Here is a 134390-nt window from a genome sequence, read left to right as displayed (position 1 = left end):
GCAGGGACTCCCAGTCTCGGCGAAGAGCTTCACAGTGGACATGAATAAATCACTTTACTGCTCACAAACTGGAATCACTTGACATCAATACTCTGAAGTTAACTCGGCCTGCTGCAGCACGAAATGTCCCATCATGTTTGCACACAATTTTATACATTTTAGTATTATTATTATTATTTAATTTGTGCAGATAGCAAACAGGATAAATGCACAATAATAAAATCAATATCCTGATCTCATTCAGTAAATGCACTTTTTAAGCCAAACTCTGCTGATGCTAATTTTATATAACCAAGCTCAGCAACTTTTTAAAACACATAATTAAGACGTTATTCGACTTTTTATGAATCAACAACAGTTACACTCCAATACTCCAATGATTTGTATTAAACTAGCTATATTTTTTTTAAAGTTATCCACGTTAAATTTACAACTTGTACCTAATTAAAGCGCTCCTTGACGGTTTCAAAACACGCCGAATTAAAGATTTGCTTTTAAAGATTCATAAAAAATACAACTTGTTATGTTTTTAACCCAATTTACACACTAGCTACTATAAATTAATCAAATGTGAAAGGAGTTCGGCGCGAAGCGGAGAAACGGGCATGTAAACACACCGCCGTCACCTCCACCACCGCCGACCTTTGTACCCAAGTTACTTCTTGTGCTGGTAAGGTTCCTGAATCTACACCTGTTAATGAAAAAAAAAAAAGAAGATACTCATTTCACACGCTACTCACCTTTATTTTTAAAGTATGTCAGGAACTTTTCAACCACTGATTTTTAACGGAGCGGGGCGTCAGTTTGAAGGAAGACAACCTGGTAAAGTAACGTTATTCCTTGTGAGGATATTCCAGAAAAGTCCCGTTTCCGTTCGTTTTGCTGAACTTCCAAAAGTGGCAAATCACAGTATCATCACCCACGGAGACTAAACGCGAGTATTTTATATACATTTAGGACTTTGTTACTTTATACGACTCTTCGTTTGCTGACGTTCCTCCAGCTTTTCCTTCCTCTCCCTGAATGCCACATTCTCTCCGCTGGATTCTCCTAAATTTCCGCACGGTGTCAAGTTACAGTGAACGCAACACAGAACTTCCGAAAGAGAGTTTCAAAATAAAGCGGAAAAGGGGAAACTAGATAACGACATAAATAAAACAGAAATGTCAGCCTCTTGTTAACTCGTGATATGTTCACTTTATGTCAGATTAGTTAATAATGTATTCCTGTATACTGTGCTTGTTTGAACTCACCTTGAATACCAAATAGTATATTTTAATTTTGCAATATAATGTTGAAAATACTTAACTCCATAACTGAATTAATTACCTTGATTTATTTGCCCATAAATATAATATATGAATATAAATGATATAAAAATAGTTTACGCTTTAAAAAAAAAGAGAGATTTGCAACAGTGTCAGTAATGCTTTTATTTTTACACACATTTCCTGTTGTGTTCAGGCCCTGCTCTGTAACTTTGGAAAGGTTTCTGGAGACCCTCCCACTGTATTTAAGCCTTCATTTGAATCACTAAAACCATAAAATAAAATACAAAATAAAATCATCTGTGTAAAAATACAACAAATAATTCACATTTTTCAATTCAGTAACAAAACATTTCCAGTGCAAAATGTGGATCAGCACTGAAAAACAAATCTTTAAGTGTAAACATGTGTGCGTATGTGAAGATAGAAAGGATTTTGTCGGTTTTTTTGAGTGGATTTCAAGCAAAAAAGAAGAAACTTTTAGGTTAACTTCAGGCCTCGATTTTTCTGCCTGAGCTCGTAGTAAAAGGATCACAGACAGGTGAACTGAACGTTTCCTCCGTCAGCTTCTTCCCCTCCTCTGATACAGCTTGACGATCCTCTGGCGGTGTAGCTTCTCCCACAGCCGGGCCTCCAGTAGTAGGTCGTGGTTGGCGTAGAACATCAGAGGCCTCCTCACAGAGTCGTAGTAATGGTCGGAGAACGCGGCGTAGTTCCTGGTGATGAAGCCGTAAGCAGAAACCTGCAGGAACGGCACATCCCTTCGTGATCAGCAGTAGTTTAGGTTGAAACCAAAGCATAAACCAGTCGATATTTGGGTACATTCATCAAAGGGTCACCCTTAAAAGCAACCGAATAAGCGCTTACAATCTCCCGTTTGCTGTGTTTCCATAAACTTTCACGGAACTATCCGTGAAATACTGTGAAACTGAAGAAAACCCCAAAACATCAAGATTCTTAAGCTAGTTCTGCAGTGAGAAGAATTGTCTTTTCAGTCATGATTTCAAGTTATAGGTTAGATTTAATGATAAATTCAGACAGTTTAAGTCACATTGAATCTAAAAAAAAAAGTGCATTTCAGGTCGGTGTTTACAGATTTGAGTCATTACTCTGAGAACGACAGTGGTTTTTAAAAAGACAACCTGACCCCCAGGAGCCCCCAGAAGCCCCCAGTGTGTGTGTGTGTGTGTGTGTGTGTAGGAGAGACCTGGTCGCAGGTGTGTATGGCGGTGAGCAGCATCAGAGCTCCGGTACTTGGCATATACAGGTGACGACTCCTGATGTCGGTCAGCCGAGAAGAAAACAGGAAACTGAAAAACAAGCATGGAAAATGATTTTAATCTGAGCGGTCATCAGTCAGTCCATCCGTCCGTAGCCTCGTGTGCTTCTCACCTGCGTGTCAGGTAGGAGATAAAGGCTGGGTGGAGCATCTTGAAGTTTTCAGCTGGTTTGTGGCCAAAATACCTCCAGGGTCTGTGGGACGACATGCAACGTCCAAATAAACAACAACAACAACGACCATCACTCAGAATGTAATTGATGATACGGAGAAATCAAAGTCGCTTGTGTGCCTTTGTGTTTTTTTGGCATATATTTGTGCTTGTGCATGTGTTAATACTGTGTCTTTGTGCTCGTTTGGTATGTTGTTGTGTTGTTTTGTGTGTTTCTGTATTGTGTCTTTGTGTATTTTGCATTTCATTGGTTATCCATGTGTATTACTTTGTTTCGTGTGTATTTGTGTTTATTTGTCATTTTTTTATTTGTGTATTCCTGTGTCTTTGCAGTTGTTGTTTGTGTATTTGTGTTTGTATTGTGCGTTTCATTGGTTATATGTGTGTATTTGTGTTTTTCTGATAGTTGCTGAGCTTGTGCGTTTATGTTTCCTTGTTCTACATGTTTTATGTTGCATAAAACATGTAAAAACATATAAAAAAAAATTAACTGTGGACTCAGGTGCAGTCTTGTGTATTTGGTTGTCGTTTTCTTGTGGTTTCGGTGTCGAACCGTCTTTTAAACAGTTTAGTCAGAATTTCAGATCAGACCTTCTGTGTCTGGAAATTTCACCAAAACCGTGGAGGTGAAGGGATTTTTAGTTTCCCTTAAAAAGAATTACATTTAAGGACATAAAAGGGCAGAGAAAGTACACAGCAACCAGCAGAAAATGTATTTTTTGTGTCAAGCGATGAAGCTGAACGTTTGAGGAAACGCTGCCACCTTCAGGCCAAGCAGGGAAACACAGGCAGCACTGCTACCTAAATTAAATACAAGCACCGTTTACAAGGCTCTCTACTAAGCTGACTAACAGATCACATTGTGATCGATTATGATAGTAATGAAGAAACACCACAGTGTAATAAATAGTGGAAAAACAGTATCTTAGAAAATGTAATCATCGGGCAAGTTTTGTCATTTTTTAGATATTCTGTAAAAGGCTGCAGCGGACTTGACGATGGATTAATCTGATCAGTTAACTGATTGATTCGTCTGAGAAGTGGGCTTTTCTGCTACTTTAGAGACTAATACTAAAATTTAAATTGCAATTTAAAGTGTAAAGGATTTCTCAACATTTTTAGAATTTGTACTAAATCAATCAGTTATTGACAACAAATCATCAGATTAATCCAGGGTAAAAAAATAACCTGCTGTTTTTAGGACAGTTATTTTTTAAAAAGGTATCAGCAGTTCAGAGAAACTCAACAGCTGTCTGTTGAGCACCATCATGAGCACCATCTTCACAACGAAACCAGCTCTTTGGTTCTGACCCGACGTCTCAGATGAACTCACTCGTCTCCTATGTCTTTTCCTGAGCGAACAGTCTGACCCCGAACAGCGGCGGCAAGCATCACATAATCTCTGATGTCTGTGGGGATGAAGATGTATTTGATGTCCTGCACACACACACACACACACACACACATGCACACAGATCAGCTGTGATACAATAACAATTAACCTCTGTTTGTATCTAAGCATCTCTCACTGGACTCTGAGGGATCCTGGTGAAGCCGTCTCTGCGGTACCAGATGAGCGCGTGCTTCATTGTGTTGGTGGAGAAACCGTAGAAGGAAATCTTCTTCCCCACATCTTCCTCAAAGCCATTGATCATAGCCCCGTTCATCCTGATCACGCAGGGAACACGTTACGTTAGAATATCATTCTCAAAGTTCAAGGTGAATCAGCTGCAATACAACTGGCAGCATGAAGCAGTAAAGTCTGATCTTACCTGAACACAAAGTCATGGCTGTCGATGTTCTTCCCCTGCCGGGACCCTCTGAGGATTCCTCCATTTCCCACCACAGCACAGCGAACACACCTGCCAGGCGAGCCACGCTCAAACAGACGAGAGCTGTTGAGCAGAGAGACGGCCGATTCGACAACTGCAGACGGAGATGTGCAGAGAATCAGTCCCGTTTTTGTCAGCGGCGTTCTTTACAGAAAAGACAGATAAGCTCTGTACCGTCAGCAGGAAGCCCCTTCCAGCCGTACGGTGGCCACTGATTCTTTTGCTGCTCCCAGGCCGGTTTGGAGAAGCTTCTGGCCGACAGAAGGACTGACACAGAGAAGCTGAAGATTTTGTTGATCAGAGGATTGCTCCTCACAGCCTTCCTCAGAGAGCACGGTGCGTCCACCTGTAGACACACAATGAACTCTGAATAGATATGACAGACAGTGTAGGATTTCATCCCGAAACTTGGATTAATAAAACCAGACCTATCTGAACTGAGTCTAAGCACATACACACTGCAAACACTACAGAAAAAATCAGGTTCAGGTTCATGGAAGAATTATTGAACACATGTAACAGAGAAAAGGATTCATCTGAGAAGACACAAAAGAACCACAAAGAGCCAGTACAAAGAGACAATATACAAACACAAAGAGATGAACTACAACTACAAAGAGATAACAACCACAGAGACACAAAAATCAACCGCAAAGAGACAAAACAACCACAGAGACACAAAAGTACCACAAACAACCACAGAGACACAAAGCAACCAACCACGAAGAGAAAACAAAACCAACCACAGAGACGTAAAACCACCACAAAGAGATAACAACCACTAAGATACAAAACAAATACAGAGACACAAAAAAGCCACAAAGAGAAGACAAAACAAGAAAAAAAAAAGGAGAATAAAAATGACCCCAAAGAGACACTTCAGATGCAGCTACACTCTGGCTGTCATACTGCACTACTGGACTGATTAACTGAACTCATTATTATTCATGCAACCACACTGACACGTCCATGTCTTTAACTGTCGTTAAAGTTCATCTGATCTCAACACAACTGCAGGGACAAAAGAGACCATGGAGAGATAGAGAGATTAGAAACAACATGTGACATCAGTTTCGTTGGACTCTTGTGTCAGTGCACAATCAGACACACAAAGTTAGACTGAGTGATGGGGAAAGAGCTGGCAGCTCGGTTTTTAAACTGAGGCTCTACAGCAACTTTATTTAAAAGTATTTATTTTCATGTACTATTTACTGTTTTCACTGTTTTCTCTGTGTGTGTGTGTGTCCTTGTCCAGGTGAATAAAACATTGCTCTGTGTGGCAGCTGTTAAAACTCACCAACTCTTCTTGCTCGGTAGCAAAGCGGTTGTTCCAGTTCAGCAGAGAGTCTGCCTCAGTGCTGCCCTCTACTGGCTGCAGACTGACCCCACAAAACAAAACAACAGGTGGGTTAAAACACCTCACACTTTTAAAGAAGTAAATAAAGATGTAAATAAGAATACAGTACTATATATGTATGTATGGGCTCCTGTAATATGATGTACAGAGTAATATTAGATAGACAATAGACAATGGACATACCTTTTTGCACCTACTTACTGGACACTCTGTCATTACCATGTCTGTCTACCTCTGCTACATCTGGTGACTGTGATTTTCATTCATTTTTTCCCATTTGTAGCTCTCATATTTATAAAACAAACAAACAAACAAACAAAAACACTTCTACTTCTACTGGTCACTTTATATTTCTAACAGGTCACTTTATATGTATATTTCTAACAGGTCACTTTATATTTTTAACATAGTTTATAGTTGTATAAACATTTTATTTCTAGTCACTTTCTATTTTTATTATAGCTTTTGTATTTTATGTTCAATGTATGTTACTGCTACTGGATGCTCCAATTTCCCTCGGGATTAATAAAGTATCTATCTATCTATCTATCTATCTATTATATGGAAATGTTGCTGCATGCTGAAGTAGAAGCAGCTCAATCTGTTAAGTGCTGACTGTTGTGGACTTCCACCCACAGTCAGCTGACCTCAACCCCACGGGGCATTTATGAGGAAGAGAAACTTTCCTGGAGCATTGTCATGTAATGCTGGGGCAACATGACTGAAACAAACGGCTCCTACCTGCGTCTCCAGTCGCTGAATGCCCCGTATAAGACGGTGGAGACGATGAAAGTCCCCAGCAGCAGGAGGAAAGTCCACTTCATGGAGGGCGCTCGCATGGTTGTGTGAGCAGCTCTCTTCCTGTCAGGTGCGTTCAGGTGCGGCTCAAGTCCCCGACACGCGAGGGGGGGGGAAGCTGCACCTGCCTCACCTGTCTCTCCTGTTCACGAGTAAGAGGAAACACACGACGCCGGGGGAGGGAGAACTGTGCGAACCAGGCGCTGTGGTGATGGAGGAAACGGCGGCAGGTTCTTCTGTTCCGAGGACCAAAACACCTGAACCGGTGACACCTGCGAGGGTGGGGCTACGGCCAAAATTACGAATAAAGTAATAAACCCTTCAAACAAAAAGTCACGCAATTTTAGTATTGTGTCTTCCCTGAACAGACTTACCAGACCAGAGCATCCGGTTTCAGACAAAAACTGCGAGTATTATTTCAGTATGCATAATACTCAAATGAATTAAATCTTTTCACTGAGCTGCTGTGCAAAGAGTCTTTCTGGCCAGCAGGTGGCGCCACAGGTCCGTCTGTTCGTTACAAGCAGAGGCTGTTCACCGAGAATTCAGCTGCTTTTTACGGTGGCCCTGAAGGTCAAAACACAACATTTCAGAATGGACAGAACCCTGCTAAAATATAAGCTGATGTGATAGGTTGAGTCAAGAAACGACTCTTTGTGAGTGGTCAGCTACGTGGAAGTGTAGACATTGTGATTTTTTTTTTCTACAAAGGCAGTTATTATTAATGTACATACAAACAAACAATTGAACAATAGCCAGGAGGTGGGCTATTAAATAAATACAGAGAATAAAGAGCACAAATGATATGTTTTCGTAGCTTTCTTATTATTTGAGTCACAGATACTTTGGATGTACTGTTTAGTTTCCCTTTGGAATGAGACAAAACAGGGGTTTGAGTGACTAAATTTAGCTTTGTGTATGTGATATTTCCCTAATATTTTTATTTTTTTTTTAACATTCTTTATTTGAGATTATGCATATAAAAAAACAACACAAAACAATACACTAAAGACAAAACACAACAACCAAAGAACAAATAATGTCTCAGCAAACATATAAACCCAAATCAGCATCACAAATGGACATCCCACCAGCCCCACATAGGGGGGAAAACCTGACAGGAGACCTCAACAAACAAAAAAAAAAAAAAAAAATTAATCAACAACAAAATAGATGCAACTTCTTGCAACCAGCTGTGACTAATTTGTCTGTCTGTCCATCCAAAGTGGGAAATGACGGGGGCCCACAAAACCAAAAACAAATCCATTTTTACATGAAGTTTTGCATTTATCTTTTCCATTAAATAAACATTCTTTAGTCTCTCTCGCCATTGTTGAAGTGTGGGAGATAGAGGCTTGAGCCAGGACAGGGTTATCATTTTCCTTGCGACAAGTTGGAGAATCTGTAATAGTTGGACTTTTCTTCTCCCTGTATTTTCCCCTGGAGTCAAACCCAGTATATAATGTAATGGGTTCAGTGGTAATTTAATTTTCAGAATGTTTTGAATTTCTGCTTGGATCCCTTGCCAAAATGGAATCACTGTCGGGCAATCCCAAAAGATACGAGTGTGGTCCCCGATCTGTTTACATTTCCTCCAGCATAATTTTGTACTATTTTTGTACTAATTTTGATGTGCTGGAGGGTATTATTATTAAATTTATGACGCACAGTTCTTTCTGTTTTTTACTTTTGACATCATGGACAGCAAAAAGTACATCCAAGCTAAAGAAAAATCTGAGTCAATCTTCAAAGTGATGTAACGCATTATTTCTTGCCAGAAGGTGGCAGTGGAATGACAGTGACAGAACAGGTGCGTCGCAGTTTCGGGCTCAGACTCAAACAGAGAACAGTTCACACATAAATATTGTTAATGGGTTGAAATGGATCCATTTCAACCCATTAACAATATTAGACCAGTGCTGAACAACAAATGGGGTAGTGATGTTCTGTTATCTGTTTGAAACAATGATCTGATGAGATTTTTTTTTTTTGTTTTTTTTGTTTTTTTTTTGACAGAGAAATGCATATACCCATTGGTTTTAATGTGGGGTCTAGAGGAGGACAAAGAATATAGAATTATATATAGAATTATAGGAAGTTTTTCTATTTCATAATCACATAATAGTACATAGTAGATGTAGGATCATGTAAGAACTGCTTTATCCAGTTAATTTTAAAGGTATTGTTGAGGGTAGGGAAGTCAAGAAAGTTTAGACCATCAGAATCATAGGTGTTCATAATGACAGATTTTTTTCCACATAATGTGTGTTGTTTTTCCATATAAAATTAAATAATAACTTATCAGTGGCACTACAGATCTGTTTTTCAACAGACAGGGGCATAGCTGCATAAGTAAGACGAGACAACCCTTCTACCTTAGTTAGTAGAATTTGTCATTTTAGAGATAAATCTCTTTGAAGCCATTGGTTCAGTTTTTTTCCTTGTCTTGTCAATAATCATATTCAGAGCATCTATCTGTCTTATTTTTTACAATGGCAGGTGAGCTTGTTTTTAATAGGTATATTGTAAATTGTGGAATCGTTGCAGTCTTTAAGAGGAAATAGCTCACATTTCTTCAGATTTAAGCAAAGTCCAGAAGCTGCAGAGAATAAATCTATTGTATGGATAGCAATGGGAAAAATTTTTAAGAACAGTGTGGTATCGTCAGCCAGCTGACTATACCTATAATTTCTCTATCTGCAATAAAGACGCCTTTTAATTAACTATTTTTTATTTGAGTGGAAAGTAGCTGAGTGCATAGACACTGTGATGCGCTTTGAAAGCAGACAAAAACTCGTGCACGGACATAGCAGAGTAGAAACAGGAAATGACGTTACACTGTCGGGTTCTGTGCTATCAGAAACAAGAAGTGTTGTCCCTACCCTTTCCGTGATTTGAAATGTCTTTGTGTTTTCTGTAATGTTGAGTTTTGACCTTTTAATGGCGGAAATTTGACAAACTATGAACACCTGTGTTGTCTCCTGCTGCCACCAGAGGGCGACAAGTGATAACAAGTTCTAATCGCGCTAAAAAGCCCTAAATGAAATGTCCTGCGCATTGTTCTGCAGTGTGAATTTGTCATTCATGTTCTCAGGTCCATCTTTGTATAGGAACAACAGGTTGTCAAGAAAGAAACAGTGTACAGCAGGTTTACACTGTATACTGACAGAGGTCAAAGCTGAAACAGCTCATAACGTCTGCCGTTGGTGATCTTGGTGACAAATAGCACAGTGTTGGCCATTCTGTGTCTCTTGTGGCAATTTTGCACATGTTCGTGATCAATTAAATTTGGTCATTTTGTATTCATTTGTGGTGGTAATTTTGTGTCAGCTGGGATAGGCTCCAGCAGACCCCCGTGACCCTTAACAGGAATAAGCGGGTACAGAAGCTGAATTAATAAATGAATGAATTTTGTGTCTTTCATGAATGTTCTGCTGGTAAAGAGCAGGGCCCTCCTTGTCTGTACATACAGTCTGCTTTAGTAATCAATACATCATCCGAATAGTGAGAATAAATATTGATAGACTGAGGCTTCAGAATAACTTCAGACTGCACAAAATAGTTTTGTTGTACTACTTGTATACTTTGACAGGGATTATAATTGTGAGGACTCAGTAGTAAGACAAGAGGAGGGCTCTGAAATTTCTTACAGCAACATTTAGAAGAAAGGCACAGCACACCAACTGTATTTTCTGAAGTTCTCTGCTAATCAATGAATTCACTCATGAGGTGAAGTTCAGTATTTTTACATCGATGTTTGTAGCTTCAGACAATGACCTTTGCTCTAATGCAGAGGTCTTCAACAGGGGGTCCGCAGGAGGGTCGCAATTTATTTTTACACATATACATAAGTAGGGGTCCCCACGCCATTTCTCTATCAGTTTGGGGGTCCTTGGCCTGGAAAACGTTGAAGACACTTGCTCTAATGTACTTCTACACTTTATGGTAGCACTCTGGTTATATAAGCAATCATAAAAAGTTTATGAATACCTTATTAACCTGGAGCTGTGAATACATATCACAAAAGTCTTATCAGTACTAGTTGGCTACAAGAAAAACAAAACAAAAAAAAACAATGAGTCATAAAAATATAAATGAGTGGAACCTCTCTCCTCTGTTGCCTTCACCTTCCATATTTTTTCTAGTTCCTCTTTCAGTCCTTGGTATTTCTCAAACTTCTCATGTTCCATCTTTCTGATATTGCTATCACTCTGGTTTCTGCTGAATGAGATTTTTGCTAAGCATTTCATTAGAGGGGGCCATCTTCCTGTTATACTCCTGGATCTTTGTTGTTTCTGGACAGGGGCTCTGATGCCAGGTCAATATCTTCTGCTGTTTTTCATGTTTTTTTTAGTTGATCCCAAACCGTTTTTGTGTGTGTGCCTGTGACAGGCCACATCCTACTGCGGATGGCTGCTGCCATCAAGGAGTGTCACTGCTATGGGGTGGGGGTGTCTGGTCTGGTCTAGGTGGGTGATACGTGTCTAAGTAACATCCACACGAATGCCAGGTCCGAAAGTTTCCCAGCAGAACATTGAATTGTCACGAGATGGTCAATGTTATTTACTTCTCCTGTCAGTGGTTTTAATGTTGTGGCTGATCGGTGTATTATGCCAGTAGAGTATCCGATGGCAGCAAGGCATATGTGTTGATAGCCTGGATCTTGTTTTACATTAATAACAAGAACAAACAAGAACATTTAAGCCAAGGAGAAAAAGCTATTCAAAGGGACCAGAGGCCTCTGTATGAATATAAAGGTACAAGATTGAATATCATCTTGTAAGTGAAGTGGCAGAGGGGAGTGTTCTTCTGACAGATAGGATAGCATATCGTCAGCACAATGGTGAAAAGAAATATTAATATTTAATATTCTGTCAGTAAGGGGAACTGAAAACAGTGAGGTGCCAATGACAGACCCCGGGGAGACATAACATTAAAGTAAAGTAACATGAAAACACGTCCCAATTTAGTTTTTGGTAGTGCCTGAAGTGGTCTGGTAATATAATAATACACACAGAGAGTTTATCACCGTGTTTATCACGCAGTTCTGATGAACTCCTTAAAAGTCTTATCAATATTGCCAGTGCTCAAATATGACCTAGACAGAAAGACAAATACTGTCCGTTAAGCATAATTTTTTATCCCCACTGAAGGTCAAAGCAATTCATCACACCCTCTTTTATTTCTGTAGTAAAACTTGTGTGGAGCCAAAATATTGGCGAGGTGGTTAGCACTGATGTCTCACAACGAGAAGGTCCCGGGTTTGAATCCATGGGCCGACTGGGCCCTTCTGGGTGGAGTTTGCATGTTCTCCCTGTGTCTGTGTGGGTTCTCTCCAGGTACTCCAGCTTCCTCCCACCGTCGAAAGACATGCTCATTAGGTTAATTGTTGATTCTAAATTGGCCATAGGTGTGAGTGTGAGTGTGAATGGTTGTCTGTCTCTCTGTGTTAGCCCTGTGATAGACTGGAGACCTGTCCAGGGTGTACCCCGCCTCTCGCCCGATGACAGCTGGGATAGGCTCCAGCAGACCGTACAACCCTTCACAGGAATAAGCGATTACAGAAGATGAATGAATGGATTACCAACTCTTCTTGCTCTGCCTCTCACATAAATGTGTATTTGAACACACAAATGCGGCCTAAAAGTTACAAAGCTATAATTTGCCATCATCCTTCTTGAGGGCATTATGGGTTGTTGCCTTTGTGAAAAAACAAAACAAACAAAAAAAAACAAAAAACAGATGAACCCACAGAATGATTAACCCTCTTTAAGTGCTCTTGATGGATTTCCAGTGGTGGACAACTTGAAATGCTGACAAGAAGCTACATATTTTATGCCAGAATATCCCAGGCAGACGTTGACATCAAGTTCAGCTCTGTAGTTTTGGATCATCAGGACCATTCGGACCTGCTGAAATGGAATGTATCTAACATAGAAACTGAGAACAATAAGGGGCCCAGGGCAGAACCCTGAGGAACACTGCAGGTTATTGATGAATTTGCAGATGAGGTATTCTTATGGAGAGAAGATTTGAAATTTAAAGCTCAAATTTTGATCTTGAACTTTGAAAAATACAACATTGTACTCAAACTAATTGTAAGTCTTGGGAAGGTCATTTCAGTTTAAACATAATTTTGATTCAGTTCAGGAATTACAGGAATACATTTTTTTATTTGAAACAGAAAAAAAGATGAAAGAACTACAGACTATGAAATAAGTAACCTTCTTATTACACTTTCTGAAAACAACAGATTGTAACAAAATATATGAATGGATTATTTTTCTGCTGAAGGTCGCTCAGAGTGTGAAACTGATCGAAATCTGCACGGTTTAGTTTTATAGGTCTATGTCATAGACTGTAGAAAAGTGGATGCCATGACAGCTCCTTAAAAGTGAAACTAAAGCATGTGGAGTTCTCCCTGGTGGCTGGTTGCAGTATTGGTCATAAGTCACACCCCCTCCATGTAAAGTACACCTCAGATAATTGTTAGGTAGTTAATACAATGCTGGTCTATGTTCAAGTGATTGACAACCACTCCATGAAGCTGGGCCGAAAGCACATGCACACTCCATTTTGGGATTGACAGTAGGAATGTCAAAACAGCCGTTAGTCTGTTTGAAACCTACAAAATGAGTTTCCATTTTTTTGCTAAGATAAATTGTTGTTTTGTGAGATTAAACGTGAATAAATTAAATAACTAGTTAAACTAAAACAACACTCCAACATTAACTCCATGGGGAAACAAAGACTGCAATCAATAGTTAGCATTTACAAAGTCTGAATCCATAATGGTTAACACAACAAAACGCAAATGCGAGTGGGTCTAGCAAAAGTATTTTGTGCTGCTTAAAAGAAAGAAGAACAATTTTTTCAATTTTCACATTTAACCTAAAATTATACATATCACTGACTGTTTAGTCACCTGACTCAACTACTTGTGTTCATTCTTTCTAATTTTACAGTTTGCATACTACTTATTTGTTATATCACACTTCATTTGTCTGTTTTTAATAGGTATATTGTAAATTGTGGAATCGTTGCAGTCTTTAAGAGGAAATAGCTCACATTTCTTCAGATTTAAGCAAAGTTCAGAAGCTGCAGAGAATAAATCTATTGTATGGATAGCAATGGGAACATTTTTTAAGAACAGTGTGGTATCGTCAGCCAGCTGACTATACCTATAATTTCTCTATCTGCAATAAAGACGCCTTTTAATTAACAATTTTTTATTTGAGTGGAAAGTAGCTGAGTGCACAGAGTGTAGACACTGTGATGCGCTTTGAAAGCAGACAAAAACTCGTGCACGGACATAGCAGAGTAGAAACAGGAAATGACGTTACACTGTCGGGTTCTGTGCAATCAGAAACAAGAAGTGTTGTCCCTACCCTTTCCGTGATTTGAAATGTCTTTGTGTTTTCTGTAATGTTGAGTTTTGACCTTTTAATGGCGGAAATGTGACAAACTATGAACACCTGTGTTGTCTCCTGCTGCCACCAGAGGGCGACAAGTGATAACAAGTTCTAATCGCGCTAAAAAGCCCTAAATGAAATGTCCTGCGCATTGTTCTGCAGTGTGAATTTGTCATTCATGTTCTCAGGTCCATCTTTGTATAGGAACAACAGGTTGTCAAGAAAGAAACAGTGTACAGCAGGTTTACACTGTATACTGACAGAGGTCAAAGCTGAAACAGCTCATAACGTCTGCCGTTGGTGATCTTGGTGACAAATAGCACAGTGTTGGCCATTCTGTGTCTCTTGTGGCAATTTTGCACATGTTCGTGATCAATTAAATTTGGTCATTTTGTATTCATTTGTGGTGGTAATTTTGTGTCAGCTGGGATAGGCTCCAGCAGACCCCCGTGACCCTTAACAGGAATAAGCGGGTACAGAAGCTGAATTAATAAATGAATGAATTTTGTATCTTTCATGAATGTTCTGCTGGTAAAGAGCAGGGCTCTCCTTGTCTGTACATACAGTCTGCTTTAGTAATCAATACATCATCCGAATAGTGAGAATAAATATTGATAGACTGAGGCTTCAGAATAACTTCAGACTGCACAAAATAGTTTTGTTGTACTACTTGTATACTTTGACAGGGATTATAATTGTGAGGACTCAGTAGTAAGACAAGAGGAGGGCTCTGAAATTTCTTACAGCAACATTTAAAAGAAAGGCACAGCACACCAACTGTATTTTCTGAAGTTCTCTGCTAATCAATGAATTCACTCATGAGGTGAAGTTCAGTATTTTTACATCGATGTTTGTAGCTTCAGACAATGACCTTTGCTCTAATGCAGAGGTCTTCAACAGGGGGTCCGCAGGAGGGTCGCAATTTATTTTTACACATATACATAAGTAGGGGTCCCCACGCCATTTCTCTATCAGTTTGGGGGTCCTTGGCCTGGAAAACGTTGAAGACACTTGCTCTAATGTACTTCTACACTTTATGGTAGCACTCTGGTTATATAAGCAATCATAAAAAGTTTATGAATACCTTATTAACCTGGAGCTGTGAATACATATCACAAAAGTCTTATCAGTACTAGTTGGCTACAAGAAAAAAAACAAAAAAAACAATGAGTCATAAAAATATAAATGAGTGGAACCTCTCACCTCTGTTGCCTTCACCTTCCATATTTTTTCTAGTTCCTCTTTCAGCCCTTGGTATTTCTCAAACTTCTCATGTTCCATCTTTCTGATGTTGCTATCATTCTGGTTTCTGCTGAATGAGATTTTTGTTAAGCATTTCATTAGAGGGGGCCATCTTCCTGTTATACTCCTGGATCTTTGTTGTTTCTGGACAGGGGCTCTGATGCCAGGTCAATATCTTCTGCTGTTTTTCATGTTTTTTTTAGTTGATCCCAAACCGTTTTTGTGTGTGTGCCTGTGACAGGCCACATCCTACTGCGGTTGGCTGCTGCCATCAAGGAGTGTCACTGCTATGGGGTGGGGGTGTCTGGTCTGGTCTAGGTGGGTGATATGTGTCTAAGTAACATCCACATGAATGCCAGGTCCGAAAGTTTCCCAGCAGAACACTGAATTGTCACGAGATGGTCAATGCTATTTGCTTCTCCTGTCAGTGGTTTTAATGTTGTGGCTGATCGGTGTATTATGCCAGTAGAGTATCCAATGGCAGCAAGGCATATGTGTTGATAGCCTGGATCTTGTTTTACATTAATAACAAGAAAAAACAAGAACATTTAAGCCAAGGAGAAAAAGCTATTTAAAGGGACCAGAGGCCTCTGTTTGAATATAAAGATACAAGTCATCCAAGATTGAATATCATCTTGTAAGTGAAGTGGCAGAGGGGAGTGTTCTTCTGACAGATAGGATAGCATATCGTCAGCACAATGGTGAAAAGAAATATTAATATTTAAAATTCTGTCAGTAAGGGAAACATATAAACTGAAAACAGTAAGGTGCAAATGACAGACCCCGGGGAGACATAACATTAAAGTAAAGTAACATGAAAACACGTCCCAATTTAGTTTTTGGCAGTGCCTGAAGTGGTCTGGTAATGTAATAATACACACAGAGAGTTTATCGCCATGTTTATCACGCAGTTCTGATGAACTCCTTAAAAGTCTTATCAATATTGCCAGTGCTCAAATATGACCTAGACAGAAAGACAAATACTGCGTCACCGTTAAGCATAATTTTTTATCCCCACTGAAGATCAAAGCAATTCATCACACCCTCTGAATCAACTGTGGAAGTAGTAAAATTTTTATTTCAGTAGTAAAACTTGTGTGGAGCCAAAATATTGGCGAGGTGGTTAGCACTGATGTCTCACAACGAGAAGGTCCCAGGGTTCTCTCCGGGTACTCCAGCTTCCTCCCACCATCCAAAGACATGCTCATTACGTAAATCCTTGATTCTAAATTGGCCATAGGTGTGAGTGAGAGTGTGAATGGTTATCTGTCTCTCTGTGTTAGCCCTGTGACAGACTGGAGACCTGTCCAGGGTGTACCCCGCCTCTCGCTTGATGACAGCTGGGATAGACTCCATCAGACCGTACGACCCTTCACAGGAATAAGCGGTTACAGAAGATGAATGAATGGATTACCAACTCTTCTTGCTCTGCCTCTCACATAAATGTGGATTTGAACACACAAATGCGGCCTAAAAGTTACAAAGCTATAATTTGCCATCATCCTTCTTGAGGGCATTATGGGTTGTTGCTTTTGTGAAAAAAACACAAAACAGATGAAACTATAGAATGATTAACCCTCTTTAAGTGCTCTTGATGGATTTCCAGTGGTGGACAACTTGAAATGCTGACAAGAAGCTACATATTTTATGCCAGAATATCTCAGGCAGACGTTGACATCAAGTTCAGCTCTGTAGTTTTGGATCATCAGGACCATTCGGACCTGCTGAAATGGAATGTATCTGACATAGAAACTGAAAACAATAAGGGGCCCAGAGCAGAACCCTGAGGAACACTGCAGGTTATTGATGAATTTGCAGATGAGGTATTCTTATGGAGAGAATATTTGAAATTTAAAGCTCAAAGTTTGATCTTGAACTTTGAAAAATACAACATTGTACTCAAACAAATAGTAAGTCTTGGGAAGGTCATTTCAGTTTAAACATAATTTTGATTCAGTTCAGGAATTACAGGAATACATTTTTTTATTTGAAACAGAAAAAAAGATGAAAGAACTACAGACTATGAAATAAATAACCTTCTTATTACACTTTCTGAAAACAACAGATTGTAACAAAATATATGAATGGATTATTTTTCTGCTGAAGGTTGCTCAGAGTGTGAAACTGATTGAAATCTGCACGGTTTAGTTTTATAGGTCTATGTCATAGACTGTAGAAAAGTGGATGCCATGACAGCTCCTTAAAAGTGAAACTAAAGCATGTGGAGTTCTCCCTGGTGGCTGGTTGCAGTATTGGTCATAAGTCACACCCCCTCCATGTAAAGTACACCTCAGATAATTGTTAGGTAGTTAATACAATGCTGGTCTATGTTCAAGTGATTGACAACCACTCCATGAAGCTGGGCCGAAAGCACATGCACACTCCATTTTGGGATTGACAGTAGGAATGTCAAAACAGCCGTTAGTCTGTTTGAAACCTACAAAATGAGTTTCCATTTTTTTGCTAAGATAAATTGTTGTTTTGTGAGATTAAACGTGAATAAATTAAATAACTAGTTAAACTAAAACAACACTCCAACATTAACTCCATGGGGAAACAAAGACTGCAATCAATAGTTAGCATTTACAAAGTCTGAATCCATAATGGTTAACACAACAAAACGCAAATGCGAGTGGGTCTAGCAAAAGTAGGGTAATGCGACTCCACTCTCAGACAGAACTACATGGACTCTGGTTTCAAATTTGAAACATGGCACCGCCTGTATACCTGTAATTCTAGCCTCATTTTTCACAATAGGAGGATGTGGAGACGTCTCATCCGTTGTTTCAACAGTCTCTGGTCTATAGGTGCAGAAACACACTTGTAAATGCACTGGAAATCAGTTCTGCCATAGCATCTGCTCTAGAGAGTCATTATTGAGTTCCTGTCTGAAACACAACAGATGAGGACTCAACAATGACTCCCAGACACTGACTGCTGTCCAAGAAACAGACAAAACTTACAGTCCAAGTACTCACAGTTGAAAGCCAACAGATCTTTCCTGTGGATGTGATCTAGTGCATAGTGGTCGTGCTGCAGCTTACTCAATTTTTACAAGGTGTTGATTTCATTAGATCTCTGTTTATAGATTTCAAATGCTCCTGACTGAAATGTAATTTCCAAAAGGCCCAGTGACAGGAAACGGGCATGGATAAAGCATTTTGACATCATGACATGTTTCACTCAAACAGACATTTTAACATCCAGTAATGTTACAAGTGTCATTCAGAATTCCTACTCTCTGGACTTTAAAGGCATCAAGATGCTTGCTCATCTGGTAGACTCCCCCCATAGATTGAGAGACCAACTCCAGATGAAGCTCCTACACTGACTGACATTTTGGCAAGTGAAACTTTGTTGATGCTGAATGCCCACAACCTTTAGAGATCTGGTTCAGTACAGACCCAAAGAAGTCAGAGATGTTTTAGGACTACATTCTTTACCTTTTAAATTTGTTTGGGCCCCTGATTGTCTGCTTACTGCAGCACTTTGTTTTCTGATTTGTGAGAAGCTGGCTCTTTCTCAAATTGGTTATGTGACATGTTTAAGGGGAGGGACCTACAGACACTTTATAATATAAAGATGAATGAAAAACCCTTCCACCACAAGACATCAACACTGTCAAGACCTCAAAGACCAACTGCTTTTACAAGACATAACAATGGAAAGCAAACCTGCAAATACTGGTAAGTATAATTCATATTCAGTAATCTCAGTCAGGCTGCAAATGAACCAGCAGAGAAACAACTTGTGACTACCACTGTTTAATGTCTCATTAACATTTGTGCTGCTTAAAAGAAAGAAGAATATTTTTTCAATTTTCACATTTAACCGAAAATTATACATATCACTGACTGTTTAGTCACCTGACTCAACTACTTGTGTTTATTCTTTCTAATTTTACAGTTTGCATACTACTTATTTGTTATATCACACTTCATTTGTCTTGCAGAATCTTTCCATTTATCTCATTTTGCTGATTTAGTTAAATTTGATTACTTATTACAGAATTAATCATATTTAAATCTCAATATTATATGTGCAATCAGTATTCAGTGCAGGTCATTCCAAACTCTAATACAGACCAGTGCAAGTTTCTACCATGTAACTGCTGCACTGTATTGATGGCTGAATGATTATTTTGATGAATGTCATTTATTTAATCAACTGCTGTTCATTACTGTAGAGTAGAAGATAATAAAGATGTGACAGGACTAGACTGATTCCACTGAACTCCTGATGTTTATATGAATTATTTTTGCCCATTTTACTCAGAAAATCTAAATGGTTTCAAATGTGTGGATCTACTGTTTGATTAAATAATTTGTGGTTGACTCGGGACACATGCATGCTGCAGCGTAATCAGAGTGTTTTTTAAGTCAGTGCTCTTAATATGACCTTCCAATGCCATTATACATCCATCTACATCTACATATCTGAAATAATTCTTTAAAACACAAAGACAGCAGCATCATCAGCGTAAAGAAAGATTTGCATGAATAAGTGTGTTTAGATCAGTGAAGTACGACAAAAACTAGAATTTAAATCTGCAGCCAATTCTACGATCACAAATGTAGGAATGTTTAGTACACATCAAATGACAATGCTGTTGATCAACTGTTCCTCCAAATTAAATTGTAGTTTGTAGGAGACAACACACAGAGTCAGTACACGAGAGTTCTTAGTCTTCACATCATATTAATAGAGCATCAGTTTCCAGAAAAAAACAAACAAACAAAAAAAAAATATTTCAATGATTCATTAAAAAGATTAAGGACTCAGTATATCTAGAGAGAATTGGAGGATTTATCAGGACAAGCAGGAGTCAGTGGGTTTTAGACAATAACCACAGTCAGTGGTGGTCGAATGTTTTCCGTTGACCAGTATTTACATACAGCAACTATGCAGCAAAATCTCTGCTCACATCTGTTGAGAGATTAAAACAGAACTTTGGTTTGAAATGATCAAGAGACAGTGCTGAGACACTTAATATTAACCATGTCTGTGTGAACTGCAGATGGGCTGAGGATTGTGGTCCTGGGAAAGGCCGGAGATGTGACGACTGCACTCATCAACATCATCCTGGTGAAGGAGAGTACAGAAGAGAACGGTGGTTCAGAGTGCAAAGTGATCGAGGGAGTATTTGAGAAGAAGCCAGTGGCTTTTATCGATACTCCTGGTCTGCTCCGTACCGACCTAACTGATAAAAAGTTAAGAGAGGAGCTCATGAAATGCATCCTACATGCTACTCCTGGTCCTCATGTGTTCCTGTATGTGAGGGAGCTAGAGGCTATTACAGACGTGGAAATGACAGCTGTGAAAAAGCTTGAGAAGATTTTTGAAAATTCAAAGGCGTTCTTCTTGGGCGTTGTCATGAGTGATGAAGTCATATCTGATAGGGATCATGATCACATACAGGAGGGCTTCAAGGAATATTTCAGTGGATGCGTTACTGTCAACACAGAGGAGCCCAACGTGTCTGAGCTAATGAAGAAGATCAAGGAGATGGCTGAGAAACAGGTACATTACACCAATGAACTGTGTGAAAAGGCTGAGAAACTGAGGAATTCAGGAGAAACTGTCGAAGCCATCGCTAACAACATTATTTCTAGTTTCACAGACGAGGCCTTTTCTGGTTGGTTAAAGAAAGGTATTGAAGAGTTTGCAGTATTGTTGGACAAGACGATTCAACGTTTGTCCTAGCTGAGTAAGGTTTGATACAACTTGGACGTAATTATACTAATTGCATTACATTTACCCAAGTACTACAGTATACTTCTATACAGGTTTCTATTTGTGCTTTTCACTGCACTACTACTCAGTTTTTAATCTACAACTGCTGCAGTTTGGGGAAAATACAACAGTTTATGGTACTAATGTTCAACCGTGTCTTTAGTTTGCTTCATTACTTTGGTAACAGCACAATAGTCGTGCTCAACTTAAAGGAAAAACTTGTGCAACAAAATTACATCATCAAATAAAAGATGTTTCAAACCAAACAGTGTTTGGTCTTTGTTTTCCTGCTGTTGTGTCATCACTTGGTTGTGTTACCTGTCATCCTCAAATGGTGGATATATCGACAACTTCCAAACTTTCTTATCCTACTGTCACAGTTAAGTACAGGTCAACCCAAGTGAAGTCTCGCAATTAAAGATAAGAAAAGATAAGATAAACCTTTATTCCACAGTGGGGAAGTTTCCAGTATTGCAGCAGCATACACTTTAAAGGACATACAAAAGATAGAAAAGTGAACATTGAATAAACACAAAAAAAGCAAAATAAATACAACAGTAGTTACACGTATGCTGTCTATCAGGAGCAGGCTTGGTTGCAGCCTCACAGCAGCAGGAGGGAAGGACCTGCGGTAACGCTCCTTCACACAGCACGGGTGAAGTAGTCGGCTGCTGAAGGCACTGCCCAGTGTTCTTATAGGGCAGGGGTTCCCAAACTATTCAATAACTATTACATTTGTTTAGCGTAAGAATATTATTAACTAACATGTTTTCAACACTGTATTATATTCGAACTGAATAATAAACTTTTCAACAAACTGTTGACAGATAAGAACAGAACAAAAGAAACCTCTCTCAGTTGTGTGTGTGTGTATGTGTGTGTGTGTGTGTGTATGTGTGTGGGAGTGACAGACAGAGATTACACTAGTGGGAGGGATGGGCTAGGTGGCTCCAACACAGTTTGTTAACCCTGGGATTAATCTCTGTCAGTGCCATACGCATGCCATTGTCCACATGTAGACGTGCTCTATGTTTTGTTTTGAGTACCTTTAAAGTTGAAAAGCCAGACTAACACAAGTAGATTTTTGCAAAAGGGAGAAGGCATTTCAGTGCCCTGTCAGCCAAGGTGTAATAGTCCTTTCTTACATGTAGCCAGTGGTTAGACAGGGCAAGAGCCTCAAAGTTCAGTCATAAGTTCCCTGAGTTTGTCATCTCAATCAGCTCCTCCTGTGACTTTAAATCCAGATTAGAACCGACACTGGGGGCAAAGGGGTTCCTAACCCAGTTTAAATGTGTGTTTTCAAGGTCTTGGAAATAGTCTTTGAAATATCCTTGGAGGTGCTCCAGGTGGGACTAGATTAATGGAGAGATGGAGCCCAAATCATCACATGACAGCAGCTTCTGGTGAAGTAGTGGGAACATTGTAACTCCCTCCTGGAGCTTGTTTGACCACAGCATAATCTTTTTGGAAAAAATACGCACTTTGTCTTGCACCGGCAGTATGTACGTGTCACGTCCTTGCATGTTTTGTTTCAGTACATTTAGATGCTGGAAAATGTCTGACATGTATGCAAGTTTGCAGATCCAGGTTGCATCGGTGAACCGATCTGCCAGCTGATGCCTTTCAGATGAGAGGATCTCTGTAACCTCCCTCCACAGCTCATAGACACGTGACAGCCAGCGCACATTCGAGTGAAGCAGCCGCCCCTCAAAACGGGCGCCTGTCTCATCATAAAACAGGGTAAACAGTCTGTGTTTCATGGGATGGTCTTTAATAAAATTCACTACTTGTATAACCTCTTGTAGTACCTGATTCAACTCGTTATCCATCCTTTTTACAACAAGTGTCTTGTGGTGGAGCATGCAGTATATGGCCGCTACGTGCGGGGCTTTCTGCTTAATGAGAGTGGTCACTACACTGACCTTCCCGGTCATTGCTGTCCATCCAAACACACCCCGACACAACGGGTCCAGTCCAATCCATCCAATCGTCCAAAACTTGAAAAATGTCTTTCCCAGTGGTTCTTCTTTCAAGTGCTTTACAAAATAGTATTTCCTCCACAAATCTTTCCTGGGAAATAAATCTAATGTACACAAACAGTTAGACTCACAGAGACCGGGACAGCGTCGATATTTTTGCCAGCATCCTCACCAAGCAATTCTCGGACAATGTCTTTGATAGCTGGTAGAATCAAATCCTCTCCAATTGAGTGAGGTTTTTTAGCGTGAGCTATGTGGTACGAGGCTAATAATGACCATGTTTACATGGTCTTTAGTATCCCGGTTTTGATCAGGTTTTTGAAGTATCCCGTTTTTGTGTTTGTCCATGTAAACACCATATCCCGAATTCAGAAATCGGGATATGCCCATTTCCCGATTTCAAGAAACCCGGTTTTGCTACCTGGAGTACTCTGATAGAAGCCGGGATACTGGAGCATGTATACACCTTATCCCGATCTCTGACGGCTGCCCACTGTCTGCGCAGGCGCGAGTAACGCCAGGTGATGCACTAGATATACAATCAACATGGCGGCAACGAGAACTTCTCACTTTTGGAGCAACGAAGAGACTGAATTTTGCCTTAAAATAATGAAAGAACTCAACATAACTACGTATGGCAGAAAACACAGAAATGCCGACATATTCAGCTCTGTTGCGGAAAAGCTATGTGACGCTTGTTTTCCACCTCGCACTGTTGAACAAGTTAGGTCGCGTTGGAAAACATTGAAAAAGACGTAAAACACGCATGCGCAGATAGGATGCAGTGATCAGAAAACGGGTTTCTGGTATTTATCATGTATACAGGGATATGAATAACCGGGTTTCTCTGTGTTCCATGCAAACACCATATCCCGGATAAGCCTCAAAACCGGGATACTAAAGACCATGTAAACACAGTCACAGATGCCTTCAGGACCCACTCAGGGACGGTAGCTTGCTGTGTGAATTCATCAGATTGCCTGACTAAATGCTCTTCTTTACTTCTAAAGAAGTCTACTGTCTTTATGGCCTCTGCCGGATGTTTTTGTATCAAGTGACGCTGAAGTGTCGAAGGTTTTAAACATTCGTTTGAGACAGTCTCCAAACAGAGGACGCATTTTGGACAATCATGGCCATTTATCTGTATGGCTGTAATGCCATACTTAATGTACACTGCCTCATATTTTCTGATTTTAGTTGGCCAGGAGTTCTTAGGGTTTTTTTTTGCAGCAGTGTCCTCCACAGCAGGGCTGTTGTTCTGTTCCTTCGGTCTCTTTCTTGTCAAAAACCTGTCCATTTTGCGCTAGCTACACGCTAGCTTGAGAAGCAAAGCAGCTTGATAAATGCCAGTTCTATACAGTTTACGAGGTCATGAACGTTGCTTTGACTGGCAGGCAATCAGAAAGATGAGCATGGCAAATAACATTTTGATATGATATATAATTAATAATTATGTTTATAATAAAGATTTAAAAAATAGCTAGATTATATTTTATAATAATGATTAAAAAAATATATATTTTTTTATTTTTGCAATATATATTTTTTTTTAATCTTCCCTCCAATTTTCTAAGGCACCCCTCGCTCCCCCTGGCGGTCCCCCAGGGGGCAGCGGCCCCCGCTTTGAAAACCTCTTGATTTCTAATTAATTTGGTGTCTTTTGATTCTGGCTGGGGTCTTATTAATAGTCCAACTCGTTATTAATAACTCACTTTGTGATTCACTTTTATATCACTAAAATTGGTTACAGAAGTGACGAGCCAGCCAGCAGCCATTTGATTTGTGTACCTATATTGAAGTAATGACCAGTATGGATTTCATACAAAAGTCTTGTGTCAAAATTCCAAACACAGTCATTGTTAGTGGGATAACTCAGGTAGCTGAGCAAGATGAACAGGTGATTGACTTTCTAAAAGAGTATGGTAAAATGAAAGAATTCTTTTTGTCAACGATTCACTGTCCGGGTTCTACCGAAACCTGATCGTTGAATATTTCAGTGGTACAGCCTTAGAAGATTTAGAATCTCAGTTACTGTATATATGCACAGGATATGGTGACTCCGCCATTGTCTATGAAGTTAAGACACTCAGTAGCACATACACTAGCAAGGTTGGAATACTGTCACAAAGACCTACTTAGCTGAGCTCAAGGAACTAGCTAAGCTGAGTGGCAAAAACTATGCTGAGGTGTTGAAAGAGATGATGTCTCGGACTGGGGAAGATGTTGAAGCCATGTGACCCACAACTGAAGAATCCTCCCCCACACATGTTGAGACCACTGTCTTATCCCCACCCGCTCCTAAAAAGCAACAGCCTCACACCTCATCATCAGATGTCCCACCAAGCAACAATGGTGCCGCTGACCATGTTCTCCTCACTAATGGGGGGAGAGCACTGTCCCTTTCAGTAAGTGACATGAACCCACCCGACATCCAGAAGGTTGTGGTCGAACATAACGTACAGAAGAAGGACGTCATCCCACACATGCAATCCCAGAGGAGGCTCTGTTCCTTCTCCGGAAAGACTCACAGACCTAATAATGAAACCAATTATGACACATGGTGCATGCACATTGAACTGCTCCAAAATGATCCCAGCATGTACCCCCTGCAAATATCCAGAAAGATCTTTGAGATTTTGCTCCCACCGGCAGTTGATGTAGTTAAAGGCTTGCGGCCTGAAGCTTGATTTATGCTCGTGCGAAAAATCGTCTGCGTCGGTACGCAGAGAGTCTGCGTCGCCGCGAACCCCCTTCGCAGAGAGTCTGCGTCACTTGACGCGCACCTCCAAAAAATCCTGACTACGCGTCGAAACGACGCCGACAGCAGGGACATGCGACGCAGACCTCAAGGGCTGTGATTGGTCCGCTTTACGTCATTTCCGGTTCTCAGCTTTTCCGGTTCGTTCTGTATACAAGGGCGCCATTTTTAAAATTCTTCTCTTTCGTTTAGTTTTAAGCATTTCCACGAGAAGCATTTGTTCTTCAATATCGATCAGCTCCAGCTCCAAAAGTGTCCTCTCTCGCTCAGTCGCCATTGTTCACTGTGCTGTTCACTCTGCCGCAACCATAGAAAAAAGCCGGAACCGGAAATGAAACACTCCACGCACGAATTCAGGAGATTTCGCGACTCAGCGCCCCCTAGCGTTGTGGCTGTAAATTACCACGCACTGCAAAGAAACCGACGCACAAGCATAAATGCCAAGTGACGGCGATCATGTTCGCCGAAGCTTCGCAGACAAATCGGCGCAGAACCCTAAATCAAGCTTGAGTCACTGCCTGTAGCCTACTTGCAGCTCCTAGACTGCCTTTGGGACTGTGGAAGATGGGGAGGAGCTTTTCATTCAGTTCCTGAACACCCTTCAAGATCCAGGTGAGAAATCATCCACTTACCTTCATCACCTCCAGACAAACACCTCCTTAAGCACTTCTGCCTGGGGTGTTGGGATCACACTCTGCTCAGTGTCCTGCAACTTGAACAAAAGAAGAGCAGCCCACCCCAATTCTCAGACCTCTTGCTAATGATTCGTTCTGAAGAAGACTGACAGCAAGCAAAACAGTTCCTGTTGTGGGACAAACAGGGGCTGAAGAGAGTCAACAATGTCCCTCAGACGTAAAGAATGGCAACAACAACAACAGAGGCAAAACCCCCGCTGAGATCAACAAAGACAGAACCGCTGCAGAGAACATCACAGCTGATTGGCACCAGGAATACAGCTCAAGTGACTGTAAAAGGCGAAGAGGTTAACAGTCTCCTGGACTCAGGTCCACAAGTTACAACAGTGCCTGAGTCGTTCTACAAACAACACCTTTCGGAGCAGGAGATAAAGCCGCTGCATGATCTCTTGGAGGTGGAGAGGGCAAATTGGCAGTTAGTACCTTAGGCCACGTCCACATGTACGAAAACGATCTTTTCCCTCTCCGTTTTCGAGGGCATCGTTTCAAGAAATATCCGCGTCCACACAGATCCGTTTCAGCACGACCGAAAACGCTACTTCATATTCCAGGCCTATAGGTGGCGCTGTTTCAGTTTCAGAAATTCACCAAAAACAGAGAGGAAGAGACGGAGCATGCGCACAAATCTTGAGCGCTGTTTACAAATCGCCTTTTTTGCTCAGCGTGGTGGCACAGGAGCATGATATTTTGCCCTAGTAACCCTAATAGGCTCAATATCTTCTCCAGCAGGAAAACTAGCATGTAGTCCGCCATTGTTGTTGATGTTGTTATGAGACATCTTGCGGGAGGTGGAAGGCTGCTCGGGGGTGTGGCGATGACATCATCGTTTTCTCCGTTTGTGTCTGTCCACACAGAAACGCAAGAGTTGCGTTTACAGGATACGTGTGGACAATCGGCCAAAACGATGCAAAACTTCTGCGTTTCTGCGTTTTTGCATTTCCGTGTGGATGGCCCCTTATTTGGGCTGCATAGAAATTGCAATAACATTCCCAATGGACTTCACAGGGGTGCCAATAGATGTAAACACACTGGCCTTGGTTGTCCCTGACACCTCACAGTCACTCCTGCTAATAGGCACGAACACCCTAGATGTACTGTTCGACATCACATCAAACCCGCTACCATCCCACAGTAAATGTTCCGGTGGAATATATATATATATATATATATACTGTGTATATATTTTTGTATTTTTTTGTATTTTTGTATTTTATATCTGAGAGCAAGTTCTATAGTTTCTATATTTTATTTTATTTTATTTTATGCGTAACAACACCAAAGCAAATTCCTTGTATGTACAAACATGCTTGGCAATAAAGTCTTTTTTGATTCTGATTCTGATTCTGATCTACTCTGAAACTGCACATTGTCGGCCCCTTCCACATGGCTACCAAGTAGTCTTCAAAGGTATTGAGCTAAGATGGAAGTAGGCAAGCAACAACCACCAGGGGGTAGTGAAAATGCAAGGCAAGACCCCTAAAGTAATTCCAGCTGGTAAAACTGTAGTGGTGGAGGGAGTTGCCTTAGTCGGTGGTCTTCAAGAAGAGAAATCAGTCATCATGATCCCAACGAATATCCATCGTCATTCCCCTTGCCAGGTGGCCTGCTAGTTAAAGCTGGTCTAGTTGATTTTCCTCAACTACAGCCCCAGTAAGCTGCCATTCATCATAAGCAATGAGTCTGACCACGATGTTGTCAACCCTGCAAAGTGCACCATTGCAGAAGTTAGTGCTTATCAGACCATTCTATTAAAGGAACATAGCATAGCCAAGCAATCTGAAACCCTCCAAAATCCCCCAGAGACTCAGTCATCCCAGGAGCCCACCTTAATCTTAAATCTTGGTGACTCCCCAATTCCATCTGCAGGAAGCTCCTCGATGCAGGAGTTATCAGGGAGTCAGAGTCGCCACCCACAGTGGTAGTCCAGAAAAAGAACGGTCAAGTCAGGTTGTGCATCGATTACAGGTGTCTAAACCTCCAGACTACAAAAGATGCATACAACCTTCCAAAGCTGGAGGTCACATTCTCAGCACTAAATGGCTCACAGTGGTTCTCTGTCCTCGATTTAAAGTCTGGATACTATAAGATCGAAGTTGAAGAGGCAGACAAACCAAAAACAGCCTTCGTGTGTGCTCTTGTGTTCTGGGAATTCAACCGCATGCCTCAGGGAGTGACAAATGCACCTAGCACATTCCAAAGGCTAATGGAAAGATGCATGGGAGACATGCATTTAAAAGATGCGCTGGTCTTCCTTGATGACGTGATAGTGTTTGTTATCTGGGTCATGTAGTCTCCAGAAATGGCATTCAGAGAAGGTTTCTGCTCTTAAGACATGGCCCGTCTTGAGCTCCTTAACAACATCCTGTACAGGCAATGCCAAATCAAGTCCCGGACAACTTACCAGCTAGTACTCCCAGCTGAGCTTCGCAACACAGTCCGAACAGTCCTCTCTGTTGAACCTGATAAAAGTGGGACCAAGGATATATTTCTGATCACAGACCACTTCACTAAATCAATAAATTTCCATCCCAGCACCCAATCAAAAGGCCTGCACAGTAACAAAGTGTCTGTGGGAGAACTTTATGGTACACTATGGTATCCCAAAAAAGCTACGTAGGCTCCAGATTTCAACTCCCACACAATCAGGGAACTCTGACAAGTGGCCGGTATCCACATGTTTAGGAAAACCCCATTCCATCCCAGAAGCAACCCTGAGGAGCGATTTAATCGCACCCTGCTTGACATGTTGGGCACTCTCCAGGATCAAGATGAGGCTTGTTGACGTGACCATGTAAGACCCCTGGTGCACGCCTATAATTGCTCCAGGAATGAGGTGACAGGCTTTACCCCATACAAACTGATGTTCGGGTGCCAACCTCGCCTACCAGTTGATCTTGCATTCAAGTTGCCAGTACAAGAGGGTCAACATCCATCTCACTCTGAGTCCTGTAAATGTTCAGAATGTCGATAGTACTCTTGATACTGACAGTCGTGATCGTGACAACCAATCTGATTTTGACAACCTACCTGATATGTCCAATGATCCGTTGATGCAGCAGAAGCAAATGAAACAGCCTTGATTCAAAATTACTTACCCGAGGATGATCATGCAGACATCCAAGGAGAGCAACTTCCAGTTCCCTCAGATATGTGAGACAGTGATGAGGAGAAGGATGGCATTAGAGATGGAGAACCTGAGAGAAAGGAGGATACAGATACGATGGAAGGAAAGGATGGAACAGTCCTAGTGGATACATAGGAGACAGACGAAAAAAACAGACACAGATAATTCTGTCAGGAGACCTGAGAGAAATCGTCAGCCACCACAATGGCTTGATTATACTGAGTTGGGCAATCCCTTGACCACAGGAGTGAAATCGTTCTTTCAAGGACTGTCCACAGCTTGGGGTGGATGTCAGTGTTTTTGAACAATATTGTGTCTATTCTATGCTGATGTATATAGGAGGGAAGTTGTTTTATTTTGAAAGAAGTAATTTTTTATATCATATGATCAGAGTGAAATCACATTTTATTTTGTAAATGCAAGCCATCTCAATTGTGGGTTTAAAGTGACTAGGAGAGTAATTTTTGGTACGCACTAGTAGGCCTATAGTATACTTCTTTGATACTACTGAAAACAACTCAGTATGTGTATTTTAGACTTAGACTTAGATAAGCTTTATTCATCCACAAGGGAAATTGCTTGGTCACAGTAGCTTAGTTGCACATAAAAACACTCTTAACAACTACAGTTAAAAGAAAGGTTAAATAAAATAAAAATAAGTAAAATAAAATCTATAGTATAAGCACAACTTAGCATATGGACAAATGTGCAAAAAATACAGACGGAAGAATATATATCATATACACAGGGATGATAGTAAGGTGCAGTAGTGTCCATTAACATGAATAACATGGAGTTATTTGTTACAGAAAGGTGAGCTGTTGTACAGCTGGACTGAAAATGGTATGAATGACGTCCTGTAGCGTTCAGTGTGGGACCCTCTGTTGTCTGGTGTAGTGGATGTGATGGATTGTCCATGATGTCCTTTTTGCTGGTGCTGCTCTCCCAACAAACCACAGCAAAGTACAGGGCACTCGGTCAACAGTCTGGTAGAAAATCTCCAGCAACTTGCTGCATACTTTAAAAGACCTAAGCTTCCTCAGGAAGTAGAGCCTACTCAGTCCCTTCTTGTACACTGCTTCACTGTTGTCCCTCCAGTCCAGTCTGCTGTTCATGTGGACTCCCAGGTATTTATGGTGATGGGCTCTGCTGGTGTCCTCTTCCTCCTGAAGTCAATGACCAGCTCCTTGGTCTTGTCCACATTCAGGACTAGGTGGTTTGCCTGGGACCACTCCACAAAGTCTCCAATCAATGTGTCCTGTACTCCACCTCCTGTCCATCTCTAATACACCCAACCACTGCAGAGTCATCAGAGAACTTCTGCAGATGACAGGACCCAGAGCTCTACTGGAAATCAGAGGTGTGAAGAGTAAACAGAAATGGAGACAGGATAGTCACCTGTGGTGCTCCCACATTACTGACAACAGTATCAGACAGGGAGCCCCCCAGCCGCACAAACTGGGGCCTGTAATCAGTAATCCAGAAGACAGTGGAGAAGCTGACACCCATCCTGAGCAGTTTCTCACTCATCAGAAAGGGCTGAATGGTGTGAAAAGCACTGGAGAAATCAAAGAACATGATCCTCACAATTCTTTTTTTTATTAGTATTAGTATTTTAGTATTTAAGGTTATTTTGTTTGTATGATGTTATCATGTCCGTTATGCACACAGTCGAGTACTCATTCACATTTCGTCTATTTAGGTATTTTTTTATTCTTATGTGAGAGTGAGCGAGAGAGAGAGAGAGAGAGAGAGAGAGAGAGAGAGAGAGAGAGAGAGAGAGAGAGAGAGAGAAACGTTTTTTCGATTTTTCTGTATGTCATGAATGTATTGAGAAATTGACAATAAAGAAATCTTGAATCTTGGTTTTGATATGGATATGATATATTTTGAATGTTAATGGTTACTTACCATAGGTATAACTGAAACACTGTTCATATGAACAGTGACGCATGTGAGTTCTTGAATGTCCTCATATTTGAACTTTGATATCTTTGAATGTTTAATGTTGTACAACTGAAACTGAAGATTTGAGATTTGATAAGATTGAAGATATATTTATGAGGTTTGATGGAATATGTAGCAATTTTGACATTTGAACCTTTAATGATGCATCTGAAAATAGAGTTTAAACAGATATGATCTTGTTTATAGGTCAGGTTTTTTGAGAGGACAGGAAAATTCGAGGACCAGGAAGTGACTGTGTCAGATGGCGAGTGACCTATGAAGAAAAGACACTGACAAGGAGATACACTCATACACACACATATATTTGCATTACACTCCCATGAACGTTTAATATCAGGTGCACCTGTAACAATTTTCACTTTTAAAGTGCCCCAACAGACACTCTTATTTCATGTTTCCATGTGCACACTTTTTGTTTCTGGTCATTTGGGTCATTATTTTATATTTTTTGTATAAATTGAACATTTTTTTTCTCTATTGTAACTGTTGTAACTGTAAAAATACAAAGTGCTGCTACTCAACATTTATTCTTCTGCCTGATTCTTTATTGTTGCTCGACATATTGGCTTCTAACGACTTTGGTGTCTTCTGATTCTGGCTGGGGTCTTATTACTAGTCCAACTCGTTATTACACTGTAATTCAATTTTATAAGTTGAATTTAATTTTATATCACTAAAATTGGTCACATATGTCTCACTTTGTAGCTGTTGTGTGTCTTTGTAGTTGTTTTCTATATCATTGTAGTTATGATTTTGTGTTACTTTATAGCAGTTTCGTGCATCTTTGCAGTTGTTTTTGTCACTTTGTAGTTTATCGTAGTTGACTTACTGTAGATGTTTTGTGTTATTTTGTAGTTGGTTTGCCTGTAGGTGTCTCTTTGTAATTATTTTTGTCTATCTTTTTGTAGTTTTGCATATATGTGGTATATATTTTATAAGATGCATTTTATTGTGGTGATTTCTTCATGTATTCATTTTTATGAGGTAAATAAAAAAGTGACAAAATCTGATTAGTGACACCTGAGGAAATGTACTCTGTTGGATGCACTTCTGTTCAACCTCCTTATTTGTTGCTTTGAGCAAGACTTCTGACTGGTCAGGTGATGTGTTGTATGGGATGGACCTACTGGCAGGCTATAATGTAGTGATGAGATGGAAATAGTCAGAAGAACAGAAGGACAGTAGCAAGACCTCACGGAAGAGCTGCCTTTGACAAACAAAGATGTCAAGTGAAGAGCAAACAGAACTTTGTGAGTATATCTTTGTAGTACTACAGTGATAGTTGAGGTAGTGTTTGGGTTTGTTTTATGGGACAATAATTTTTTCTTGAGACATAAACCTGCACCAGTTTGGATTTAATTTGATTTGATATTGAAAGAAATCATGAGATCAAAATCAATGAGATCTGGTGATTTATATTGTTTTGAGTATATGCAGTGGACAGTCTCATTATCACCAAGTAGCATTTTAGAGAGCATTTCAATGGTGGTGATTGCACTGCAACTGGAAACTATTAAGTTCACATATAAATGTTTTTGTATGATTTTTCCCATTTGATTCATTATGACATCAAGTCATTTTAAACACCTAAAAAGAAGTTAATCAGGATTACAGATGAAGAGATGGAAGAGACAGAGGTGAAAGTCAATTGTAATGTTGATCATTTATGACTTATTGTAGTGGTCCCTGCTGCTGAAGACGTCATGCTGGGGTCTGAGCAGTGATGGGCATTTGTGCCATTAACTGACATTTTATCGACCAAATCAATTATCAAACATCAAACTGATTAGTAATTTCAGATCAGTGAATGCATGTTGGTCAGCAGTTTGAAACAGGCTCCACTGAGGCAGATTTGTGTGTTTAAAGTAATCTGTAGTCAGTGCTGAAGACTGGAGATGTACGTGAAGACATGGAGATCACAGGTGGGACATTTCTCATATTCTAAACCTTTCCAACAGATGAGTTGAATCCACCCCAGAAAGAGCTGAGGATCGTCCTGGTTGGGAAGGTGGGAACTGGGAAGACCTCTTCAGGAAACATCATCCTGAGTGAAACCTGTCCATTCCCAAAACCTACCTCCTCTTTTGTACTCAACACAAAGAAGTGTCAAATGGAATCAGAGACTATTGGTGATACAAAGGTGACTGTTGTTGATACTCCAGGTCTGTGCAGCACTTTAACGGGGTCTCTGTCTGAGGAAGAGACGGTGAATCAGCTCAAGGAGACCATCACACGGGCCAAACCTGGTCCTCATGTGTTCCTTCTTGTGATGAGATATGGGAAAGTCTTCACAAAAGAGGAAGAAAAAACACTGGAGATTCTTCAGCGCACTTTTGGCAAAAATGTGATGGCCTACACTCTGATTTTGTTCACCCATAAAAAGGATGTGGACAAAACATCCATAGATAAATTCATTAATTCAGATAAAAATACAGGCGTCCGAGACTTACTCATTCAGTGCCACTGGAAATACCACGTTTTCAACATTAAAGAAACGAATGACACTCAAGTCCCTGAGCTGCTGGACAAGATCAATGCCATGGTGACAAACTCAAAAGGAAGCTCTTACTCTGTTGAGATGCTCAAAGAGGCCGAAAATGCCGTGAAACAGCAACAAAAGAAAGAAATCAAAGAAACAGAGGAACCAAAAAGCTGGGTAGAGTCTCTGAAAATGAGTGGTTTAATTGGAGCAGCTGCTGGATGTGTGATGGGGTACTTTGTTTCTGGGGGTGAGCTGACAGCTAAGATGTCAGCTATGGTGGGAGCTGTCGTGGGTGCGATACTGGCAATGATACTAGTATGTTTAGCAATAATTGTCACAAACCGAATCAAGCGATGCTGCAAATAATAAATAAAACATTCATACAGTGGATGAGTGTTTAGTTCAGTACAGTGGAAGAAGATGGTGGTGGAGGAGAGGAACGAATTATAAATAAATGTTTCAAACCTTTTCTTATTGCGAGAAGTGACTTCTATTACATTACTGTCTGGTGTGTCTGGGTTCTGATATTTTTTAGACCAAATGATTAATCAGTTAAATAATAACATAAATAATTAAATTGTTAAAACTCATAGAGTTTACATTCTTTCACACTGCGTCCCTTGTAAACAGGAAACAGTGGTGTAAAGAGTCTGGCGAGATTACAGGAATCAGTCAGCTCTGATGTTCAGCCAGTGAGCCTGGCAATGAATGTGGTTTATCAGTTTGTTTTATTGTCTCTGTGATCTTGAGATCATAATACCATGTCCTTCCAAACAACCACCAAAACAGCCACACCTTTGAACCACCATGTCCTTGACAGAGTTCAATAATTAAGCAGGAAATTCAACAAAGAAAAAACGTTGTCCATCCTACCTTCCAATTCAGGTTTGCCTCAGATCCATGTAAACAGAATGTATATAGATAGATAGACAGACAGATAGATAGAGATGTAGATTACAGATCTGATTTATTATATTTGCTGCATCTGTCAGATCAAACGATCCGATGACAGCCTGTGTTGTACACTAATCTAGTTTTGACTGTGGTCATCCTGTCGGGGGATTTTATGGTTTTCAGGCTGTAACATGTATCTGTTTGTTTGAAATAATCCCTTCATTACCTGATTTGTATTTCTCCTGGATTATTCACATGAGATTATTTCTTTATAACCTTATTAACAACATTATTTACACTTATTATCACTATAAACTACTATTTTTTTTTGTTTATTTCTTAGTTACCTGATGTCAGATGTTTGAAAATGTGAGGACCTTCTGTTCTCATTTTCATTTACCTGTGAACTCATTAATTACATTATCATTGTTTGTAGGTGCTGGTTTGGGCTCTGGGACATTGTTATGGGTCATTCTTGTTTTGCACTGCAATATTATCAGTTTCTGAGATTCAAAGAGCAGAATTTAGCATTTTGCTCATTTAGTTTCAGCCATTTTCCTTCATTATTAATGTCACGTAATCACTTGTTGTTTCAGGACAATATTAAAGATTTGTCACCAATAAAATGAATAAATCTCATAATGTTTGTGGAGAATTACTGAGTCTTAACTTTAGTGCAGATTTTGCAAACCTGCATGTTTTTAATGTTATCCTTCTTGAACCCAAAAATCTGCACTCACCCTTTCACAGTGACACAAATATTCACTCATTCATTCAGCAGGAAATAGTCCCTCTGGTTGGTTGAAGGACTAAATTGTAAAAGTGAACCCAGTGGTTTCTTGTCGTCTTATGGGAGAGTTCAACATGTTTCTATTCACTGCAAAGTGCAGGATGAAGCTTGGCTGCCCTCTGCTGCTCACAAGATACTCACTTAATACTCACTTAATGAGGAGTCCAAATGTCTGCTGTAACCCTCCGTTGATCCTCCATTTTGTAATTGCTCATCAATATTGATCAGTTTTAGGACTTCCGGTGGCGCGCTACACGGTATGACAGCATAGTAACTGAGCTCCGGGCGTCAGCCTTAAATTCAACTATTTTTACTCATTAATACTACACACAAACAAACAAATTACATTTTACTTCGATGAGGCAAGAAAGGAAGATATGGACTATGTAGTAACTTTGAAAGGGAATCCAAGAGGGAGGCTGAAGCTAGTGAAACTCCAAAACAAGATGGAGGCTGCAGAGAGATCAAAACTTTTGTGAGTGAAGTTATGACTACAGGAATGGTAGCGCTCCAGGCTGAATTGAAAAAAGACCTCTCAGACTTCCACACGTGCTTCAGAGAAGATTAAAAAACAAATGGATGAATTTGTATCAGAAGTAAACCGGAAAATACAAGATGTAAGAGGTCACATTGAAGGGGCAGTGAAACGTGTAGGGCAGATGGAGGAAAACACGATCGACATGGAAAGATGGGACATCAGAGTCAAAGATACTCCCACCCAGCTGCTCACTAAACAGCGGGCGCTACAGGAAAAGGTGACCGATATGGAGGGCCGGTCTAGCGTAATAATATCAGGATTTGTGGCCTCCCTGAGGACGCAGAGGGCACGTCAGCAGTGACATTTAATGAAAACTTCATCAAGACACAGCTGGGGAATGACCTCGGCCGTGGCACCGAAACCACCTCAGAGTGCCCCACCGTTCTCTATGGTAGTTCAATTCCTCCAGTTCTGTGTGAAAGAAAAGATCCTTCATGCCTCCTGGAAAAAAGAGCTCCTTGCCCAAAACAAACGGTGGTATTTTGATCCTGATTATGCAATCGAGGTGCAGCACAAAAAGAAGGAATATAGACCCATTAAGAAAATACTACTGGATAATGGCATACGTTTCCAGACCCTACTAACAAGATTGCGTGCTTTTTTCGAAACGGGCCCTGTAACATAACAGTGCTGCACAAGCAGCAGAAGACCTGCAGAGGAGAGGATACACGATGGGCGAGATCCCTGGCAGGACCAAGAGCAAAGACATCTCGGAGGAGACGCTGGCTCGGCTTCTACCCTGGGAGACAACGGAGGCCCGACCCGGTGGAGAAAAGCACCGGTTCCAAGAGCAGATCCGGGAGAAGCTGAAGGAGTACCTCAAAATGGAACCAGGAGCCACAGCAAGGGACGAGTGAGACATTTAATCATAATTTCCCCATTAACTTATTATAATGATGTTTGGTTAAAATACAGGCTGACGCCCACGGGCAGAAGACAGAGCCACCAAACTCTTTTTTTTTTCCACTACCGAGGGCCGAGCCCCCTCACTGTCTAAAGCAATGCTTCTCAATTATTTTCTGTTACGTAAAATGTAAGACTGACGCATTACCAACACTACAATATACTGTCTCTGAATGTAAATAGGCTGAATAACCCGGTCAAAAGAAGCAAAATGATAGCTAGAATAAAAAGGGAGAAGATAAATGTGGCATTTTGGCAGGAGACACACCTTTCATGTGCTGAACATGAAAAACTTAAAAAGATGGGTTTTAGAAATACCTTTTTTTCATCATATAAGAAAGGGAAAAGAAGGGGAGTACCTATATTGATTTCAAATGCTGTCAAATTCGAATTAATTTCTCAAATTAATGATAGAGAAGGTAGATTTGTCTTGGTAAAAGGAAAAATAGACCAGAAAGAAGTAACGTTATCCCCCTGGGAGCAATATAACCTTTTACAGAAGGATGTTTGAACTAATCACAAACATATGGGACCCTTATTTGTGCAGGAGATTTTAATATACTTCTGAACCCTTCTTTAGATACAACCAATAGAATAAGAAGGAGGAATTTGATTGAAAAGCGCATAAACAAAGAACTTAAAGACTTGGGACTTATTGGTGCGTGGCGGGCTCTGAATGGATCAACTTCAGGATACGTCTTTTATTCTGCAAGACACACAGCCTATTCAAGGACTGACTATTTTGTTATGTGTAACAATGATCTACATAGGCTAAAATACTGCAGAATAGGTCAGAGGAATCTTTCAGACCACTACATTTAGATGGTAGACAGCGAAAAACTTTGTGGCGACTTAAAGTGGAACTACTGTTTTTTACAACCTGGTCCTTATTTCTGGCATAAAATACCATTGTTTACTCACCAATATCACTTTTGTTTCATTTCACTCGTTATAACTAATTAGATCAGTGCACCTCAACATAGTTTCTAAATAACGCATTATCTGCCGCAAAACTCGTTTTTTTCGTCAATATTTTGTTATGATACACTAGTGCTATTCCCCGTTGAGTCCGGAGTTACCTGTTATCATCATCCAGGGTCTTCTGACCTGGATGATGTCATCTTTGAGCGGCGCGCGCACCCGCGACGGTCGGCTTGTTTACCTGTAATTAGCTACTTTGTGTGAGACACTACAGTATTCAGGTCAAAAACATAGATTTCATTGTTGCAAAGCACTACTTTCTACCAGGGACAGACTGGGACAATAATTCAGGCCGGGAATTTGATACCATCCCAGGCCACTACAACCTGATTAACGCAAAACACCAAGATTGAGTTAGGTTGGGTGCCTACTGATGTGACAGTGTAAAATAATAAAACAAAGGCTCCACATGCTCCCCCGCACAGCTTTTTCTGTTTCTTTCTCCTGCAAAATAAATATTTCTGTTGTGCTGCAATAACCTATACTCAAATCACATAAACTGAAATTTAAAAAATAAATGAACATAATTTCTATGCTATTTCATCTATTGCTACACTGTTAAATGTGTAGTCTGCACATTTAACAGTGTAGTAGTCGATTAAATAAAATACATCTAAACTTGAGACCAATCCTATTTTTAATGTAACAGGTGCCAGACTAAATGTGACCACTGTGTCAACCATAGTATCATACCACAAGTGAGAGGTACACAGGTGGTGCACTGCAGAGTAGGTTTATTCTCTGTAACACTGAACAAGGAAATATCAAACACACACAGAAAGAAATTTAAAATATGATTAAACAGTCACAGTGAGTAAAAAAAAGAAAGAAAACGTTACAACGTTCACTCACTCATGTAAAAAAATAAAAATAAAATTCTAAGAACCAGTAATCGATTCTCACCACTAGTACACCACCAGGCGGCGCATTTGGTCACTGCTCTCTGCCATCATATCAATGATATCCTCTTTGTTCATTTCCATCAGAATCTCTTTATCTGTTGCCATCAAAATAAATGCTTCAAGGTTCTCTTGACTGAGGGAGGTTCTTAGGCGGTTCTTCACCAACTTCAGGGTGGAAAAGGTCCTCTCACAGGCAACCTGAGTGGTGTGAGGAGGAACTTGTAGCCCAAACCAATGATATGATATGCATTGGTGAGCAGATTGTATTGTGAAAGAAGTGTATAACAGCATATTGGGCAGTTTTTACAAGTGGAACAACTTATGCTCACCAACTCCACACTTTCATCAGTGTCCTCCAGGCCTTCGCCTGTTTCATAGCTGGAGGCAGCTATCCTGGTGTAACAGCTGCGGGTAGGAGGAGGGGGGCAGGGGCGCTACTTGGTGTGTTTATGTCTGCAGTGCTGTGACCTGATGGAGAACCTCACAAAAAGAGAGGAAGGGGTGTGTTTGTGCAGTTTGTGCCCAACGTAGCTGCTCAGTCTGTGTGAGCTTCAGCGGTACAGATGCCCTGATGAGCCGCACGACGGATTGTTTATCTAAAAATCAAACGCGACCCGACCTGACCGTCAGCAATCGCCGAGCGGGCCAGTTCGAGGCCAGGCCACCGGGAAATGTCCCGGTGCTCCCGATGGCCACTGCTTTCTACTGTGTGTTTATGTGCGACATCATCGACTAGTAGATGTCCCTGTGTGTATTATTATATCACCAGAGCACTTAAGTCACTGGCAAAAACTAAATCAGGAAGTGTTTTCATATTACTTTACTTTAATTCTATGTCTCCCGAGGGTCTATCATTGGCCCCTTACTGTTTTCAGTTTATATGTTCCCTTTATGTGACAGAATTCTAAATATAAAACATTTCTTTTCACCGGTGTGCTGATGATATGCTATTCTATCTGTCCATAAATTCAGACTAACACTCCCCTCTGTCACTACACTTACAAGCCAATATGCAATCTTTGATGACTTATTTGATGACCTTCATATTTATACAGAGGCCTCTGGTCCCTTTACGTAGCTTTTTTTTTTTCTCCTGGTTTAAATCCTGGGTGTCCAACTCATTTTAGTTCAGGGGCCACATACAGCTCAGTGTGATCTAAAGTGGTCCGGACCAGAAATATTATAGTACAATAACCTATAAATAACGACAACTCCAAATGTTTGCCTTTGTTTTAGTGCAAAGAAGTACATCATGAAAATGTATGCATTTACAAACTTTACTTTTACAAAACATTTATGAACAACCTGGAATTTCTATAAAAAAAAAAAAATGTACCATTTAGTTCTGGATGTTCTGTTCTGTCTGCTACTCTGACCAAAACAGCAGTTACTTCTGTAGTGCTCTGTTCTCTCATTTTACAGGAGAGTCAAAGCTATTCTGAGTAGTCTTTGCATGGGGTGAGTGGATGACAGGTCTACTAAAGTATTAAATTTGGGGATGCGTGCGTAGCAGCGGACAGAATGTATGACTCTTTGTATATGCTGCCCATAAGAGCTCAGCCTCCCACACTTTAACAAAACCACTGCAGCACCATAGTTCCCTACTCGTTAAAAGGAAATACATTATCACAAAGGTACTTCTAGAAGCACACAGAAAATTTATTTTTGACCAGGTGATCGCCGACTTTGAATTTAATATCAATTAAGTCCATCCATTAAGTAAATTAGTCTATGGTACCAAACCACTGGCACACATGTTGGAGCTAATTTGAATCCAGTTCACAGTGTCTTAACAGTACTCACAGTTCTTTTGATGCAGAGTGCTGTCAGATGTAATTTGGCAAAACCCTCCTTCAGCAGTGTCCCGTCACTTTGGTGTAGAAACACGTCCTCAGGCTCCGTATATGTTCATAAGAAACCGGTAGGTTCTCAGCAGCAGGGATGTACACAGACATTTGGAGGAGCTATTGCTCTAACCTGGAAAACAGGCACCACCACCACCCCCAAACAAAAATAAAAATTATATATATAAAGTATATGTTTAGTATGCCTACATTAACCAGTTCATGTAGCATATTGACTTTAAGCAATATGTAATGCATGATTAAAAAGATTTAAAAAACAGTGTTGGTGAATCTACTTTGAAAGTATAGCTTTCCAAACTACCATTACTTTACTACTGGAAGATGTTAAACTACAGCAAAGCTACTCTAGGGATAAATCTAGTTAGGTTAAGCCCCTTAGACAAAAATGTTCAAACTACTGACAAATTGACAATGAACTTATGATATAAAATTATAGCAGAAGAAATTGCCCGTTCATTGCAATTAAACTATAAGTGCAATTTCTTTCCTCACAGTTCATACATAAATAAAATAAAAAATATCTAAAAATTAAATAACATTTGTTAATAAATAAATTAAAACAATGAAGGTCTAAATAAGGAAATAAAAAAGGGGCCTGTTGTCTCATCAGTTTTGAAACATTTTTAAGCTAGTAGTTGAACTAGCCTACATATAGTCAGGGTTGGGTCAGATTACTTTGAAATGTAATCGATTACTGATTACAGATTACATGGCAAATTTTGTAATCAGTAACGTAATCTATTGGATTACCCAAAACATGTAACGTAATCTGATTACTTTAGGATTACTTTTTACACAACTTGTACAAGACATACACAATCTTATTTTCCTCTGTCTTTAATTCAAAGTTGTGGCGATGTTGCCAAGTACTGAACGTATTTTTGCCGACTGGAACAGGTCTATTCCCAGATAGCAAGAGGCCGGCGGACCACCGTCAGCCCACTGGGGATAGACCTGGCAGTCCGCTGGAGTTTTGCTCATCGGTTCACTGGAGGTCCGCGAGCGAGTTGTCGTCAAATGCCCCAATATTTTGTCACTATTGGTCTAAAACCTTTTTCATTTATTCAGTTATACTTCATCCATCACTTTAATAACATTTCATGTATTTTCTTAATATTTATGATAAGTTAAATTTCAAGAGATGGTGGACCACAAGTGGCATGCCACCAGCGGTCTGCTATCTGCCAATCTGTTTTTTTGCTATCTGGGTTGGTTGACGTTGACGGTTCCTCCATCTTGGGTTTTGATTTGAACCTTTTTCTTGTCAAGAAACTACACAGGCAAATGGATGATAATGACATCTAGTGAACAAACAAATGGGCTGCTTGTCAAATGAAAACACTGGCTAGGCTATCATAAAAAAGTTGCATTGTTTGCATGATAAAATGTAATCAGGTAATCCCCAACAATGTAACTGTAATCTAATTACGCATTTTTGTATTGTAGTCTGGGCTGATTACAGTTACTTGATTTTTGTAATCTGATTACGTAATCTAGATTACATGTAATCAGTTACTACCCAACCCTGCATATAGTTCACGACTCCCCAACACTGGACATACTATATCACATCACATCCAATGGAGGAGATTCTGAAAAACATGAATTGTCCCCCCAATAAAAATAACCTAAATTATTCGAAATTGAACAGATGTATTTTCAGACTTCACATTTTATACAGTTATACAGATATACAGATACAGGATATCTTCTTCCAGGGAGTCGTGGAAAATGACAGATGAAAACGAACAAGGAATGATTTTGTATAAATGTATGTAAATGAATCTGATTTTGTTGGGTCAACTTGTGTTGTGTTTATTGTGCTCTTAGAATTGTGTTTTTTTTAGAACTGTTTACCAGCATAACTGGCATTGTAAAAACATGATCACTTAGTTTACACAACTTGGTTGGGCTTCATATTTTGATATTCATCCATATCAATTAATCATGCATAAAGTAGTCCCATACACTGGGAGAAAAGGAAGATGGTGAGAAGAATTGGGGATGAGTAGACACTACATGCCTGAAACCCTTAAAATTATGATTTACTAATATAACAGTTAAGTAAGCACTCGCTTCAGTGCTGGTGATGTGGATCACAAGGTGTGGTGTTTCTGCTGATTCATGCACCTTTACTCAGCACACGGCAGAATTGCACGGTGGTGGCAAGAGATCCGGCTCGACATCCTTCATCCAGGGCCCATCATTCACCATGTCAATGCTGCATAACAAATTCCAACCTTCAGAGGAACTTGGTGTGTGGGTGCGTATGTGTGGGTGTGTATGTGTGTTCCAGTACACACTGATTAATTTCTGTTTATATTTGCACTGAGAGAGTGTATTTGAGCATGATTGTTCTTGTTTGTTCATGTGGGAGGATTCTGTTTCAGTACAACCAAGGACTAACAACATCCTTCTGATGTCTTTTCTTTGTTCACTTCTTCTGGCACAACTTGAAGCCAGATGATAAGTTTTTGTTTCTATGTCTATCAAGGCCAAAATGGCATTTAAAGGATCTATTTTTGCCACCTATCAGCCACTTTATTACAAATCAAATATGTGAGTTTTGCATGATTTTCGCTACACGTGAATGAAACGGGGGGTTCTGTATACTTGGGCCTAATACAACAATGACAAAACACGCCTTTTCCGAGTCCTAACCTTAAGCCAGCCTCTAAAGTGGGATTAGACGGGGTCTCATCATCACATGAAACACTTCTCAGTCACTGATGAACATCAGCACCAATCAGGATGAAGCAATGTTTGAATCAAAATCTTGGCTCAAGCCATTTCATTAGTCTCACTCAAATCCTGACGAAAATGAGTCTTGAAAAGATTACTAACTGTATAATCAATGAAAAAGTCTTTGTTAACTACTTTAATAAGCTGTGAATATTTTTGTCAAGCATAAATGTCGTGAATGCAGTTTTCAGCTTCTTCAGTGTGAGGCTCTGAACGGTTGGTCTGATAAAACAATAAAGACACAACTCCTACGCTGACAATCAGTTGGGATATTATACTAAAGCACTCAGTGCAAATGTAGATTGAAATTAACAGATAAATTGTGCTGTCATTCAAAGATCTGACACTGTGACAGGGTTAGGAGAAGTATTTTGCAATACTCCAATGTGAAGCATCTGTTATTGGCAGAAAACATGTCTCAAAATCTACAGTAGAGCCCCTTCGTACAAAATATGATATTTGAAATATGATGGAAGAAATAATGGAACCAGCCCATCAACCACCAGCCATTATCCACTCTTTAATCCACACATATCCGTTTTAAGTTCTGTTTCTGTGCGTATGTTTGTCCCTATACCTACGGCTGCTGAAATAGCTCACTGAGTGGATGTGTAATGGGAGGCTGGGGTTAAGAATGCGTGGCCTCCATTACCTCTGTTGCTTCTGCTCTCAAACTGTTTTGTTCAGATGTTCTCCACTCAGAGCCGTTTCTTGCTATAGGCTACTGTTTTATAATTTAAATCAATATTTTAAAGGTCTGTTTTTTAAGTGATTTTTAAGTGACAACTTTGTAATTAGGTACAAGCTTTAAAAGGGACACTGTACATCCCAATGTTTAATATAAAAACAGATTCATTTTAATTTTCTGTATTACTGCAACATCACTGCAGTTATAAAATAGGAATATGCGCTCATGATCTATTTTGCCTGATAAGGAACTTTGTCTTTGCAGGAGCAATTCTAAAATATTTTGGAGCTCCAGACGCTGAGCCAGATGGATCTTCTGAACTTCCTGACTAGGAAGCTCCAGGACCATCACATTCCTCATCCACCATGCATGAGATGGGAAAGTATCTGTCATATGAGGACATCATTGTTGTTTCATTTTCATTCTTGCGCTTAAAATAGATGTTGGTTTGTTGAATTTTTTTATTAAAAGTAAACACTCAAAATCTGTTTTTTTTTTTTGTTTTTTTTGTTTTTTTATTGACGTATAGAGGATTGTTGTTTTCCTTGTATTATAGTTTTTCATCAGTTTAACTTGCCTGAGCGGCTCAACTTAAGGTGTTTAATTTTAACTGTAGCCTGTTTTGCTCATGTAATAGATGGTGGCGTCTCAGTGGACCATCTAAGGGTTAGGAATCTCTTCGTCGAAGTTTGACAAACTAGGGGCCCCCAAACAGTATCTTGCTTAGGGCCCCCACAAAGCTAGAAACGGCCCTGTGTCCACTAATCTGATGGATTCATATCTTTATATATATATATATATATATATATATATATATATATATATATATATATATATGTATGTATGTATATGGCCATTATGTGCTGTGTGTGACAGAGGTGAGGATTGGATCTGAGTCTCGGTCCACTGGTTTCCACATGATCTGTGTTCCGCCTTGTGGCGTTAAGTCATAGTTCTTAGTCGGACCAGTTCGAACACAACGCGGAAATCATCTAGCGTGGTTAGATCTTTATCTGTAACTACAAGTCAATATTGTTCTTTAGTGCGTGATGTACATGTTTACTTTCAGTAATGTATTTTATTACGTTCGTGACTGTATCGGGTTTCTCGGGTTACACCATGCCTCAGGTTAATTAGTCGATTTGTTTACATTTATTGAGTCATATAGATAACGTGTGTAGCAGTGAGTTTGGTGATACTATGGATGTTTATTTCATTTCCATATATTAAGAGCATCTAGTTTTATTGTGTAAAAAACATGAGAGATGTTATACTTTTGTAATGTTTATTTTCTGTTTATTCTTTTAGTCTTACAGACTTGAATGGAGAAAACCTTAAGAAATAAAACTGAGGAAGAAAAGAGAACAGAAGATAAGACATCAATCCTCAACAAAGTTTCCCTTCTTCATGCTGTTATCTGTCTAGCCGTACAAAGCTGACGTCGTACTGCGAGGGCAGAATAATCTGACTTCACTGCCTTCCACCAACCTTCTTCTGATAATGATGCTAAGGTCATCTCACATCTTTTTTGACATCCACAATGAGCTTCTTCATTTCGTATGTGCATTAGTTTACACGATTCTCACATGATTCGTTGCTGTAATATCTATTGGGAACACTTGTTCCAACTCCTCCTGGAAGTCATTTGATGGAACATATCACAGTATGTGTATCCATTCATTCTAAACATCATTAAAACGCCATAAAATGCAGTAAATATAGGAACATACAATAGTAACACAGTTTAAACCAGGGATTAAAGATATAGATGAAGTATACTTCAGCCGTGATGAAATCAATCACTGACAAATTTCAGTCAGAGACTTGCCACACCATAAGAAATAACACCTGGGACTTGCTATATGCTAATGTTAAAGAGGCATACAGCTCCAACGCTGTTCCTCTCTGTCAGAGGTCACTACTATATACAGGACTGTTAAGTGAGCCTGATGGAGCGTGACAGGATTCCCCCCCCCCCCCCCCCCCCCCCCACACACACACACACCAAAAAATAAATAAATAAATAAAAGGGACATTTAGTCACAGGACTTAGACTAAATAGGTGCCAAAATTAACACTTCCCTCCATCCCCCTGCAGTTCAGGTACAGTTCCAAATAAGATAGGCCTACTTCACATTAAATACTTTCCAAACTTCCGTTATCGGCCACCAAAGAAGATTCAAGAATCTTGAATCTAGAGTCTATTGAACTGGCTCAGTTCAGTCCTACCAAATTTGATTGATATATAATCAATAAACGGCACCATTCAAACATCTTACATCTCAGTCGGCAGAGTGAGCACCACTGGTCAGAAATGTCTGCATCGGGGGCCATAATAAGATTTCAGATGGGAACCCACTGTCCATGTAGTGGTGAGAAGAGCAGGCACCCTCCCAGTTTACACAGTTAAACCTGAGAACAGGGATGGTCCCCTAAAGGTTGTTTTTCAACCACTGTGCCGCGGCACACTAGTGTGCCGTGAGAGATCGTCAGGTGTGCCGTGGGAAATTATCCAATTTCACCTAATGGTCTAAAAAACATTTTTTGAAAACGAATTAATTATTACCTGCAAATAATATGCCATTGTCAAGTTTCTGTGTATCTGTCTGTGTATCAGAGGTTGCGCTAGGCTTTTTCGTTGTCGGTCATTTTGACTGACAGGGTCATAAAAATCCCGTCATAATCTATTTTTACCCGTCACTTTAATTTTTTTAAAATGACAATAAAGACATATTCAATAGAATTTAATTTTCATCAAAGTTTAATTAACTTTAAGTACTTTTTCAGAAGAGTATTGACTTTAAATGGTAACAAAAACAACAACAACAACAACAAAAGTTTCGGCTGCTGATAGTCAATGCTGCCGACACGTCTTGTCCATACTCGGAACGGGACTGCTAGCTAAACAGCTCTTAGACGGTACCATAGGGTTGAAGTGCTTCGGTGGTATGCAAATTCCATTTTGGTAGCCGCATAGACCATTGATGTATATACTAGACGTATACATATGGTTAGCCGAGCTCTGACGTGTGCATCAGTGTAATCGGTGTACCAGGAAATCGTGCACCGACAAAAGTTCCGCGATGTTTGGAACGCAAACTGTGATGAGAGACAAGAGCCAATTAATAAGGTCACTCGCCACCAAGTGGCCAGGGATGACCTTCAGATTTTTCCATCACATTTAAAAAAATGACGGAAGATATTCGGTTAACCCGACCCCTGCTGAGTATATAAGACTTTTTTCTTTGTGTTTATTTGATTTCTTTTCAAGACAATTTGACAAGAATGACTTTAAATTGTTAATATAGGCTACAGAGTTTCATTTTTTTAACATTTTCGGTTGGTGGTGTGTCTTGTGATTTTTTCAATGAAAAAAATGTACCTTGGCTCAAGAAAGGTTGAAAAACACTGCCCTAAAGGCATTACATAGAGAGGAGGAAAGCAGTGCAAAAGCCAGTAACACGCCAGCCAAGAACCCATTCACATCCTGCTGTAGAGGACGAGAGTTCTTCAGACAAAGGAGATGACGTACTCATTCCAGTTTATTTGAGTTTCTCCTGTCCCCACAGTCTGTGAGAATCCTGTGCAGCTTGATCTACCTATGACCAATGTCCAAGATACTCAGCATACTGAACCTCCAGGCATTCGTCCTGTTAAGAGTCCTGTAAATGTTCAGAATGTAGTATGGCATTAGAGATTGAGAACCTGAGAGAAAGGAGGAAACAGATACGATGGAAGTAAAGGATGGAACAGTCCTAGTGGATACAGAGGAGACAGAGGAAAAAACAGACACAGATAATTCTGTCAGGAGACCTGAGAGAAACCGTCAGCCTCAACAACGGCTTGATAATACTGAGTTGGGCAATCCCTTGATCACAGCAGTGAAATCATTCTTTCAAGGACTGTCCAAGGACTATGCTGATGTATATAAGAGGGAAGTTGTTTTATTTTGCTATTGCCAATTTAAAAAAAGAAGTAATTTGTTAATTCATATGATCAGAGTAAAATTACATTTTATTTTGTAAATACAAGCCATTGAAGGAATTTCATTTCAATTGTGTAATTTTTGGCGCAGTTTTACTCGCACTAGTAGGCCTATAGTGCATGAGGAATAATTAGGTATACTTCTTTGATACTACTGAAAACAATGTATTTTGAATCTTAATGGTTACTTACCATAGGTATAACTGAAACACTGTTCATATGAACAGTGACGTGTAGGGTAGTCTACACCTTTAAATGTCTCGTTAGGGCACCACCTCCTGTTATCGTAGGAAGAACACGGTTTAAATCAGTTTATCAGTCTCAGTTAAATAATTTGCATATCTGAAGGAGTGAATCCTTTACTACAATTTGTACCAGTCATTCTCTGCCGTAAAACAACATCACAAACAACTTCTTAAGTGTGAATAAATATTTATTTAATAAAGTGACAACTATGAATAAATGAGGGACTAATAGAATATAGGAGTGTAATCAAATGAACGAATATAATAAGGTATGAAATAGTTAATTTCTGGAGCGATGGTAAGAGATGGAGGTGTTTAAGTCCTAAACTAAAGGGAATAGATTTGATACCTAATCTAATCAATCTTCTCTAAAAGATGTTAGTAGGGAGTTTCAAAGTAGTGACACCAACTCTTTGTCTTAAGCGGTAGGAACGATTCAAGCCTACTTTTGTAGAGTCTTCTCGGCGTCGGTGATGGCGGAGCGTCGGTGTGACGAGATGGTGACGAAGCGGCACAGCTGATGCAGGTCTCTCTGGGACCGGTAGACAGGACTTGTTGCTTGGTCTGCAACTCCAACACCCAGCTTTGCTTGAGAGCGCTGTAGGTGTTCAGTCAAAGGCAGATGACACTTGGCAATGTCTTTGTGTTTGAAGAAAGAAGTCGGATCGTCACGTCTTCTTGATGTCGTTGCTATGGCAACAGCTTCTTGATTTCTTGATCCGTCGAAGAGATTGGGTCTTTCTCTGATATCCCAGCTGACTACGCTGGCTAATTTATAAACGATGTTGGTTAGTACTTCGGTTCGTAGAGTATAAAAATGAATAAAGCTAGAAAAATATTTAAGTCACTATAAAAATCGTACGTCGGGAAAAACATCCGACGAGAAACAAACAGAGCTTGAAAAGGACCGTATTGTCAATATTCAAGTTGTTCTTAAAGTTACTAAGTATAAACGTGACTCAGTACGTAAAGAAGAAAACTAAAATAAAAGTAAACGTTAATGGAAAGTGGAAAGTGCAAAAGTCCGGAGAAAGTGCGGCGAAAGAGCGGCGGAAAGAGCGAAAGTATAAAAGTCCTAAAAGAGCGGAGAAAGTGCGGAGAAATGGGTGCGTCTCTCTGGTTTTATGAGTTAATTATTCAGGGCGTGTTTGGATCGGGTTTCCATATTCTTCGCGCGGAAAGAGAAGAGAACGCCTTCTCCTTTGTCTTGAGGTGTCTTATTGCCTGATCTTCTTAACCTATTTTATATTACTAAATTTAATCATTCCATCACTCATCATGACTCGTTAGCAATGTTTTCCGTATGCGACAACACTCAACATTACAACATGAGGTATCAGAATGATTACATCAAAGTAACTCAAAAGCATCAATAAATTAATAAACTCAAGTTCTCTTTACATTGACATTTTGCTAATAATAAAAGGTTGAGGTTTCTAAAATAACAATTTCAACAGTTATGATTTCAACTAATAACTACTATTAGTATAAGAACATACCTAAGTTTCAACATTCTTTAACTTCAACAATTGACTAAAAGAGAGAAAATACTTTTAAAGATAGCCACTTGATGGCAATGTTGATCCATCCTTACTGTGACAAATTATGTGAATTTGGGCTAGCTTTATCGTACAATGATCAAAATCGTCTCATTGTGATCGTAAGCACTTCCTGAACAATAATATATAACTTACCAAGTTATTACATTTTCGATAGTCATATTATAAAACTTAGGTGCTTTTCAGACGAAAATGCAGATCAGAGTCTGGTTCTGGGGAAAGAAAGTTATTTACGACCGGCTTATCAGTGTTTCGCTCTCTTGGTCATTTCAAGAGAGGGGGGGCAAAACCTGTTAAAATGGTATGTTTGCATTCGTCTCTGAAAAAGAAAATTAGTACATCACAAGTTTAAAACATAATTGAACATCACATTAAGGCTTCTAGACTTTGTCCTTCGAATCAATTCATTCATTCTTTGTAGTTCCTGATATCATGTTGATGTTCTTTCGATTCAGGACTAATTAGTCCAGAAACAAGAGTGGGACATTCCACAAGAGGTGTAAATCTGTCTCTTTTTGCTCAGATGGCGTCCTCAGCATTAGGGAGGTCCGATAGTCTGGGTCTGTTCAGTGTTTAGACATGGCACCTTTATGGCTAAGGTGTAAAAGGTTGATCTGTTAGGAGAGTTCTTCTGCAAAACAACTCCGTAAATTTAAATTCCAGAGAGGGGAAGAATTGAGAGGACCACAGGTTCCTACAGACGCATGTGAGTTCTTGAATGTCCTCATATTTGAACTTTGATATCTTTGAATGTTTAATGTTGTACAACTGAAACTAAAGATTTGAGATTTGATAAGACTGAAGATATATTTATGAGGTTTGATGCAATATATAGCAGTTTTGACATTTGAACCTTTAATGATGCATCTGAGAATAGAGTATAAACAGATATGACCTTGTTTATAGGTCAGGTTTTTTGAGAGGACGGGAAAATTCGAGGACCAGGACGTGATCCCGATTGTGTCAGATGGCGAGTGACCTATGAAGAAAAGACACCGACAAGGAGATACACATGTACGCACACACATATATTCGCATTACACTCCCATGAACGTTTAATATCAGGTGCACCTGTAACAATTTTCACTTTTAAAGTGCCCAAACGGACACTCTTATTTAATTTTTCCATGTGCACACTTTTTGTTTCTGGTCATTTGGATCATTATTTTAAATTTTTTGTATAAATTGAACATTTTTTCTCAATTGTAACTGTTGTAACTGTAAAAATACAAGTGTCGCTACTCAACGTTTATTCTTTTGCCTGACTCTTTATTGTTGCTCAGCGTATTGGCTCCTGATGAATTTGGTGTCTTCTGATTCTGGCTGGGTTCTTATTACTAGTCCAACTCGTTATTATACTGTAATTCAATTTTATAAATTTTATTTAATTTTATATCACTAAAATTGTGACATGTGTCTCACTTTGTAGCTATTGTGTGTCTTTGTGGTTGTTTTCTGTCTCGTTGTAGTTATGGTTTTGTGTCACTTTGTAGCAGTTTTGTGCATCTTTGAAGTTGTTTTGTCACTTTCTGGTTTATCATAGTTGCATTACTGTAGATGTTTTGTGGTATTCTGTGGTTTTGTCTATCTTTTTGTAGTTTTGCATATATGTGGTATATATATTATAAGATTGCATTTTACTGTGGTGATTTCTTCATGTATTCATTTTTATGAGGTTAATACAACTAAAGTGACAAAATCTGATTAGTGAGACCTAAGGAAATGTACTCTGCTGTATGCACTTCTGCTCAACCTCCTTATTTGTTGCTTTGAGCCAGACTTCTGACTGGTCAGGTGATGTGTCGTATGGGATGGACATACTGCCAGGTTATAATGTAATGATGAGATGGAAATAGTCAGAAGAACAGACGGACAGTAACAAGACCTCACGGAAGAGCTGCCTTTGACAAACAAAGATGTCAAGTGAAGAGCAAACAGAACTTTGTGAGTATATCTTTGTAGTACTACAGTGATAGTTGGGGTAGTGTTTGGGTTTGTTTTATGGGACAATAATAATTTCTTGAGACATAAACCTGCACCATGTTTGGATTGAATTTGATTTGATATTGAAAGAAATCATGAGATCAAAATCAATGAGATTTGATGTTTTATATTGCTTTGAGTATATGCAGTGTCAGACAGTCTCATTATCACCAAGTAACATTTTAGAGAGTATTTCAATGGTGGTGATTGCACTGCAACTGGAAACTATTAAGTTCACATATAAATTTTTTTGTATGATTTTTCCCATTTGATTCATTATGACATTAAGTCATTATAAACACCTAGAAAGAAGCTAATCAGGATTACAGATGAAGAGATGGAGGAGACAGAGGTGAAAGTCAATTGTAACGTTGATCATTTATGACTTATTGTAGTGGTGCCTGCTGCTGAAGACGTCATGCTGGGGTCTGAGCAGTGATGGGCATTTGTGCCATTAACTGACATTTTATCGACCAAATCAATTATCAAACATCAAACTGATTAGTAATTTGAGATCAGTGAATGCATGTTGGTCAGCAGTTGAAACAGGCTCCATTGAGACAGATTTGAGTGTTTAAAGTAATCTGTAGTCAGTGCTGAAGACTGGGGATGTACATGAAGACATGGAGATCACAGCTGTACATTTCTCATATTCTAAGCCTTTCCAACAGATGAGATGAATCCACACCAGAAAGAGCTGAGGATCGTCCTGGTTGGGAAGGTGGGAACTGGGAAGACCTCTTCCGGAAACATCATCCTGAGAGGAACATGTCCATTCCCAAAACCTACGACCTCTTTTGGACTCAACACAAAGGAGTGTCAAATGGAATCAGAGACTACTGGTGATACAAAGGTGATTGTTGTTGATACTCCAGGTCTTTGCAGCACTTCTCTGTCTGAGGAAGAGACGGTGAATCAGCTCAAGAAGTCCATCACACGGGCCAAACCTGGTCCTCATGTGTTCCTTCTTGTGATGAGATATGAGAGTACCTTCACAAAAGAGGAAGAAAAAACACTGGAGATTCTTCAGCGCACTTTTGGCAAAAATGTGATGGCCTACACTCTGATTTTGTTCACCCATAAAAAGGATGTGGACAAAACGTCCATGGATGAATACATAAATAAAAATACAGGCCTCAGAGGCTTACTCATTCAGTGCCACTGGAAATACCACGTTTTCAACATTAAAGGAAAGAACAACACCCAAGTCCCTGAGCTGCTGGACAAGATCAATGACATGGTGACAAACTCAAAAGGAAGCTTTTACTCTTTTGAGATGCTCAAAGAGGCTGAAAATGCAGCGAAGGAGGCTGAAAATGCAGTGAAACAGCAACAAGAGAATGAAATCAAAGAAACAGAGGAACCAAAAAGCTGGGTAGAGTCTCTGAAAATGACTGGTTTAATTGGAGCAGCTGCTGGGTGTGTGATGGGGTACTTTGTTTCTGGGGGTCAGCTGACGGCTAAGATAGGAGCTATGGTGGGAGCTGTCGTGGGTGCGATACTGGCAATGATACTAGTATGTTCAGCAATAATTGTCACAAACCGAATCAAGCGATGCTGCAAATAAAAAAAAAACAAAGGTCGTCTTCAGTCTGAGATCAGACCAAGTTTAAAATATTAAAGGCCATTCACACAGTGGATGAGTGTTTAGTTCAGTACAGTGGAAGGCAAGAAGATGGTGGTGGAGGAGAGGAACGAATTATAAATAAATGTTTCAAACCTTTTCTTATTGCGAGAAGTGACTTCTATTACATTACTGTCTGGTGTGTCTGGGTTCTGATATTTTTTAGACCAAATGATTAATCAGTTAATTAAAAACATAAATAATTAAACCGTTAAAACTCATAGAGTTTACATTCCACGTAAACAAATTGTAGATAGATAGATAGATAGATATAGCCTGGTCGTTACCATCCTATGTTTCCGCCCAAAATTTGATTTCGGTCTCGCACGGAGTCTGGCCCAATTGCACTTCCGCTGTTCGCGTGTAACCGCGCCAATCAGCGAACAGTTGAGTGATGACGCGGAACTCGCCTGCCGAGTCGCTTGTAGTCCAGCGAAGCTTGTAGTTCAACAGCATAGCAACAATGGCGACGGAGGAAGAGACGCTAGAAGCCATCCGCGAAGTTGTTTCAACTCTCGAGAGCATCACGGAATTAAAACCAGAACAAGAGGCTTGTCTTGTCAATTTTATAAATGATAAATTTTATAAATTGATTTAACTGGAAGCGGAAGTGGTAAGCGTAAGAGCCTGAACTCCGGCGCACAATATACGTCATTACCAAACGTTGCTGATTGGTTAAGTCTGTGAAGGTTCTCAGTCATCCAGGTCATGGTATATCCAAAAAAGGTTTAAAAAGGCAACTGGACTGATTGGTTAAGGGAACTCCAATGATTTTAAACCTCAAAATAAGCATCCGCCCATTACGGAGACAGATTCCTATTACATTGTGCCAGACTACGTGCGAGACTGAAATCAAATTTTGGGCGGAAGTACGTAGGATGGTAACGACCAGGCTAAGATAGATAGGGATGTAGATTACAGATCTGATTTATTATATTTGCTGCGTTTGGACTCTGTCAGATCAAACGATCCAATGACAGTCTGTGTTGTACATTAATCTTGTTTTGACTGTGGTCATTCTGTCGGGGGATTTTAGGGTTTTCAGGCTGTAACGTGTATCTGTTTGTTTGAAATAATCCCTTCATTACCTGATTTGTATTTCCCCTGGATTATTCACATAAGATTATTATTAGCAGTATATTTTCTGTTTATTTCTTAGTTACCTGATGTCAGATGTTTGAAAATGTGAGGACTTGCTGTTCTCATTTTTATTTACCTGTGAACTCATTAATCACATTGTCATTGTAGGTGCTGGTTTGGGCTCTGGGACATTGTAATGGATCATTCTTGTTTTTGCACCGCAATATTATCAGATCCTGTGGCAACAAAACAACACATTTTTTCTGAATGAAGCTGAATGAACCAGCTCAAACCTAAACTAAGCTGAAAGACACCAAAATGCTGCGTAGAGCTGAGGGCAATAGTTCATGTCTCATTCACAAACATGTCATTGAAAATGTGAGGACTTCCTGTTTTCTTTGGCCTTATTTACATTTGAATGTGTTTTTCACATTTAAAGACCCGTAATAAATTGTAAACACATGCTCATCATTGTAAAATAACACTTTTATTGTCAACAAAAATTGTCTAAAAAGCCTGCATAAAACATCAAATACGTGTCAAATGTTAACTTGAGGGATTTGATGTAATATTTAAATAAAGTCATGCTGAAAACTCATCAGTGACTGTCTTTGTAGAATTAATACACTAAATTCCAAGTTGATTTAACTTAAAATCTTGTAATATCAGTCGCTTTGTCCATTTATTTCATTTACCAATGTAAGTAAAATGGTTGCCTAGCCTCCATGTTAGCTCAGTTTTCAAATGTTTGCTTTAATGTACGGATGCACCGAAAATTTTCGGCTGAAAAACTGAAAATGCACTTCTGGGCCATTTTCGTCTGAAAATTGCTGCGGTTGTTGCTTGCATCATCACAACATGTTGTTTTGGCCGTGTTGTTTCAGTGATAAACCCGAAAATGCCCGAAAGAGCATTTTCGTTTTTTAGGCCGAAAATTCTCGGACTTTTTATCGCCGAAACAACACGTGCAAGCAACAACCGCAGCAATGTTCGGCCGAAAATGTCCCGAAAGTGCATTTTCAGTTTTCGGACGAAATTTTTCGGTGCATCCCTACTTTAATGGACACATTAAAGTATGTTCTCATCTGTTAATGAAACTGGTTGATTAACACAAAATGACTTGTAACTTCTACTGATGATCTGCAGGAGGCAGTAAAACCACAGAGGCTTTTTATGAACCAGTTGCTGCCAAACCTCTGCAGATACAGTCAGTCCGGGCGGCCGGTGCCTGCTTGTTCTTCTATAGAAAAATAAACATGAAAAACACACACACACCTGGAATAGGTGGTTCGGGTGGTCGATAGAGAGCAGCAATTAAATAGAGCAGGTCGACTCAGTCTGGTAGTTTAAAGGAGTAAAGCTGAGTCAGGGACAGAGGAGAGAGCTTTATGTTCTCAGAATAACCAAATGTGGATTTTCTTTCTGATTCTGTTTCATGTTCTTTAAGTATTTAATATTCCTCCTGCTTGGTCTTAAAGCTATACTTGAAAGGTGACAAACACAAACATGCTTGACTGCAGAATTCAGTCAGTCAGTATCAGTTGTTCTCATTGGTTTGATTCCTGGTATCTTCGGATATCATCTCTGGATAGAGAACAAAGGGACCTCAGTCAGTGGGAGACGTATTGCAACAGATCTGAATGGCAGTGTAGACAGGCTCTCTTCAGAGTGAAAAAAAGCCAAAAGCTTGATGTGTGCCACGATCTCAGAAAGTTGTTAGTAACCTGTGAGCCTGTCAGAGCAAGTCCAGATATTACCACAGAGACGTTTCTCCCCCTCAGGTTTGCGTGACAGAACAGTGATAAAACATCAAGACAGATTTAAAAGATGTTCTACGAAAGTACGCTCTTGTTTTATTATCATGAAAAATAAGATAAGAAGGAATATTTTTCTAATAAAAGCAAGTTTGGAAGATGTTTTATGAAATAACAAGCAACAGTAGCATGTATAAACTTTGAAGACCTGTATTTGTATGATATGAAGCTATTAGGCAACTTTTTTCCACATTTGTTCCAAAACAAACTGCATGTGGCAACAGGCTGAGCAGGGAGTTCCAGACATCCCTCTCTCCTTACAAGCCCACCAAGTTTCGTGCAATGCAGTCTATAGGGGGAGGCTACTGGTGACTTATGCCTCTGCGTCCCGGTCGGGGAGGACTTTGCCGCGGCATGGACCCCTTTATGATCGCTTGCGATCAGATAGTTGTAGTTGTTTTTGTCACTTTGTAGTTTATCATAGTTGCCTTACTGTAGATGTTTTGTGTTATTTTGTAGTTGGTTTGCCTGTGTAAATGTTTGTCTTGCTGTATTCGTTAGGTGTCTCTTTGTAATTATTTTTGTCTATCTTTTGTAGTTTTGCATAAATGTGGTATACATATTATAAGCTCAGCCTCCTTATTTGTTGCTTTGAGCAAGACTTCTGACTGGTCAGGTGATGTGCTGTGATGGGATGGACATACTGCCAGGTTATAATGTAGGGATGAGATGGAAATAGTCAGAAGAACACACAGACAGTAACAAGACCTCACGGAAGAGCTGCCTTCGACAAACAAGGATGTCAAGTGACGAGCAAACAGAACTTTGTGAGTATATCTTTGTAGTACTACAGTGATAGTTGAGGTAGTGTTTGGGTTTGTTTAATAGGACAATAATTATTTCTTGAGACATAAACCAGCAACCGTTTGGATTGAATTTGATTTGATATTGAAAGAAATCATGAGATCAAAATCAATGAGATCTGGTGATTTATATTGTTTTGAGTATATGCAGTGGACAGTCTCATTATCACCAAGTAGCATTTTAGAGAGTATTTCAATGGTGGTGGTTGCACTGCAACTGGAAACTATTAAGTTCACATATAAATGTTTTTGTATGATTTTTTCCCATTTGATTCATTATGACATTAAGTCATTATAAACACCTAAAAAGTAGTTAATCAGGATTACAGATGAAGAGATGGAAGAGACAGAGGTGAAAGTCAGTTGTAACGTTGATCATTTATGACTTATTGTAGTGGTGCCTGCTGCTGAAGACGTCATGCTGGGGTCTGAGCAGTGATGAGCATTTGTGCCATTAACTGACATTTTATCGACCAAATCAATTATCAAACATCAAACTGATTAGTAATTTGAGATCAGTGAATGCATGTTGGTCAACAGTTTGAAACAGGCTCCATTGAGACAGATTTGTGCGTTTCAAGTAATCTGTGGTCAGTGCTGAAGACTGGAGATGTACATGAAGACATGGAGATCACAGCTGGGATATTTCTCATATTCTAAACCTTTCCAACAGATGAGATGAATCCACACCAGAAAGAGCTGAGGATCGTCCTGGTTGGGAAGGTGGGAACTGGGAAGACTTCTTCAGGAAACATCATCCTGAGCGAAACATGTCCATTCCCAAAACCTACGTCCTCTTTTGGACTCAACACAAAGAAGTGTCAAATGGAATCAGAGACTATTGGGGATACAAAGGTGATTGTTGTTGATACTCCAGGTCTGTGCAGCGTTTCTCTGTCTGAGGAAGAGACGGTGAATCAGCTCAAGGAGTCCATCAAACGGGCCAAACCTGGTCCTCATGTGTTCCTTCTTGTGATGAGATATGGGAAAGTCTTCACAAAAGAGGAAGAAAAAACACTGGAGATTCTTCAGCGCACTTTTGGCAAAAATGTGATGGCCTACACTCTGATTTTGTTCACCCATAAAAAGGATGTGGACGAAACGTCCATAGATGAACACATAGATAAAAATACAGGCCTCAGAGACTTACTCATTCAGTGCCACTGGAAAAACCACGTTTTCAGCATTAAAGAAAAGAATGACACTCAAGTCCCTGAACTGCTGGACAAGATCAATGACATGGTGACAAACTCAAAAGGAAGCTTTTACTCTGATGAGATGCTCGAAGAGGCCGAAAATGCAGTGAAACAGCAACAAGAGAAAGAAATCAAAGAAACAGAGGAACCAAAAAGCTGGCTAGAGACTCTGACAATGAGTGGTTTAATTGGAGCAGCTGCTGGATGTGTGATGGGGTACTTTGGTTCTGGGGGTGAGCTGACGGCTAAGATGTCAGCTGTGGTGGGAGCTGTCGTGGGTGGGATACTGGCAATGATACTAGTATGTTCAGCAATAACTGAATCAAGCGATACTACAAATAAAAAAGAAAGGCCGTCTTCAGTCTGAGATCAGACCAAGTGTAAAATATTAAAAGGCGTTCACACAGTGGATGAATGTTTAGTTTAGTTCAGTGGAAGAAGATGGTGGTGGAGGAGAGGAACGAATTATAAATAAATGTTTCAAACCTTTTCTTATTGCGAGAAGTGACTTCTATTACATTACTGCCTGGTGTGTCTGGGTTCTGATGTTTTTTAGACCAAATGATGAATCAGTTAATTAAAAATATGAATAATTAAATCGTTAAAACTCATAGAGTTTACATTCTTTCACACTGCATCCCTTGTAAACAGCAAACAGTTCTGATGTTGAGCCAATGAGCCTGGCAATGAATGTGGTTTATCAGTTTGGTTTATTGTCTCTGTGATCTTAAGATCATGATGCCATGTCCTTCCAAACAACCACCAAAACAGCCACACCTTTGAACCACCATGTCCTTGGCAGAGTTCAATAATTAAACAGGAAATTCAACAAAGAAAAACCGTTGTCCATCCCACCTTCCACTTCAGGTTTGCCTCAGATCCATGTAAACATGGCATATAGATAGATGTTTATTTCTTAGTTACCTGATGTCAGATGTTTGAAAATGTGAGGACTTCCTGTTTTCTTCGGTCTTATTTATGTTTGAATGTGTTTTTCACATTAAAAGACCCTTAATAAATTGTAAACACATGCTCATCGTTGTAAAATAACACTTTTATTGTCAACAAAAATTGTCTAAAAAGCCTGCATAAAACATCAAATACGTGTCAAATGTTAACTTGAGGGATTTGATGTAATATTTAAATAAAGTCATGCTGAAAACTCATCAGTGACTGTCTTTGTAGAATTAATACACTAAATTCCAAGTTGATTTAACTTGAAATCTTGTAATATCAGTCGCTTTGTCCATTTATTTCATTTACCAATGTAAGTCAAATGGTTGCTAACATTGGCTGTCTAGCCTCTATGTTAGCTCGGTTTTCAAATGTTTGCTTTAATGGAAACATTAAAGTATGAATAACTCCTAAGTAAAGATGTTAAACTATTTTGTCGTATTAATGCAACTTTCTCATCTTTTAATGAAACTGCTGGATAAACACAACATGACTTGTAACTTCTACTGATGATCTGCAGGAGGCAGTAAAACCACAGAGGCTTTTTATGAACCAGTTGCTGCCAAACCTCTGCAGATACAGTCAGTCCAGGCGGCAGGTGCCTGCATGTTCTTCTATAGAAAAATAAACATGAAAAACACACACACACCTGGAATAGGTGGTTCGGGTGGTCGATAGAGAGCAGCAATAAAATAGAGCAGGTCGACTCAGTCTGGTAGTTTAACCCATTCAGACCGGATCACGCATCTGTGCGTGTTTACCTTTAAGACCGGATCACGCATCTATGCGTAGTTACCATTAAGACCGGCAAACGCGTCTGTGTCATTTTGAGCGTTGTCGTCTTTTTCGAGGCACATGGCCAATTATATGCACTGTGATTGGCTGAAATATTCTTGGGTGAGTGACAGAGATGCTTAGGGATTTTATTTAAACTCATGTGACTAATAAAACGCTTTGTCATTGGTCGAAATAAGCCTACACGTGGAGTATGTTTTGGTCGAAAATTTTAAACACCGTGCTAGCGATCCGTCATGGCTGACTCAAGTGAAGGAAGTGATATTGACGAAGTAATTGGAAAAATAGATCTTTACTAATTTTCAAAATTTTAAAAATGTTTGGTGTTTATTGATTTTTAAAAAAAATGCATTTGAAGATTATGCCCTAGAAAGTCAGTCAAGTTGAAAGCCAAAGAAGTAAGCTGTCAAATGCTTTTTATCTCATGTTTTTATCTGCTGCAGAGCCTGAGAAATTAAGGTTTAAGTGTTGACATATTTTGAAAAACCTCAGGTTTTGAGAGGGGGTTTACAGAAGAGTGTTTAGGCCTGAATGGGTTAAAGGAGCTAAGTCAGGGACAGAGGAGAGAGCTTTATGTTCTCACAATAACCAAATGTGGATTTTCTTTCTGATTCTGTTTCATGTTCTTTAAGTATTTAATATTCCTCCTGCTTGGTCTTAAAGCTACATGAAAGGTGACAAACACAAACATGCTTGACTGCAGAATTCAGTTAGTCAGTATCAATTGCTCTCATCGGTTTGATTCCTGGTATCTTCGGATATCAGCTCTGGATAGAGAACAAAGGGATCTCAGTCAGTGGGAGACGTATTGCAACAGATCTGAATGGCAGTGTAGACGGGCTCTCTTCAGAGTGAAAAAAAGCCAAAAGCTTGATGTGTGCCATGATCTCAGTTGTTAGTAACCTGTGAGCCTGTCGGAGCAAGTCCAGATATTACCAGCAAAGACGTTACTCCCCCTCAGGTTTGCGTGACAGAACAATGAGAAAACATCAAGACAGATATAAAAGGTGTTCTATGAAACTACGCTCTTGTTTTATTATTATGCAAAATAAGATAAGAAGGAATATTTTTGTAATAAAAGCAAGTTTGGAAGATGTTTTATGAAATAACAAGCAACAGTAGCATGTATAAACTTTGAAGACCTGTATTTGTATGATATGAAGCTATTAGGCAACTTCTTTCCACATTTGTTCCAAAACAAACTGCATGTGGCAACAGGCTGAGCTGCGAGTTCCAGACATCCCTCTCTTTAGCAACGCCAGGGCCAGTCCAGATATTTAATCTCTTCCCCAGGGTCTCCTCCCAGCTACCAGTAAATCTCAGAAAGCAAGTGCCCAAGTAGTATCCTCAACAGATGATTGGAAATTCGTAAAGTAGAATTAGAATCGATCATAATGATTTAACTGACTGACACTTCACTCCAATAGTTTCAGCCAATCTTTGATAGATTATTGACTGTTGACATAAATAACCGTGTTTCTGCTTCTGTTTCTGGAAGATGAGGCGTACCCCAAGGTTCAAACTTGGGCCCCATTAAATTTTCATTCATTGGCTAATACAGTTTTAACTTCTGTCCCCAAGAAGTTAAAAACCTTATTCACACCTTGACACTGGAGCCTCTGACAGACAAGGGTCGTTAGAGCAGCATTCACAGGGAAGAGGACAGGAACACCCCCCCCCCGCTCCCCCAACGACAGGTAGGTACCCAACCATTTCGGGAAATAAGCTGCACCGGTTTCTGGTTGTTTATACAACAAGCAAGTTTCAGTAGGAGTTTCCTATTTAAACTTCAAACTTCCTACCAGTCCCCTAGAACTGAAGAAGCTACTGGGATGAGTGGTGAAACGTCTTTTTAAAAAAGCTCTACAAGTCCAGTTACCCTTTTTTAAACGTTTTTTGGACATTCATTGGCATAACAACCCTGAACCATTTTTACAATTGTTCCAGATTACTGTGTCTGGAAATTTGCATGTTGTTTGAACCCCTGAGTTTCCGTTTGCAGTTGCATTTTGAGTCCTGCTTTGTGAGAAGCTGTGAGAAGCTGACTTCTCACAGATTTGTCACCGAACCAGTTTTCTCAAACTGGTTGGGTGGCACGTTCAAGAGGAGGGAACCACAGTGGCTTTGCCATATAAATAGGACTTAACCCACTGTTCAGTTACCCAACATCAAGACAACTGTCAAGACCTCAAAGACCAACTGCTTTTACAAGACATAGCAATGGGTAAGGATATTTTATATTCATTAATCTACATCACGTTGTATATAAACAAGCTATTTTCATCTGAGTACTATTGTTTTAATGTCTCATTAATATCTGTTCTGCTTAAATAGAAAGAAAAGCGAAAAACTATCATTTTTCACATTTAAGTATCCAGTACATAGTGCAGCTGACATGGTCTTACAATATAGATTTTATTTAATAACAAGCACAGTAGAAAAATGTGAAAGTAAAGCCCCAATTAGACCCAACAGAAGTCATAGATTTTGATATGGAAAGGGTAAATCTGTGCTCAGTATAGGAAATATTGCTGTGGGTCTTGACACTGGTGGCTTTCTGCATGGGATGAGGGGCAGAGTATGATAAACTAGACCTGGAGCTTGGATGTGAAGGCTGGAAGTGAACTGGAGGGTTTCAGTGTGTCTTTCTTGGCCAGTTCATACTGTAACAAGGAACTGGTTGAGGAGGATTCAAGAAACAGATTTTTGAACAGATGAAAAACACTAAACACGCTTGGAACAGGCTGGTAGTACAAAGACAAACTGGCCAAGTGGGAAGGGAACACAGAGGCTAAATAAGAGGGGAACAATAAGGCACAGGTGAGACACATCAGGGAGGGGCTGACAATCAGGGGTAGCAACCACAAGGAGGAGGTGAAGACATCTAGAATGACTGAGAGTTGAGCAACTTTCAAAATAAAACAGGAAATGCCACAAAAGCAGCAATACAGTTCAGCACGACCAGGTAGAATAGAATAGAAGAATAGAAAGCCTTTATTGTCATTATACACAGTACAATGAGAAGGTGCACCGCAGAGCTGGATGAGATGACGATGCAGTAAACTCTCTTCTCACAACTGTTGAGAGATTAAAACATAAATCTGTTTTGAAATGATCAAGAGACAGTGCTCCCACACTTAATCTTAACCATGTCTGTGTGAACTTCTATTCTGCAGAGGAGCTGAGGATTGTGGTCGTGGGAAAGGCCGGAAATGAGAAGACTGCACTCATCAACACCATCCTGGGGAAGGAGAGTAGAGCAGGGTACTATGGTTCAGAGTGCAAAGTGATCAAGGGAGTGTTTGAGAAGGAGCCAGTGGCTTTCATTGATACTCCTGGTCTGCTCCGCACCGACCTAACTGATGAAAAGTTAGAAGAGGAGCTCAGGAAATGCATCCTATATGCTTCTCCTGGTCCTCATGTGTTCCTGTATGTGAAGGAGAAAGAGCCTTTTACAACAGAGGAAGTGCGTGCTGTGAAAATCCTTGAGGGGATTTTTAAAAATTCAAAGGCGTTCTTCTTGGGCGTTATCATGAGTGATGAAGTCATATCTGAGAAAGACTGGACTATAATACAGAAGAGCTTCATGGGAAAATTCAGCGGATGCATTGTTTTCAACACAGAAGAGCCCAACGTGTCTGAGCTAATGAAGAAGATCAAGGAGATGGCTGAGAAACGTGGACATTACACCAATGAACTGAGCAAGAAGGCAAAGAAAATCAGCAAGAATCAAGGCAAAACAGCTGAAACCATTGGTCAAAAAATACAGCGTGGTCTTGTGGAGTTTTATCATTCACTGAAAATGTTTCTAAATAGGGAGGCAAAGTAGAATGACAAGTACATTAGATATTCAGAGGGATAAAATGCACCCTACTGAAAATTAATGCAACAATTCAACAAGCAAAAAGCTAAGAAGTGAGAAAATGAGAGGTGATGAATTAGACCAAACTGACTCTGTGATCCAAAGTCTCCACACTAGCAGCTAGTTTTTGACAAAGATATGTATATAAAGTTAACAGTTCACAACTTACCATCTACAACTTCAGTATGATAAAGGATCTTTACATGTTCAGATTTTTTTTTTATTTATTTTTTTAATATTGACTTTATTGGAAGAGTAAAGAGACAGAGAATGTGAAACCTCTCCATGTTTGTTGTTTTTTCTTTACTGTCGCTGTCATACAAATGAACAATCAATGTGTGTGATGTGAAAATGTGTAGCAGACATCAGACATAGATGTCTGTATATACTGAGTGAAACACGTCTATTCTCAAAACCTGCGTCCACAAAGAACGGTCAAACAGAATCGGAGCCAGATTTGGATTTGATTAGAATATAAATCAAGATGATCACCAGCAAAACACTTAAATATTTTATACTGTTTTTATTTTATTTATTATTCTGAAAAAGTCATTACAGAATAAATTTAGATAAGAAATCCAGTAAATAAATCCCCAAAACACACATAAGTGATTAAATAACAGCTATCAAGGAACATGTGATCCAAAGTAAAAAAAAAAAATCTAAATTTAACTTAAGAAAATTTTCAAAATATGGTGAATTCACCAATATGAGCTAGAGAATTATTATTATTTAATATTTTAAATATTACTTGAATAGATAAATACAGTAAAACATTTTTATATCACTGTTGTAATTCTTTGAAATGAAAACCTGATCAAAATAAAATAACAGTCGAAGAGGGACGTCTAATTTTGAGAACAAAATTTCTTTTTTAAATGTGTGGGCTTTATTCCGGGATTTTTTCCCTATATACACTATTGCCAAAAGTATTCACTCACCCATCCAAATAACTGAATTCAGGTGTTCCAATCATTTCCATGGCCACAGGTGTGTAAAATCAAGCACCTAGGCATGCTGACTGCTTCTACAAACATTTGTGAAAGAATGGGTTGCTCTCAGGAGCTCAGTTAATTCCAGTGTGGTACAGTGATAGGATGCCACCTGTGCAACAAGTCCAGTCTTGAAATTTCCTCGCTACTAAATATTCCACAGTCAACTGTCAGTGGTATTATAACAAAGTGGACGCGACTGGGAATGTCATCAACTCAGACGCGAAGTGGCAGGCCACGTAAAATGACAAAGAGGGGTCAGCAGATGCTGAGAGGCATAGTGCACAGAGGTCGCCAACTTTCTACAGTCACAGACCTCCAAACTTAATGTGGCCTTCAGATTAGCTCAAGAACAGTGTGTAGAGAGCTTCATGTAACGTTTCCATGGCAGCTGCATCTGATGAACCATCTGGATTTGGTGGTTGCCAGGAGAACGGTACTTGTCTGACTGCATTGTGCCAAGTGTGAAGTTTGGTGGGGGTGGGAGTGGGGGTGAGGGGGTTATGATGTGGGGCTGTTTTTCAGGAGCTGGGCTTGGCTTGGAATTGTGCAAAATCTCTTGGTATGCTGAAGCCCCTTACTAAATTCCCACAAACACACTCCTAAACCTTGTGGAAAGCCTTCCCAAAAGAGTTGAAAATGTTATAGCTGCAAAGGGTGGGCCGATGTCATATTAAACCCTATGGATTAAGAATGTCACTTAAATTCATATGCGTGTAAAGGCAGATGAGCGAATACTTTTGGCAATATAGTGTATCTGTTAGAAACACACAGATGTACAAAAGTATGGACCTGATCCTGTAAGTCATTATAATGATGAAACTTTCTCAGAATAAAGTTTTAGAAACAAACAGACGACTGTCATCATGACTTATGTTTTCACACAAATATGTCACCATCTGTGGCTCTTGTTGTTGTTGTTGTTTACTGTATTTACACGTATCAACAAACTGCTGAAAGATAAATTAACTGCATTAATGTCAGTTCAGTGCTGTTTAGTTTGTCTCTAAAGAGGAGGAGACCCAGAGGCACACATTTCATGGTGAGGATGAAAGTCCTCCTTCAGAGATGTTAGCTTATTTTAGCTTAGTTTAGCATAAACACTGAAAAAATGTCGCTAATCCAGCCGCGCTCTTTAGCCCATCATTAAAGTTAATACTCTTCACAAATGAGCCAGAAAGTGATGTCACAGCTGTCAGCATCACATGACCAGAAACATAAAACCCTTTAAGAGACTCTACAGTATCTAACTTCTGGTTGTGGTGAGTCAGTGCTGTCATGGTAACTGAAGATGATGTTGATGGATTGACGCTGTCTTAGTTTAGAGCGAGTAGAGTTTCAGCTGCTCCTCCATCTCTCCTTCTGTCACCTCCCCCAGCACCTCCTGGTTCTCCCTCAGCAGCAGGAAGATGGCCGCCAGCTGCTCCTGTTGCACCCTGGGAAGTCAACACACACACACGGTTCAGTCGTGCTTGTCGCTGCCTTCCCGTGTGTCACAGTAACAGAAAATCACATGAAATCTCACTGAAATCAAATTTGATTAACAACAAAGCAGAACGTCAGAGGCAACAGTCTGAACTTTACATGTTTAGACTCTTCAACAACAACATCCCAGATTCAAAACAAGCCCAAACCAAACCAGTACCAAACCAATACGCTGAGGCTCAGAAATTCACTGAGAAACTGTGAATAATAAGGTAAAATAAAACCTCTGAAACAATGTTTCCCCTTTCAAAATGAGTCTCAAACCAGTCTAAAACCAGTTTAAAATAAGTCCAACACTAAGACCAAAACCAAGTTTCTACACAGAGTCCTGCAATGGATTACATGAAGAGACAGAAGATGTTCTGCTCAAAATAAAGTCTGAAACAAAGTTTAAAGGGTGAGGTGGCAAGGTGGTTAGCACTGATGCCTCACAGCGAGAAGGTCCTGGGTTCGAATCCATGGGCCGACTGTGTGGAGTTTGCATGTTCTCCCTGTGTCTGCGTGGGTTCTCTCTGGGTACGCCGGCTTCCTCCCACTGTCCAAAGACATGCTGGTTTGTTAATTGGGGACTCTAAATTGGCCGTAGGTGTGCATGTGAAATGTGAATAGTTGTCTGTCTCTCTGTGTTAGCCCTGCGATAGACTGGCAACCTGTCCAGGGTGTACCCTGCATCTCGCCCGATGACAGCTGGGATAGGATAGGCTAGAAGATAAATGAATGAACAAAGTTTATTTTTGGACTTTTTTCAAAGTTATTTTAAAGTCTAAAATCAAGGTTTGAACTAGTCTCCAAAACTATATCTGAAACAGAGTATGAATCCAGGTCCAAAATTAAGTCCAGATACGAGTCCAAACGATATCCGAAGCCAAGTCTAAACACAGGATCCATCACAGAGTCCATCACAAAATAAGTCTAAAACGTCTAAAATGAGTCCAAAACCAAGTCCATAAAATGTCTACAATAAACTCTGCAACAACGTTTGAAATCAGTTTAAAATAAATCTGAATCTAATCCACAATCAGATGTAAAGCAGTTTGAGGTCAAAGTCAGAGTCCTGTTCTGAACATCATGGAGTCTGTCTGATAACATGAACACTCTGAGACTGGTTAGAAAGGAAAAGTTCAGACTCCTGACAAGGAGTGTTTTAAAGACACATTTAAAAAAAAAATAAAAAAAAATCTCCATTTCTCTGTCTTTGAAAACAACATGTTTTACTTTTAGTAATTATGAACATTTATCATTTTGTCTCTCTCATTTATTGAGAATACATATTCTGCTTTTCACAATAAAAACAATTATTTTTGGATTCTTATTGTTCTATTATTATCTTTCCATCAGAAAAAGTGATGATGCAGAACAAAAGTGACTGAATGTGAAATTCATCTTTTGATTTTAATTAAATTCTCGTACAAGAGCCATTCAGAGAGATTAAAAAAAAATAATCTGTGAAGACACTACAGACGGTGTTAAAAGATAAACTACAAATATGGTGGATGCCGTGATCTTGACTCCCACCTGATGTGAACACAATGACTTCACCTCCACATTCAAAGACATTAAAAAAACATTATTTTTTATTTCATTGTTTTCATTTACAAACTTCTTTTTCACAAATCTTCAAATCATCAAACTGGAGTCCGTTGCTGTTCTCTTAATTGGCCACTTGATGGTGCTGTTGCCTGCATAAATGTCCACATTGAACGTAAACTCGAGCTGATGTCTTTTAATAAAGAAGAAACACAAAGAAGAGAAATCAACACTCTCACACATTTATTTTATGATTAATATTTAAGCAAACTGAAGCCTGCAGGGCGTTTCGTTCAGCAGTGAGAAGTAGTCTGCCGTTAGTTTACTGCTTAAGTATGTGAACTTAGTTTAACATAATCAGAGTAACTTGACACCGTTTCTGCTCTCTTTGCTAAAATAAAATGTCTGACTCCTCAAGGCACTTCGGTGTGAAGACGTCTTCCATTCTGCAGCTGGTCAGGACTCAGATCTGTGATCAGTGCCAGAGGAAACACGGCAGATCTTCGTCTCGTCAGAGCTCCATCCTCCTCATCCTCACAGATCAGCTGAAAGACGGAAAGGGAGAGAGGTGAGGAGGCATCACTCATTCATCTGCTCTAAAACAAAACTTTAAAAGATGAAATCTACATCTGACTCTAAAACAAATTATCTTTATTATGTGCTTGTCTTCCTCTCACGCAAACAGATTATTATTGTTGATTGATTCACTCTGTAAATCACATAATCAATCAATCATAAAACAGAAAAGCTGTTTCAAACTACATTTATGTTCTTCTCTATGAATGTGTCTCTCCACACTCTTGACCTGATTTGATTTGATTTTCACGTCACACACACTCACCATTACGTCTGACTTTAACACTTTAATAGGTACAATAATAGAATATAATTAAATAAGACGGTGTGTGACTTGATGTGTAAATAAGGTCACGATGCTGTGAACAAAATATGAACAGAGGGGAGCCTGCAGGTTCAGTAATCACATTTTAAACCTTGTGAGTCACCAGGAGCTCTTCAGTTCACAGCTGAGAGAACAAACAAAGGCTCAGGTGTGAGTGTCAGCACTCACCGTCAGCTGAGGTGTTAGTAGGCAGCATGCAGGGTTAGCAGGTGAGCAGGACGGGTGGACAGAAGCTGACGGATGTGCCGAGGCCGGATGCAAAGACATAACCAGCTGCTGTTTTTGTTTCACTTTTCTAAACTTCTCAAGTGAACATCACCAGAAACATAAATTAAATCTACTAGCGTCGATATTTCATGCAGTTGTTCATTGCTCACTCAACAGCAGCGGCTCTTTTCTAATTCTAATGTCACATATTTGCAGATATATACACACCAGAGCTGCTTTTCTTAACCTCAATCTCTGTTTACCATCCCCCGAATGAAAAGTGAAATATAAATAAAGTTTGAACACTTTTCCAAGCATAAAAAGAGAAATGAAGCATTGACAGTGTGTGTCCTCTGCTACTCTCTGCTGTTGTCTGTGTGTAGTGACTGTTTTTGACCAGGAGGGGTCGGTCACGTACAAGAAGCAGAAGTCTGGGTTTTAATCTGCTTCTTGAAATAATCCCCCATGTGCTGAAACAAAAATATTTAAGTGTTGCAGCAACCTGATAGGAGGCTGCTAATCACAGCTGTCCACTCCATGTAATATCTGTGACTCTATTATGTTTAATATGTTCATGTGCAGCATGAAGATAGTGTCCTTTGTTTCCTCTTAAAAGCCCATCGAAGCTTCCTGTAGCTTCCTTTGTATGGATGCCTTATCCCCTCAGAGCACACCTGACCCACATTCTCACCAGATTCCCCTTTCTTTCCACGAAGAGCGTGAACTGGTTTGTAGCGGGAGGGCGTTTAAGAGATAGCGCCGCGAGGGCTGGCTGGCAGGCTGGCTGGCTTCCTGTTAACAGGAGGTGAGTAATAAGAGGATAACCAGCTGCCATCTGGATCAGTGTAACAGCTGGCTGTAAACACACACTCATAGGACCTATTCATTGATACTGAACGGACAGAAGACGGGGGGATTCACGAGGCCAGCGAGGGAGGAGCGGATGAGCAGGGACAGACTGATCAGTAATCAATATTTATCAGCAGATGTTCAGCCTCTGATGTTGGATGTTAGAGTTTTATGTTCTACAGTGTAGAATCAAACTGAAGACATCAACACCGATCAAAAGCTTTGGTGGACTGAAGGAGTTCCTCATGAGCTCTTGGTTTGGTTGATTGATTGTGGAGCTCAGGTCGTCTGATGCCGCTCTCCTTCTCCCAGATAGCCTCACAAGAGTCTGGAGGTCCCGCTGAAGAACTAATGATGGGACGGTGCGTCTTTTCAGGATGCTGTTGTTCCTCTGGTCTAATGTCCACTTATTGTTTCTTTTCTTGTTCTGCAGCTGTGGTTTGTTTGCAGTGGTTTGATTCTGATAGTCTCGTCCAACAGTGGCCACTTAATTTCCTGTCCTTATCAGAGACACTTTCATCACAGAAAAGGTTTCTTGAAATGTTCTGGACTGACTGACCTTCATGTCTTAAAGTCATGATGGATGACTGTTTCTCTTCCTGTCACAACATGGATTAATACAGTAGTAGCTGAATATAGCTGTTAGTGTACCATCACTACCTTGACACAACTGATGGTCTCATTAAGAAGGAAGAAACTCCACCAGCAAGGTAAAATATGAAACTGATTTTAATTGAAAAGTTTTGATGTCTTCAGTTTTGTTCTAAAAGAATAAAGAGAAGTGTGTTTCAGTGCGTCCAAATGTCTGAAATGACCTCTCTGCAGAATGTTTTGATCAGCATCAGTCTGTCCTTGCTGCAGATGTTTGGGTCGGTTTGGGGCTGCAGGCCTGGGGGTGGGGTGGTTGGTGGTGGTGGTGGGGGGGGGGGGGGGTAGATTACGTTCAGTAGGAGCATCACCTTACCATCTGCCTCCTAACACACTGCTGAGGTTGATTACAGAGAGGTAAAATCAGATGTGAGCTCTATCCTGAAAAGATAAAGGTGCAGGGTGTCAGTCCGACACGCCCACTCACTCACACAGTCCGAAAAGACATTTAGGATAAAAAATGAGAAAATATATGTATAAAAAAAGAATTATTTGGTCATCCGGAGGAGAAAAATAAAAACACAGATGGGTGAATTAAACTTTAAGGTCTGGGCTGGATATCACTTTAATAAGCTCACAAACAATAATGTATCTATCACTAGTATAAGAGAGAACACAGGAGAATAATTTGATAATTTTATTGATGCGAACGTGACTGAAAACGCTTCAAATGCTGAAGACTCTCTTCTGATTGGCCCAGCGTGGTTCATTCTGGATGTTTCAGTGTGTATTCATGAGCGATTGTGTCTGTTTGTGTTTCCTTCTGGTTGTTTTGGTTCTCTTTCCAGTCACTTTGTGATTCTTACCATCAGCTTTGTATCCTGTGATTGTTTTGGATCTGTCACGTTACGTGTCTTAGTGGTTGTTTTGTGTCTCTTTGCAGTCACTTTGTGCATATTTGCATCGTTGACTTGTAACTTTTTGTAGTCAGTGTTGATTCTTTGCAGCTGCTTTGCATTCTGTGTTCATTTTGTATCTCTTTGTAGTCATGTTACGTATCTTTGTGGTTGTTTTGTGTCTCTTTGCTGTCGCTTTGCATTTCTTTGTAATTGCTTTACATCTTTTTGTGGTTAACTGTGATTCATTTTAGTAATTTTGTGTCTCTTTGAAGTCGTTTCGTGTCTCTTTGCAGTCACTCTGTGTACCTTTGTGGTAGTTTTGTGTCTCTTTAAGTTCTTTTTGCAGAATCTAGGGAGAGGTACTTCAGTACTGCTGTCAGGAGGGACATACTCTTTATCGTTCCCTTGATTCAGACAAAAGTTTTGTTAAGCTGTTGATACCCAGCCTCAGAAGAGGACGTGGCTTGGGAAGGTAACGTCATGTTGTACGTGCAGCTAAAGACAACATTCACATGAGCAGAAGACAGAATCGATAGAATCTTAGTGAGAAACTTGGATGGGGCTCAGAATCAGACTGGATCGCTCTGCTGGAGAAACTTGGATTCATCTGAGAAATGAAGTGAAACAAATTGGCTATGAGCAAGGAGACTTTCTCTTCCCTGCTTCTTCTTAAAACTCACTAAAACAGCACTGCCAAGCCACAGAAGCATTTTTAGAGCTTAAAATAAAACAAGGCTCCAATCAGAGAGCTGTAGATGTTCACTCCCCCGTGCTGAAAAAGAAACCAGTATAGTAAACTCCGACATATTCTCCTCCTCTGGCTGCTTCTTTGCTCTAACTGAGATAAAAACAGAGACCATATTTAACAAGGTTATATAACGTCTTGCTGTATTCACTCGTTTCAGCCTCAGGACGTGTTTAAATAGAGGGGACTGAACTTGCTCTCTGTGTAAATAACTAGTCAGGCTTTAAATCCAGCAGAACTGGTTACAGCATTAACCCGTGGTCATCACTGAAGCAGTGTGCTTCACATAAAATGGTCCTTTTATGATCCTGAACAGCCACAAAGCATCAGGCTGTTCTGCTCATGCAGCTCGCACACATGATGAAATAAACACATAGAGGAAACAGCAGACGGCAAGACGGTCTGTTGTTAGCATGCTGAGATGTCATTTCTACTGAGAAGGCTTTAAACTGACCTCTGCTCCTCCTCAATCTCCTCCTTTGTCATCAGGGTCTCAAACTTGCTCTGTTTCTTTCCCGGGGTGAACGTGACTTTATCTTCAGCTGCAGCCACATCTGAAACAGCAGACAGAGCGCACAACACTTTAGCATAAAAATACCAGCCTTCAGTTACTTGATACTATATTCAATGAACTATCAAGAGGTACTGCAAAGTAAAGGCAAGTTTTACACAATAGCTCACGGACAGTAAAGCATTATTTGCCATCACTTTTTTATGCTAAGCATACAGTTAATACTACATAACTTGACATAAACCTGTTCTAATTGCATAAAATGTTAACATTGTTTGCTAAAAGTGCTAGAATGTCATCACCTACTTTGGTGTGGGTTGCACATGTTAGCATACAGCTTATTTGTATTTAAACTTGCTGTTTGCTAAAAGTGTTGGCCTGTAATGTAATATCACGCAATTCGGTGTACGCTGCACACATATGGAGTTCAAAATCAAGTGTTGCACATTAGAGACTCAGCTCTAACTTTACGATATTTAGATGAATAGTGAAATACTGTGTAGCTCTTTCCATATAGTAACTAAGATTTAAAAGTAATTGGACAAATAAACTTGCATGAATTCTCGGACCATCAGTCACGTTCACTTGTCCACATATTTATGGAAAGATACTGAAATGAAGGAGCCCCAGAATAGAACCTTGGGGAACTCCACAAAGACCAGAACCTCAGTGAGGCTAATGGATATCAGCATTTTCAGGTACACTCTATGACTGCACATGTTAGCTTACATCACTGGTATTTCATTTGATGTTGGCTAAAAATATTAGCATGTAAATAAATATTATTTAAACAAAACTTTGAGCTTATAGTTAACTATTAATATACTCTAACACTTCCTAAGATATAATTTACTATCGGTATGTGAATGTGTATTAATTTGCTTGATGCTAAAGGGAATAGGCTTTGCGTAATCTGAGGATTTCAGTATTTACACCACATTTTCTGTTGATGTGTAGCTTGACAAATTCTCACAACCTATTGGTGTATTAGTCCTGTGCACCTGTAGAAGACATGCGCCTGCTGCTCCACCCACTTTGTGACAGGTTGGAGGACATAAGGCAAACAGTCAGTGTACAAGTACTTGGCCCTCTCTTCAAGATTAAGAATGATCCTTCTAAAGCAGATGGCTGATCCACCTCTATACACGCAAACTGACACTGTGAAACATGCTTTATCAGACTGTAAAGACTGGTTACACATGCTTATACATACATGAACCTGCACTGTTTGACATAATAGCTGCAGGTTTCACTGATGTTATTTGTCATCAGATGGAAATGTTTTTCTGAGCAGCGATTAACCTCATAGTTGCCCTCTGGAGATTGATTATAAGTCTTCTAATCCTATGCGGATTGATTAAATATAACCAGTGTCAGTGTCGCACACAGCTGTTACAAGAAGCCATTTTCAATCCAAAGATTACATTCAGTGTAAACCAAGCAACTCTGTCTAATGCATAAATCCAAGCTAGAAGTATTTCAACAGCTCACAGACTGTGAGCTTCCGCATATTCAGAATATTCAAAATAAAATCATGAATATCACATGAATATAGAAATACTATGTGGAGACTAGGTCTTTTAACATGTAATATCTAAGGTTCAAAAGTAATTGGACTGTCAGACGTGTATTAATTCTTGGGCCCCCGACCTGTTCACTTGTCCACATAATCATGGAAAGACATGTAACAGAGGAGGCCCCAGAATAGAACCATGGGGAACGCCACAAAGACCAAAACCTCAATGAGACTATTGGATATCAGCAAACAAATATGGGCAATAAGAAAGGGCAGAATAAAACTGTAAACTAACAGTAAATCCAGTCCGGCTGTCTTACCATTATTAAGGTCGACCTCTGGTGCAGGTTCTGGTTCTGGATTGGAGGATGCCTCTGCAACAGGTTCAATGGATCCAGGGATCAGCTCTTTCTCAGTTTTTTCAGTTTCAGTTATGGGTGGCTGGACTGTTTCAGATACGGGTTCAGACTGAACCAAAGGTTCTGGATCAGGCACTGCTTCAGATACGGGTTCAGACTGAACCAAAGGTTCTGGATCAGGCACTGCAACAGGTTCCGGTACAGAAACTGGTTCTGGGACTGTAACTGTTTCTGACACAGGTTCTGGTACAGGTTCAGGTTCTGGGATAGCTTGTGGTACTTCAACTACTTCTTGTACTTCAACGGATTCTGGAACAGGTTCTGGGGCTGCTGTTGTTTCTGGGGAAAGTTCTGGTGCTGATACTGGCTCTGGGGCTAGTTCTGGTATTGTGACTGGTTCTGGAACAGGTTCTGGTGCTGCAGGTGGTTCTGGGACAAGTTCTGGTACTGTGACTGGTTCTGGGGCAGGTTCTGGTGCCGATACTGGCTCTGGGACTACTTCTGGTACTGTGACTTGTTCTGGAACAGCCTCTGGTGCCGCAGGTGGTTCTGGGAAAGGTTCTGGTGCTGATACTGGCTCTGGGACTAGTTCTGGTACTGTGACAGGTTCTGGAACAGGTTCTGGTGCTGCAGGTGGTTCTGTCACGGACTCCGATATTTTTACTAGTTCTGGGACAGGTTCTGGAGCTGCTACTGGTTCCGGTGCAGACACTGGCTCTGCGACCAGTTCTGGTGCTGTGGCTGGTTCTGGAACATGTTCTGGTGTTGCAGGTGGTTCTGCAAGAGTCTCTGCAACTTTCACTGGTTCTAGGACAGGTTCTGATACTTTCACTGGTTCTGGGACAGGTTCTGGTTCTTTCACTGGTTCTGGGACAGGTTCCGGTGTTGATACTGGTTCTGGTACTTTAATTGCTTCAGGGACTGGTACTGGTTCTGGGACAGGCGCTGGTTCTGGGACAGCCTGGAAAGAGAGATAACATGTTATATGTGAGAGGCAGAATTTGAACCAGTGACAGTTGAACTGAGTGGCTTCTTCGTGTCAGCTTGTTGTTGATAAAATGCTTTGACTAGGTGTCAGCGTGACAGAGAGATTATGAGCTCTGTCCTGAAATAGAAGAAAGAAGTGTTTTCAACAGACCTCGATTTAAGGAAACATGATGAAATCATCTTGTGATTCCAATGAAAAATATATTATTCACTTAGAAGAAAAAACAAGCTGGTGTGTTTTCATGGTGTTCTAAATTATTCTGGTTTGAGTAACAGATCTGTGAGTTGTAAGACTTACATGGTAAACATTACAAATACAGGCCAGGTGATGCTGAACTAAGTATACTGTAAATCAAGCTGAAATCTGGTTTACTTGTGGACAAGAAGTATGGGAACCAGGAATTTATTAAGTATTAAATCCAAGAGTAAAGTAGTAAAGATGAACATATCTGATCTAAATATTGCTGTATTGAATAGACCATCTTCTGAGTAGACCACTGGGATCATGGGAGTGATATCTGTCACTTGCAGCGCCTAGTTGAGGATCATCCACCGCCTGCAGTCGACACCAGGACAAATAAAATCCTCTTCGGTGTCTGCCAACTTGTCCTTTCCCCAACACCTGACAGCCTGACAACACGCTCATACATATAGTGTATGCATCTGCCCTTTCAGTAACAACCTCCCTGCTCTTCCCCACAGATGCACCTGTCTGTGTCTTTGAGAACTGCTGACAGAATTGCGCAGATCGATATCCGAGCCGCCGATCTGGTTTCTGCCTGAGCCAAACATGGCTCCACTCACAGCAGCAGCAACACAACAAAAGTGCTATGTTCTGCTAACTTAGATTTCACTTTTAGCCTTTTAGTTATTAGGTTAGCTTAGCTTAGCTTCTAAATCCAGTGCGTTAAATCAGTGTTAAAAAATGAAACATGTTACTTATTGCAGCCTTTACATGTTGTGAAACAGTGGAATCACCGTTCCTTAGCTTACATAATTAGCCGCTACTCTCTATTTAGATCGTAGCGGTAGCTTTTAGGTTTCGTAATAAGTTTGTTTTGGGTGTCACATTACTTTAGCTTCTAGGTCATGTTTGTTTGTTTGTTAACTTAGCGACTATCTTCATTTTAGTGTTTTGTTAAAATGATCTTTAATGATCCTGAGAAACAGGAAGCAGCTATTTCAGAAAACAGACTCATAATGAATGTCCTCTCTGGTCAAAACCAGCCTCGAGCCTGATGGACACCACGGTTCTGCTGCTGGTGACTCAGCACAGTGACAACTGGTGGCATCATCAGAGGTCAGACAATGACATGCATCAAGCCCGATTCTATTAAACCAGTCTGCTGCATGCCCTGCCGGCCTCTAAATCCCACAGCAACCCTCGGACACACCCTCAAACCGGAATGGCATCCCTTCAGTTGGAAAGCTAGGTCGCTTCCTCTGCCTCTGAATTCCTGAGCTATGAAACGCCAAATATTCTCCACACCAAAGGGCCGGCTTGTTTAAACAAAGTGCTCAGTGGCACTCTGCTAAATGCAGGGTCATGAAATCATTTATGAGTCAGCAGGACAATAAACTGAATTCTTAGCTGAAACTTGGGTCCGGTTCCTACTGCTGGCCAAAATTGGACAAATAGCTTGTTGGGTGAGTGATGAGATCATCGTGTGCAGTGTTCAAGCAACAATCCTTTCCCTGCTTTAGGGAATGAATCAGCCAAGCAGCACGACAGGAAATGAGTGTATGAGTGTAATGAGAGTTCATTTCTGCAAATGTTGGGAATGACAATGAGACCTTAACAGAGAAAATCCATAAGTTATAAGATGTTAATCAAAATTATGACCAATTAAGACAAGCTCGGGAATAGAAAATATTGAATGTGAAACCAAGTCGAGATAATGAGAGCTACAGGTACTAGGCCATGATACTGTGTTAGACACCATTGAGGCTAAAGCTAACAGGTTCCATTACATCTTGTAAATGGACAGTAATCGCAATACTAAACCACAATATTAAAGTAAAATACCAGAAACTAATAAATAAAGAAGTCCAAGAAGAAGACAGTGAGGTTGTGGTTTTGGAAAACGAGCTCTGGCACTCTGGATTAGTCTGAGTTATTGAGGCCTTCACAACCTCTGAGAGCTTTTCCGGGTAAATATATCCTAATCTGTAACATTACACTGAGCGCTTCTCTCATAAAAGCCATTTTAGTTGCTTAACAGGCACAGAGGAAGGCAATCAGATCTGCTGGCATGTTGGGAATTTAGTGACCTACCTGAGCAAACACTTAGGAGGAAGTGGGGAGGCACCCATCTTCACCTCTTTATGTATCACAGAGACTGTCTGCCCATGAAAATGAACCAGTGGGTGGTTTGTGTGGCAAGGAACTAAAATCCATAGCTATGTCGTTTTTTGTTGCGCTAACAGTTGTGTGAGGAGTTTCAAGAGTCTTGTGAGTTATTATGATGGGAATAAAGGAGATTGGGTTGGATGGATGGGTCAACAAAACATTGGACTTTAATATTATTGGTGGTTACCCATTTCAAACTGAAGTAATTTTCTATTTTTCTATCTTCATCACAAGACTTCCCATGAATTAAACGCCAGAGGTATTTAGCTGCGGTAAATGGAACCATGTCAGAACATCTGGGATGAAATGAACTGTAATTGTGGTTTGAGATTTTCGATCTTGGTTCTCTGTCTAAACACAGGCTCTTTGTTCAGCCTGCTCTCTGCCTTATCTCCACTTCACCTCCATTTATACGCCTTCCACTTTTTTCTCTGCAGGGAAGCGTCTTCAGGTATTAATGCCTGACTATCTTTTCTCTCGCCTCATTACTTTATCTCAAATTATGTTATGGAACAAGCTAACAGCAGCGAGTCCGTGCTATTTTAAGTTGTAAACTCTCCTTCTTACGCACAGGATTTCAAGCATTATGCCCTCAGCTGTGCGATAGAGGCAGGATAGGGTGTGGCAGTGGTGGTGATGGTGCCAAGCTCTCTGAAATCACCACATAGGAGGAATTAGCTCTAATATGAAGCCATTGTTTTGTCCTGCATTTGATGCCCGGCCAACAGCTCCATAAAGCAGAGGAGCCAGAGCAGAGCAGGCTTCAGAGAGAGGAGGAGAGGCAGGAACAGGGCCAGGCCAGGGGGAAATACCAGCAGAGGTATGTCAGACAACGGGCGAGAAAACTGCTCAGTGCTTCCATGACTCTGTGCCATTCAGTTATCTGGTGACAGCTGAATAGACATCAAAGTCAGAGGAATCGAAGATGGCGCTATAAAAGACTTTATTCAAAAAAACATGATCAAAAACAGACTTCTTAGGAGGAAAATAATCAATAATTCTGATTCTGTTTCAGGGCATTTTTTTGAAAACTGGAAATTATGCTGAATTTAAAAAGGCGATAAAAATGGAAATATTAAGACAAACGTTTTGGAAAGGGTTTTGAGATCTCAGCATTAAAACAATGTAATATTAAAACACTTTGAATTAGGACAAAGTAAACAAATAAATGAATAAGAGAATCGTAACGAATGGAAGACCACAGCAAACAATGACAAACTAATTCTGGACTTTCAACAAGTCGAGTCGAGTACCAGTCGTTTAATCTTTTGTTTCTGACTAACCAAACAAGGAATGTCTTATCATTTTCTCTGTGAGATTGTAACTGCCTGTTATTCTGAGATGTTTAACATGATAAACATGACTCTAACCAACTCTTCCTCTGCACTCAACTCAGAACAGCTCCTTCTAACCAGCCCTCGTGTGAGAACACTCACATCTCCATAAATGGAGCGCTGCTGCATCGCCACAAGCAACGACGTTAGCAATTTTCAAAGAATGAGGAGGGAGAGGAAACGTTAGTGGAACACGTATTCGCCTTTTTGCATAGAGATCTACAAGCACAGGAAATTTTGTTTTAACCTATTTGCATGTATTAAAATGAATATTTTTAATTTCATGCAATAAACATCATCTGCATCCTCATAATCCTCACTTAGAATTCCTCACATTTTATTGCATTGAGTACAAAAGGCTGCTTTATCTCCTTTTGGCTGATTTAGACATGCTAAGCTAATAAATGTCACAGAGTCAGATCTTCTAATACCATACATCTAAGCAAGCAGCTTCCATGTGCTGAGAATGCAGAAACATGAAACTACATGCTACATGCATGTTATGCTAATGGACTAAGCCTAAAGCTAATAAGAACTAGGTCAAGATATGTGCTAACAAACTAAAGATAAAGGTAACAGACCCCAAGTCATATCACCTTGCTAATAACAGGCACAAGAAAATTACACTGTGTCAAGAGACAGAAAAGCTAGATCTAATAAACTGAACCTTAAGCTGTGAGAGTGCGCAAACAAAAGCAGGTTACAGTTAATAGACTGAGGCCAAAGCTAACACGCTCCAGGTTGAATTTGTGCCAAAAAAAAAAAAAAGGATAAAGCTAACAGGTTGCTGGTCATGATAATCTGCTAGTGGACTCATAACCTTGTGACTGGAAATTTCCCAAGCTGCGTTCATGACTTCCACTTCTCGACCACGGACTGTAAAAAAAGTAGAGGCCATGACAACTCCTTAAGAGTGAAGCCAAAGCATGTGGAGCTTCCCCTGGCAGCTGCAATAAAGGCCAGAAATTTTGGGCCAAACCATAGACAAGAATAAAAGACAAAAAAATGGACAATACGTCACGACTTCCTCCCATTGGCCAAACTGTCTCTAGAATCCTGGGGATACGGGCGGCGCCATCTTGTCTGTGCAGTACTGTTCGAGAGTGGAGCCACGTTATCGATGACCTGCCCATACTTCCGTTAGACTTGCTGGCGTTTGGTTAATATTGCTCTCTGGTCTACCTAGTTATATAGATATGTTGGATTATACACCGCACTTATTTATTTATTTTCTACTATGGGACTGTTTCATGGAGCAGTTGTGGTGACAGGCTAACGCCAAATCTAACAGGTCCCATGTCACATACAGATACATATATTTATATTTAACTACAGTGGGTAGAGGGCTTGGTACTCTGTAATACTGTAATTATCACCTCTAAGTGTCTTAAATAAATAACAAAACATCCGGGAAAGACAAAAAATTTCATTCATATTTTGAGTTTTTTGTTCGGACTCCCACACACTGAGTCCTCGACGACAAGACCCACTGTGTCCCAGTTGCTCTGGGCCACGAACACAGAGACATCCTTTATGTGGACGTTTACACAAAGACAACTGTAATATATACCATGATGCAGTGCGGCAGCTGCAAGTCAGACAGCAGAGGAGTCAACAGTGAAGCCCTCAGTGTGCTGGATAACGTTATCAGAGGAGGGGAAGGCGTGGCTGAAGAGTGTGTGTGTGGCTCGTCGACACTGAGACAAGATCTGTGTTCATGGTGTGTTTACAGCACAGCACAGAAATGGCTGCTTTATGTTTGGATCAGGAGTCGTCATTAGAGCGTTTGAGCCACTAATTTAATCAGTTTGTTTATTAAATGAAAGCTAATAGCAACAATAAAATCTGCTTTATTATCATACAGCTTCAGATGATGTTCTACACTAAATCTGACGCCATCATGTTACAATAAAACAAAAAACTGGAGAAGATGCGCAACACTGACACCAATAGGCCAGACTGAGAATTACAACACAACTTTTTTATAATGTTCATGAAAACACGTAAAAACACAAAGTTCGTTTTGGACATGTCATTCTGGATGTCACATGTAAACGGGGTCAAGTAGCCACGCCCACCTCCACCTCTCCCTATAGCAGCAGAGTCCGTTTTAGACATGTGACACCGTAAACATAGGTGTAATTATAGGATTCATGTTTGGCTCCAAATATAGGCAGCGAGCCCGTTGCATGTTACAGCAACGGTGTGCACATTCTTCAGGCCTTTTTAAAGGTCTCCGCTCAAAGTGGGAAAAGGCCTGAAAGATGGAGCTGAATGGCTAACTCCGTCCGGCCTCGAGTGGATGATTCGCATTTTCAATAAAGGCCCATCGCCGTGTGCACATGCGCATACAGCCACATGCACAAGCGAAAGTTATCACCACCTAGTGGCTAAAAGCAAAACTACAGAACAGTTTCTGACATAACATTTTAAGTCATCCGATAATAGACTGTGCAAAATCAACTGATACCAAAACTAGTGATGATGATAAAAGATTAACTTCAAACGCAAATTAATGAACGTGACAGCTGTCTATGCTTCAAGCAGGGTAGACCTGATAAACACAATTAAGGACAAGATGTTAGGACAAGATGCTCTAAGCTGGAAACACAGTGACCCAGCAGCTCTAATAATCAATCAGACTGGATCAGCAGCGGTCAGTGTCACATCTCTGATCAATGTCCCGCATTAATGACCAGTCTGCCCAGTTATTTGTTTTATTAGCTGGGATCACCAGCTCCTCTAACAGCCCAAATAGAGCAAAACAAGAAATTTTTCAAGTGTTTTTGTGTTTATTTTTTCTCCTCCCAATCAATTAAGACTAATACTTTTCAGTAAATTTGTCAACACCTGCAATAAACGCTTTTAAACTGATTATTACTTCATAGTTGATGAGTATTATTACATTATTCATGTGTATTTATATGTCCGTTTATTTTATTGCGTACACTGAGAATATTTTATCATTTGGAGTAAAAAATAAATAAATGAAAATAGCTTCATTGGCTTTTATATATTTTATATTTATATACTTTCTAAATAAGATGTTCAAACACAGAATTTCATCTTACCTGAACTTTTGAGTCCGGGACGTCCTGGATCTTCTCCGCGGCTCCGATGTCCTCTACTACAGCCGGGGCCGGAGGCTCTAGTCGCGGAGCGGCTGCACGCTCGGCTCGGACCGGCTCCTCGAAGGCTTTGGTCGGAGGGATGTCGTCCTCATGGCTGACTTTGGGCTTCTTCTTCCCGGCTGAGGAGGAGGCGGCGTCGGGCTTCTTGCTGAGGAGCGATGAGGCGAAATAAATGGCCACGACGGTGAAGAGGATGGCGGGGATGATGACGGCCGGGTCCAGATCCATGATCACAGTTTGTGGAAGTTGGAAGTGTTCAGGAGGAGGAGGAGGACGGTGTGTGTCGGTCAGGCTGCTGTCGCACACACACACTGAGCCGCATCCAGCATCCACACACACGCTATAATCTGACCTCAACAGCCGACAGCGCACACGTCTTTTCAAAATAAAAGACCTTGCAAGTAACATACGCAGGAATTCAAGTGCTGCTTTCAAAATAAAAGACACCAAGAACATGACGGTTTCCAAGTGATGCCAAAGTATATTATATTATATTCACATTAACTTATTTTATATGAGACGACTGACTGAACGCAATGAAGTAAAATAAATAAATAAATCACAAATAATTCACTAGAATAAAATGAAATAACTAAAAGTTGGAATTTCACCAAACTACTTTTCAAATCATGACTTATTAAATTTGATGATTTTATTCTTAAACTTATTGAAAACAGACTTTGGTTACAAACTGCCTTAGTAAAGTATCTAATAATTTTGATTTTATGCACTAAAATGACTAATATACGTGAATTAAAACATATTTTAAGACAGAACCATCGGTGAGAATATTTATCTCTGGCAGAAATAAAGTAAGTGACAGGTTTCTGTGTTTCTAACAAATAAAAACAGACCAAATCAGATAAATTAACTCAAATGTAAGTGAAAATTAAAAACAGAGTCTGAAAGAAAGTGTCAGAATCTGGCGACATGTTTTTTTTTAGTCATAGAAAAGATTTTTATTGAGCAACAGAATGAAACTGATCACATCAGTGTCTGTCTGGGCGCCCCGTCTCCTTCCTCATCCTCCCCTCGTCAACATTTAACCTCGTCGTCGACCAGTTCAGCTGACGAAGGACGGGGAGAACGCCTGAAGGCACCGTGTGACCGACCTCACAGACCAACATAGTGCCTTTAGTTCATTTTTAGGACAGATAAAAACACAACGCCCCCCCTTACAGTCAGTCACAACGTACCTCGCAGCCGATGACAAACTTTACATTATAGGCACTTTAGTCTAAAGCCACAGATTAACATGAGATGCAGCAACAGTGATTTATGCACTCAGGTTCAAGAATCTCTCAAACTAACTGAATATTTTGGGATTTTTAACATTTGAAGACGCCATCAGGACATTTCATAAAATATTGAACCAGTAAGAAATGGGCGGCAGCAGATGATTCACGTTTCACCTCCAAGTCAGAAGAGCTCACTCCTTATTTATTCAACACTATTAAAGATGTAAATAAGGTTTAAGTTGGGTCCATTTTTAACCCTTTATTCGTGTCGTTTGGTGCAGTTTGTTTCACCGCCTCTTGAAGCAATAGAAGACGGGATGTTTAAACCGTTTACCAGCACTGATCTGTTTAATAAACTGAGGAGTTCAGGTGCCGCTTGTAATAAAAAGCAGAAGAGTGACATCTTCAAATGTTTTTATCCTACAGTCAAACAGACGAACAAGAAAACAATAACGGACCAATAATGACATTGCTGTTTAAGGATCAATTAACCAGTTGCTGTAGGTTGCCGCCGTGTTTTACAGACTGATCTTTCAGCTTTAATTAGCAGATTTATGAATCATGAGAAGATCGCCTGCAGCTTTAAACAACACGTCTTCTCCTCTGGCATCGGCTGAAGCTTTGGCTCGTATTCGACACGACGCGGAACCTGATCAAACACTAATAAACTCTGCAAAATCCGCCGGAGACGCCAAAGACGCTCCAGTCAATTAAACGCACTCTGTTTGTCTCTGCAGCGTGTGGCACAAAGCAGGCAGAACGTCGCGGAGGCTGCTGAGTCCACCTGAGAACGCAAACTGAAAGCTGAGCAGCTGCTTCAACATCAACACGACCAGAGTCTGTACTTAATACAAACACCGACCGCAGGCAGGAAGTCTGAAGCTTTAAAATGCTTTTAGGTTTTTGTTAAGGCTGGCTGACTAAGGAGACGATTACTGTAGCAGAGATGTCTTTGTTTTTTTTTAAGGTGGAGTTTCTCTAGCGGACAGCGATCTGAGGACAGGTGGAGAGTCTGGATTCAGGTTCTTTAGACATGCGATTTGAGGGCGTTGGGTTGTTCACAAACGCCTGGACGAAAACACGTCCACACAGCTACAGGCAACGTGGAGACACACACCTACGGCAGCTGTGGGGGGGGAAGAAGCTTCAGAATCATGTCATATCTGCGACCGACACCATGAGGATGAAGCAGAAACGTGTGGAGGGCTTCAATAAATGTGCAAACTAAATTTGGGACTTCTGAATTCCTTCTTTTCCAAGTAGGGATCTGAATTCAAAGCTTTATCAGACCCTGATCTGGATTAACGTACAGCGCTGTGACGTCACTACTGTGAAACGAGGCCTAATGGTTTTAATGCTGCGTTCAATTCAACTCAGAGGTTGGAAATTTCCAAGCCATTGAGTCAGAGCACAAGTCAGACATCCGAGGCCGTCTATAGAAGCTCTACGTGTCTTGAACGCAGCATTCATACAGTTAATTGTACAGAAATGCTGGTAATCCTGTCTGAAAGTGACCGTTCATGTTAAAATACAGAAATCAAACGCCGTTTTCTCCTCGCCTGGCGGCTCAAAGTGATTAAACTTTACCTTCAAAAGAAAATATCCCCATCCCTCTATTTCTGACAGCAGCCCAGAGTTTTAAAGATCAGCCCACAAGAGTCACCCCCGTCCCAAAACCACATCCAGTCCGTTAGAACTCATCTCCGTGTCTGGCAGAAGCTACAGAGACAAACAGATATTGATTGTTGTTGGAAAGCACAGTGGTGGCTGGTCTCCAGCAGGCACCCCCCCCCCCCCCCTCCCCGGACGACCCTCCTCCTTATCTTCACCTTGCCTCTCAACAGCGGCCATCTTATCTCTAAAGACAGCCACACAGCCTCCGTTCAGACATTTACCTAAACTAGACTAGAAGCAGCTGGAGATTCAGGTCTGTTCGAGAGCAGAGGAGCCACCACTGGAGGCCGGCTGCCAGCTGGAGGTCACCGGGACGAGCTCCTCTCCTTGCTGACGCAGTCGTCCTGGCCGCTGGTGTCCCCGTTGGCCGTCATTCCGCAGGTCCGCCTCTTCTTCCTGCGGTGGGACATGGCGTCGCCCTCGGAGCCCGACTCCGCCTGCAGGGGACACGGAGAACAGACTCAGTCCGATGCACCGTCACCACATGATGTGTGTGTGTGTGTGTGTGTGTGTGTGTGTGTGTGTTTTAGCGCATACATCAGAGTCGGAGTCTGACGAGCTGGAAGATGATGATGACGAAGAGTCACTGGAGCTGTCCGAGGCGATGCCAGTGGACTCCTGCAGGTCTACTTTGTCTGCCAGCGCCGCCAGGTCCGGCCGCTCCTGCTTCAAAATACTGAAACAGCAAAAAATTCAGAAACACATTTCAACACAAGAAACGTAAACTAATCAAACTGAAGGAGGGTGTGGAGGTCGCTTCTCACCGATACCACTTCCTGGACAGTTTGGGTCGCCCTCGGACAGTTTTGTGCCACACGATGGGGAAGTTGGTCGTGCTGGCAAAGTTTTGAGTGACGGCGATCGTCGTGTCCAGGTTGAGAACGACGTGCCACCATCCGCCTGCAGACACACAGCTGGTCAACATTAACATCGACAAACGCAACCGACGCTGCTGCTGGCCGATCAGAAAATAATTTCTGAATCAGATTAAGAGGAGCAGGGCGGCGTAAAAACTTTGATAGTCTGTTCAGTAGGAAATCTGATCTGACCACTTGTCTCTGGCCCAATTAAACCCATTCTCTGGGGAAAACATCAGGAGACGTGATGAGTTTCCAGGAGGGACGGACACATGGAGGTAGCAAGAACAAGATGTTCAAACAAGTCTTTGAAGAGATGAATGAAGCGGGAGTCAACTATGAAAATGTGGAAACATCTTGGTCGCCTTCTACTGAACGAATTCAATCTTCTTCACCTTCCTCCTGCTGCTGCTGCTTCTTCTTCTATTTCCAGCAGATTTGATGCTCCACAGCAGTGAGAACCACTTTGTACATAAAGCTCTATTGTGATTAAATATTTTGGGGAATGTAAACACATAAACCCTATCAGATCATTTTATTTAATGTCCATGGAATCAGTTAAGTTGGAATCTCAATAATTAACTGACATTGAGGACTGTCGCAAGCAATAACAGGCCGCGAGTCTCTCTTGTGAAGTTGTCAGGTTGTCGTTTGCAGTCAAGCAGGTGAGGTGGAAATCCTGGAGCTGTGCCAAAGGAGCAGCTGAGAGTTTAATCCATCCTCGTCACCATCGGCTGCGTTGGCATTAGGTTAATCTGGGCCACTTCCTGTTTCGCTACACACAGTGCTGTGGAAACTGTCGGGTCACTGCTGGGTCACTGAGCATTGTCACAGATGAAAGGGAAGCAGTTTGGTTCAGTCTGTTCTCTCAGGATGTTGTCTGAGTTTGCAGCAAGTATCAATAGATGTCCAGTATTAATGGTCTATAACTGGAGCTACAACGACCTGATTGTTTGCAGGATCAATTTGTTGAGTAACTAGAACATAAACACCTGTGCTGTAAAGAGAGGATCATATTATCCAAAAACAAACAACAGATGAAGTTTAAGTGAATGAAAATGATGCTTCTGCACTGACCAGGCACAAAAACGGTCTCTCCGGGTCTCTGCAGGATCTCCAGCGGTCTGAACTCTGGAGGCCAGTTCGGCTGCTGAGTCCGGGGATAAACCACGTTGAACCAGGTGATGGCCTCGTCCTGCTGGTTGCCTCCGTCCTCTCTGGTCACTTTGATGAGCTCTCGCGGTGTGTTGGTGGGAAACAAACACCACCTCTTGTGTCCCTGGACCAGGGCGTTCCAGGCGCTGGTGCCCAGCGGGTCGATGTGGATGCCGGTGCCGGAGCGGGCCGGACCCATCACGAACCATCTGAGGGGGAGAGGAAGTGAAGTTCGTACGTGATTTCTAAAATATTTTCTTAAAAATGAATGAAATCAGTATAAGCTTATATTCTGAATTTAAAAAGCAAATTAAAATTAAAGAAAAAATGAGGTTTCTGACTCATTTTCCCTTCAAATAAAGAGCTGTGGTCTTCAACAGTACAGAAGAGGACAGGTGGTTCACAAACACACTGGTAACTCCGCCTCATTCAAAAGGAAGCGTCTCCACCTGCTGGCAAACACAGGTACTACACCACTGACTGTTCACTTTTCATAACTGTGATTATTGACAAAAAAATAATCCATTAACAATTAATATACCTAATATACCTTGATTAACAATTAACACAAAGTGTGAGCTTCAGCCTCACTGGTCACATAACGTCTTTTTTGTTTTATTCAACAGAAAAGCTGAAAAGTCAAAGATGCAGTGAAGACTTCAGCTTCCTTTGTCTCCTGTGTTTTTCTGATGCTTCAGTTTGAAGCTGTCACCTTGGGAAGCTGTTCCCCTTTTTGCCCAAATGATAAATGACTGAGAAAACTAAAATGAGGAAGTCCACACCTGTAAGGCGGCCTGCGTTTCTCCCCAGCAAACTGGAACAGGTCGTCCCTGAAGAACACCGGCACCTGGTAGTCCTCCAGCAGCTTCCGCCGTTTAGCGTGTTCGCCGTAGCTGCTGTCGAAGATGTAGAGCGGGCTGTCGTCTCTGGTGGACTCCAGGTACTCCACGTAGTACTTCATCTTCATCTTCACGGAGTAGCCGTCGTTGTCCTCCCCGCACTTGAACTTCTGGTTGCGGTACTTGCGTTTGAGACGCTCCAGACTCCATTTCTCCCGGGCGGGCCAGGCCTCCTGGCAGTTGAGGAGGACGACGGGCTTGTAGGGCCGCTCGAAGCGCTGGATGAACTCGTCGGGACTGAGGTGGAGGGTGTCCACGCGCTCAACGTTGTCCTGCAGCACAATACAAAATACTGTGTAAACAGTGTTATGCTCTGAAGCCTTTCCCTGTGTACATCTAAGCGACAGGAAGTTGCGGTTTCTTTGTATTTTTGCAGTGTTAAAAAAACAAACTAAGCTAAAATAGCAACACAAACTGGAGTGTGTGTCGGTGAACACACGTCCAGGTTTTAGAGCTGGTTAAACAGCTTATTTATAACCTGGTTCATCACAACAGACTGTGGCAGAACTGGTTGGAGCTGTGTAAACTGCGGCAGTAAGTGTTGACGAGCCTCAAGGAATTATATGAAGGACAAACACGAGCGCTCTGCTGCTGCTGACTCTACCCATCAGACCCACATCTGTCTACTTCTAAGATTTTTATATTTATATGTTTTCATTGTACAGGGAAACTTGTTTCTACACTGTCCACCTGACAATAAACTCTTTGAACATCTGTAGCGCATTTAAGAAGCAGCTACGATCAGACACGTTCAGGGGTTTGAATATATGATCTTTCAGGGTTAAAACATGTCATATTTAAAGGAAGTGACTTGCAACTTCACAGACAACCAAAAAGAAGCAACTTTTGAACTCAACCAGGTGAATAAACACTAGTACCAAGATATATAGGCTCCATGCTGAAGTGACTACATAAACCCACATTAACTATAAATACATTTGATACTCTCTTGAGCACATCTATTAGATAATAAGTACATGAATAAATGTTAACTGTCCCCATACATCAATACTAACACAATATCATAATAAAATGTAATACAGTATAGTGAATACTTTCACTTTTAGTACCTTAAATACGTTTTGAGTATTTGTATTTATAATTGAGCAAAATGTTTGAGCACTTCTTTCAGTCCTGTCTTTATATACTCATGTTTGTTGTACAAAAGTAAATAAATATGTGCGATTAAAAAGCTGGTCTGAATTTAAAGTCTTGTCCCAGGAATGTGCTCTGACACCGACTCCTTCATTGTCTACGTGACGAGCTGCACTCCTGCGCCCAGCGGCGGCGGCTAGCCACAGTTAGCTTAGCCTCCACTGCTACATTGACAGTTACCTTCACGGTGCGGTGTGACAGGTCGAAAGTCTCATGATAGCCGTGTTTTATCCAGTCTAACGAATCCTTCAGCTCGGGCCTGGCGCTCTTTTTCGCCTCTTTAATCCTCTTCTTACTCTTATGGTTCATTCCTTCTCCTGGCTTTTAAAGAGAAGACGTGCGCTACTGCTGCTCAGCTAGCTATGGAGCTAACCCGGGGCTGCTACAGAAACACATTCACTAGCCTGCACTGATACCCGGCTAGCTGCGCCGTACTTTCACTCTCGCCTTAATTATTTGACAACAAAGCCCCACGTCGGTTAATATGTTAAAAGAAAACACGAAATGTCGTGGCAGCACTTTTAAAACCTGCCTGATCTACACAGTTTGATAGACACCTAGCAGAATGGCTTAAGCAGCTAGCTAGCAGTGGGCGACACAATGCTTTTGCAACTGATTGACATAACTTGTGCCCGCCCCTAATTTGAGCTAGAACGCTCATTGGCTGCCGGCTCCACAAAGCGAAAGCGCTGATTGGTTGGATACTAGAACGAGCCTTCCCGCCCGTAGATTTAATTGGCTCTTCAAGAGTCTTTCTTGCGATCTTGTGTTTTGGTCAACACGGAAGTAGATCCCATCGTGGCTGCTGGTGATAAAATAACCACATGGATTTCAGTTAGATTTATTGATTTAAGCCCAAAGCCAAACAGTAATATTAGCACCAGGTGATGTAACTGCGTAATTTAAGACTAAGTTAGCTCGCACAATGGACCACAGTGAAGCAGAGACTGCTAGCATAGCGTACAAAGTTTTCACGTTTGAAGACAACAAGAAAAACATACAGGAGTCACTTTGTGTTTCCATACCGGAGGTCTGTTTAAAGTCATAAATACATTATAATGGATGTATATAATACAGCTGAGGTTTATATAAAACTGTTTTATGTTGCTGTGTTGTGCTGTCACAGGATCAGGGTGCTAACCTACATGAAAACACTTGAGTTTAAGTTAATTATGCGTATAACAATGATATGTACATGTTGATTTACACAGGATCTTAAGTAGCTGCAATTCTTTATTATATTTTAAATTTTTTCAGGTTCTGGATCCTCAGTATGGCATGTATGTGTGGCCTTGTGCGGTGGTGCTGGCCCAGTACCTGTGGACACACAGAGAGGAGCTGAGAGGCAGGACGGTGCTGGAGGTGAGCTGGAGCATATTCCATTTATTGCATTCTGCAAAAACCTGTTTACACACGAAGCTCTCAGGAGAAATATTACTGAAATATGAGTGATCTAACCCGTCCACATTGACTTGAAAATGCGCGTGCACCCCGTTTGTCTTCAGCTCGGTGCAGGTGTGAGTCTGCCAGGTGTGGTGGCGGCGAGGTGCGGTGCTCGGGTGATCCTGTCAGACAGCTCAAACAAGCCGCTGTGTCTGGAGAACTGCAGACGCAGCTGTGAAGCCAACGGCCTCCGAGACGTTCTCGTGTTGGGTCTCAGCTGGGGGGAGATCTCACCGGACCTCGTCCTGCTTCCCGAGCTGGATGTCATCCTGGGCTCGGACGTTTTTTACGACCCCGAAGGTCGGTGTGTGTGCAGCAACACATTTTACATTCTGACACTATAAGACATAATTATCTTTTAAAGCGGGAATAAATCCTGTTAAGGCTTCAAAGCTTAAGCTTTAATACGTTTATTTTTCTTTTAATTTGGGGACACTGTTTAGGCATTGGAGTTGATTTCAGGTTTTCTACAAGTCTGAATTAGATGTATTAACTTGGATTGAAAGTCTTCGATGGATGGATTGTTTTTAATTTACAAGAAGAAGACTTCTTTCACTGAGTGACTTTGTTCAACAGCCTCTCTAATATAGGGTATGTTGGTAAGACTAAAGAGTTGTTACCCATTTCAGATTTTGAAGACGTCATTGTGACAGCTGCTTTTCTCCTGAGAAAAAACCCCAGAGCTCAGTTCTGGACGACATACCAAGTGAGAAGGTACAGCTGCTGTTTGTTTTTAAGAGAATCAGAATCAGAATCAGCTTTAATGGCCAAGTGTATGTACACATACAAGGAATATGACTCCGGCAACTTTGCTCTCTTGTACAGAAACAACTGAAATAAGAGAAAGTAAAATAAAATAAATCTCAATCTGTACACATAAAATACAGGATAAGAGCAGATATAATACACCAAACCAGGGTTTTGTACAGTGACTATATACAATAGTGAGTTATTGTTTGTTTATGTGAGTGGTCTCACACTCAGAGTTCATCAGAGCGAGGAGGTATTCAGAGCATTTACTCAACTAAAAGTACTAATATACATCACTGTCAAAGTACTGCATTTTACTTCAAGTACATTTACTTGAAGTAAAATAGATCTGTGGATGACTTTTGCCATTTTGAGTGATAAGTTTGTTAAAAGAAAATCAGAAACGTAGATAGTTTGCAAGGTTTGAGAAGCCGAGCCAATGAAATATTTCTGTTTTACTTGAATGTAAACCGATCAGCCACAACATTAAAACCAGTGGCAGGTGAAGTAACACTGACCATCTAGTGACAATATAAAACATGAAAATCAGCACAAGGTGTCGGCCTGGCCTCCAAATTCATAAACTGATCAAGTATCTGTGGGATGCACTGGAACAAGCCTGATCCACAGAGGCCCCGTTCACAAAAAGTTCACCCTTACAAACAGCTGCCGCAGTTTTAACAGCTTCTCCGTGTGTTTCAGCGCCGACTGGTCGATCGAAGCGCTGCTAAACAGATGGAGGCTGAACTGTGTCGACGTTCAGCTGGACCAGTTTGATGCCGATAAGTGTGAGCTGGCTGGTTCGACTCTGCCGGGCAGTCACAGCGTCCAGATGATGATTATCACCGTGAGGACGGAGGGCTGTCCAGGTAGCGCCACATTAACCTCTTCACAAGTTTAATATTAGGATTAGATCAAGTGTTATTTTCAGCGGACTCATAAAAACTGATCAATTTTGATGACCGATGACAAGATGGAGGACGAACAGAGGGTTACAGCTGACATTTGGACTCATCATTAAATTTCAGACTCAAATAGGAAGGAGTGAGTATCTTGTGAGCAGCAGAGGGCAGCCGAGCTTCATCCTGCACTCTACTGTCAATAGAGACACGTTGAACTCTCCCATAAGACGACAGGAAACCACCGGGTTCACTTTCACAATTTAGTCCTTCAACCAACCAGAGTGACTTTTTCCTGCTGAATGAATGAGTGAATATTTGTGTCACTGTGAAAGGGTGAGTCCTTTTGGGGTCAAGAAGGATATCATTAAAAACATGCAGGTTTGCCATTTCTGCACTGAAGTTAAGACTCAGTGATTCTCCACAAACATTATGAGATTTATTCATTTTATTATTAATCACTTATTGTCCTGAAGCAATAAGTGATTACGTGACATTAACAATGAAGGAAAACGGCTGAAACAAAATGAGCAAAATGCTAAATTCTGCTCTTTGAATCTCAGAAACTGATAATATTGCAGTGCAAAAAACAAGAATGACCCATAACAATGTCCCAGAGCCCCAACCAGCACCTACAAACAATGATAACGTGATTAATGAGTTCACAGGTAAATGAAAATGAGAACAGAAGGTCCTCACATTTTCAAACATCTTCCATCAGGTAACTAAGAAATAAACAAAACAATAGTAGTTTATAGTGATAATAAGTGTTAATAATATTGTTAATAAGGTTATAAAGAAATAATCTCGTGAATAATCCAGGAGAAATACAAATCAGGTAATGAAGGGATTATTACAAACAAGCAGATACATGTTACAGCCTGAAAACCCTAAAAGATAAGAGATGAGATACGTTTACAAGGGAGGCAGTGTGAAAGAATGTAAACCCTATGAGTATTGTTCATGAACATCATTTGGTCTAAAAAATACCAGAACCCAGACACACCAGACAGTAATGTAATAGAAGTCACTTCTCGCAATAAGAAAAGGTTTGAAACATTTATTTATAATTCGTTCCTCTCCTCCACCACCATCTTCTTCCACTGAACTGAACTAAACACTCATCCACTGTGTGAATGGCCTTTAATATTTTACACTTGGTCTGATCTCAGACTGAAGACGACCTTTTTTTTTTTATTTGCAGCATCGCTTGATTCGGTTTGTGACAATTATTGCTAAACATACTAGTATCATTGCCAGTATCCCGATCACAACAGCTCCCACCATAGCTCCTATCTTAGCCGTCAGCTCACCCACAGAAACAAAGTACCCCATCACACATCCAGCAGCTGCTCCAATTAAACCACTCATTTTCAGAGACTACCCAGCTTTTTGGTTCCTCTGTTTCTTTGATTTCTTTCTTTTGTTGCAGTTTCACTGCATTTTCAGCCTCTTCAAGCATCTAAACAGAGTAAAAGCTTCCTTTTGAGTTTGTCACCATGTCATTCATCTTGTCCAGCAGCTCAGGGACTTGAGTGTCATTCGTTCCTTTAATCCTGAAAACGTGGTATTTCCAGTGGCACTGAATGAGTAAGTCTCTGAGGCCTGTATTTTTATCCGAATTAATGAAGTCATCTATGGACGTTTTGTCCACATCCTTTTTATGGGTGAACAAAATTCAGAGAGTAGGCCATCACATTTTTGCCAAAAGTGCGCTGAAGAATCTCCAGTGTTTTTTCTTCCTCTTTTGTGAAGGTACTGTCATATCTCATCACAAGAAGGAACACATGAGGACCAGGTTCGGTCCGTTTGATGGACTTCTTGAGCTGATTCACCGTCTCTTCCTCAGACAGAGAAACGCTGCACAGACCTGGAGTATCAACAACAGTCACCTTTGTATCACCAATAGTCTCTGATTCCATTTGACACTTCTTTGTGTTGAGTTGTGTTGAATGGACATGTTTCACTCAGGATGATGTTTCCTGCAGAGGTCTTCCCAGTTCCCACCTTCCCAACCAGGACGATCCTCAGCTCTTTCTGGTGTGGATTCAACTCATCTGTTTGAAAGGTTTAGAATATGAGAAATGTCCCAGCTGTGATCTCCATGTCTTCATGTACATCTCCAGTCTTCAGCACTGACTACAGATTACTTTAAACACACAAATCTGCCTCAATGGAGCCTGTTTCAAGCTGCTGACCAACATGCATTCACTGATCTCAAATTACTAATCAGTTTGATGTTTGATAATTGATTTGGTCGATAAAATGTCAGTTAATGGCACAAATGCTCAGACCTCAGCATAACGTCTTCAGCAGCAGGCACCACTACAATAAGTCATAAATGATCAACGTTACAATTGACTTTCACCTCTGTCTCTTCCATCTCTTCATCTGTAATCCTGATTAACTACTTTCTAGGTTTATAATGACTTAATGTCACAATGAATCAAATGAGAAAAAGTCACCACCATTGAAATGTTCTCTAAAAATGCTACTTGGTGATAATCAGACTGTCCACTGCTATACTCAAAGCAACATAAATCACCAGATCTCAGTGTGCAAAACATGAAAACTGCATCATGATTTCTTTCAATATCTAATCAAATTCAGTCCAAATTGGTGTAGGTTTATGTCTCAAGAAATAATTATTGTCATAATTATTTCTTGATGATAGTTGAGGTATCCAAACACTACCTCTACTATTACTGTAGTACTACAAAGATATACTCACCAAGCTCTGATTCTGACATGTTTTGACGTCCAAGGCAGCAGCAGAACTGTGAGGTCTTGTTACTGTCCGTGTGTTCTTCTGACTATTTCCATCTCATCACTACATTATAACCTGCCAGTAGGTCCATCCCACATCACCCGATCAGTCAGAAGCCTGTCTCAAAGCAACAAATGAGGGTGAGCAGAAGTGCATTCAGCAGAGTACATTTCATGGTCAGCCAGATGCTCCAAAAAAAAAACAAAAAAAACCCTCAAATTGATATGATGTAAGTTGTGTGTTGAGGTGAGTGCCTGCTTCCTGATTCAAGCTTTCTGCTTGCTGAGCATAAGATCTCACTCACAGACGTAGCGGTGCCATGTGGCATCTGTCAAATAGCGGATCTCTACAGTCGACTACTGTGTATTTAAAATGACACTACGAAACGCTGTCAAATAAACCGCAAATGAACTCATTTATTCTACTGTTAATATAGATGTAATAGTACATCTATAGGTAGTAATGAAGTTAATACAAAAGTAATGTGGACACCATCAAGGTGAATTGGTTTAGTCCTGACTCTGGACTTTATTTACCATGATTGACTACCTCTGTGACTGAATATGCATTCAACAGTAAAGACACTGTTCCACTATTAGCCCAGAATCTGAGTAATCTACCTCCTGGAAAGAGCTCTCTCTCACCTTGAGAGCGCTGAGAGCACTGTGAGAATCATATTCTTTCATTTGTCCAGTGCTTTCAACACCATCCAGCCTGTCCTACTGAGGGACGAGCTGGTGCACTCAGGAGTGGATCACCACTTCGCATGCTGGATATTGGACTACCTGACCAATAGACCACAGTATGTGACATAAACACAGGGCTGTGTCTGATGTGGTCGTTTGCGATACATGAGCCCCTCAGGGAACTGTCCTGGGTCACTTCCTCTTCTCCCTCTACACTCCTGACTTCAGACACCTTTCAGCCAGCTGTTGCCGATGAAGAAGAAGAAGTACCAGAGTCCTGTATGTCTTATGCTGAAGGAGTTTATTTAGGCTCGATCGAGGACTAGGCTCGATTGAGGAGAACAGAAGCTTCGTCATCACAACATACGTGCATGAGTCCACCTCAGTTCTAAGGGACAAACAGTGAACTCAGATTCTTATACTAGCAAGCAAGGCCGAGGCAGCAAACGGGAGATGTGTTAGCATCCCATTGGCCATTGTACATAAACATGAAGATAAGCATTCACACCAGCTAGGTAATACAAATTGTCAGACAATGACGGAGGGCATTATCATCTAACTCTACAGCTATGCCTGTAATGCAAAGTATCCCCCAGAGAGTGAGATTGAAGACGCCAACAGAGGGACCTTGGTCTTGGTATGTTCCTCAGAGAGAAAACAGGGCAGATAACTGACCCCAGCAGTAGTCTAACATTAACTACACATAGGCAAGAGAAATTATTCTCTAACACTAACCTCTTATTGATCATAAGATCAATACACTATAATTTAGCACCTTAAGGGTGAGTTAATCTCAAGCCATCAGAATCAAAGACCATCACGCAATACAAGAACCCAATGAGATCAAATGTGAAACAAATAAATAATAAAACAAATAAATGCATCAACATTGATAAAGATGGTGTTGTAAAATAAAAACACAAACACAGAATCACGTGAGTCAAATAATATCATGATGTAATATTCACACCCCTCTTATGTAGCATGTCAGCTTATCTAACATGTGATCCATGAATCCCACCTTCCCGTCAACAAGGACCACTGGAGGCAAACCCTCAATGGGATAAAGAACTCCTGAAACACCTAAGTGTTAGAAAGGCTCACGGTGGAAATCAGCGGTCCTTGTTGACGGGAAGGTGGGATTCACGGATCACATGTTAGATAAGCTGACATGCTACATAAGAGGGGTGTGAATATTACATCATGATATTATTTGACTCACGTGATTCTGTGTTTAATTGTGTTTTTATTTTACAACACCATCTTTATCAATGTTGATGCATTTATTTGTTTCACATTTGATCTCATTGGGTTCTTGTATTGTGTGATGGTCTTTGATTCTGATGGCTTGACATTAACTCACCATTAAGGTGCTAAATTATAGTGTATTGATCATATGATCAATAAGAGGGGATTGTTAGAGAATAATTTCTCTTGCCTATGTGTAGTTAATGTTAGACTACTGTTGGGGTCAGTTATCTGCCCTATTTTCTCTCTGAGGAACATACCAAGACCAAGGTCCCTCTGTTGGCGTCTTCAATCTCACTCTCTGGGGGATACTTTGCATTACAGGCATAGCTGTAGAGTGAGATGATAATGCCCTCCGTCATTGTCTGACAATTTGTATTACCTAGCTGGTGTGAATGCTTATCTTCATGTTTATGTACAATGGCCAATGGGATGCCAACACATCTCCCGTTTGCTGCCTCGGCCTTGCTTGCTAGTATAAGAATCTGAGTTCACTGTTTCTCCCTTAGAATTGAGGTGGACTCATGCACTTATGTTGTGATGACGAAGCTTCTGTTCTCCTCGGGCCTAAATAAACTCCTTCAGGCATAAGACATACAGGACTCTGGTACTTCTTCTTCTTCATCGGCATCACCGCAAATTCCTCCCTAACATAGAGGACTCATCCAAGTTTTTGTAGTCTGGTGCCAGGAAAACTGCCTCCAGCTGAATGTGGGTAAAACCAAGGAGCTGGTGGTGGATTTCTTCAGGCACAAACACACACCACACACACCAGTGAACATCCAGCGTCATTTTGACTAATGCAAGCAGCGAGACATTGTCCATATACATATACAGTCTATGGTCTGACTATGCTGACTATAAAGAGCAGACTCTACCTGCTAAGGACACTTTAATTGTAGGACTCCTCTTGAGTTGACCTGCATTTAACTGTGACAGTAGGATAAGAAAGTTTGCAAGTTTTGAAAATCCTGGGCCGCCCTAAATACATGCATTAAAGTGTGCAGAATAAAACAACCACATAGTTAAACCTGAAACATTTGTAGAAATAACACAATCCTAGGATAATCACCATCGAGGATATTTAGATCTACGACAGGGTCAGGTAAAATGAACAGGTTCCTGCTGTGAGAAGTTTTATTCAGCAAATGTTTGGGCTTTCTCTGTGGTTGGTAAGTGACTGACTGCTCCGTGCACAAGACGGCACTTTGAAGGAAAGGTGCCACAGTCACAGATGGAGGCCGAGGCTGTGTCCACAGAGAGTATTTTCTAGTTGGTTTAGGTTTCTATTTGAAGTTGACAAAAAAAGCTGGTTGATGTTATTTATATGTTTTGTGTTTGAATTTTGTTGAGCAGCTCTTCTAAACTTTCAGCTGCAGTCATGTCAAGGTACTGATGCAGGAAACAACTGTAGGTACATCCTTCAGATTTATTGTATCCTTCAACAACGGCAGAATGATGGAGCCACGAGCACCTGAACAGAAACTGTTCAAATAATGATTTTATTAAGGATTATTTCCAGTGAGTTTATTCGCTGGCCAGCATCCTGTTTCCTGCATCAATGGACCTTAAAAGGCCTGTATAGAAAGCTGGTTTTAATGAGAGGTTAATCTGTTCCATCAGATACCTGAAGTTGCTGCTGTGGCTTCTTACAGTTAAAATGAGTTGGATTCTTCTTGGATCTTTGTAACAATCCAGCAGAGTGATTTTAGAGCTTTGTGATTAAGTATTATGGTACTTTATCACTATTTGTGGAGGACAGATAACACAACTGAGTGATGACACAACAGCAGGAAAACAAAGACAACACTGTTTGGTTTGAAACATCTTTTATTTGATGATGTGATTTTGTTGCACAAGCAGTTTTTCATTTAAAATGAGCACGAATATTGTGCTGTTACCAAAGTAATGAAGCAAACTAAAGACACCCAATAAACATTATGTGTTAACATTAGTACCATAAACTGTTGGATTGGTGGACTGGAGTGGTAGATTAAAAACAGAGCAGTAGTGCAGCGAAAAAGTATAAATGGAAACCTGCGTAGAAGTATACCGTAGTACTAAAACTACTGTTACGTCCAAGCTGTATCAAATCTTACTCAGCTAGGACAAACTTTGAATCACCTTGTTCAACAATATTGCAAACTCTCCAATACCTTTATTTAACACATCAGAAAAGGCCTTGTCTGAGAGACCAGAAATCATGTATTTAGTGATTTCTTCGACAGTTTTTCCTGAATTGCCCAATTTCTCAGCCTTTTCACACAGTTTATTGGTGTAATGTCCCTGTTTCTCAGCCATCTCCTTGATCTTCTTCATTAGCTCGGACACGTTGGGCTCCTCTGTGTTGACAGTAACGCATCCACTGAAATATTCCTTGAAGCCCTCCTGCATGTCATCATGATCCTTATCAGATATGACTTCATCACTGATGACAACGCCCAAGAAGAAAGCCTTTGAATTTTCAAAAATCTTCTCAAGCTTTTTCACAGCTTTTATTTCCACGTTTGTAATAGCCTCTAGCTTCCTCACATACAGGAACACATGAGGACCAGGAGCAGCATATAGGATGCATTTCATGAGCTCCTCTCTTAACTTTTTATCAGTTAGGTCGGTACGGAGCAGACCAGGAGTATCGATGAAAGCCACTGGCTTCTTCTCAAACACTCCCTTGATCACCTTGCACTCTGAACCATCGTTCTCTTCTGTACTCTCTTTCCCCAGGATGGTGTTGATGAGTACATTCGTCTCATCTCCGGCCTTTCCCAGGACCACAATCCTCAGCTCATCTGCAGGAGAAGTTCACAGAGACATGGTTAATGTTAAGTGTCTCAGCACTGTCTCTTGATCATTTCAAACCAAAGTTCTGTTTTAATCTCTCAACAGATGTGAGCAGAGATTTTGCTGCATAGTTGCTGTATGTAAATACTGGTCAACGGAAAATATTCGACCACCACTGACTGTGGGTTTAATCAGCGTTATTGTCTAAAACCCCTCCAAAGAACCCCCAGCTCACTGACTCCTGCTCGTCCTGATAAATCCTCCAATTCTCTCTAGATATACTGAGTCCTTAATCTTTTTAATGAATCATTGATATATTTTTTTTTAGTTTTTTGTTTTTTTCTGGAAACTGATGCTCTATTAATATGATGTGAAGACTAAGAACTCTTGTGTACTGACTCTGTGTCTTGTCTCCTACAAACTACAATTTAATTTGGAGGAACAGTTGATCAACAGCATTGTCATTTGATGTGTACTAAACATTCCTACATTCGTGGTCGTAGAATTGACTGCAGATTCAAATTCTAGTTTTTGTCGTACTTCACTGATCTAAACACACTTATTCATGCAAATCTTTCTTTACAGTGATGATGCTGCTGTCTTTGTGTTTTAAAGATTTAAAATTCATAATCAGTTCAGATATGTAGATGTAGACGGATGTATAATGGCACTGGAAGGTCATATTAAGAGGACTGATTTAAAAAACACTCTGATTACGCTGCAGCATGCATGTGTCCCGAGTTAAACACAAAATAAATTACTTAATCCAAAGTAGATCCACACATTTGAAACCATTTTGATTTTCTGAGTAAAATGGGCAAAAATAATTCATATAAACATCAGGAGTTCAGTAGAATCAGTCTAGTCCTGTCACATCTTTATTATCTTCTACTTTACAGTAATGAACAGCAGTTGATTAAATAAATGACATTCATCAAAATAATCATTCAGTCATCAATACAGTGCAGCAGTTACATGGTAGAACCTTGCATTGGTCTGTATTAGAGTTAGGAATGACCTGCACTGAATACTGATTGCACATATAACATTGAGATTTAAATGTGATTTAATTCCTTTAATTAGCTTTAATAAGATTAATGCATTTAATCCCAGTTTGCATTCCAAACAAAGCGGAACTTTTGTCAGTGCACGATTTCCTGGTACACCGATTACACTGATGGACACGTCGGAGCTTGGCTAACCAACGGCTACCAAAATGGAGGAATCGGATGAAAGTACGTCCTGGCAATTGCTAGGAATGATGGAAAGCAAATTTTATTTAAAAACACTACCTGATGGAAGCCTTGATTGGTTTTGTGCAAAAAAAAAAAAAAAGAAAGAAAGAAAAAAAATGCAGTGCCATCTAAATGCAAAGCATGTTGCAGTGAGCACAGAAACCACCTGACTCCGAGTTCGGACAAGACGTTTGGCAGCACAAACTGTTTTGTTTGTTTGTTTGTTTGTTTGTTTATTAGTATTATTATTCATGTCTGTGTCTATTATTTGTTTCAGTCGTCCATTAAAATCCATTTAAATAAAAAAAATGTTGCTTTTTTGGGGCAAATATTGTTATGCAATTAAAATGTGATTAATGAAGATCAATTAATTACACAGCTTCTAATTAATTAGATACATTTTTTTAATCGAGTCCCACCCCTATTAATAATAAGTAATCAAATTCAACTAAATCAGCAAAATGTATAAATATAACACATTATGTGATAAATAGAAAGATGCTGAAAGATATAACATAAGACATAAGAAATAAGAAGTGTGCAAACTCTAAAATTAGAAAGAATAAACTCAAGTAGTTGAGTCAGGTGACTGATCAGTCAGTAATATGTATAATGTTAGGTAAAATGTGAAAATTGAAAGAATTCTTTGCTTTTTCTTTCTTTTAAGCAGCACAAATATTAATGAGACATTAAACATTAGTAGTCAGATGGAAACAAGTTGTTGCTCTGATGGTTTATTTACAAGATTACTGAAATATAAATTATACTCACCACTATTTGCATTCTTGCTCTCCATCGTTGCGTCTTGTAAAAGTAGTTGGTCTTTGAGGTCTCGATCGGTGTTGGTGTCTTTTAGTGGAAGAGCTTATCATGTCACCTTTATAAGACAATGTCACTGTGGTTTCCTCCCCTTTGAACACGTCACCTAACCAGTTTGAGAAAGAGCCAGATTCTCACAGAGTGCTGCTGCAAGTAGAAACTCAGTGGCCCAAACTACTTGCAAATATTCAAACTGTGCCAAAACGTCTCCAACCTCCGGAGGCCTGGACCGAACTAGATTTCTGAAGGTTGCTGCGATATGAGGCATCAAGGCTGGAGCAACCGATTATTTCAGTAAGTTGGAGTTGTAGCCCTCACAGATCAGACATGTTCCATCACCAGTGGCTGGTTTACGGTCTATTGGTCTTTGGACCACTTTCGACAGCTACTCACCATTTAAGCCATTTCAGCTGTATAACTGGAGTTAAACACTAATATTGTGTAGGTCTCCCTTTTGCTTCCAAACCAGTTGTGACTCATCAGAGAATGGACATGGGCGTTCTGAGGGTGTCCTGTGTTTTGTTGGTAACAATGAATCTGCTGAATTTTGTCATGAAGCTCTCCTGTATTGGTTGTGTTAGCCATTAAGGGAGATCCTGCAACTCAGCCTCAACAAAGTTTTGCTTGCCCGACCAGTTGAGGAGCCTCATTTGGAGATGGTGTCTTAATCAGTGGGGGAGATGGTCTTGGACCATTTTACTAGGCGACTGTTGGGACAGTTTGCAGTGTGTAGGACTTGGCTGCAGACTGTAACCAACTGAATACACTTCAGAAAGCTCCTGGAAGGGGTTAGATCAGGGGTGCCCACACTTTTTTGGCTTGCGAGCTACTTTTGCAATGTCCAAGTTAAAGTGATCTATACATATATAAATGTGTGTGTGTGTGTGACTCAGCTTTACTCCTTTAAACTACCGGTCTGAGTCGACCTGCTCTGCGCTATGTCAGCCACCTGAACCACCGATCTGCACTGGTCAGTATCTATCTAAAGTGGTCCAAAGAAGGAACAGCGGCGAACCAGCAACAGACTCATTGATACACAATTAATCTGCTGAAGTTTGTCATGAAGTTCTCCTCTCCTCTTCTCGGCCTCAACTGAGTTTTGATTGCCCGACCAGTTGAAGAGCTTCATTTGGAGATGGCATCTTAATCAGTGGGGGAGATGGTCTTGGACCATTTTACAAGGTGACTGTTAGGAGGTCCAATGTGTAGGACTTGGCAGCAGACTGTAACCAACTGAATACACTTCAGAAAGCTCCTAGAAGGGGTTAGATGATAGCAAATAATGACTTTTGTGTCTTATGTTAATACCATTCATTCATTCATTCATCTTCTATACCCATTTAGTCCTGTTAAGGGTCACGGGGGTCTGCTGGAGCCTATCCCAGCCGTCATCGGGCGAGAGGCAGGGGTACACCCTGGACAGGTCGCCAGTCCATCGCAGGGCCACACACAGAGACAGACAACCATTCACACTCACACTCACTCCTACGGACAATTTAGAATCACCAATTAACCTAATGAGCATGTTTTTTTGGATGGTGGGAGGAAGCCGGAGTACCTGGAGAGAACCCACGCAGACACAGGGAGAACATGCAAACTCCACACAGAAAGGCCTCGCCACTTTGCCGCCCTTATGTTAATACCAATTTTTGTATTTATTAAAAAAAAAAGAGCTGAAATTCAGTTCTCAATTATACACCAGCAGCAAACCAAATATACCATCCTCTTCTGCGTGCCGTCATCCTTTTACTGAAGCTTTCAGCCTGCGACAAAAGGTGGTCCAACAACCTTTTTTTGGTGGCGACTTTTTTTTTGGCCAGGCAGTGTATATATTTATGAAATTCGGCATGGCTGTGGATGTGTGCCGTTGAACTGAGGGCATGTTGCATATAAAGTAAAAAAAAATATATATATATGAACATTCTTGCTGTTTGTTTTGGATGTGCAAAACACTAACATCTTAAATGTTTGTTCATTGGCACACAATTCATGAGGGGGAGCAACATGAGGGGGAGTAGCTCCTAACACATACCTGGACCTGTTGTAACAGGCTTCAATTATAACAGCTTACTAGTGATCATGGCACACTTTAAGCATTGCACAATTTTTACATGTCTCAGCAAGCCTTCTTCCTGATTGTAATCACCTTGCCTTTTTCCAGGGAAGCTCATTGAAAATGTCAAAATGAAACAAAGTTAGAAGGACAGGCGCCACATTAAAAGAATATCTAATACAGTGGAATTCAATTTCAACGATGCAGCAACAATGATCCTCTCACACATTGAATATTGTATTACATGTTAGGCGGCACAGTAGGGAGGTGGTTAGCACTGATGCCTCACAGCAAGAAGGTCACCGGTTCGAATCTCCCTGTGTCTGCGTGGGTTCTCTCCGGGTACTCCGGCTTCAACCCACCATCCAAAGACATGCTGGTTAGGTTAATTGGTGATAAATTGGCCGTAGGTGTGCGTGTGGGTGTGAATGGTTGTCTGTCTCTGTGTTAGCCCTGCGATGGACTGGCGACCTGTCCAGGGTGTACCCCTGCCTCTCGCCCGATGACAGCTGGGATAGGCTCCCGCAGACCCCCGTGACCCTTAACAGGACTAAACGGGTATAGAAGATGAATGAATGTTGGTCGCAGGCGTGGTGTAAATACATGCAAAATCATTGAATCACTCTATAAAGAATCTTTAAAATCTTAAAAAAGCACAACTTACTGAGCCTCAAAAAAATCTTAAATTTGCTTGTTTGGTGTACAAGGTGTTACATGGACTTGTCCCACCTCCCATGTCTGACTTTCTTAAAAAAAAAAGGGCTCACAGCAGTCTCAGGACCAGGGCCTCCTCTAGAGGGGACTGTGAGGTCTCACACAGAAAAACAGCCTTTGGACAAAATGCTCTTTCTGTTAAGGCCAATAAGATCTGGGACAGTCTTCCACTCTCCATAAGGGAGTGTCCCACGTTACAAACCTTCAAAACTCACCTCAAGCAGTGGTTGAAAGCAAACCATTGTAACCACTGACTTTTATCTTCTTAGTAATGTACTGTCTTGTGATGTGCTTTTTTTGTGATCTATTGTCCTGTCCTATGTCTTATCATGTTTTTGTGTTACCTGCCTAGGGACTGCAGATACAAATTAGCATTGTTGCTATAATCCGACTCCAACTGACGAGAACAGGAGAGACTGACTCTTAATGAATACCGCAGGTAAACACATTCCTGTTTGTCTCCTTTTTCATGCAGTTTTAAGGAATATTAAATACTGAATGAACATGAAACAGAATCAAAAAGAAAATCCACATTTGGTTATTGTGAGAACATAAAGATCTCTCCTCTGTCCTTAACTCAGCTTTACTCCTTTAAACTACCAGACTGAGTCGACCTGCTCTGTTTTTTTCAGTAAGGGCTGCGCTATGTCAGCCACCTGAACCACCGATGGCAGTGGTCAGTATCTATCAAAAGTGGTCCAAGGAAGGAACAGTGGTGAACCAGCAACAGACTCATTGATGCACATTTAATCCGCTGAATATTGTCATGAAGCTCTCCTGTATTGGTTGTGTTAGCCATTAAGGAGAGGACAGATCCTGCAACTCAGCCTCAACTAAGTTTTTCTTGCCCGACCAGTTGAGGAGCTTCATTTGGAGATGGCATCTTAATCAGTGGGGGAGATGGTCTTGGACCATTTTACAAGGTGACTGTTAGGAGGTCCAATGTGTAGGACTTGGCTGCAGACTGTAACCAACTGAATACACTTCAGAAAGCTCCTAGAAGGGGTTAGATGATAGCAAATAATGACCTTTGTGTCTTATGTTAATACCAATTTTTGTATTTATAAAAAAAAAAAAAAACCCGAAATTCAATTCTCAATTATACACCAGCAGCAAACCAAATATACCATCCTCTTCTGCGTGCCATCATCCTTTTACTGAAGCTTTCAGCCTGTGACACCCGCCGGCATAAGCGACTGAACACTGAACATGTTTTATTTAGATTTTACAAGATCACCATAATCTTTACATTTAGTATTACATTTTAAAAACTAACAAACTAAAAAAACAAACATTTAATTAAATACTCATTATTTATTTTGTCAAAGCCACAGGGAGCCGCAGCAGAGGGATGAAAGAGGCACATGCCACTCCAGAGCTGCGGTGTTGCCGACCCTTGCCTTAGACCAGTGCTCATCTTTCTGATTGCCTGCCAGTCAAAACATGGCCGGCAGTTGCTCAGGTCTAGGTTCAGCAACATTATGTGCCCAAAGAATGAAGTCAGCTGACTACTTGAATATACTGAGTGACCAGGTTATTCCATCAATGGATTTTTTTCCCCCTAATAGCATGGACATATTCCAAGATGACAATTCCAGGATTCATGGGGCTCAAATTGTGAAAGAGTGGTTCAGGGAGCATGATACATCATTTTCACACATGGATTGGCCACCACAGAGTCCAGACCTTAACCTCATTGAGAATCTTTGCGATGTGCTGGCTTTGTGCAGTGGTCAGACTCTCCCATCATCAATACAAGATCTTGGTGAAAAATGAATGGATAGAAATAAATCTCGTGACATTGCAGAAGCTTATCGAAACAATGCCACAGTGAATGAGTGCTGTAATGAAAGCAGTTGGTGGCAACTTTTTTTTTGGCCAGGCAGTGTATATATATATGAAGTTCGGCATGGCTGTGGATGTGTGCCGCTGAACTGAGGGCATGTTGCATATAAAGTAAAAAAAAATATATATATATGGACGTTCTTGCTGTTTGTTTTGGATGTGCAAAACACTAACATCTTAAATGTTTGTTCATTGGCACACAATTCATGAGGGGGAGCAACATGAGGGGGAGTAGCTCCTAACACATACCTGGACCTGTTGTAACAGGCTTCAATTATAACAGCTTACTAGTGATCATGGCACACTTTAAGCATTGCACAATTTTTACATTTCTCAGCATGCCTTCTTCCTGATTGTAATCACCTTGCCTTTTTCCAGGGAAGCTCATTGAAAATGTCAAAATGAAACAAAGTTAGGAGGACAGGCGCCACATTAAAAGAATATCCTAATACAGTGGAATTCAATTTCAACAATGCAGCAACAATGATCCTGTCACACATTGAATATTGTATTACATGTTAGTCGCAGGGGGTGGCACAGTGGCGAGGTGGTTAGCACTGATGCCTCACAGCAGGAAGGTCACCGGTTCGAATCCATGGGCCGGCTGGCCTTTCTGTGTGGAGTTTGCATGTTCTCCCTGTGTCTGCGTGGGTTCTCTCCGGGTACTCTCTGCTTTAGCCCTGCGATGGACTGGCGACCTGTCCACGGTGTACCCCTGCCTCTCGCCCGATGATAGGCTCCAGCAGACCCCTGTGACCCTTAACAAGACTAAACGGGCATAGAAGATGAATGAATGTTGGTCGCAGGCGTGGTGTAAATACATGCAAAATCATTGAATCACTCTATAAAGAATCTTTAAAATGTTAAAAAAGCACAACTTACTGAGCCTCGAAAATTTTTAAAATCTTAAATTTGCTTGTTTGGTGTACAAGGTGTTGGACATGCCCCACCTCCCATGTCTGACTTTCTTAAAAAAATAAGGGCTCTGGTCTCAGGACCAGGGCCTCCTCTAGAGGGGACTGTGAGGTCTCACACAGAAAAACAGCCTTTGGACAAAATGCTCTTTCTGTTAAGGCCAATAAGATCTGGGACAGTCTTCCACTCTCCATAAGGGAGTGTCCCACGTTACAAACCTTCAAAACTCACCTCAAGCAGTGGTTGAAAGCAAACCATTGTAACCACTGACTTTTATCTTCTTAGTAATGTACTGTCTTGTGATGTGCTTTTATTGTGATCTATTGTCCTGTCCTATGTCTTATCATGTTTTTGTGTTACCTGTCTAGGGTCTGCAGATACAAATTAGCATTGTTGCTATAATCCGACTCCAACTGACGAGAACAGGAGAGACTGACTCTTAATGAATACCGCAGGTAAACACATTCCTGTTTGTCTCCTTTCATGCAGTTTTAAGGAATATTAAATACTGAATGAACATGAAACAGAATCAAAAAGAAAATCCACATTTGGTTATTGTGAGAACATAAAGATCTCTCCTCTGTCCTTAACTCAGCTTTACTCCTTTAAACTACCAGACTGAGTCGACCTGCTCTGTTTTATATTCAGTAAGGGCTGCGCTATGTCAGCCACCTGAACCACCGATCTGCAGTGGTCAGTATCTATCTAAAGTGGTCCAAGGAAGGAACAGTGGCGAAGGGGCTCATTGATGCACAATGAATCCGCTGAATTTTGTCATAAAAAGTCTCCTGTATTGGTTGTGTTAGCCATTAAGGGAGATCCTGCAACTCAGCCTCAACAAAGTTTTGCTTGCCCGACCAGTTGAGGAGCTTCATTTGGAGATGGCGTCTTAATCAGTGGGGGAGATGGTCTTGGACCATTTTACTAGGTGACTGTTAGGACAGTTTGCAATGTGTAGGACTTGGCTGCAGACTGTAACCAACTGAATACACTTGAGAAAGCTCCTAGAAGGGGTTAGATGATAGCAAATAATGACTTGTATGTCTTATGTTAATACCAATTTTTGTATTTATTAAAAAAAAAAAAAAAGAAGCCAAAATTCAATTATACACCAGCAGCAGACCAAAGATACCATCCTCTTCTGCGTGCTGTCATCCTTTTACTGAAGGTTTCAGCCTACGACACCTGCCGGCATCGTTGTGACTCGTATCATGAGCGCCAAAAAACTGAACACGTTTTATTTTGATTTTACAAGATCACCATAATCTTTACATTTAGAATTACATTTTAAAAACTAACTAACTAAAAAAATATACATGTTAATTAAATACTCATTATTTTGTCAAAGCCACAGGGAGCCGCAGCAGAAAGAGCCACATTCGGCACCGGAGCTGTGGTGTTGCCGACCCTTAGACCAGTGGTTTTAAAAGTGGGGGCTGCGGCCCCCTGTGGGGCCGCCAGGCGGCGCTAGGGGCCTCAGACAATTGATAATCGAATTTTTTTTAATCATTGTCATAAAATGTAAGTATTAATAATATATCATATCTGATATATTAATAATAATAATAATAATAATAATATAATAATAATTTCAATATATCGAAATGTTATTTGCCATGCTCATCTTTCTGATTGCCTGCGAGTCAAAACATTGTTCATGACCTTATAATCTATGTAGACCTGTTGGTTTGCACCATTTATCAAGCTGCTTTGCTCCTCAAGCTAGCGTGTAACTAGTGCAAAATGGACAGGTTTTTGACAAGAAAGAGACCAAAGAAACAGACCAACAGCCCTGCTGTGGAGGACACTGCTGCAAAAAAACCTAAGAACTCCTGGCCAACTAAAATCAGAAAATGTGAGGCAGCCCTCATGTTAAACAAATGAATACTGAATAAAAGTAAGAAAAAACATTCTAAAACTTGATGTTTCTTTACATATTTTGTAGCATTGTCTGTGAGTTTGCAAAGGGGGTCTTCAGCCAGTTCGGGGGGCCTTGGCATGGAAAAGTTTGGGAACCCCTGTTTTAGACAATAAAGCTGTTATTTCACAATCATGAGCATGTGTTTACACTTTATCAAGGGTATTATAATGTGAAAATGGTTACAGAGTTAAATAAGACTGAAGAAGACAGGAAGACATTTTCAATCACATGTTGAATGAGACATGAACTCCTGCCCTCAGCTCTACGCAGCTCAGCTCAGCTCAGCTCTATGCAGTATTTTGGCGTCTTTCAGCTCAGTTTTGGTTTGAGCTGTTTTCTTCAGCATCGTTCAGATGCAGGTGCAACTGTTTCCAGCTAAAAAGACCTGAAAACCTTTTGGACTGAAGCTGAAACTAGCAAAATTATACAACCACACATATTATGTTGTGGTTTTAACCAAGGAAACCAAGAAAGAAAGAAAAAAAATCTCACAAAGTAATATCATGTTGATCCAGGAGAAATATAAATCAAGCAACGAAGGGATTATCTGACCACAGACAAAACACAATTGATTAATGTCATCAACATTTATGAATTCAGTTGTCAATACATCACCATCTATGGAGGACATATAACACAGCTAAGTGATGACACAATAGCAGGACAAACAAAGAAACATTTGACTTTTTCCACATTTAGCCAAGACAACAATCATTGCCTCTCTCACCAATAGACCATTTTTTTTGGCCAGGCAGTGTATACGTATATATATGAAGTTCGGCATGGATGTGTGCCGCTGAACTGAGGGCATGTTGCATGTTCCATATAAAGGAAAAAAAATAAAAAATATGAATGTTCTTGCTGTTTGTTTTGGATGTGCAAAACACTTACATCATTAAACGTTTGTTCATTGGCACGCAATTCATGAGGGGGAGCAACATGAGGGGGAGTAGCGTCTCTGCTGCCGCAGGGTAGATCCTAACACATATCTGGACCTGTTCTAACATTCTTTAATTATAACGGCTTACTAATGATCATGGCACAGTTAAAGCATGGCACAATTTTTACATGTCTCAGCAAGCCTTCTTCCTGACTGTAATCACCTTGCTTTTTTCTAGAGAAGCTTATTGAAAATGTCAAAATGAAACAAAGTTAGGAGGACAGGCGCCACATTAAAAGAATATCTAATACAGTGGAATTCAATTTCAACAATGCTGCTAGAATGTTTTTCCACTCAATGATCCTGTCACACATTGAATATCATTGAATCACTCTATAAAGAATCTTCAAAGATCTTTGATTAAAAAAACAACAACAACGTCATTTCACATTTGTATCTTAAAAAAGCACAACTTACTGAGCCTCGAAAATTTTAAAAATCTTAAATTTGCTTGTTTGATGTACAAGGTGTTACATGGACATGCCCCACCTCCCATGTCTGACTTTCTTTAAAAAAAGAGAAGAGAAAGTGTGTATTGAAGTAGTTAAGTAATATATTAATTTATAACTGCCCTATGTCTGAAATCAGGCATGGTCCCTGAGAACCTGAGGCCCTTTTTACAGGTCAGAGTGATCATTGGATCATTTACAACTGTATCATCAGTAATTTTATTATCACTATATGAATACCTGTCAAACTGTTTCAGTGAGAACAGTCTCATTCTAGTATTCTCTTAACCCATAGCCTGCATCACTGTTTAATTGGCCATGATTTCTACAAAGGACCATAACATGCATATAATAGTAAGATACTGGCTGGAAAATAAGGGGTAAACATGAAGTTAAACAGACAGGTAGCTCCTTGATTAGACAGTTTTGCTGTTGTCATCCAGCATCAAAAGGACTTAAAGTCAAATCTAATTTTATTTATATAGCCCGAAATCAAATCAATTCAGTTTGTCCCAGGGGGTTTACAATCTATACAGTATGTGACATCCTCTGTCCTTAGACCCTCAAATTCACTAAAGAACAAATACTATGATTTGTGTTGCGAAACCAAATTCTGACATAAGTTTCTGCAGTACATTATATTTCTGATGTTAGAAGCATTATGAGTAATGTTATACTGCAAATTGAAAACATGACATGTTTATACCTTGTAGGTGCCTGACTACATAGTATGTACGTTGTGTACTACATGCATACTGTGTTACGTAATGCACTTTTTTTATCTAACTTGGCTACACTAATTTATCACGTCATCTTCTAATAAAGGGTGTTGCACACATATACAGAATGTGGATCATTTTACCAGGTATTACAAAATGCCTGCATAACTGAGGAATCAATGTATCATTGGAAATTGTACATTTTCCAATAATTTTCAAACAATTTAACAGTAATACTTAATGCTGTCTATCTGTCTGTCTTGCAGTGGGACAAAGTGGAAAAACTCCTGGGAGCCAAAAGACAACATTCAAAGCTAACATCCTGAAATAGACTGTTACTGTGTCATATTGATTTTGTTGTTGTGGCTGTGTTGCATTGTTTGTTATTGTTGCTGTGTTGTATGACAGTTATGGAGACTGACAGGGGATTATGCCATACTGTGGTAATCAAAAATGTTCAAGTATAGACATGTTTCTTTTTTAATAATTAATTTTGTTTAATTAATTAATTAAAATTGTTTGATTCAGACTGGTATTTAATTGATGACAAGAGTGAAAATCAGTTATATATTCTTTGATATAACTGCTTTATGATCTATTTTGCTTGATCTTTGAGGAGGCAGGTTACATGAATGATAACTGTTAATGTCTGGTAATGTTTTAAAATAAAATACCTGTCTCTGTCTGTGTTCATTTCCATTTAATTCAGTTTCATGATTGTTTACAGTTTATAAATTAGCAGCCTGAATAGGTTTGTTTTCAGTAAAAAAGGGTGAGGGGTTAACAGACAACTTCATCCAATCACACCCATTACAGTAGCTTAGCCAGCATAAAAGACAAGCCCATGTCATCGAGAAGTACATTCTTACCCATCAGCTGAATTTTTGTTCTTATATTGCTTGTTACTCAGAATTTATTTAGTTTTGATTAACATTTATTGTTAAAGGCATAAGCCGTGAATCTGTAGTTCCACTATAGGTGAGGATAGAAGTCACAATATTCTGAAATCAAGGAATGCCCCTGTCGGATATCCTCATTGGTGTTTTGTTGAGATGCTGTTTTTTCATTGAAACGCATAGATGTCAGAAAGTACCTGTTGGACAACATAACAACGGTATGTGTAACTGATTTACTCAAAGTCCCTTGACAAATAGCTGTTGTGGTGTTAGTTTACACACGGGTTCAAGATGTCTGGTGGAATTAATTGGCAAAAACAAATGAGCAGATACAATATAAATTACTAATTCAGTTGTAAATCTGTCAGATATGATTACCTTACATGATTTTTCTCATTGTTATTTAAAAAAAAAAAATAAATAAAATCCTTATTTCATGGGCTGAGCCCTCAAAAGGCTCTCTGAATCTAAGCCTGTGCATAGTTGTGTCCATGAAATGTGATAATCCATACTTTGTTGTAGGACTATAATAAAGATATCATTGGAAAGGTCTCAACCTGGGGAATAGCATATGTTAGTTAGGGGATTGCAAATGGCTCCTTCTTTGAACTATTGACCCTTGAACCCTGACTTCTGAGAAGTTCTGAACGGCTGTTCTGCATCAAAAGGGGCTATAGACATGGGACAAAGTGTTCTAGAAAGCTTATGAACTCAGCTGTGTGACTAGTCATACGGGCTCTGTCATGGTCACAGACAAATTCTCCCACCCATCCTGTATTTCATCGCTTTGAGCTACTAAGATTGGCTGAGCTAAATGAGTATCATAATGCCTGCCTTATGTTTCAAATTGTCAACAGGCTCAACCCTAGACTGAGTAGACTTATTCCCATATCCAGCCCCCTGCACACATACAATACGAGATCTAATACACTTATATCAGGTAAATGTCGCCGACATGTGCGCACCAGTATGAGTGTTGTCTGTAGGGGGCCGCAGATTTGGAACAGGATTCATGACGACCTCAAGGTGTTGCCCTCTATCTCCAACTTTAAAAGACAACTTAAAAATAATCTCCTACAAACCTATATCTAATATAAAACTGTCTCCTCATGGACTATTGGGATGTATGTGTATGATTGTATGTGTATGTAATGTTAAGTATCTATGTTATGTGTTTTAGTGCGCTCTACGTGCATTTATTCATTACCATCTGGTTTCAGGTGGTAATTGTGTGATACCATTGTTTGTAGCTACCACTACCTTTTTCATGAACCATGGGCCCCCACCCATAAGCTTTTCTAGCTTCTTTGGGGGACTCATTCACTCTACCCATCTGTCTTTTTTATTCCTGTTGGATTATTGTAATGTCTCAACAGTGGTATGGTGAATAAACTAAACTAAACTAAACTATACCTAGTGGATATAGACAGAAAGTGGGGGCGGCGCTGTTCAAAATGGTAAACATATCTTTTCACCCACTTGACAATTATATACTTAAATTCTGGTCACAGAAATGTGTTTCCCACACCCTTAAACCCCCTGCTATGTGTTCATTTTATTATTTATAACCTCCTATTCTAGGAAATCACTAATCGTTGTAGAAACTACAAATCCCTTGAGCTGCAACATGTAGCTTGATACCAAGTCACGTGATATTTGTAGTTTTTCGGTTTTCAAACACATATGTTAAAATAGGGTTGTAAAAAAGATATATATACTGATTACATTGAATATCTAGTATTGCCGAACTAGCGATGACATTGCTTTAAGTTGATATATGTTAAGACATAGTACAGATAGTTTATTTAAGTTGTGTTTAGAACCGCCCAATATAGATTTACGCCGAAAAGCAACGCAGTTTGGTTCTCCGGCTTTATGGAACAGTAGATAGGGTTAGGATTGGTTTATCTGCTTAACACATGAAATATTTACTACAGCCGAACTTGTAATGGCAGTGATTATAGTTGCTTTAAGTTAAGAAATGACACACAACACTGCATTTGAGTCGTTTATTTGAAAATATTATGAAGCTTTGCTGTAGCTTGGTTGAGCGGCAGAAACCGAACGCAACCAATCCACGGCAGACAGCTACAGACAGGAATCGAATGAGTCCAACTACGTCACTAGGCTTTCTGCCGATCTCATAAGCCTTTCTTTTAATAATACAGTTTAAAATGCACCAGGTTTAACGAATGCATTGAGTAACACGGCATTAGTAGCATTCACTTTGAGGGTGTGGGTAGTATTTTTACACTAATTGGCTCGTTTTCTACCCCAGGATGACGATGGAGGTTGACCGGCCGATCACCTCAGGAGGCCCGCGGCTCGTCTCTGAGATGACTCGCTGCTCCCGGTTCCACAGGTGGCGCTTCACTTCTCCGAAAACGTCCGAGCAAACTTCCAAACAGGCGTTATTTGAATAAACTGATCACATATTCGGGATCTACACGGTTACTTTCTCGCATGAAAAAATATTAAAACTTAATTAAGTGACGTATTAACAGCTCTAGAGCTACTCACCCTCAAACGTAACAGTGAGTCGTAATTTGGGTGCATGCAAAACGACAACTGTGACCGGAGGGTCGATATTTACTCGACCGCTAGGGGTCGCTTAACTTTGAAACGTAACATAAGGTCGTAATTCACAGTTGTACACACGACTCATGTGGTCGTTTTTTCGAGGAGGTCAGTCTCGCTGCTTCCCAACTGTAATGGTCTGAGGGGTCCCAGTGTTTTGGCAGTCTATGTGAATGAGAAGCCATCTTCTTCCATCTTGTGTCTATGTGTAAGGTCATTAGGGTCCGGTTGTCATGGCTACCAGGGCCAGCAGCTGCATAAAGATGTATTAACTTGGATTGAAAGTCTTCGATGGATGGATTGTTTTTAATTTACAAGAAGAAGACTTCTTTCACTGACTTTGTTCGACAGCCTCTCTAATATAAGGTATGTTGCTAAGACTAAAGAGTTGTTACCCATTTCAGATTTCGAAGACGTCATTGTCACAGCTGCTCTGTTTGTTTTTAAGAGTGACAAGCCCGGACACAAATGAGGACTCAGTCGCAGAAGACAGTTCAGAAAGGCAGGCTTTATTAATTACCCCAAAAAAGCTTTCTCAAATGAGTGCTCTGGCAAACAAAAATATTCAACAAAAAATCCCTCCTGAGGAGGCAAAAACTAGATAAGAAATCTTGAAAAACAATCTTAGCTGTGGCTTGGTAGAATCAGGCTGAGGTGTGAGACGAGACGAAAGAAACCACACTGGCACAAGACAGGGGAAGACGCAGACCATATACACAGGAGGGTAATGGGGAACAAGTGTAAACAATCAGGAATCAGGGAAGACCGTGACACAAGAGGAAGGGCAAGTGACCTGAAACGTGAGGAGAGTTAGTTTCAAAATAAAACAGGAAGTGAATGACAGGTTTGTTAAAACCTAGATAGTTTGCAAAGTTTGAGAAGCTGAGCCAATGAAATATTTGATTTTGAAAAAGGTTGTCAATTTATTTTCTATCGGCTGTTTCTGTTCTGCTTGAGTGTAAACCGATCAGGCACAACATTAAAACCCGTGGCAGGTGAAGTAACACTGACCATCTAGTGACAATATAAAACATGAAAATCAGCAAAAGGTGTCGGCCTGGCCTCCAAATTCATAAACTGATCAAGTATCTGTGGGATGCACTGGAACAAGCCTGATCCACAGAGGCCCCGTTCACAAAAAGTTCACCCTCACAAACAGCTGCCGCAGTTTTAACAGCTTCTCCGTGTGTTTCAGCGCCGACTGGTCGATCGAAGCGCTGCTAAACAGATGGAGGCTGAACTGTGTCGACGTTCAGCTGGATCAGTTTGATGCCGATAAGTGTGAGCTGGCTGGGTCGACTCTGCCGGGCAGTCACAGCGTCCAGATGATGATTATCACTGTGAGGACGGAGGGCTGTCCAGGCAGCGCCACATTAACCTCTTCACAAATTTAATATGAGGATTAGATCAAGTGTTATTTTCAGAGGACTCATAAAAACTGATCAATTTTGATGACCGATGACAAGATGGAGGACGAACAGAGGGTTACAGCTGACATTTGGACTCATCATTAAATTTCAGACTCAAATAGGAAGGAGTGAGTATCTTGTGAGCAGCAGAGGGCAGCCGAGCTTCATCCTGCACTTTACTGTCAATAGAGACATGTTGAACTCTCCCATAAGACGACAGGAAACCAACGGGTTCACTTTCACAATTTAGTCCTTCAACCAACCAGAGTGACTATTTCCTGCTGAATGAATGAGTGAATATTTGTGTCTCCGTGAAAAGGTGAGTGCAGCTTTTTGGGGTCAAGAAGGATATCATTAAAAACATGCAGGTCTGCAAATTCTGCACTAAAGTTAAGACTCAGTGATTCTCCACAAACATCATGAGATTTATTCATTTAAATGATGACAAATCTTTAATATTGTCCTGAAGCAATAAGTGATTACATGACTAATAATGATAATAATTAATAATGAAGGAAAACGGCTGAAACAAAATGAGCAAAATGCTAAATTCTGCTCTTTGAATCTCAGAAACTGATAATATTGTAGTGCAAAAAACAAGAATGACCCATAACAATGTCCCAGAGCCACAACCAGCACCTACAAACAATGATAACGTGATTAATGAGTTCACAGGTAAATGAAAATGAGAACAGAAAGTCCTCACATTTTCAAACATCTGACATCAGGTAACTAAGAAATAAACAAAAAAAATAGTAGTTTATAGTGATAATAAGTGTTAATAATGTTGTTAATAAGGTTATAAAGAAATAATCTCGTGAATAATCCAGGAGAAATACAAATCAGGTAATGAATTGATTATTACAAACAAGCAGATACACGTTACAGCCTGAAAACCCTAAAAGATAAGAGATGAAATACGTTTACAAGGGAGGCAGTGTGAAAGAATGTAAACCCTATGAGTATTGTTGATGAACATCATTCGGTCTAAAAAAAATACCAGAACCCAGACACACCAGACAGTAATGTAATAGAAGTCACTTCTCGCAATAAGAAAAGGTTTGAAACATTTATTTATAATTCGTTCCTCTCCTCCACCACCATCTTCTTCCACTGAACTGAACTAAACACTCATCCACTGTGTGAACGGCCTTTAATATTTTACACTTGGTCTGATCTCAGACTGAAGACGATCTTTGTTTTTTTTTTATTTGCAGCATCGCTTGATTCGGTTTGTGACAATTACTGCTGAACATACTAGTATCATTGCCAGTATCGCACCCAGGACAGCTCCCACCATAGCTCCTATCTTAGGCGTCAGCTCACCCCCAGAAACAAAGTACCCCATCACACATCCAGCAGCTGCTCCAATTAAACCACTCATTTTCAGAGACTCTACCCAGCTTTTTGGTTCCTCTGTTTCTTTGATTTCTTTCTTTTGTTGCAGTTTCATTGCAATTTCGGCCTCTTCGAGCATCTAAACAGAGTAAAAGCTTCCTTTTGAGTTTGTCACCATGTCATTCATCTTGTCCAGCAGCTCAGGGACTTGAGTGTCATTCGTTCCTTTAATCCTGAAAACGTGGTATTTCCAGTGGCACTGAATGAGTAAGTCTCGGACGCCTGTATTTTTATCTGAATTAATGAATTCATCTATGGACGTTTTGTCCACATCCTTTTTATGGGTGAACAAAATCCGAGTGTAGGCCATCACATTTTTGCCAAAAGTGCGCTGAAGAATCTCCAGTGTTTTTTCTTCCTCTTTTGTGAAGACTTTCCCATATCTCATCACAAGAAGGAACACATGAGGACCAGGTTTGGCCCGTGTGATGGACTTCTTGAGCTGATTCACCGTCCTCTGTATGGGTGAACAAGATCATAGTGTAGTCCAGAAATCTTTTGCCAAAAGTGCGCTCAAGTATCTCCAGTGTTTCTTCTTCTTCTTCTGTGAAGACTTTCCCATATCTCATGACAAGCAGGAACACATGAGGACCAGGTTTGGCCATTTTGACGGACTTCTTCAGCCCTTTCACCGTCTTCATTTTACATCGTCTGGTGCTGCACAGACCTGGAGTATCAACAACAGTCACCTTTGTATCACCAATAGTCTCTGATTCCATGCGACACTTCTTCGTATTGAGTCCAAAAGAGGGCTTAGGTTCTGGGAATGGATGTGTTTCATTCAGGATGATGTTTCCTGAAGAGGTCTTCCCAGTTCCCACCTTCCCAACCAGGACGATCCTCAGCTCTTTCTGGTGTGGATTCATCTCATCTGTTGGAAAGGTTTAGAATTCTTCTGACTATTTCCATCTCATCACTACATTACAACCTGCCAGTAGGTCCAATCCCACATCACCTGATCAGTCAGAATTCTGTCACAATTAAGGAGGGTGAGCAGAAGTGCATCAAGCAGAGTACATTTCATGGGCAGCTGGGGTGACACGGGCGCTCCAAAAAAAACCCCAAAAATGTAAAATTTATATGATTTAACTTGTGAGTTGAGGTGGGTGCCGTCCTACTTCCTGATTCAAGCTTTCTGCTTGCTGAGCATAAGATCTCACTCACAGACGTACCGGTGGCATGTAAACGGCGGTGAATTGATTTCAGGTGGGAAGCAGGGAAGCGGGGACATCTGTCAAATAGCTCATCCAAGTTTTTGTTGTCTGGTGCCAGGAAAACTGCCTCCAGCTGAATGTGGGTAAAACCAAGGAGCTGGTGGTGGATTTCTTCAGGCACAAACACACACCACACACACACCAATGGACATCCAGCATCATTTTGACCAATGCAAGCAGCGAGACATTGTCCATATACATACACAGTCTATGGTCTGACTATGCTGACTATAAAGAGCAGACTCTACCTGCTAAGAACACTTTAATTGTAGGACCCCTCTTGGGTTGACCTGCATTTAACTGTGACAGTAGGATAAGAAAGTTTGCAAGTTTTGAAAATCCTGGGCCGCCCTAAATACATGCATAAAAGTGTGCAGAATAAAACAACCACATAGTTGAACCTGAAACATTTGTAGAAATAACACAATCCCAGGATAATCACCATCGAGGATATTTAGATCTATGACAGGCTCAGATGAAATGAACACGTTACTTTGTCTGTGGTTGGTGAGTGGGTGACTGCTCTGTGCACAAGACGGCACTTTGAAGGAAAGGTGCCACAGTCACAGATGGAGGCCGAGGCTGTGTCCACAGAGAGTATTTTCTAGTTGGTTTTGGTTTCTATTTGAAGTTGACAAAAAAGCTGGTTGATGTTATTTATATGTTTTGTGTTTGAATTTTGTTGAGCAGCTCTTCTAAACTTTCAGCTGCAGTCATGTCAGGGTACTGGTGCAGAAAAACTACTGTAGGTACATGTGCATCCTTCAGATTTATTGTATCCTTCAACAACAGCAGAATGATGGAGCCACGAGCACCTGAAGAGAAACTGTTCAAATAATGATCTTTATTAAGGATTATTTCCAGTGAGTTTATTTGCTGGCCAGCATCCTGTTTCCTGCATCAGTGGACCTTAGAGGCCTGTATAGAAAGCTGGTTTTAATGAGAGGTTAATCTGTTCCACAGAGGCGTCACTAGGTTTTAAGGACGGGAGGGCTTAGCTCCAAGGAGATGCACAGGATGTGAGCAAACGAGCGCGCGAGCACAAAATTTCACAAACAGCTAGCAAAGACTGAGAAATTATTTATTAGTTATTATTATTAGTAGTATTAGTATTTATTATCAGTCTGTTTTTTTAATACAGTACAACAGTAAACAAAGGTTTGCACAGTAGCAGAATGTTTACAGCATTAACAAGAAAAAAATGGCTACAATTGCGAGTTACTTGGTGGGTGGAAGCATCAAAGAATGCCGTCTGTTTTTAAGGGTGGCAAATCGGTCTATCACTCTGTTGTGACTCAATCACCCCGAAGACATGGTGAAGAGAGTGCACACTGAACTCTATAAACAACCAGGACCTTCACAGTGCATTTCAGACTAACTAGCTAGCTAAGTAGCAGCGTTTTTTTTACAGCTGGAATGTAACTTTTGACCCAAAACAACAAAGGTAAGACGTGCGCAGAGGTTGTCTGTAGTGTGTAAGCCAGGTTTTTATTCGTCAAACATGGAGCATTTCATTAATTACATGGGACTTTCTGCTGTTAGCTGGGGGCTGGAGCTAACTAATTGTTACTACCAGCAGTGATGAATACTTACTTTCCTGAAAAACTTTCTTATATCCATTTGCGCATCCATCCATCCATTCATATTCTTCTCCTAATGGTGTTCGGCTCTGTGTGGCTGCGGGTACCCAGCCACAAGCAAGGTCACAGGGAAAACGTGGACTGGATTTTCAGTAGTGTGGGCGTTCTGAACAACCGTACACTACGAAGTGAAGGGAAACTGACAGATATATGATCACATTTAAGTCCTTAATGACAGGTTATATGATTATTTATTTAAACTGATATGCTGGCCACTTTATATTGAATTTATTGACATTTTTTTGTAAAAAAAAAAAAAAAAAATTTTTTGTTGTTTTTAATAAAACAACAGCTTCAGCCCCCCTAAAACAGGCCAGATACCTGAAGTTGCTGCTGTGGCTTCTTACAGTTAAAATCACTATTTTTGGAGGACAGATAACACAACTGAGTGATGATACAACAGCGGGAAAACAAAGACAACACTGTTTGGTTTGAAACATCTTTTATTTGATGATGTGATTTTGCTGCACAAGAAGTTTTTCCTTTAAGTTGAGCACGAATATTGTGCTGTTACTAAAGTAATGAAGCAAACTAAAGACACCGAAAAAAACATTCTGTGTTAACATTAGTACCATAAACTGTTGGACTGGTAGACTGCAGCAGTGGTAGATTAAAAACAGAGCAGCAGTGCAGTGAAAAAGTACAAATGGAAACCTGCGTAGAAGTATACTGTAGTACTAAAACTACTGTTACGTCCAAGTTTTTATCAAATCTTACTCAGCTAGGACAAACTTTGAATCGCCTCGTTCAACAATATTGCAAACTCTTCAATGCCTTTATTTAACACACCAGGAAAGGCCTCGTTTGTGGAACCCGAAATAATGTTGTTAGCGATTTCTTCGATAGTTTCTCCTGAAATCCTCAATGTCTCAGCCTTTTCACACAGTTCATTGTTGTAATGTCCCTGTTTCTCAGCCATATCTGTGATACTCACAAAATAAGTGTTTTTGTGGAGATATTATTGTTTTATTTACTCTGAGAGTCACTTTTTTTAGTTTATTGTGATTGTATTATTTTACTATAGTCTGTCTAATTCAGAATAAGAAGTCACACAGAGAAACACACAATGACATGCTGTTGCGTGGAATGGACACTGGGTGGCAGCACTCACCGGTAGCGTCACTGGGACTCTTCGCAATGTATTGCGAAGTAGGGCTCATAATCCAGGTGAATGGAGAATGAGCAACAGTTGTCCTGCTTCGCTGATTTCGGTCTTATATTTCCAGGTTAGTTACTTACCTTTTCTTTGACTTCAGATGTTTGTAAGCTAATATGAATTCCCGGTGATGTGTGGTCCATAAGCTGAAAGCTTGTTAAGTGTGTAAATAAAGTAAACTGTCACGGTACGTGATGATTGTAGGGTAGAAAATGGTGTCCGACGCCGTAGCCAAATGGTTACTTTCATTTGTTTCTTTCGGCTCCTGGGCATTTGTGGGTTATTACTGTATGTGTGAAAATCAGTTGTGAGTTCACGGGTTAGAGCGGCAAACTGTGGGCTAGCCATGTTTATTATTTCAGTTTGTGTTCATATGATGTAAATGTGAAATAGTTTAACTGCAAGGGAGATTTATTCTGTTATATTAAGTGAGCACTTAGTGTACTTAACGTACTTTATGTACAGTCATATGAAGAAAATACTCTTTCAATGAGAGGATAAAGATGATGTGTGTAAGGGTTAAGTGCATACATGATTGATGATAGATGGATGACATGATTGAAAGGGAAAATGTTTATGTTTGGTTTAATACCACAATTGATAAGTTTATTTCTTGGAAATATGTAAAAATAAACATTAACTGTGGATGTTATCTAAAAATGGTTAATACTAGTGCTTTAATGCAGACAAAATAACAGAAATAATTCATGATTGCAGTGTAAAGGTTAAAATGAAGGTGAGAATAAAAATAATCCAGGTGAATGGAGAACGAGCAACAGTTGTCGTGCTTCGCTGATCTCGGTTTTATATTTCCAGAGGATTATCTATATATCTGTCAGCGGGGCCCAAGCTGGGACCCGCTACATATCCTTGATCTTCTTCATTAGCTCGGACACATTGGGCTTTGTTAGCTCTTCTGTAGATAGGTCGGTGCAGAGAAGACCAGGAGTACTGAAGAAAGCCACAGACACCCCCTCAAACTCTCTCTTGATCACTTTGCACTCTGAACCATCGTACTTTGCTGTACTCTTCTTCCCCGGGATGGTGTTGATGAGTGGATTCCATCTCATCTCCGGCCTTTCCCAGGACCACAATTCTCAGCTCATCTGCAGGAGAAATTCACACAGACATGGTTAATATTAAGTGTCTCAGCACTGTCTCTTGATCATTTCAAACCAAAGTTCTGTTTTAATCTCTCAACAGATGTGAGCAGAGAGTTTGCCGCACAGTTGTTGTATGTAAATACTGGTCAACGGAAAACATTCGACCACCACTGACTGTGGGTTTAGTCAGCGTTATTGTCTAAAAGTCCTCCAAAGAACCCCCAGCTCACTGACTCCTGCTTGTCCTGATAAATCCTCCAATTCTCTCTAGATATACTGAGTCCCTAATCTTTTTAATGAATCATTGATATTTTTTTGATGATGCTCTATTAATATGATGTAAAGACTAAGAACTCTCCTGTACTGACTCTGTGTCTTGTCTCCTACAGACTACAATTTAATTTGGAGGAACAGTTGATCAACAGCATTGTCATTTGATGCGTACTAAACATTCCTACATTCGTGGTCGTAGAATTGGCTGCAGATTTAAATTCTAGTTTTTGTCGTACAATTGCTAGGACTGATGGAAGGCAAATTTTATTTAAAAACACTACTATGGAAGCCTTGATAAAAGCAGGGTTTTGTGCAAAAAAAAAAAAAAAAAAAAATGCAGTACCATCTAAATGCAAAGCATGTTGCAGTGAGCACAGAAACCACCTGACTCCGAGTTCGGACAAGACGTTTCTTTTTTTTAATTTTATTTTATTAGTATTATTATTCATGTCTGTGTCTATTATTTGATTTTTTGGGGCAAATATTTTTATGCGATTAAAATGTGATTAATGAAGATTAATTAATTACAAAGCTTCTATTTAATCCCACCCTTAGTAATAATAAGTAATCAAATTCAACTAAATCAGCAAAATGTATAAATATAAGACATAATGTGATAAACAGAAAGATGCTGAAAGATGAGTGATATAAGAAATAAGAAGTGTGCGAACTCTAAAATTAAAAGAATAAACTCAAGTAGTTGAGTCAGGTGACTGATCAGTCAGTAATATGTGTAATGTTAGGTAAAATGTGAAAAATGAAAGAATTTGCTTTTCTGTCTTTTAAGCAGCACAAATATTAATGAGACATTAAACAGTGGTAGTCAGAAGGAAACAAGTTTTGCTCTGATGGTTTATTTACAAGATTACTGAAATATAAATTATACTCACCAGTATTTGCAGGTTTGCTGGCCATCGTTGCGTCTTGTAAAAGCAGTTGGTCTTTGAGGTCTCAAAACGTGCCAAATAGTCTCCGACCTCTGGAGGCCTGGACCGAACCAGATCTCTGAAGGTTGCTGCGATATCAGGCATCAAGGCCAGAGCAACCGATTATTTCAGTAAGTTGGAGTTGTAGCCCTCACAGATCAGACATGTTCCATCACCAGTGGCTGGTTTACGGTCTATTGGTCCTTGGACCACTTTCTACAGCTACTCACCATTTAAGCCATTTCAGCTGTATAACAGGAGTTAAACACTAATATTGTGTAGGTCTCCCTTGTGCTTCCAAAACAGTTGTGACTCATCAGAGAATGGACATGGGCCTTCTGAGGGTGTCCTGTGTTTTGTTGGTAACAATGAATCTGCTGAATTTTGTCATGAAGCTCTCCTGTATTGGTTATGTTAGCCCTTAAAGAGAGGAAAGATCCTGCAACTCAGCCTCAACAAAGTTTTGCTTGCCCGACCAGTTGAGGAGCCTCATTTGGAGATGGCTTCTTAATCAGTAGGGGAGATGGTCTTGGACCATCTTATAAGGTGACTGTTAGGAGGTCCAATGTGTAGGACTTGGCTGCAGACTGTAACCAACTGAATACACTTCAGAAAGCTCCTACAAGGGGTTAGATCAGGGGTGCCCACACTTTATTGGCTTGCGAGCTACTTTTGCAACGACCAAGTTAAAGTGGTCTATATATATATAAATGTGTGTGTGTGTGTGTGTGTGTGTATATATATATATATATATATATATATATATATATATTAGAATAAATTTTTAAAATTTAAAATTTTATTATTTGTTTTTAAGTCACTAGATGGTTTGGCACCTCAGTATATCGCCGACCTTATACATGTCTATACCCCACCGAGAGCATTGAGATCTGCTGATAAACTGCGTCTTGTTGTGCCAAAAAGTAGGCAAAAGGCCAGGGGGGACCGTGCTTTTTTCAGTGGTAGCTCCTAAGTTATGGAATGAGCTACCCACCCATGTCAAAATGGCCCCCACCCTGGATACTTTTCAATCTCACCTAAAAACTAATTTTTACTCCTTGGCTTTTAATACAGCATGAGAATTGTGTGGCCTCTGTCTGTCTTTTTACTGTAATTTTGTGTTTTTCAGTGTTTTATTCAGATCTTATGGTTTTCTTATTGCTTTCATATGTTTTTAATTTATTGTATTAACTTTTACTTTCTTTATTTTTCTGATGTGTATCTGTTGTGCAGCACTTTGGTAACCTTGTTGTTTTAAAAATGTGCTATACAAATAAAGTGGATTGGATTGGATTGGATATATATATATATATATATAGGGCATGTTGCAAATATAAAGTAAAAAAAAAAAAAGAAAAAAGAGATGAATGTTCCTGCTGTCTGTCTGTCATCTAAAAAACCATTTGTTCATTGGCACGCAATCTACCGCACTACCTTCGTGATCGACCGGTTACTCGCAAACATGAGGGGGAGTAGCGTCTCTGCTGCTGCAGGGTAGATCCTAACACATATCTGGACCTGTTGTAACAGTCTTTAATGGTAACAGCTTACTAGTGATCATGGCACACTTTAAGCATTCCACAATTTCTCAGCACGCCTTCTTCTCACCTTGCCTTTTTCCAGTTAAGCTCATTGAAAATGTCAAAATGAAAATTACAGGAGGCCAACTGATGAGAACAGGAGAGACTGACTCTTAATGAATACCGCAGGTAAACACATTCCTGTTTGTCTCCTTTCATGCAGTTTTAAGGCCAAGCAGAAGGAATATTAAATACTGAATGAACATGAAACAGAATCAAAAAGAAAATCCACATTTGGTTATTGTGAGAACATAAAGATCTCTCCTCTGTCCTTGACTCAGCTTTACTCCTTTAAACTACCAGACTGAGTCGACCTGCTCTGTTTTATATTCAGTAAGGGCTGCGCTATGTCAGCCACCTTATCCACCGATCTGCAGTGGTCAGTATCTATCTAAAGTGGTCCAAGGAAGGAACAGTGGCGAACCAGCAACAGACTCATTGATGCACATTTAACCCGCAGAATTTTGTCATGAAGCTCTCCTGTAGTGGTTGTGTTAGCCATTAAGGAGAGGACAGATCCTGAACACGTTTTATTTTGATTTCACAACATCAACATAATCTTTAAATTTATAACTGCATTTTAAAAACTAACGAACTAAAAAAACAAAAAAACAAAAATATTTTAATTAAATACTCATTATTTATTTTCCAAAGCCACAGGGAGCCGCAGCAGAGGGATGAAAGAGCCACATGAGGCCTCGGAGCTGCGGTGTTGAATGAGACATGAACTCCTGCCCTCAGCTGTACTCAGCTCAGCTCAGCTCAGCTCATACATAGTTCTCCTTCAGAAGGCTTGGTTAAAACTCACTATATGATGCATCATTTCACTCGATTTCTGATGTACATCACTAACCATACTATTAGAATGGCCAGCATCCCACCCACTACAGCTCCGAACAAAGCTGCTATCTTAGAAGTCAGCCCACCCTCAAAAATAATTTGTCCTATCACAGCTCCCACAGCTGATCCAGCTATAGCATATCTTTTAAGAGTTTTTCTGTCTTCTTCCTTTCTCTGCTGTTTCACTGCTTCTTTCGCCTCTTTGAGCATCCGAGTATGGTAGAAACCTCTTCCTGGGATCCTGTTCAGCAGTGGAGGGTCTTTAGGGTCACAATTTTCACCGATGTCAAAAAGGTGATATTGCAAATTGTTGTCATCGATTAATTGTTTGAGATATATGTTTATATCCAAATTAATAAAATCTCTGATGCTGTTTTCATCCACATCCTCTGTATGGGTGAACAAGATCATAGTGTAGTCCAGAAATCTTTTGCCAAAAGTGCGCTGAAGAATCTCCAGTGTTTCTTCTTCTTCTTCTGTGAAGACTTTCCCATATCTCATCACAAGCAGGAACACATGAGGACCAGGTTTGGCCATTTTGACGGACTTCTTCAGCTCTTTCACCGTCTTCATTTTACATCGTCTGGTGCTGCACAGACCTGGAGTATCAACAACAGTCAGCTTTGTATCACCAATAGTCTCTGATTCCATGCGACACTTCTTTGTGTTGAGTCCAAAAGAGGACGTAGGTTCTGGAAATGGCCGTGTTCCTCTCAGGATGATGTTTCCTGAAGAGGTCTTCCCAGTTCCTACCTTCCCAACCAGTACGATCCTCAGCTCTTTCTGGTGTGGATTCATCGTAACTGTTGGAAAGGTTCAGAATATGAGAAATGTCACAGTTGTGATCTCCATGTCTTCATATACATCTCCAGTCTTCAACACTGACTACAGATTAATTTAAACACACAAATCTGTCTCAGTGGAGCCTGTTTCAAACTGCTGACCAACATGCATTCACTGATCTCAAATTACTAATCAGTTTGATGTTTGAAAATTGATTTGGTCGATAAAATGTCAGTTAATGGCACAAATGCCCATCACTGCTCAGACCCCAGCATCACATCTTCAGCAGCAGGCACCACTACAATAAGTCATAAATGATCATATTTCATCTCTCTCTCTTGCATCTCTTCATCTGTAATCCTGATTAACTACTTTTTAAATAATCACAGAAAACCTCATAATAAAGCGGAGAAGAAAAAAATACACTAATGCAAATAATTCACCCCAAACTCCCTGAATCTAAAAAGAGAGGTTAAAAACTATCACTGTAGTACTACAAAGATATACTCACTAAGCTCTGATTGCTCTTCACTTGACATTTCTCAAAGACAGCTCTTCCGTGAGGTCTTGTTACTGTCCATGTGTTCTCCTGACTATTTCCATCTCATCACTACATTATAACCTGCCGGTAGGTCCATCCCATACGACACACCACCTGACCAGTCAGAAGTCTGCCTCAAAGCAACAAATCAGGGGGTTGAGCAGAAGTGCATTCCACAACAAGCTTCACTTGGCTGATTCACTGTCCCGCTGAGATTCATGCCTCCAAGGCAAATATTTGGTTGCAGCTACTGTCAGAATTAAACTACCAAACTGTAGGAACATGAATATTATATTGTTATGTATTGATATAATTGATTACAATTGAAGTAATGTTACACAAGTGCAGGTCACACACACTGGTTATTCTATATTTTTCTATCTTTGTTTACGAAACTGATATTAATGAGACAGTAATAGTAAGAAGAATACAAGATGTTGCTCTATTATTACTGACTATAAACTGTCCTTACCTGTGTTTGCTGACCATTGTTATGGCTTGTAAAAAGACGTTGGTCTATGAGGTTGTGACAGTGTTGACAGTGTGCAACTGATCAGTCTGAAACCAAAATGCAGCTGTGAGCAGAAAAATCAGGGGCCCTAACAAAATGCAGACAAACCTCCTGAGGCTCCTGGTGTGTGGACGCCAGCATCTGCAGTTTGTCTTGACCGTTTGGAGTAGGGTGGATTTCCAAGGCATGCTATACCTTAGGTGATTTCTTTCATGTTTGTACCAGAAACTTGAAGCTGTGTCGTGGTTTTCTCATCCTTCAGTTACGCAAACCTTAATGTGAGCCAGATCTTACACAACATAGATCTAAGCACATGTCTGGACCTGCTTTGGCTTCACTGGCGACAAATTATTTCTAAAGGTTTCTGAGGTCTTGGCAAACTGAATGCATTTCAAAAAAGTCTACATTAAATAAAACAAATGCATGCCTCATACAGTATATTCCCAGGGAGCTGACGGTGAGTGTAAAGGAAGCATGTACGCTCAGGTTTTCAGAGTGATTTTACAACTTTGTGATTAAGGCCATCAACATTTATTAATTCAGTTGTCAATACATCATCATCTATGGAGGACATACAACACAGCTAAGTGATGACACAATAGCAGGAAAAACAAAGAAACATTTGACTTTTTCCACATTTAGCCAAGACAACAATCATTGGCTCTCTCACCTTGAGCTTAACCACACACGCATAAAACACATTATTTAGGCTTTAGTTACCAAACTAATGAAGCAAACATTGTTTCCCATCCAATAAAGTAAAAATAAAATGTACATGTACCGGATATTGGTGTTAGTAAAAAAATAATAATAATAATAATTTTAATGTAGCTGATCATAAACGTTGAGCTTGTTTTCAACTTATTTACAGGTTTCCTTTTTGTTGCATTATTATTCTCAACACTGCAGTTATGTCAAATTGGTATAAAATGTTACTCAACTGGAAGAAATCTGGTACCTCATAAAACGGTCATTTCTGGATCACAGAGTTCAAAATAGTTCAAAAAATTCAAATACTATTAATTTACTACCTCTGTGATCCTTAGCTCTTTAATTCATTTATGACTATAAACGATCAAGGGCCCAGTTTACCATCTTATCAAGACATTTATCCCACAAAGTATAAACAGCCTTTCCCAAGAGTTCAGAAAGTTTTTCTTTCGATTCAGCTTCAATTATTTGTTCTATATTTGTTGTTGGATCCATGTTTTCGTACAGTTCACTGGTGTAATGTCCCTGGTTCTCAGCTATCTCCATGATCTTCTTCATCAATTCAGACACGTTTTGCCTTTTTTTGTTGAAGACAATGAATCCGCTGAACTTTTTCATGAAGCTCTTCTTTATTATACGTTCATCTTTCTCGGTTATGGCTCCGTTACTCATGACAACCCCCAAGAAATGAGATTCTGAATGTTTGAATATGGACATAAGGGATTTTGCTGCCTTAGTTTCTGCTTCAGTGAAAGGCTCAGTATCCTTCACATACAGGAACACATGAGGACCAGGAGCAGCGCATGCGATGCCCTTGATTACCTCTAACTTGTTCTCTTTGAGGTCGGTGCGGAGAAGACCAGGAGTATTGATGAAGACCACTGGCACCTCCCTAAACACTCCCTTGGTCACCTTGCACTGTGTACTATAGTACTCTGGTGTACTCTTCTTCCCCAGGATGGTGTTGATGAGTGCAGTCTTCCCATCTCCGGCCTTTCCCAGGATCATAATCCTCAGCTCATCTGCGGGAGAAGTTCACACAGATATGATTAGGTGTGGCAGCACTGTCTCTTGATCATTTCAAACCAAAGTTCTGTTTTAATCTCTCAACAGATGTGAGCAGAGAGTTTGTAGCATAGTTGCTGTAACTATGCTGTATGTAAATACTAGTCGACGGGAAACATTCGACCACCACTGACTGTGGGTTTAATCAGTGTTATTGTCGAAGACTACTCCAAAGAACCCCTGGCTCATTGACTACTGCTGAAAAAGCATCCAGTTCTCTGTAGATACTGTAGATGTACTGAGCCATTGATTGTTTTTCTTGGAAACTGATGCTCTGTTAATATGATCTGAAGACTACGAACTCTCCTGTACTGACTCTGTGTCTTGTCTCCTACAAACTACACGCTTGGTGTTTAATTTGGAGGAACAGTTGATCAACAGCATTGTCATTTGATGTGTACTAAACATTCCTGCATCAGTGGTGGTTAAATGGGCAAAAATAATTCATATAAAGATCAGGAGTTCAGTGGAATCAGTCTAGTCCTGTCACATCTTTATCATCTTCTACTTTACAGTAATGAACGGCAGTTGATTAAATAATTGGCACTCATCAAAATAATCATTCAGTTTCTTTCTTTTAAGCAGCACAAATATTAGTGAGACACTGAACAGTGGTAGTCAGAAGGAAACAAGTTGTTGCTCTGCTGGTTTATTTTCAGCCTGACTGAGATTACTGAATATAAATTATACTCACTAGTATTTGCAAGTTTGCTGGCCATCGTTGCGTCTTGAAAAAGCAGTTGGTCTTTGAGGTCTCGATCAGTGTTGACGTGTTTTAGTGGAAGAGCTTATCGTGTCACCTTTATATGACAATGTCACTGTGGTTTCCTCCCCTTTGAGCACGTCACCTAACCAGTTTGAGAAAGAGCCAGTTTCTCACAGAGTGCCGCGGCAAGTAGAAAATCAGTGGCCCAAACTACAGGCAAATATACAAACTGTGCCAAAACGTCTCCGACCACTGGAGGCCTGGACTGAACCAGATCTCTGAAGGTTGCTGCGATATGAGGCATCAAGGTTGGAGCAACCGATTATTTCAGTAAGTTGGAGTTGAAGCCCTCACAGATCAGACATGTTCCATCACCAGTGGCTTAAATGGTGAGCAAGTGTATCATACCTGTCTCTCTCTGCCCTATCAGGACTGTCAAACTATAAAGTAAAGGCAATATTTATTAAACAAGTAAGGAAATCTTAAACTAGAATTTAGTTAAGAAGTGAACCAATAGACCATTGGTCCTTGGACCACTTTCTACAGGTACTCGCCATTTAAGCCATTTCAGTTTTATGGCTACCAGATTGTTGAAACTACTAAAATTGGGGTAAGACCTGTCCAATTCATTATTAAACACTGGAAGGATAATGGGGAACCAGCCTGTGGGGGCAGTGCTATGATCTGGGGTTGCTGCAGTTGCTCAGGTCTAGGTTCAGCAACATTATGTGTCCAAATAATGAGGTCAGCTGACTACCTGAATATACTGAATGACCAGGTTATTCCATCAATGGATTGACAATGCCAGGATTCATCACACTCAAATTGTGAAAGAGTGGTTCAGGGAGCATGAGACATCATTTTCACACATGGATTGACCACCACAGAGTCCAGACCTTAACCCCATTGAGAATCTTTGGGATGTGCTGGAGAAGGCTTTGTGCAGTGGTCAGACAATCATCAATACAAGATCTCCTTGAAAAATTAATGCAACACTGGATGGAATAAATCTGGTGACATTGCAGAAGTTTATCGAAACAATGCCACAGTGAATTTGTGCTGTAATCAAAGCAAAAGGTGGTCCAATAAAATATTGTAATTGTGAAGGGGTTAGATCAGGGGTGGCCACACTTTTTTGGCTTTGGCCAAAAACTTTTACAATGGCCACGTCAAAGTGATCTACCTATAAATATATATATGTTGTAATTATCCATGGGGAGCAGAGCCTTCAGTTGCACTGCTCCCTAATTCTGGAACTCACTCCCACCAGACTTCCGTAACATTGACTCTTTCTCTTTATAAAATGTATTATGACTTTTAAGTTTTATGTTAATACCAGAATGTTAATACCAGAAGTGAAGGCTTGTTGTTTCCTCATCCTTCACTCAAGCAAACATGAGGGGGAGTAGCGTCTCTGCTGCCGCAGGGTAGATCCTAACACATATCTGGACCTGTTCTAACATTCTTTAATTATAACGGCTTACGAATGATCATGGCACATTTTAAGCATTTCACAATTTTTACATGTCTCAGCATGCCTTCTTCCTGACTGTAATCACCTTGCCTTTTTCCATAAAAGCTCATTGAAAATGTCAAAATGAAACTAAGCTGGGAGGACAGACGTCACATTAAAAGAATATCTAATACAGTGGAATTCAATTTCAACAATGCTGCTAGATTGTTTTTACACTCAATGATCCTGTCACACATTGAATATTGTATTACATGTTGGTCGCTGGCGTGGTGTAAATACATGCAAAATCATTGAATCACTCTATAAAGAATCTTTAAAGATCTTTGATCGAAAAACAAAGTAATTTCACATTTGTAGCATCTTAAAAAAGCACAACTTACTGAGCTTCGAGAATTTAAAAAAATCTTAAATTTGTTTGTTTGAAGTACAAGGTGTTACATGGACTTGCCCCACCTCCTATGTGTGACTTTCTTAAAAAAAAAGGGCTCACAGCTGTCTCAGAACCAGGGCCTCCTCTAGAGGGGACTGTGAGGTCTCACAAAGAAAAACAGCCTTTGGACAAAATGCTCTTTCTGTTAAGGCCAGTAAGATCTGGAACAGTCTTCCACTCTCCATAAAGGAGTGTCCCACGTTACAAACCGTCAAAACTCACCTCAAGCAGTGGTTGAAAGCAAACCAGTCTTGTAACCATTGACTTTTATCTTCTTAGTAATGTACTGTCTTCTGATGTGCTCTTATTGTGATCTATTGTCCTGTTCTATGTCTTATCATGTTTTTGTGTTACCTGTAGGGACTGCAGATACAAATTAGCATTGTTGCTATAATCCGACTCCAACTGACGAGCACAGGAGAGACTGACACTTAATGAATACGACACATTCCTGTTTGTCTCCTTTCATGCAATTTTAAGGCCAAGCAGAAGGAATATTAGATACTGAATGAACATGAAACAGAATCAAAAAGAAAATCCACATTTGGTTATTGTGAGAACATAAAGATCTCTCGTCTGTCCTTGAAGGGCTGCGCTATGTCAGCCACCTGAACCACCGATCTGCAGTGGTCCGTATCTATCAAAAGTGGTCCAAGGAAGGAACAGTGGCGAACCAGCAACAGACTCATTGATGCACATTTAATCTGCTGAATATTGTCATGAAGCTCTCCTGTATTGGTTATGTTAGCCATTAAGGAGAGGACAGATCCTGCAACTTGGCTTCAGCTAAGTTTTGCTTGCCCGACCAGTTGAGGAGCTTCATTTGGAGATGGCGTCTTCATCAGTGGGGGAGATGGTCTTGGACCATTTTACTAGGTGACTGTTAGGAGGTCCAATGTGTAGGACTTGGCAGCAGACTGTAACCAACTGAGTACATTTTAGAAAGCTCCTAGAAGGGGTTAGATGATAGCAAATAATGACTTTTATGTCTTATGTTAATACCAATTTTTGTATTTATTAAAAAAAAAAGAAGAAGAAGCCGAAATTCAATTATACACCAGCAGCAAACCAAATATACCATCCTCTTCTGCGTGCCGTCATCCTTTTACTGAAGCTTTCAGCCTGTGACACCCGCCTCGGCATCGCTGTGACGCATATAATGAGCGACAAAAAACTGAACACGTTTTATTTTGATTTTACAAGATCACCATAATCTTTACATTTGGAATTACATTTTAAAAGCTAACGAACTAAAAAAAAATAAAAAAATAAATACATTTTAATTAAATACTCATTATTTATTTTGTCAAAGC

At 40.2% G+C, this 134390-nt stretch overlaps 8 protein-coding genes and 1 long non-coding RNA gene across 11 annotated transcripts; 3 read left to right on the top strand and 6 right to left on the bottom strand.

Moving 5' to 3' along the window:
- Nucleotides 1–1424: 1424 nt before the first annotated feature.
- Nucleotides 1425–7172, bottom strand: st6galnac2 (ST6 (alpha-N-acetyl-neuraminyl-2,3-beta-galactosyl-1,3)-N-acetylgalactosaminide alpha-2,6-sialyltransferase 2). The gene is made up of 9 exons (XM_084570843.1): nt 6650–7172; nt 5849–5930; nt 4726–4897; nt 4492–4645; nt 4249–4387; nt 4053–4156; nt 2661–2741; nt 2476–2578; nt 1425–2010 (listed from the first exon to the last, which is right to left on the bottom strand). Exons 1-9 carry the CDS (start codon nt 6745–6747, stop codon nt 1831–1833), a joined length of 1113 nt encoding a protein of 370 aa, XP_084426969.1. The 5' UTR covers nt 6748–7172; the 3' UTR covers nt 1425–1830.
- A 49644-nt stretch (nt 7173–56816) lies between these two features.
- On the top strand, nt 56817–60024 carry LOC311506097 (GTPase IMAP family member 7-like). The gene is made up of 2 exons (XM_084569977.1): nt 56817–57458; nt 58168–60024. Exons 1-2 carry the CDS (start codon nt 57431–57433, stop codon nt 59055–59057), a joined length of 918 nt encoding a protein of 305 aa, XP_084426103.1. The 5' UTR covers nt 56817–57430; the 3' UTR covers nt 59058–60024.
- A 2380-nt stretch (nt 60025–62404) lies between these two features.
- LOC311506671 (GTPase IMAP family member 9-like) lies at nt 62405–64583 on the top strand. Its single transcript, XM_084570722.1, has 2 exons — nt 62405–62663; nt 63616–64583. The coding sequence occupies exons 1-2, from the start codon at nt 62660–62662 to the stop codon at nt 64266–64268; spliced, it is 657 nt and encodes a 218-aa protein (XP_084426848.1). The 5' UTR covers nt 62405–62659; the 3' UTR covers nt 64269–64583.
- Nucleotides 64584–68150: 3567 nt separating this feature from the next.
- Nucleotides 68151–83155, bottom strand: LOC311506670 (uncharacterized protein). 2 transcript variants are annotated; one of them, XM_084570720.1, is made up of 5 exons: nt 82623–83155; nt 74842–75841; nt 72949–73048; nt 71227–71291; nt 68151–68850 (listed from the first exon to the last, which is right to left on the bottom strand). In XM_084570720.1, exons 1-4 carry the CDS (start codon nt 83136–83138, stop codon nt 71258–71260), a joined length of 1650 nt encoding a protein of 549 aa, XP_084426846.1. In that variant the 5' UTR covers nt 83139–83155; the 3' UTR covers nt 68151–68850; nt 71227–71257. The 2 variants fall into 2 exon arrangements, with proteins under 2 accessions (XP_084426846.1, XP_084426847.1); XM_084570721.1 differs by lacking the exon at nt 71227–71291 and having other exon boundaries at nt 82623–83151.
- A 2580-nt stretch (nt 83156–85735) lies between these two features.
- On the bottom strand, nt 85736–90236 carry jmjd6 (jumonji domain containing 6, arginine demethylase and lysine hydroxylase). Its single transcript, XM_084571290.1, has 6 exons — nt 89841–90236; nt 88389–88777; nt 87529–87815; nt 86359–86494; nt 86132–86270; nt 85736–86031 (listed from the first exon to the last, which is right to left on the bottom strand). Exons 1-6 carry the CDS (start codon nt 89967–89969, stop codon nt 85900–85902), a joined length of 1212 nt encoding a protein of 403 aa, XP_084427416.1. The 5' UTR covers nt 89970–90236; the 3' UTR covers nt 85736–85899.
- A 125-nt stretch (nt 90237–90361) lies between these two features.
- On the top strand, nt 90362–94035 carry mettl23 (methyltransferase 23, arginine). 2 transcript variants are annotated; one of them, XM_084570113.1, is made up of 6 exons: nt 90362–90690; nt 90918–91022; nt 91166–91403; nt 91733–91817; nt 92556–92722; nt 92882–94035. In XM_084570113.1, the coding sequence occupies exons 1-6, from the start codon at nt 90586–90588 to the stop codon at nt 92899–92901; spliced, it is 720 nt and encodes a 239-aa protein (XP_084426239.1). In that variant the 5' UTR covers nt 90362–90585; the 3' UTR covers nt 92902–94035. The 2 variants fall into 2 exon arrangements, with proteins under 2 accessions (XP_084426239.1, XP_084426238.1); XM_084570112.1 differs by having other exon boundaries at nt 92556–94031.
- A 4528-nt stretch (nt 94036–98563) lies between these two features.
- On the bottom strand, nt 98564–102334 carry LOC311506818 (GTPase IMAP family member 4-like). The gene is made up of 2 exons (XM_084570912.1): nt 102241–102334; nt 98564–100242 (listed from the first exon to the last, which is right to left on the bottom strand). Exons 1-2 carry the CDS (start codon nt 102263–102265, stop codon nt 99557–99559), a joined length of 711 nt encoding a protein of 236 aa, XP_084427038.1. The 5' UTR covers nt 102266–102334; the 3' UTR covers nt 98564–99556.
- A 24199-nt stretch (nt 102335–126533) lies between these two features.
- Nucleotides 126534–128531, bottom strand: LOC311506397. Its single transcript, XR_014699694.1, has 2 exons — nt 128151–128531; nt 126534–127659 (listed from the first exon to the last, which is right to left on the bottom strand). It is a non-coding gene; the product is annotated as an uncharacterized lncRNA (long non-coding RNA).
- A 668-nt stretch (nt 128532–129199) lies between these two features.
- On the bottom strand, nt 129200–131428 carry LOC311506321 (GTPase IMAP family member 4-like). Its single transcript, XM_084570232.1, has 2 exons — nt 131162–131428; nt 129200–130424 (listed from the first exon to the last, which is right to left on the bottom strand). The coding sequence occupies exons 1-2, from the start codon at nt 131184–131186 to the stop codon at nt 129757–129759; spliced, it is 693 nt and encodes a 230-aa protein (XP_084426358.1). The 5' UTR covers nt 131187–131428; the 3' UTR covers nt 129200–129756.
- Between the last annotated feature and the right edge of the window lie 2962 nt (nt 131429–134390).

Source organism: Chelon labrosus (genome assembly GCF_963514085.1).
Source record: "Chelon labrosus genome assembly, chromosome: 21".
Lineage (NCBI taxonomy): Eukaryota > Metazoa > Chordata > Actinopteri > Mugiliformes > Mugilidae > Chelon > Chelon labrosus.
This window is presented reverse-complemented; position numbering and strand designations above follow the sequence as displayed.

Bases quoted from the DNA above. Each gene is read 5' to 3' on its own strand.
- mettl23 (XM_084570112.1), top strand. From the start codon at position 90,586: ATGGACCACAGTGAAGCAGAGACTGCTAGCATAGCGTACAAAGTTTTC. The intron at 90,691-90,917 runs GTCTGTTTAAAG...AAATTTTTTCAG, and splicing joins TTTGTGTTTCCATACCGGAG to GTTCTGGATCCTCAGTATGG. The intron at 91,023-91,165 runs GTGAGCTGGAGC...GTTTGTCTTCAG, and splicing joins GAGGCAGGACGGTGCTGGAG to CTCGGTGCAGGTGTGAGTCT.
- LOC311506818 (XM_084570912.1), bottom strand. From the start codon at position 102,265: ATGGAGAGCAAGAATGCAAATAGTG. The intron at 100,243-102,240 runs GTGAGTATAATT...CTTCTCCTGCAG, and splicing joins GAGCAAGAATGCAAATAGTG to ATGAGCTGAGGATTGTGGTC.
- LOC311506097 (XM_084569977.1), top strand. From the start codon at position 57,431: ATGTCAAGTGACGAGCAAACAGAACTTT. The intron at 57,459-58,167 runs GTGAGTATATCT...CCTTTCCAACAG, and splicing joins TGACGAGCAAACAGAACTTT to ATGAGATGAATCCACACCAG.
- LOC311506321 (XM_084570232.1), bottom strand. From the start codon at position 131,186: ATGGCCAGCAAACTTGCAAATACTA. The intron at 130,425-131,161 runs GTGAGTATAATT...CTTCTCCCGCAG, and splicing joins CAGCAAACTTGCAAATACTA to ATGAGCTGAGGATTATGATC.
- LOC311506670 (XM_084570720.1), bottom strand. From the start codon at position 83,138: ATGTTCTTGGTGTCTTTTATTTTGAAAGCAGCACTTGAATTCCTGCGT. The intron at 75,842-82,622 runs GTAAGATGAAAT...CTCTCTTTCCAG, and splicing joins TCCCGGACTCAAAAGTTCAG to GCTGTCCCAGAACCAGCGCC. The intron at 73,049-74,841 runs GTAAGACAGCCG...CTGCTGTTTCAG, and splicing joins AGAGGTCGACCTTAATAATG to ATGTGGCTGCAGCTGAAGAT.
- st6galnac2 (XM_084570843.1), bottom strand. From the start codon at position 6,747: ATGCGAGCGCCCTCCATGAAGTGGACTTTCCTCCTGCTGCTGGGGACT. The intron at 4,898-5,848 runs GTGAGTTTTAAC...GTGTGTCTACAG, and splicing joins CTACCGAGCAAGAAGAGTTG to GTGGACGCACCGTGCTCTCT. The intron at 4,388-4,491 runs GTAAGATCAGAC...CTGCGTGATCAG, and splicing joins AGCCATGACTTTGTGTTCAG to GATGAACGGGGCTATGATCA.
- jmjd6 (XM_084571290.1), bottom strand. From the start codon at position 89,969: ATGAACCATAAGAGTAAGAAGAGGATTAAAGAGGCGAAAAAGAGCGCC. The intron at 86,271-86,358 runs GTGAGAAGCGAC...TTGCTGTTTCAG, and splicing joins CTGTCCAGGAAGTGGTATCG to TATTTTGAAGCAGGAGCGGC. The intron at 86,032-86,131 runs GTATGCGCTAAA...TGTCCCCTGCAG, and splicing joins CGTCAGACTCCGACTCTGAT to GCGGAGTCGGGCTCCGAGGG.